We start from the raw sequence: 119,100 nt of genomic DNA, 5'->3' as shown, positions 1-119,100 counted from the left end.
TGTGACATTGGTCTTTCATCATACAATAGGTTTACTTTGAAATGTTTCACTCAATAGTTATTTACAATTCCTGGTTTAAGCTGTGCATGTGCATTGCAAATCTGAAAGAAAATCACAGCAAATGATCTAGTAAAAAATGTGCAGAAAGACCCATTTTAATGAAGTTTTGAAGGAATCATTAATCAAAAGAAAGATTTGTATTTATGGGGTGTTTTGCATGATCACCAGACATCTCAAAGTGCTTTACAGCAGTACTTTTGAAGTGTTGTAGGAAATTGATTGAATGACCAATCACATTAGCTGCGAAAATAAATCAGAAAATGTTGGAGAAAAGTGATAGTCAGAAAAAGAATTGCCAGTATTGTGGATGGTAGCCCCTCAGTACCACCGGAAAAAGAAGAAAAATATATGCATTTATATAGAATCATAGAATCCTACAGTGCCGAAAGAGGCCATTCGGCCCATTGAGTCTGCACCAACCACAATCCCACCCAGGCCCTATCCACATAACCCTATGCATTTACCCTAGCTAGTCCCCCTGACACTAAGGGGCAATTTTGCATGGCCAATCCACCTAACCCACACATCTTTGGACTGTGGGAGCACCCAGAGGAAACCCACGCAGGTACGGGGAGAACATGCAAACTCCACACAGACAGTGACCCAAACTGGGAATTGAACCCGGGTCCCTGGTGTTGCGAGGCAGCAGTGCTAACCACTGTGCCACCCATATATAGTATCTTTCACAACCTCAGGACATCCCAAAATGTGTTACAGCCACACTTCATTGAAGTGAAGAGCCTTTGGCAGGGAATGTAAATCTTCAACTGAAGCATTAAGATGATTATGTATATCAGGCAATAACTTGAACCAGCAGACACTTGTCATCTTGACTTGAGGATAATATTTATGGATCTAAAAGTGTGAAAGGAACTTACAGCTCAATGTAAAATTCTCAGTTCTTGCTGCTGGACTTAAACCCAGCTAAAAATAAGTGGATATGTATTAATCTGGTGTGGACAGCCTTGAACATGTCTCTTGTTATGGGTCTTAAATAATTGCAGTAAATGCGCCGAGGTGAGAGGCTCTTTGGTCAGGTTCAACAGTGATACTACTGCACATTCAAACTCAGCAAAGGGCGACTAAAATTTGTTCCGACCAGGTGAGAGAGAGTGAACTGACTCCTCTCTATTCAATCTTTGTTAGTACAACAAAGGTTATTGTTTCTTTTTTCACTAACCCTTTTCCAAGTTCGCTTAAATTGTTAAATCCATTCTATCTAGCAACAAGGAGCTAATCAAACAAAGTTATCTCGAACCAAGGAAAGAGCAAATTTATGAGCCACTAAATGCAAGAAAAATAATAAAAATGTGATGGCAACCTTTCACTTCAACAAACCTCCCACACACACATACATGTGCAAATACACACACACACCACACATCAGAAATGAGGGGAGTTAGAGTGTTATAAACAAAGGTTAAAAAATTTCCAGGTTAATGTCCTTTGATGGCCGATTTGGGTTAGCTGGTTTCTTGGATGCGATCAGATGTAGAAGATGTTGCAATTGTTATGAGGCCTTGGTTTGTTGGTAGGTTTCTGGTAGAGTTGGCTTCTGGAACTGAGTAACAGTAAAGAGAGAGAGCAGCCTTCAGCCTGCTTCCTTGCTGAAGACTTTCTCGACACTTACTGTGTCACTTGCAATCTCAAGTGGCTAGACAGCCTTGCCTTGAAATACTTCACACATTGTGTATTTCCAAGGGATATAATGTGCGTCTGACTGTGGAAGCCACTGTTTAAAAATGCAAAGTATTTGACATTAAATGTCTCCTCCTGAGACAGTTCAGAGTTTTGATGGGTGTCTAGATTATAGGAAATGCCTCTCTTCACATTCCCCTTAGGGCAATTTGTTTGTTTCTCCCCCTTCACTTTGGAATGTGGCCTTGTTTTTTTAATCAGTTTGCTCTGTCTCAGTTCAAGTTGCAAAATTTTCAGTCAGTTGAAAAATTACCTTTTCAAAAATGTACGAGCGTAGCCATGTAACAAATGGCATCCGGTCTGGATCATGGCAAAGACAAGGTGTATCAGGTAATCAGACATAATGGAGGGGAGGGGGTGGAAAGATGTCCTCTCCCACCCAGCTTGTCTGTCTACCTCAGCATCCAGCTCTCCACATCCCCTAACTCCAGCTCCTCATGGTTGATGTTTGGGGACTGGATGTAGTCCCAGCAGTGTCCACTGTTCCTGGAGAGGGGGAAAGACCCCCTTTAAACCAATTAACAGCCTAATGATTGTTAGAAAAATGCAGACAACCCACCAGGGTTTTTTGCCAGGGTGGGACGAGTGGAGGAAGGGCAGGAACTCCGCACACCAAGAAATCCAGCCCATTGCTGAAAACAAAACGTAATATTACACTGCCGAGAAACCTCACCACTTACCTGTGCACCTTCGGCATGGTCATCTCAACATTTTCATTTTAGAAAACCTGTAGTGATTTGTGCCACTGATTGGGAAGTTACAACAAGGGTGGACACAGCAGTGTCATGCCTGCTAATGTAATGTTAATATATGCAAATCAGGCTGTCAACTTTCCTGGGTGCGAACTGATTATTTTAAAGTTTATTTATTAGTCACAAGTCGGCTTACATTAACACTGCAATGAAGTTACTGTGTAAATCCCCTAGACGCCACACTCTGGCGCCTGTTCAGGTACACTGAGAGGGAATTTAGCATGGCCAATGCATCTAACCAGCACGTCTTTCAGACTGTGGGACGAAAGCAGAGCATCCGGAGGAAACCCACGCAGACATGGGGAGAACGTGCAAACTCCACACCAACAATGAGCCAAGCTGGGAATTGAACCCAGGTCCCTGGCGCTGTGAGGCAGCAGTGCTAACTATTGTGCCACCATGCCACCCCATTCTGTCACTGGCGGTGGGCAGAGAAGATCTCACTCAGATCGTGTCAGTACACATCCCATTTTTGGTCTCTCGTGAGATTTAGCAACCATTACACAATTTGTATCTGCGGCTAACATAGCTGATAAAATCGCGCCCATTAACTCTGTTTCTCTCTCCAAAGATGCTGCCAGATCTGTTGAAACAAATTTTTGCACTACTTTCCAAATGAACTATTGCCACAAAAAAATTAAACACCTTCTTTCCAAGTTACTGCTTTAATTTTTTGAAACATTTGCTAATTGCAAATTTTATACAAATACAAGCCATAGAAATGTGGTTTACAGTATACCCCGAGAAAAATAAAACAAACACAAGCAAACTGCCCCAATCATTTACACACAAAGAAATTACAAATAGGCAAATATACAAGGCAACTAATTATCAAATTTGAGAAATATCTAGTTTATCTCCCAGTAAAATATTTAATCAGGTTTAAAAATGAAAAAAAAGAATTGAACATTTTTTTAAACACATCTTATTTCATTATAAAACCTTTGGCTAATTTTAAGGAAATCAGTCTTTCAGTTGCTCAAAAGGCAGAGTTTTTTCTTCATTTGATCAGTATTGCAGATCCAAAATGTATGTTTTACACCACACTGTCTCTCAGCAGGTTCTTCTAAAATTTCCCCCTTTCCGGCAAGGTGCATTCTGGGAAATGGTACCACTGGCACCAAGAACCTTCTGCACCCACCATTCTTTACGGCAGCCTAAATGCAGAGGTTATGACAGCTGGCACAGATTCTGCCCTCACATCACATCCTCAAGTTGCAGTTTCCATTAGATGTGACTTTAATTGCAATCAGGTTGAATTCTGGTTGGTTTGCTTCCTCACACAAAGAGGCAAATTTTATTGCTCACAAGTCATTCGTGGGGCCTTCCAATCTCAGTGGGCTTATTACAGCAGGTCATTCCATTCCTCAGTCAGCCTTCAGTACCACTACTTTCATTTTTAAAAAAAATCACACTGTAAAATTACACCACACATAGCTATAAGAAGAAAAAAAAAAATCAATGTAGAACTTTGAAAAGGAACAACTTAAGTAGAGACCAGGCACCATAGCAAACACAGGGAGGGAGTTAGAACCCAATTAAAAATTGCTCAAGTCGTCACTGTATGGAAAATGCAAGAGGGAGTGAGCATCCAGTTAAAACATATTCCCCAATTTTATAAATACATTCTCCTCTCATATAAACGTCTCTGCAAATAAGATTTCACTGTACAGAAAATGCAAAATGCATGAAAATATTTCCTACTTCCATTTCATATATACATAACCCAAGTTTATCCAGGAAATAAATTTTTATCTTTTTAATCCCCTGTAATTTTTCATTTGGAGAGTTTCACCTAATTAAGCTTTCTGTAAAATACTAATCTGTGGCACACTCAGGTAAGTTTATTTACAAACTGTATAAATATAGCTTAGAAGAGGCTATGCTGACAAGTGCGTCATCGCAATTATATACAAATGTAAAGAATTGACAGAGTTTAGCTCTTTCAGTCATTTCTTCTGAGAATAAGTACTGTGTACCATCAGTGCAAAAACATCCATTTTTTTTTGTTTTGTATAAAGTGTAAAACATTTGGCTAATATAAAAATACAGATCTTTTGGATGTTAGAAATTTTTCTTCAGGTGACTGTATATCCAGTTCTGGCCATCAAAACCAATCGCAGTGGGGAACCTGCAGGTCAAGTGGATGTGAGCAGCACAGCATGCCTCAGGGTAATCCATCATCCTCCATACTGAGTGCAACACGCTGTCAAAGAAAGAAAATTGTCATTTCTTTTTAAATGCAATTAAGGAGGAATTTAAAACCATGCATAAAAAGGAAGGGTCCCAAACCTGCCCTGAGAATAGAGCAGCAACATAGTGGAGATACAAACATTTGAACAAGGAGCTCCTCCGGTCCACTCCGCCATTCAATAAGATCATGGCTGATCTGATAGTAACCTCAAACCTGCATCCTGCCTACCCCTGATAACGTATCACCCCCTAAATCTATCCACCTCTGCTTCAAAATATTCAAAGATTCTGCTTCCACCACCTTTTCAGGAAGAGAGTTCCAAAGACCCAAAGGGATAAAGGGGGAGGTGGCTAGATGGGTGGAGAACTGGCTTGGTCATAGAAGACAGAGGGTGGTAGTGGAAGGGTCTTTTTCCGGCTGGAGGCCTGTGACTAGTGGTGTTCCGCAGGGCTCTGTATTGGGACCTCTGCTGTTTGTGATTTATATAAATGATCTGGAAGAAGGAGTAACTGGGGTGATCAGTAAGTTTGCGGACGACACAAAACTGGCAGGACTTGCAGATAGTGAGGAACATTGTCAGAGGCTACAGAAGGATATAGATAGGCTGGAAATTTGGGCAAAGAAATGGCAGATGGAGTTCAATCCTGATAAATGCGAAGTGATGCATTTTGGTGGGAATAATGTAGGGAGGAGCTACACGATAAATGGAAGAACCATAAAGGGTGTAGAGACGCAGAGGGACCTGGGTGTGCAAGTCCACAGATCTTTGAAGGTGACGTCACAGTGGAGAAGGTGGTGAAGAAGGCATATGGCATGCTTGCCTTTATAGGACGGGGCATAGAGTATAAAAGTTGGGGTCTGATGTTGCAGATGTATAGAACGTTGGGTCGGCCGCATTTGGAATACTGCGTCCAGTTCTGGTCGCCACACTACCAGAAGGACGTGGAGGCTTTGGAGAGAGTACAGAGGAGGTTTACCAGGATGTTGCCTGGTATGGAGGGGCTTGGTTATGAGGAGAGATTGGGGAAACTGGGGTTGTTCTCCTTGGAAAGACGGAGGATGAGGGGAGACTTAATAGAGGTGTATAAAATTATGAAAGGCATAGATAGGGTGAACGGTGGGAAGCTTTTCCCCGGGTCGGTGGTGACGTTCACGAGGGGTCATAGGTTCAAGGTGAAGGGGGGGAGGTTTAACACAGATATCAGAAGGACATATTTTACACAGAGGGTCGTGGGGGCCTGGAATGTGTTGCCGGGCAAGGTGGTGGAGGCGGACACACTGGGAACGTTTAAGACTTATCTAGACAGCTATATGAACGGAGTGGGAATGGAGGGATACAAAAGAGAGGTCTAGTTTGGACCAGGGAGCGGCGCGGGCTAATTGTTCTTTGTTTCTCGTTTCAAGGCTTCATTCTATGATCATCTTGCTGGTGCCAGTACAGAGCGAGACTGCGGATAGTTGGGAACCTGTCTCGGGGGCAGGGAATTCAGATGGTGTTCGTAAAGCAGAAGTGGAAATGAATAGGGTTGGGAAGCATTTTCTGATCAGGGCCAGTGTGATCTCCTGGACTCGTTTCGATCGCCTCAGGGGGTCAGAGAGGAATTTCCCAGATTTTTTTTCCCCATATTGGCCCTGGGGTTTTCACTCTGGGTTTTTGCCTCTCCCTGGAGATCACATGGTCTGGAATGGGGTGTGGGGGTGAGTTAATAGGTTGTGATGAACAAAGCATCGTAGCTGTGAGGGACAGCTCGGTGGATAGGATATTAGGATGTAGATAGGCTGGAAAGTTGGGCGGGGATCCTGGATTCAGGATTCAATCCTGGACCGGGGAGCGGCGCGGGCTTGGAGGGCCGAAGGGCCTGTTCCTGTGCTGTATTGTTCTTTGTTTGTTCTTTGACCCACAACCTCCGAAAACAATTCACTTTATTTCCATTTTAAATGGGCGACTCCTTATCTTTAAACAGGATCATTTAGCCTCAACGCAAACAATCTCAAGAGCAAAGTTTTATTTTTATATATTATGTAAATATTGCAAAAAAGCACATGAAGATAATGTGAGAGCTTCTTCACGTGTGGACCTTTTGTGATCCACTCCAAATGGCGTACAGACTTAAAAGAGCAAACTTAGCCAACACAGAATTGCATTTGGTGATTACTTAATACCTTTACATCAGATCTGGGACCTTGAGGCTCGCACAAAGTCAGTACAAGTACTTTTCTTCACTTCCTCCACAAGTGATGAACTGTGGCAGCCATGTATACCATCTACAAGATTCACTGCAGGAATTCACCAATGTTCCTTATGCAACACCTTCCAAACCCATGACCACCATCATTTAGAAGGACAAGAGCAGCAGATATCTGGGAACACCACTACCTGGAGGGTCCACTTCAAGTCACTCACCGTCCTGACTCGGAAATATATCACTGTTCCTTCACTGTCCCAGAACTCCCTCCCTAACAGCATTGTGGGTGTACCTACTCATCAGGGATTGCAATAGTTCAAGGTGGCAGCTCACACCGCCTTCTGAAGTGCAAGTAGGGATGGCAATAAATGCTGGCCTTGCCAGCAACATCCACATCCCATAAATGAATTCTTAAAAAATACAAACAATGCTAAAAGATATTGGAGCAGAGCAGGTGTTCCCTCCCTTCCAGCTGTGCACTGGTCCCTATTGAATTGGTCTTCTGGTTATGAACAATATGGAACACACCTTACCTTGCAGCTAAAAATTATGAGGAGACTAATTTGGCAAGTTGCTTCATAGGATAAGTTTTACACGCACTTGCAAGTGTCAGCAATTATAAATGGAGGGTGTGCGCAGCATCGTAATTATAGATCTTGACAGATTGTTTTGCAAGTATACCCAATCATGCAAGCCAGTTGGTAAAGCCAGAAGAACTAAGAAATAGGAGCAGAGTGACCATTGAGCCCCTCAAACCTGGTCCACCAATCAATAAGAGCCTGGCTTCAACCTCACTTTCCTTCCTGTCCCTCATAACCCTTGACTTATTTATTTCAATAAGATTAACTCTCCTTCCTTTGAACTACAGTGAAGATAGACCCAACCTGCTCAACCTTTCCTCCTAAGAAAGTCCGTCATCCTAGGCAGAGTGTAGGATTCCAATCTATAACTCTGTCTCATGCGCTCAAGTTCTTGCTTTCATTCACTTTCTCTGTTGGTTGAATGTTTGCACAGCATTGGTCACTAGTATTAGAAAACAACTCAGAGATGGCAGAGCTTCCTATTGTGTGTTTCTCCCAAAAAAGGAAGTTAACAACTAGCATAATGGACAGGTGGCAAATCTGGCCAGCATGTCAAATTTAAGAGACCAATGTCATTGACAGTAGCTTGATGAGGGAGGAAACTATCATTTTGGTCTTTATAAAGGTTCAAAGTTGATTAGAAATGCTGTTCAGCATTTATTAAAAGTGTTCAAGGTCAAGGGAAGGGAAGCACTAGTGAACCAACTGCGCTGAACAATTATTTGTATTTGTGCAAATCCTATCACAAGGAAAAGTTTAGATCATGATTACAGAATAGTGTAACACAAGAGACCATTGAGTCAGCACCAGCTCTTCTGAAGAGCAATCCACTTAGTCCTATACACAGTAATATTTTTATACTTAAAGTATTTATCCAATTCCTTTCTGAAGACTGTGATTGAATCCCTCCAATAAGGCAACACATAGAACACTACAGCGCAGTACAGGCCCTTCGGCCCTCGATGTTGCGCCGACCAGTGAAACCAATCTAAAGCCCCTCTAATCTACACTATTCCAATAACCATTTGAATGCTCTTAACGTTGACATTTCAAATACTAATCACTTATTGTGAGAAAAACTTTGCCCTCATGTCACCTTAAGTCCCTGCGGTCATCAACCCCTCGACAATTGGAAACCGTCTTTATTTATACTATTTAAATCTTTCATGACTTTGAATACCTCAATCAAATTTCATCTTGGCCTTCTCTGCTCAAAAGGAAAAAATCCACCTTTGCCAGTTGATCCATGTAACAGTAATCATTTGTCAATGGAGCTATTCTCATTACATGCTCACCCTCACCCAGACTGCACCATCAAAACCCCCGTCACCCTCACCCAGACTGCACCATCAAAACCCCCGTCAACCTCACCCAGACACTGCACCATCAAAACCCCCCTCAACCTCACCCAGACACTGCACCATCAAAACCCCCGTCAACCTCACCCAGACACTGCACCATCAAAACCCCCCTCAACCTCGCCCAGACACTGCACCCTCAAAACCCCCGTCAACCTCACCCAGACACCGCACCCTCAAAACCCCCGTCAACCTCACCCAGACACCACACCATCAAAACCCCCGTCAACCTCACCCAGACACCGCACCCTCAAAACCCTCCTCACCCTCACTCAGACCATGAACCATAAAAAACTCAACTTTGGGCTTCTTCATGCACAGATATTATGCTCAGTTTTTATACGACAATGGCCAGGTTACACTTCGAATATTCTCCTCAGCTTCACTCAAGAAGCTCCACAATATATACTTGTCTTAGAAAAGAGCAATAGTCAGAACTTTATATAAAGGGGATATGTTGGAAGGAAGAACAGACAAGGTACATCCCCAAAATCTGGAAAGAAGTCAATTAAGGGGCATCTTAGCAAAGAACATTAAATAGTAAATGTCTCCAAGCAACTCCAGCTCACTACTTCCAAATTAAGAAGAGCCACACACATGCCACTCACTGACACCTCAAGCACATTTCAACTTCAAACCAGATTCTAAAAGTTTGAAATGCCATTGAACAATCTGGTGTGTTAACACAATTTGTAACTTGCATTGGAAACCCTCTCATTAGATCCAACACACCAATAGAAAAACAGGACCACTGTCTAATGGCAGCAATCAGTGCTGTGGAAAATCTGTTTATTGCAGTTCCTGACAGATGTTCAGCAGGAGAGCAAACACTTACAGCAGGGTACACATGGCCAATCTGCCCATTTCTCCCAATGTGAGTCTCCTCCACTTCCTCTTCTTCTGTAGTTTTCCTATAGACGGGATTATCAAAGTTCATACTCTTTGTGTTCTTCTTTCTCCAATTCCTCCAGATCAGGAAGCCTCCCAGGCCGACCAAACCAATGATCACTTGAAAAAGAGTTGCAAAAAATATCACTTTAGTGAACGAAGAGAAACCAGTATGACAACAATAATCTAAAAAGCAGCAATGAGAGACTGACCCTTCCTTCTATGCACTTTGCTCTGATCATTTCAGAGATGAGTATAGTATTGAGCAGCCAATGGTAATGAGCAATGTGGAAAGAACAAAAAACAAACCTTGGGTGTAAAACGGTGATCAATATAAATGGCTGGCTCAGTCTAACAACTTTGACTAACTGAAGGCTAAATCAATGGTTTTAATGTCAGTATGAGACACTATCCTTTCACTTCGATGGCCTTGGTTTGACTAAAGGTTAGGTTCCAATCGGGGATTGGGGGAGAGAATCCAGACACAATTGGATTGGAGGTTAGGGGAAGGAACAAGGGTTGGGGACAAGGGAAGCCCACCAGGAATTTTCACAGATGTAATTGGAGAAAATTTCCTGTGGTCTCTTCCAGCTAGTCCAAATAAATGCTTCCTACACAAACAACAGAAAACGCTGGAAAATCTCTCAGCACAGTCTGACAGTGTCTCGAAAGAGAATACAGTCAACAGGTGGGATTTTCCAACCATGTTTGCCCCAAAACCGGGAAATCCCGCCCTTCGCATGGTCCGACTCCCCCCCCCACCCCCCCCCACCTGCCCACTACGATTCCTGTGACGGGCAGGACGGGAAAACTGCCCCCCCACGTTTCAAGTCAGGCTGAGCCTGCTGAGATTTTCCAACATTTTCTGTTTTAGTTTCAGATTCCAACATTGTGCCTTTATCTAAATGCTTCCCACCTAAACTGTCGAATTTCAGAGCGGTTGCAATGCCCTGATCCCATATTGAAGTCCAAGTGTATCACCTATAAGATTATCAGGCTGCAACTTTAGAATTTAACGTAGACCCCATCTGCCTGTGGCAGGCTCAAAACCTGAGATCAAAGGCAACAAAGATCAAATGGTATCGGGCAGTGAGGGTGAAATGGTATCGGACGGTAATTCAGTGACCTCAGACCAGTCAATCGATTCAGTCTAATCTGAACTTCTCCTTTGCACCACTCCCACTGAGCGAGTGGTCATACCTGTGCCATAGGTTCCACAGTTCAATGTTTGAGGTACAGTTTTAACCTCATTAGCGATGTGTGGGTGTCTGATATCACTATCTTGCAAGTTCGATATATCTAATTTTCTGAATAACTGTAGATGTTTGAACATTTATTCTGCGTTGCCATGACAACCCCAGAACACTCGTCATGCCATGAATAACTATATCCAGAAATGTAGCACTGTCTCCACAACAAAAGTGACAGCTCACTACAGGAGGGTGCCCAGCTTCGTCAAGTGCCATTTCAACTATCTTGTCACTATGAAGTTATGGGACAAGGGTCTGTGCCCACAATTCCCAAATAACCTTACTTTCTGATAACCTTGCTTGTTGTTCAACAGCAAAATATTAGAGAAAGACGACACATGGACATGCATTGAATTCACAGAGATAGAGTTTTACAGAACAAAATGAGGTCCTTCGGCCCATCATGTCTGCATCGGCTATCAAGCACCTATCAATTCGAAAGCCATTTTCCAGCACCTGGCCTATAGCCTTGTTTGCTATGGCATTTCAAGTGCTTATCATAGAAATCATAGAAACCCTACAGTGCAGAAGGAGGCCATTCGGCCCATCGAGTCTGCACCGACCACAATGCCACCCAGGCCCTACCCCCACATATTTTACCCGCTAATCCCTCTAACCTACGCATCCCAGGACTCTAAGGGGCAATTTTTTTAACCTGGCCAATCAACCTAACCCGCACATCTTTGGACTGTGGGAGGAAACCGGAGCACCCGGAGGAAACCCACGCAGACACGAGGAGAATGTGCAAACTCCACACAGACAGTGACCCGAGCCGGGAATCGAACCCGGGACCCTGGAGCTGTGAAGCAGCAGTGCTAACCACTGTGCTACCGTGCCACCCAAAAGCATTATCTAAATGCTTCTTAAATGTTGTGAGGGTTCTCGCCTCTACCACCCTTTCAGGCAGTGAATTATAGTACAGGAATAGCCTTTTAGCCCTACTCCTCCCGAGCCTCCTCTCACCTTACTTCATCTAATTCTATTGAAATAACTTTCTATTCCTTTCTCCCCCATATACGTATCTAACTTGCCCATAAATGCATCAATGCAATTTGAGTGTGTTTTGAAGCGAAGGTGGATCCCACCACCACCCCCCCCACCCTCTGAGAACTAACACCCAACCACTCAAAGCGGAGCACCTCGCCTCATAATCTGTAAAAGTGAGTGTGAAGTGGTACGATCTGCTCTTCAGCATTTTTTGGTGGTTAAATCAAAATAACTCCCTGACACTCTAACAATTTGTCTAACTATGATGTGGAGATGCTGGTGTTGGACTGAGGTGGGCACAGTAAAAAGCCTCACAACACCAGGTTAAAGTCCATCAGGTTTATTTGGTATCACGAGCTTTCGGAGCGCCGCTCCTTCACTCACCTGATGAAGAAGCAGCGCTCCAAAAGCTCATGATACCAAATAAACCTGTTGGACTTTAACCTGGTGTTGTGTAATTTATCTAACAGTGAACAAGTTAACGAAACTATTAACAAGCCGAATAAAACACGATACTAATGGAAAGCTGTATAGATAAATACAATTCCCACTTATTAACAAAAAAAATAGAATTTTAGTCACTCTCTAAATCACAACCAGGTTTGGTATCTTCCGGGATATTCTGGGCTTTCTCTGTTGATTCTTCTGTCTGGAACTTGTCTTTTTCGGTACTTTTGCTACCGGGATGAGGCTTTGTTTTATGACATGGATGAGGCGGTTACTCTGGCAAATGGCAGTTGCTTTCTCTGCTTATTTTTCCACTGCACTCTTCTTTTATACCTGTGATGACATCTCAACATCCCCTACAATATGATTTGTCCCAGATTGCCAAAAGCATCAACTTTAAATCTAATAGGTTGCTGGTATCTAAGTGCCTGATTTAAACTGATTGGTTGAATTAAAAAAAAATCAGAGGTCTGTTTGCTGTCTTGGCAGCACTGCTGCCTGGCCCTTCAATACAAATGTTTCACTTTGGGACACCTTATGCTCCTGCATTTCTTTTCAGAAAAAACCCGCCACCTTTTAACAGACAATTTTACAAACACCAACTTTGCAACAAGTGAACCACTCCATATGGCAGCAAGTTTGTTGATCAATAAGGGGATCAAGGGTTAGGGGGAGAAGGCAAGAGAATAGGGATGAGAATCATATCGGCCATGATTGAATGGTAGAGGAGACTCGATGAGCCGAATGGCCTAATTCTGCTCCAATATCTTATGGTCCACAATATAAGCTGTCTCTAGGCAGAATCTTCTCCATAATTTCTTATAGGACTAATTTGTGATTACCTAATATTTATGGCTCCCAGTTTTGGGTTCACCTGCACTGTTGGGTCATTTCATAATGGTGAATGGCCTTGATAGGTCAAACCTCAATCTCTCTACTCAGTTTTCAAAACCAATACCCTACACCCAATCATGAGGCAGAAAATCTGCCATGGACCACAAGCAAGGGAAGACAGGCTGCTGGTGATCCTTGGGCAGTTATAGGAGTATTATTAAACTGGCAGAAGCCATAGGTAGAATAATCCCTTTATGAAATCTACCTGAAATGCAATGTACAGGACTTCACTCTCGTGTCCAATGCTATATCTAGTAGTTGATGTGAGCATTCAGAAGTTCAAAATTGAAGGTGTTTCATTTGCCTGCACTAACACAAGGTGCACAGGTAGATTTAACATGGGAGGCGAATGTCACCTACCTATTGGAATGCCAATTCCCACAATGGCATGAGTCGAACTCAACTTCTTGCTGTCACCCTGGCTGTTCACTGTAAAAAATAAGAAACCACAATTATGTTACTCGCTGTTGCTTGAATGCCAGAGCATTCTGCTGTGGAAACGCAGTGCAGTTTGATGAGCAACAGAGACCAGATCCAATATGGGAGCTGGAGAGTAACTAACATTTCATTTCACCAACATTGATGGGCTCCTCATCTCATTTGAAAAACCTAGGTGAAGGCTCATTCTGTGCAGATCTTTGAGCTTTTTAGAAGGAATTCTAATGAAAAGTCACAGACCTGAAATGTTAACTCTTTCTCTCTCCTCAGATGCTGTCAAAGCTGCTGGGTACTTCCAGCATTTTCTGGGTTTGTTTCAGAATTCCAGCATCCATAGCATTTTGCTTTTGGATTTTAATAGTTCAGACTGTACATTGTAGGAAGATTGAAGGAGGTAAACTGCTCAGGTTTTGTAGGGGAAATACTGAGGAATACTTAAGTACGGGGGGTGGGGGGGGGGGGGGGGGGGGGCGGGGGTGGAGTGCGCAAAGATGGGAAAGGATGTAAATATGAAGACTAGTGGAATGTGACAGTTGGAGAAAGAGGGGGTATAGGGAGAACACTACCATCCCATGACACTGCAGCATCCATGAAAGGTAGTGATGTTCCTACTCCAAGTCATGTTGAAATATGGTGAGTTTAGGCCAAGAGGAAAGGAATGGAATGGCATTCATAGCCAGCTCCTACTTGACCACACCCTATTTGCTCATTCTGGGTTGCATGATGAAGCCTGGGAACAGGTCATCTAACTTTTTAGGTCATGAAGCAAATAATGCATGAAAACATTAGGAGGAGACTTACATAATGGTAAGGAAATGTTACTTTGGATTGAATTGTCTGTATCGGTGTTGCCAGGGAAGAGATGTTGTGGATCTTCTGTGGTGATGCCAGTGAGTACCGTTGTACCAACTTTGTTGGGTATATTGGCAGAAATCCGTGTACTGGAGAAGGCTGGGTTAGGCATTGGAGTTGGGTTGTCACTGGTTACTGAGGGAACTTTCGGAAGCTTTCCGGCTGTTATATAAAAGACACAGAGAATAGAGACTGTAACTGCAGCCTGAACATTAAAGAGTTTGCACTGACCAAGCTCTGGAAGGCAGCAATTCCCCTGGGTCCAGATAGAAGTGGCGGATTTGCAAAAGATGAGAATCATATAGGAAATTTAGCACAGAAAAAAGCTATGTAGACCAACTGGTCCATTTCTATATTGACGCTCCATATGACTTTCCTTTTACCTCTCTTAGTCTAACCTTATCAACATATTCTTCCATTCCTTTATTCCTCTTGCTTTCCTTTAAATGTATCTTTGCTATTCTCCAAAAAACATTCTTCCTAACTTCTTTACAGGATTTATTAATGACTTATGGTCACTAGTTTTGGTCACCCCCAGAAGTGGAAATATCTTCTCTACATCTATCCTATTAAAGATCTTTCAAGATCTTAGCAGGTCAACCCTCAGTCTTTTCTTTCCGAGCAAAAAGTAGCCCAAGTCCGTGAAGAAATTATACCCTTGAAAATCTGGATACAAATCCCGGAATCCATTAAAAAAAAATCATAATTGAAAAGCCACACTTACTTCTGTAACATTTTCTCATGTTTTGACCTAGTTTCATGTCGTCAGGACAGGCACACGTGTACTTTGGAGAATGGAGGTTGACTTGGGGAGCTGGCAAGCATAGATACTGGCATCCTCCGTTTGGTGTAGTCCGGTGTGCACAAAAATTTACAGCTATTTAAAGAAAGAAAGTTTCATTTTCTGGACAAACATAAATAAAATGCTCAATAATAGAGTATAAATTGTAGGTTTAGATTTCAAGGAGATCTTGACAGGAATTACCTTTGGGCTGTTTTAGTTCATGGAGAATGACAATATCATGTAGATTGTACAGATTATTTGCAAGAGACGTCACTTCTCCTCCATTCAGTCTGTTTGCACAGTAAATAGCGCCATGCTCAATGTCAGTCCAGTAAATCTTGTCCTGTAACAGCAAAGTAAAATAATATACATTGTAACAGTTAAATCAAATGGCTGTCTGGGATGACCAAGGATGTATGAATAGTGATTTTTATATTATATATATATATAACTATACATGCAATCTGTGATTGTGTTGGCTCGCCCTCACTGCTCATTTACTAAACTGAAAACACCAGTGTTATGGTGGTAAATTGCTTCACTTGTTACTTTCTCTTTAAGATTGGAAGGTCTGTACTTCATGGACTTGACAGTCACAACCAAAGCTCTGCTTTGAATCCTTGCAGCATCTTTGTGATGCTGTGGCTGGCGATCATGCCGTGTTAGTTTTCACTCACTCAGTTTCAAGTGCACTTCAAGTACTGTAATTGGGCACAATATCAGAAGTTTAAATTATAATCTGGTCTGTGCCTGTCATACGTGAAACGTTGCCATTTCATATTCAAGAAAAAACAGGGAAAGAAGCATTGTTGTTATGTCAAAAACCAGTGGTGTGACACCAAACTTGATTTAAATTTCATCAGTAAACGGTGGGTAGGATTTGATCACTTGCCTAAGTTTGTGATTTAGAATTAATGCATCTAAATCTACTCTCTAACAGAGGCCTGCAAGGCTATAGAATACAAAGGAAAAACGATGCATCGGGGCACTCGCGACTCCTCAGATACTGAAGCAGTCCATGTCCAAATGCAGCAAGACTTGGACAATGTCCAGGTTTGGGCAGACAAGTGGCAAATAACATTTGTGCCATACAAATGCCAGGCAATGACCATCTCCAACAGGAGAGTATCTAACCATCATCCCTTGGTAAATCTAACCATCACCCCATTATATTTAATGGCATTACCATCGCTGAATCCCCCACTATCAACATCTTGGGGATTACCATTGACCAAAAACTGAACTAGACTAGCCATATAAATACTGTGGCGACAAGAGCTGGTCAGAGGCTAGGAATGCTGAGGCAAGTAACTTGACTCCTGACTCCCCAAAGCCTGTCCACCATCTACAAGGCACAAGTCAGGATTGTGATGGAATACTCCCACTTGTCAGCTACACCAACAATCAAGAAACTTGACACCATACAGGACAAAGCAGCCTGCTTGTTTGGCACCCCATCCATACACATCGACTCCCTCCACCACCAACATAGTGGCAGCAGTGTGTACCATTTACAAGATGCACTCCTGGAACTCACCCACACCCTATAGACAGCACCTTCCAAACCTACAATCATTACCATCTAGCCGGACAAGGGCAATAGATAACTGGGAACACCACCACCCGAGTTCCCCTTCACACCACACACCACCATTATTTGGAAATATATCATTGTTTCTTCACTTACGCTGGGTCAAAATCCTGTAACTCCCTCCCTAACAGCATTGAGGGTATACATAAACCTCACGGACTGCAGCAGTTCAAGAAGGCAGCTCACCATCACCTTCTGAAGGGCCATTAGGGATGGACAATAAATGCTGACCAGCCAGCAAGGCCCAGATCCCATGTATAAATAATAAAAACTCAAAAATGCCCTTAGGTTAAGGATGAGATGGAGTGCAAGGAAGGAAAGTGTGAAAACCAAGATTCCTCTTTCACATTGATGTTCAAGTGGATCCATGTTGACGTTGAGGGGCTAGACCATGATCTCTACAGTCAAATATCTTGCAGGAGAATCGGCAAAAATGATTGCAGGCCTTCAGGGAAGGAGCAATGGGAAGGAAAGATAAAGTACTCCACACCTTATTCCAAGTGGGATAAAATCTTGTGTAACAATTTAGATAAGAACTGTTTAAACTGTTTGTACTTTAACTCATTGTGGCTTCGCAGACATGATAACATAGAAAGAGATGTTCATCCAAACACACAAACTTTGGTATTGAATGAAACTAAAAATTATGACTTTTGCAAATACTCTGGCACCAATGACAACACCCCCAGATTCTAGCCTTACCTCAAAAACTGAGAGTGCAGAAGGGTGTACCAGGTATTCTTCTGAGAATAGTAATGTTTTCCTGTTCCCACCATTCAGGTCGATGCTGGACAGCTCATTCAGTTTGGAATCAACCCAGTACAAGCGCTGGTTCAGTAAATCTGTAATCAGTACAACCCTGGGTCATTGCTGGCTCCACAACTCCTTCCACCAGGAAAACATGCAACTTAGTCCTATCAAAACTGATCTAAATCCAGAACTCACACTGGGAGAGATCTTAGCTGCTAGTATTAGAGTAAAATGGGTAAAATCCAATCAATTGCCCATTATACACCCTTCCTGACTTTCCTTTCCACTGATTATATTAACGTGTCTCAAGGATAGTCAGACCAATGCCAGTTTATCTTAACTTAAGTATAAGAGCCATTGCAAAATATTCAAATATCAGGGAACCAAATAACAAATTAGGAAATTATGAATAAGAGATCGGATGGATTTTTTCCAAAACATTCATTTGATGAGGAATCTTCTTCTGCATTTCTGGACTGCACTCTGTGGCTCATTAAAGTGAATGGGAGCTGCACCCACTCCTGTAGATAGAAGAGATTAAGGGATATGGTTAGAGGTTAGATCCGTGAAATAAATGACTGGCATGTTCAGCGTAATGACCTTTTTCAGCTCTTCAAAATACTTTTAATCTTATGAAAGCCTGTTATCCTATATTCTACATTTCAAAGTCTCCTTAACTAATGGAGGTCATCACTGTGCATTAATTCTTTGTGGAGGATTTGTTTTCCTTATTCTTTCATGGGGTGTGGCCATTGCTAGCAATGCCAGTATTTGTTGCCCATCTCCAATTGCCCTTGACTGAATGGCTTACTAGGCCCATTTCAGAGGGCAGTTAAGAGTCAAACATATGACTGTGGAGGTAGAGTCACGTGTAGGCCAGACCCGGTAAGGACGCAGATTTGAGATTAAGATGGGCTTTTACAATAATCACTGATAATTTCATGGGCCAGCTTTATATTCCAGATTTTATTAACTGAATTTAAATTTCACCAGCTGCTCTGGTAGGATTTGAACTAGGCATTAGCCTGGGCCTCTTGATTACTAGCCCAGTGACATTAGCATTCTGTCACTGTCTCCCCCAAATGCATTACTTGGATATATTACTTTTATCCTGTTCTGCTATACATCTTCCTTATAGTTTGTACATTCATATTAAGAAAAGAAATCTGACAGGAAAATCTTCTCTGTTCTGTTTTGCTTTTCCAGCCTAATCTGCATCAATTTCACTGAAGTTTAATACATTGCTGTGACATCATCTACCTAAAGTGATTCCATTTGGCCATTCAATGTTGTCTGTGACTAGTGCCTGACGATCGATTCCATTCAGTCCAGCTTTCTCGATCTTTGCAGGGTTACCCCAGTCAGACCAATACATGAACCTAATTAAACAGGACCAAAGGTTTGTGAATGACCAGTTAACAAGACACTATCTAAATCAATAATACTGTAAGATGCTTGATCAGTACTTACCCACGAATTGGATCAACTGAGATGGCTCTAGGCTTGTCGAGCTCAGTATTGATGAGGGTCTTTCTTTTGGATCCATCTGTGGTTGCCATGGAGATAGATCTGGTGCCAGAGTCTGTCCAGTATATGTTTTTGTGAACCCAATCTACTGCTAGGCCCTCAGGAGTGTGGAGACCGGACTTGATCAGGCGCACATGGTGGCTTGGATCACTGGCTTTGTCCAAAGGGGCACTGCAATGAAGATTATGAATTTAATTCTATGTAACCCAAGAATAGCAGTTGCGCCACATTTGCAAACCATTTCCAAATATATAACCAACCAAGCTGAGCAATTCGAATATTCTGGATGTTTGGATTTTAAGTTATGAGAAAAGGTTAAGAAAGACTTCCTCAGTTCCCTGGGAAAGGAGAAACTGAAGTTGCTGCTCTTGACTGTTATCTAGTAACTGATAGGAAACCCCAGTGTGGGCATTGGGTGAGGAAAGAATTACAACAGTCCCAAAGAATGCACAGGTCTGCCACTGGGTTAAAGCAGTTAGATTTAGCAATATATAGACCAGTAGTTGATTCATACCTACTAAAGTCACCGTTCAATTTGGTTACACAATACTTACAGAATGAATGGTCATGGTGAGGTTCTTAGCATTGTTAAGAATAACTTGGGAATCATTTGCTTTGGGATCAGTGCAATTTGGTGATCTCCTTCATTTTTAATATTTAGGTGGTCCGGAGGCAAAATGGATGGTCTCATAGACTGGTCACATGTGGCAGCATTTGAAAATCCCAACCATGTGGGTGTGGTTGAAATGGAATCATCATGTGTGGTACCTGTCATCTTCATAAGGAGCTGCAACTTGCTAATACAATAAAGTGTTGAACCAGACACACCATCAGCCCATTACTGTTCTCTGTGGGAAACCAGTTAGTTTTAAGATGCTTGTAAATTCCTCAGCTCAACTTGAAACTATTGAGTTACACCTAAATTTTAGGCACCAAGATGTGATTTTGGGCTTTCTTTTTAAAACACAAAAACATATACTTGGTTCCAAATGCAAAGTGTAACTGCCAGAGACATGTGCAAATGCACACATACGTGTATAACATGGGGTAAATTTCAAGAGGTCATGTTATCCTGTTGCAAGGTGGACCAGCACAAATTTACCCAATTTTAATGCCTATTACCTAGGTTTGAATGTAGGTTTTACACCTTCACTTACCAGAAATCTGCCCAACATCTCTGGAAACATACCATCATACTAGTAAGAAATCCAAATAGGTTCTAGTTGCTCAAGATGGAATACATTCCTAGGGATAAAATGTACTTATCCAAACTGTTCTCCTTTTCCAAATGCCAGCTGTCTACATGCAGCATAGGCTGCAGTGCCTTTTCCAGGTATACAACATATCAGCAGGGACAAAGGTTCGAAGCAATAATCACAACTGAAGTATCAACAGAACAAGAAGCTGAAAGCTTGAGGCTGGCTGAGCAGGATTGTCCATCCAATGGCAAGTCTCCCTTGTGTCACACCCAGAAGTGAATGTTAGATTTACCTGCTAAATTTAGGAATGGTATTCAAAAAGTTAACAAGTAGGCCTCAGAGTCTATGTTAACATTTGGCTTTTGACTGCATTATTGTCCTCAACTATTGCTGAAAAGATAGAAATGTTGCTGAAGATTTTCATCTTGCACTCATCAGGACAAACACAAGAATTCCAAAATTCGAATGGTCACTATTTATAGTACAGGAGAGACTGATCAGCAAGGTAGGCAGAGACACTCCCACAGAGAAAGTAATGCGCTCTCCAGGTTCAAAGACAATTCAAAAAAGGCACAAGACATCAAACACTCCCCATCTGTAAAGAACAGTCTCTACACTCGTGGTGTGGCTCATTTACACTAGCCAGTGTCAATGTGCACGCAAGGGGAACCTTTCATTGCAGAAAATGGATGCATTCATGCCTTGTGCCTTTTTTCAATTGCCCTGGAGCTCCCTGTTGCTTTCTTCATAGCAATGTCTTAGCCAAGCAGAGTCAGCTTGCCAGCCAATCAAATCACTTTCATTCTGTGGCATCAATTGTTGCAATCATTTGAAATTTGACATTCCTGTATTTGTCCTGCTGAGGGAAAGATGGAAAGCTACAGCAATATGTCTCTCTTTTCAGCAATATTCAAGTTCTGTATTACCAAGTGACTATCCTAAAATATTTCAGAATATTGTTATTCTATATATTTCAATGCTCTAATGAACATTGTGTAGAGGGCCACTTACCTATAGATCTCTTTGTAGTACAGGTCAACCCAATATATCTTATTAGCTTCATCATCTACATCTAGGGCCACCACATTCTTTAATGTCGACATAAGACGTGTATACTCTTTCTTCATCAAATTAATCATCCTGATATCATGGCCATTGGTGAAGAGCACCGAGGGACCTTTACCTGTCAAGAAAATAAGAAAGTTGTTCTAGTGAATTAACCATAGAACTGGTCAAAATAATAAATGGAACCCACCCAAGGTCAATGAAGAGACCCTGCTATGTAGGAGCATTGGTGTGGTGAGTAGGAGTTTGGAGCTTGTATTTATTTTATATCCTTTCTTGTGTTGCACTGCTTTCTGCCATGTGCCAGTATAGGAATTGCAAATATATTACTAAACAGGAAAATATGTTGGGCCCAAAGTTAGTAGACTTAGGAGAGAGCTGTAAGAGCTCAATCAACCTGGAGAGTCTGATTGAGGGATGGGACAGGATTCAGAATAGTTTCCATCATTTGTTTTGGGCAAATCAGAAGAAGAGACTGAACGAGCGAAAATGTCTGAGAAGCCACCGGGTGGGGACTCAGGAAACGTTGGAAAGGGCATGGATGTCTGTTATTTTATACAAATGAGCCCACAATCAGGATTTTGAGTGGTTAGGAGGACAGATTGACATGTAGAAAGCAGATTATTAATGGCATGAATGTTTATTTTGCTTACTGAAAATAGCTGAGTAAAAGAAAGTTCAATCCAGTTCCTAGCCTGTGTTGACATGTGACACTAAAATGCCCTTTGTCTGCACAAATTAGCAACTGAGGAGGCCATAAGGATGTCTGTTATCGTTGGTCCCTACTGCTTTGTTTCATGTAAACTCCATGCTTAACCTAAATTCCACTACCCATATTTCAACCTGCACTATATCCATCTTGCTTGGCCTTGCTATCCTCTACCAGCGCCCATTCCCAGTGCATGAACTCAAAACCCATGTTCCCAGATACAAATCCCTCTACAAAACTGTCCCTATTGGCAGACTTCTCCATTTCTAAATTCCAGGATTCACCCTATAACTTTCCCTGTCTGGTCTCCTTTGCAACAATCCTCTCCATGCTAGAACTATTAGTTAACTTTGTTAAACACATCAAATTCCCTTTCTACTCTTCACCCTCCTTTAAAAACCTCAGCACAGCTACCTCTTTGACCGCACCTTGAGTCAATTTCCTTGAAGCAGCTTGGTGCCTTTTTTCATTTCACAAGTGAATATTTTACCAAGTTAAAGGGGCCATTAAAAATGCAAATTACTGTGAAAAACTGGGGTGATTGGGGAGACTCAAGGCTGCAGATTGGTTTAAAAAACATTTTTAGAAGATTAAGAGGGCATTGCTCCCAGAGCAAAACGATAACTTGCCTTTGACCATCGAATTGTCAGCTTTCATTTCCAGCAGACATGCAACATATAAAATCAGTGACGAGGAAAAGGAAGACTGTGATTTCACAGTGTACAATTCTGGAACTGAGAGTGGACTCAATATGATACAAGACAATGTATGATCATCAAAGTGCTTCCAATTTTTGCCTATTCTCACTGCAGTTCTGATTCTTGGGAAGTAAATGCCACCATCTGGTGCAGGACTGAGCTGCATTTCCTGGTTCCATTTCCTGGTCTCTGCTGATTTAGTTGATTTCATCCAGGACAATGGGTGGGAAGCTATTTTTGGCCTTAATGACTTCAGGGCCAGGGAGGTTAAAAAAAAGATCGAATAGCAGAAGATTTATGCTCTTACTATTCAGGAATCGCTTTTGGAAAGTCCATTTCTGTTAACCTCAAGATCAGGAACTGCACTAGTATTCAAACTGCTGACCAATAATTGGCCATGAAAGAGCATACATTGTCATTAATAGTGCAATTGTACCCAGTAGCAGTCACCCTTTAAGCAGCAGACATACTGGGCAGGCTTCTCTGGTTCCGTCCATGGTGGGACTTGTTGCGAGTGAGGACAGAAAATTCGGTGTTCCAGCCAAAACTCCATTCGCTTTCAACAGCATCGGAAAATCCCACCCACAAATGAGGACGGAACATTTCAGCCACTGACTTACCCACTGCTTTGCAAGTTTCAGTCATTGGATCCATCTCATAACCTTGAAAGCAATTGCACTTGTAGCCTCCTTTAATGTTGGTGCAGATCTGGCTGCATCGGTCTAGATCCTCACATTCATTTATATCTGAAAGAAGCATTTGGACAAGTCAATAAATTCACTGAAATCTCTGTCACTTGTGCAACAGTATTGATTACTGAAACCAATGTTACCAGACAGTCAGCCTCTTGTTGAAAAGAATGACTGATGCAAAGAGCTGCCTCGCATTTTAATTACCTCCGCATGTCTTTGTGTCCAGCAGTTTGTACCCAGCTGGGCATTGACATTCGTATCCAACCTTCAAGTCTCTACATGTATGGGAGCAACCACCATTGTTGTATAAGCACTCATTTAAACCTGGAACAGACACCGCAACAAGAAACAAAAGAAATACATTTCTATCAGATCAATGACACCATTGCTCCCTTCAAATAACAAAACATTCGTTAGAGAAGCTCTAATGTTCTCAAAAACTACTATGTTGCAGTCTGAGTAAGTCCACGTACACTCCAGTCACATTAGAATGTGGCCAACAGGAGATAAACATTGAATTTTAAAAGGATGAACAGCACAAGTTTTCAAACCACAACTTCCAAACCCAAAGGGATTTATAGATAGTTACAGTTAAGCTCCCTTAAATACTTTTAGGTATCAAAAACATGCTAAATATTTTCCAGTAGTAGTTTAATTGAATGCTATATTCTCAGGCGTATGTATTGAACAAAGACCCTAGTTCCTGTCCTGGAGGTTCCTGATGGAATACAGTTCCACCAACAGCAGAAATCCAGGGCATTGTGCAGTAACCATTCACAATACGAAGAGTGTGTAGGCAGAGACTAGCAACTGGCAGCTTGGCTGATGGGAGGAGAGCATCTGGTACTGCAAGGGCTCGAAGTAAAATGTAATCAGGCAGTTTTGGTACAGTTCAGAGTGGCAATGGGCCCACGAAACAATTATATCTAATTGGTTTGCTGACTAAGAAGGTACTAAAAGCTGACATGGACTACTGCAGGGGATGTTCTTGGAGATAGAGGCTTGGCACATGCAGCAACTTTATTCTATGTAGCTTGCCTTCCACTGGACCTGGTATTGCACAATGCCGTGCCAGCCTTGGCCCTCTCACCTCCGAATCAGAAAGTTGTAGTTTCAAGTTCCTTTCCAAGACTAGAGTACAAAATCTAGACTGTCACCTCAGTGCGGTACTGAGAGCATGCGGTACTATTAGAGGTGTCATCTACTGGATGAAATGTTAAAGCGAGGTCCCATCTTGGCAAACGGCATTTTGGCCTTTATTGCAAAGGAGTTGGAGTTTGCAGATAGGGATGTTTTGTTGCAGTGTTGGTGAAGCCTCACCTGGAATACTGCATATCAAAAAAAGGATATAGTAACATTGGAAGCAGGCCAAAGGAGATTCACCAGGCTAATTCCTGGGATTAGAGCGTTGTTCCATCAAGAGAGACTAAAAAGAGTGTGTGTCTGTACTCCTTGGTGTTCAGAAGAGTGAGGGGTGACCTTATTCAAACATACAAGATCCTGAGGGGGCTTGACAGGATAGATGGTGAGATGTTTTCACCAGTGGGAGATTCGAACAAGGGAACATAGCTACAAGATAAAGGGCTGGTTATTTAAAATGGAGGTGCATAGAAATTTCTTCTCACAGAAAATGGTGAATTTCTGGAATTCTCTGCCCCAAATGGTGGTGGAGATTGGATCATGAGAAGTATTTGAAGTGGAGGTGGATAAATATTTGATAGATCGAGGAATAGGGGACTATGGGGAAGTGGCACAGAAAAGTAGTTGAGGCCGGCACGGATCAGCCATGGCCATGTTGAATGGTGGGGCAGGCTTGAGGGGCCTGGTGGCCCACTCCTGCTTCCATTTCTTGTGTATAGGTTGTTAGGATAGACTGCCCATTCGCCCAACCAAACAGCTGATGACATCATCATGACATGGCATTAACGGTCCCTTAAAAATGTCCTTGTTCCAACTAGGAACAGCGAGAATACACAACAATAAATGCAAGTCATCTTTTTAAAATACTGACACTGGGTGCTCAATAGTGTTCTGTTTCCCAGCACTGACATCCCTTAATCAAAATTCACAATAAAGGACAAAGAGGGGAACAAAAACAGCATCACCTATCGAGGAAGGCTCATTTCTAGGGCATTAACACAGCCCAATCTATCCATCTGAAATCTTCCACAATCTCATTGTTGTTTCTTTTTACACAAATTATATCAAGCAGGATATTTAGTATCCACAATAACCATAAAAAGCACTTGCCACACTGGATCCACCTTACCACATTCTTTGAGTGGTTCATCAGACCAGTCCTTGCAGTCCCTGTGAGAGTCGCACACTTTATTCGCCTCGATACATTCTCCACTCCTGCACAGGAACTTGTGCAGTCCTTTGCAAGGAGTCACTATTAAGCATCAAAAACAGTAATGTTAGATCAACCCTTCTTCTCAATGGGCACTGACAACTTAATGTCTGACTCGCGTCTCAAAATGATCGGCACAAACCATTCACGCAGTCTCGCTCGTCATTGTGGTCTGGACAGTCGAAGACTTGGTTACACTGTTTGGATCCGTGGATGCAACTCCCATCACCACACTGGAACTGATCAGGCTGGCAAGTTGTCATTGCTTTGAGAAGAAATTAGAAATGCACATTTGTTTTTAAATGTTGCAACTTATTATTATACAGAAGAAAAAAATCAAGAGATTTTTGATATTTAAGATTGATTACGAGCAGAAAAAAAACCAATGTATAATACCAAGGTACAGGACCAGGGGTCAGAAATAAGTATGTGACTTCCTGAGAGAACGCTAGGTTGGACATTTGTCTACAAGGCTATCAAAGAAGTTGGGGCCAGTGACTCATGAAAATCACAGAACTTTACAGCACGGAAGGAGGCTATTCAGCCCATTGTGTCTGTGCCAGCCAGCAAGCAGCTATCCAATTAATATCACATAGAATAAGAGCTCAGATTTGTGTGTCTCTTTATGCTGCAGGCCTGTAAGATCAGCCAGCCATCACAGATGACTAGAAGAAAAGTGTATGTCACATATTGTGCATATCTCTCACCACAGCTTGCAAGTACTACCTATCACAATTTCAGGCCAGCCATGATCTCACTGAATGACAAAACAGGTTTAAGGGGATGAGCGGTCTACTCCTAGAAATACAATTTCCCCTTCCCCAAGGGACACAGTTGTTGAGTTTGTGGAGGTAGAACTGTGTGGTCACAGTGTAGAGGCGATGAGGACAAAATAGGAGAGCCATTGGAATAGCAAGAAAGTGATGCCTGGATGACCATGCAATTGCTACGAATATCACTCTGTATTTTCACAAGATTAGCAGTGAGATGTCTATGGGCAGCCATGTCATGCTCCTTTTGCATGGATAAGGGGAGTAAATGCTGGCTTTGAACAAGAAAGCAATTTGGCTGACCACATAGATGAATCTTATGCTGGGTTGGAAAGAGAGCAAGCCAAAAAATTGGAGAAGAAGTGATTTTGACAGCCTTTTTACAGCAAATACATACTGAGTCAGGCTTAGCTGATCGACCTCCAACCACAACCATCTTCCTTGTGCTGGATATGACTCCAGCCAGTGGAGAGCTTTCCCCGATCCCCATTGACTTGCTTTGCTAGGGCTACTTGATACCACACTTGGTCAAATGCTGCCTTAATGTCACTCTCTTCTCACCTCTGGAGTTCAGCTCATTTGTCCATGTTTGGAATAAGACAGTAAAGAGATCAGGAACGGAGTGATCCAGGTGGAACACAAACTCAGCGTCAGTGAGCGGGTTATTACGAGGTAAGTGCTGCTTGATAGCACTGTCGCTGACATCTTCCATCACTTACCTGATGGTCCAGCATAGATCGATGGGACAGTAATTGGCAGGGTTGTATTTGTCCTGTATTTTTTTGGACAAGACATACCTGGACAATTTTCCACATTGCCAGGTAGATGCCAATGTTGCTGCTGTACTGGAATAGCTTGGATGGGGCATGGTTAGTTCTGGAGCACAAATCTTCAGTACTATTGCAGGAATGTTGTCAGGGCCCATAGCCTTTGCAGTATCCAGTATCTTCAGCCACTTCTTGATATCACGTGGAGTGAATCAAATTGGCTGAAGACTGACATCTGTGACATGGGGATCTCCAGAGGAGCCTGAGATGGACCATCCACTTCCCACTTCTGGCTGAAAATTGTTGCAAAAACTTCAGCCTTGTCTTTTGCACTGGTATTCTAGGCTCCGCCCCCAATCAGTGATGATGGGGATACTTGTGCAGCTTCCTCCTCCAGCATGTTGTTTAATTGCCCATCACCTTTCAAGATTGGATGTGGCAGGCCTGTAGAACTTGGATCTAATCCATTGGCTGTTGAAGCACTTAATTCTGCCTATCATATACTGCTTCCACTGCTTGGCACCCGAGTTGTAGCTTCACTCAGTTGACACCTCATTTTTAGGTATGCCTGGTGTCCTGGCATAACCTCCTGCATTCTTCATTCAGCAGGGTTAATCCCCTGGTTTTGTGGTCATGGAAGAGTGGGGGTTGTGGGGTTGGCGGCGGTGGTGGCGGGGGGGCGGCGGGGGGGGGGGGGTATATCAGACCTTGAGGTTACAGATTGTGGTTGAGTACACACTCATTTAGCACAGTGGTAGTGCCCACAGTACAATATGAAGGCAGGACTTCTTCTCCACAAGGACTAGTAACAGTGGTTACTCCAGAGAATACCTGTTGTAGACATGTGCATCTGCAACAGTAGATTGGCGAGGATGAGGTCGAATAGGTTTGCCCCCCTTGTTGAATCACAGATGAAGTCTAGCAGCTATGTATTTAGGATTCAACCAGTTTGGTCAGTAGTGGTGGTACAGAACCACTTTGAGTGATAGACAATGAAGTTCCTCTCCCAGAGTACACTCTGTGTCTTTGCCACACTCAGCGCACCTTCTAAGTGGTTTCAACATGGAAGAGTACGGATTCATCAGCTGAGGTAGGGGCAGTAGGTTTCCTTGCCCATTTTGTCCTGATGCCATGAGACTTCATTAGATCTAGCATCAATGTTGCTGATTCCCAGGTCAACTTCCTCCTGACTGTATACCACTGTGCCGCCACTTCTGCTGGGTCTGCCCTTTCAATGGAATGGTGAATGTGGGGGTCAGGAACATTGCATGCAAGCTATGATGCAATGAGTATAACTATGTCACGCTGTTGCTTGATTAGTCTGTGGAACAGTTCTCCCAATTTAGCACAAGCCCCAGATGTTAGTAAGCACTTTGCAGGGTCAACAGGGCTGGGTTTGCCGCTGTTGTTTCCGATGTCTATGCTGGGTGGTCCATCTGGTTTCACTTCTTGTTGACTTTTCTGTCTCAGTTTGAGTGGCTTGCTAGTCCATTTCAGGGGGTATTTAAGAGTCTGCCACATTGCTGTGGGCGTGGAGTTACAACTAAGCCAGACCATTTAAGGACAGCAGATCTTCTTCCCTAAAGGGCATGAGTAAACCAGATGGGCTTTTAAAACAATTCACAATGGTTTCATAGTCATCATTAGACTTTTAATTCCAGATTTTTAATTGAATTCAAATTCCACCATCTGTCATGGGGGATTTGAACCAGTGTTATCCTAGGCCTCTGGATTACTAGGCCAGTGACAGGACTACTATGCTACCACTTCCCCCTCAACTTGCTACATAAATGCAAATCATTGTTTTCTGTTTCATTTCTCTTATCAAATGTTTCCTTCCGGAAAGTCTCGATTCCTTTCTGGGATTGCTTCTTCAGGTTACTACCATTGGGAAACTCCCTCAACAGAAAAACAAAATAACACCCATCCACTTCCCTTACATAAAAAGCTATCGGATGCTTTGAGCTCATGCAGGCATATTTTGCTGAACTTAAAGAGAAAACTTACGGCAGCCAATTTCATCCGATTTGTCTTTGCAGTCGATGCCTCCATCACATTTCCAGTTCAGGTGGATGCATTCGCCGTTGTTGCACTGAAACTCCATTGCTAAGCAGGCACTTGCTGGCAGTGCCTTGTGGCCACAATTCTTCACACTCTCATCCGATCCGTCAGTGCAGTCTGGGTCATTGTCACAGGCCCACAGCTTGGGGATGCAGGCGGAGTTGTTACACTGGAACTCATGGGGTCCACAGGTGGGCGGAACGCAGTTCTGCTCCTCGGATCCATCCCCACAGTCATCATCACCATCGCACACAAACATCATGGCAATGCATTTATCATTGCCACACTGGAATTCATTGGTTGGGCATGTCTTTTGATCTGGTGGTTGGGGGGCAGGGGGGGCGGGGGGGAAGAGAGCAGGAGAGATGGAAAAGAGAGTAAATACATTGGCTATGTCTAGCATGCAAACTTCTGTCCAGAATTATGTCCCTTCCCAACCCTCCACCTGCCTAACTTTCAAATTTCTCCTATATGCATTAACAGGTGGCACAGTGGCACAATAGTTAGCACTGCTGCCTCACAGTGCCAGGGACGTGGATTCAATTCCAGCCTTCGGTGACTGTCTGTGTGGAGTTTGCATGTTCTCCCTGTGTCTTTGTGGGTTTCCTCCGGGTGCTCCGGTTTCCTCCCACATTCCAAAGCTGTGCAGGTTCAGTGGAATGGCCATTCTGAATTGCCACTTCGTGTCCCATGATGTTAAGTTTAGGGGGATTAGCAAGGTAAATGCTTGGTTTTTATGAGGATAGGGTGGGGGAATGGGCATGGGTAAGATGCTCTGTCAGAGAGTCAGTACAGGCTTAATGGCTCCCTCCTGCACTGTAGGGATTCTATAACTGATGCTGGCGAAAGGGCCCAGCATTCCCATGCTCTGTCAGGTATTCCCTCAGGTCTGTGTTCATGTTGAAGCCTGGACTGGGACTGGCAAGCTATTGAAATGTTGGATCACTGAAGCTGAACCTAATCATCTCTTCACTTGGGGTCTGCATGTGCAGCTTCCGTCAGGAATCCCTGGATAGCGACCAGTAGGGATCACCTTCTAAAATGATCTAATCCAGTTGCTAAGAAACTGCTGTTGTACTGACACCAGTTGCAAATGAGCAATTTCACTTCAATTCTTACAGTTTGAGGATTTCTCACCAATTCTGGACATGCCTGAGAGAGAGGGCAATAATGTCAGAGGGAGAGATTATGTAGGAGTTGTAAAATAGCATTTCACATTCATGAGAAAGACAATTAGTCAAAACTGATCAATTCTACAAATCACTACCTTACAATGAATGGCTGAAAAACATTGCTGAGAAACTGTGCTTACAACAAACTAATCAACCATCTGTCAGACTGAGCAAAGTCAAGTCATTAAAATTTAGCTGTAAAAATGCAGAGACTCAAGATACCGTCTATAAAACTTTTCATTAAAAGCAGCGTATTTTTCTCTTGGTGTTCTCCAGAAAAGCACTGAATCTTGCTCGGTCAATATTTACACATGTGCCAGCTGCCCTCCTGTACCTTGTTCACCAAAGGGCTTCCCTGCCAAAACTCATCCTGTCTGCACCAGACAGACATCAACCCATGCTCACTCTCCAGCTGGCATCACTGGGAGCAGGAACATCCTCCTCAACACACCAGCCAGCTGAACTGCAATGCTCCTCTCCTTGGATGCATTACTCAAGATGGAACGTGGAATCTTCTGGTCTGTATGGCCCAGCGCTCCTCATATAGTCTTTAATTTCTTGACTGAACATTGGAGGAAACCAGAGGTAAGGGTTTCAGGCTAGAGCCTCAACCAAAATTCACAAGACGGTATTTCACACACTCACCAGCTGTACAATTCAATTCGTCGGTTCCATTTGCACAGTCCTGCTCACCATCGCACTGCCACGATATTGGGATACATCTGTTCCTGCCACAGCAAAAAGTGTCAGGTGGGCACGTATATCTATCTATACCACATGGGAAAGAAAAGATCCTGAGTGCATTTGCTCTACAAGTGAGCAATTCTGCTGTTTAGCTTTTTCAGTCTGGCTTCTTTTGGGCCTGCGGGACTTAGGAAACACTAAGGAAAGGTTTTATAATCGACTTAAATCACTGTATCCAGTTGCTATACCACATGTACATTCCTTTAATGTATATTTCATTAAATGTGAGATCTTGAATGAAGGTACAAGAATAGCACAGACAACTGGTATAGGAAAGCAGTGATTAGCACAGCAGGGAAGGAGATGGCGCTGCCAAGCTATAGATTTAAGAACTTTAAGATTGCAAGGGCAAAGGAAAGAATGAGGGGTATGAAGAACTCCTCAGTTTTCAGAACTCAAGTATGAGTAAGAGTGCTAATCCTTGATTTCAGCACTTCGAAGAGAAGACGATCTTTGGGGGAGTAAGTTTTCTACTGTTCTCACTGCAGATAGTTAAAGAAGCACAAATTCTAGTGGCCGTTGTATCGTCTTCCATAAATTCTGTACAGAAAGCTTCCTGAACGAGTAAAGAGAGGCACAAGAAAGTCCCTTGATGGGGGGCGGGGGGGGGGGGGGAGAGAGAGAGAGAGAGAGAAAGAGAGAGGGAGAGTGAATGGGGGGGGGGGGGGGGGGGGGTGGTTTGGAGAGAGTAAAGATGCCTCCCAGAGGCAAAAATGAAAGTCACACTTGGGAACAAGTTACACCGCATTCCTTTATAGCATAATTCGATATCATTTAATTTATATTGTTGAACAATTTCTTTAGATGTGTTCTTCTCCTGCATTTCTCTAAGGGTTTTCCTAATCAGTGATTTTATTTTTCAGACAGAAGACAAGAAAGCAAAAATAAAGCAGGAAGCTGAGCAATGGAATCGCTTTGCTCTTATTACTGAACCCTATCAGGTTATTTTATTCATGAACCTATTCAATGGAAAAGAAGCAAACAAACTGCCTGATTTATCAGTATGCCAGCTTGCCAGAAGTGTGTCCAACACATTTATCATTGCATTGCATTATCAAAGAAAATTAATTTGCTATCAAGTATACAAATCCACTTAATAATTCTTTGCCAAGCTCTTAAAACACACAGATTGAAGGAAGATGAGCAGCTAGGCACTGCCGGGCCTGGGGGCAGGATCACAAGATTGAGTGAAGATCTTGATTGATATTTGAGTTGACTGCACTCCACTGGGTGGATTTTCTAGCGCACGACAGGAGCTGTAGATAAACAAGTTAGGTGTAGAGAAACCTAGAAAAAGGCAACTTCCCCGTGGCGCTCAAAAATCAACCTGAGAGCCATCTGTTTCCAGAGCTATTTCCAAGCTGCTGGTTGGCAGACATGAAACAGTAACTTCCTTCAGAGCCAGCGTTGTGCGAATGGAGTGCATTGCCATTCAGCAGGTCAGTTTGGATTGGAAAGCCACCAATATAAAAGGAACAGCAATCGAATCTGTTTGCAAGCAGAAGAGAAAAAAATAAACAAATCTGGCTTAAGCTCATAGGTAGCCTCACCTTAAATGGTCACTCTTGCTGTGTGTGCTCAAGCAGTAAGAAAGTTGTTCAACGACACAACTGAGTCCAATCTGGCAGATTAGATTGAGTTCATAAGAACATAAGAAATAGGAGCAGGAGTAGGATATGCAGCCCCTCAAGCATGCTCTATTATTCAATATCATGGATAATCTACTTTCCAGCCTGATCACAAGAGTCAAGGGATTTGGATAAGTCCAAAACTCTTGTCATTCGCAGCCTTGAATATACTTAATGACTCAGCATCTACAGCTTACCAAGGTAGATAATTCCAGATGTTCATAGCTCTCTTGAATGAAGATATTACTCTTCACCTACTTCAATAATAGCCAACCTCTTACCCTGAGACTAGAACCTGTTGTTTTAGACTCTCCAGCCTGGGGAAAAAGCATCTCAAAATCCACTCTGTCAACCCTCTCAAAGTCTTATAGGTTTCTATAAGATCATCTTTCACTCTTTTAAACTCCAATATCGGCCCATTTTACTCAACCTCTTCTCATAAAACAACCCTCTCATCTCAGGAATCAATCTACTGAACATTCATCGCACCCCCTCCAAGCAAGGTATATCTTGCCTCAGCTAAGGAAACCAACACTGAACACAATACCCTACAACCAGGATTTTCTGGCCCCACCACAGGACACTGGTAAATCCTGCCGCTTTGCAGGAATGGAAGATCCGGCCACAGGTGTGGGTCTCAACAAAGTCCTGTACATCTGCAGCAAAATTTCCTTCTTCTGGTGCTCGAGAACCTACTCAATGAAGGGCTACATACCATTTGCCTTCCTGATTTCTTGCTTACCTACATGTTAACTTTGCGTTTTGTCAACAAGCAGACTCATTTCCCTCCAAATGGTGAGAGACTATCAAAATGCTAGAGTGTTCAAAATTTTAAAAAAGATCTTGGTTTTCTACTCTTCCCAAAGTGAATAATCTCACATTTCTAGGAATCATCTTTAAGGTGATGAGAGAAAATTGAAAATGGCATTTATCTTTCCAACACACATTGAACAGTTGGCTGGTGGACCCTACTTGTGTTATGATGATTTAGGGTTGTTTTTTCTGTTCATATGACCTCAAGACTAGACCTTCATTGTTGCGATTAAGTACATTTAGCACCCAGCATAGATTGAACACTTTATTTAGTTGCATTTGGGTTTGTTTCAGTATCAGAGAGATAGGGAATCTCCTTGTGCCTGTCACTAGCCTATGTTGGGTATTTGTGGTTTAGTAGTTTAATCAGACACTCCAGTTTTTACATCAGCATTGATGATTCCCATTTATTACTCTATGTGGTGAAGGTGCTCCCACAGTGCCATTAGGGAGGAAGTTCCTGGATTTTGAAACAACAATGGTGAAGTAACAGATGATGCAACTCCATATCAGGACAGTACATGTGACTTGGAGCTTGGGAAACTGGAGGCAATGGTGCTTGACTCTGTAGGGGGTCTGGAGCTTGTCAGTTTGGGAGGGAGGTTATGCTCAAGAACACAGGACTGGACATATCTTCCTTGCCCTGTCAACACTCCTCATGTAAGCCCTAATCCCAACAATATGTTCATTCTTTAAATCAGGAAAGCTTCTTTGTAATAAATCCATCTGTTTACCCCAGCTCTTTAACCATTTTCCCCAATATTTCCTTCTCTGAATTTCCTCAATGGGATTTTCCTAATTGAGTAAGCTTTCTGGAGTTAACCATTGGATTTGACCTTTCACATCCCAACCACTTTCCAAGTCATAGGCCAAAAGTTGGCTGGTCAATCAGATGCCTGGCTGCCCTGTCCCTGAGTGACGAGCCTGCCCTTTGGCACCTCCCTCAGTATGTGGCTGTGTGACAAGAAGCGGTCAATCCAGCGGCAACTGAGTATTTGCAGCTGTAACATTGTGTAGCTAGGTATGTCCAGCATGGTCATCGCTAAGAAACTCAAACAGATTTGTCAAACATCATTCCTTTTTCAAAAAACAAAGTTAACTCTTTCTAATCACATCATAATTTTCTAAATGAACACTTCCTTAGTAATGGATTCCAGTACTTGTACTTTTCTCTTTCCCTCCTTGCTGAAATAGCAGTATTGCATTTGCTAATCTTCCAACCCACTGGGACTGTTCCAGAAAGTAGGGAAATCTGGAAGATCACAATTAGTGCATGCACTGCTTCTTCTGTAGCCATTTCTTCCAGGATTCTAGGATGTAGACCGTCAGGTCTTGCGGAGTTGCTGGTTTTCAGTCCCATTAATCTCTCTAGTACTTTTGCATAACTAATATTATTTATTTTAAGTTCCTTAACTCCAGAAAGCTGAAGGTGAATTGAATGCAAAAGTAGGGAGGTTATGTTTCAGTTGTACAGGGCATTAGTGAGACCACATCTGGAATACTGTGTACAGTACTGGTCTCCTTACTTAAGGAAGAATGTAAATGCATTGGAAGCAATTCAGAGGAGGTTTACTAACCCAACACCTGGAATGGATGGGTTGTCTTATAAGAAAAGGGTGAACAGGATAGGTTTGTATCTGCTGGAATTTAGAAGAGTAAGAGGCGACTTGATTGAAACATACAAGATCCTGAGGGATCTTGACAGGGTGGAGAGCATGTTTCCTCTTGTGGGAGAATCTAGAACTTGGGGTCGATGTATAAAAATAAGGGATCACCCACTTAAGACAGAGATGAGAATTTCTTTCTCTTAGAAAGTTGAGTGTCTTTAGAACTTTCTCCCTCAAAAGGCGGCAGAAGCAGAGTCTACAAATATTTTTAAGGCAGAGGTAGATAGACTTTTGATAAGTAAGTAGGTGAAAGGTTATCAGGGCAGGCAGGAATGTGGAGTTGAGGTTACAATCAGATCAGCCATGATCTTAGGCTCAAAGGGCCGAGTGGCCTACTCCCGATGTTCCTTATCATATACAAAGAAAAGTGCTTACAATTTGATTTGATATTTCATAATAGTTTACTATTACCATATTTTATTTTCTCCCTATACATGTTTTTGTCATCCTTTGCTGGTATTTAAAGTTTCCCCAAACCTGAAGCTTACAACTTCTTGGCAATATTATAAGCCTCTTCTTATAACCTGCACTTAACCTCTTTAGTTAGTTATGATGGACCACTTTTCCTATGGAGTTTGTGTTTCTCACTGGAATATAGACTTGTTGAGAATTGCCAAATATTTCTTTACATGCTCAATACTACTCATCTGCTGTCGTACATTTTAATTGAATCGCTCAATCTACATCAATCAATCCACACCTCAGACCTTTGCAATTGGTTTTGTTTAAGTTCAATGCTCCAGTTTCAGACTTCCAAATGTCACTCTCAAACTCTATGTGAAATTCTATCATATTATGATCACTCTTTCCTAGAGGATCGCATAGAGCTTTACAGCACAAAAAGTGGCCTTTTGGTTATGTCTGTGCTGGCCATCAACTGTAAGATTACTGTCTTATTGCACAAAACAAGATCTAACATATTATTCTAGGAAACGTATCTCAAATGCGTTCCACGAACACGTCTTCCAAACTACCTTTGCCAATTTGATTTGTCCAGGTCTATAAGAAGATTTTGTACCCTATGGTTATTGCATCGTCTTTGTTACAAGGTCTTCTTATTTTTTGATTCATACTCTGTCCGGCAATATAACTGCAGTTAGGGGGTATTTGAATTACTCTTGCAAGTGTTTTTTGACCTTTGTAATTTCTCATCTCCACCCATACTGGTTCTACTTCCTACTCTTCTGAGGCAAAATCGTTTCATATTACTCTTCTTATGCCATCCTTTTTTAATAGGACTATGCCCCTCCTTTTCCATTTTGCCTATCTTCTCGAAATGTTAAGTACTCTGGAATATTTAGTCCTTGTGTACATAAATACAGCATTAAATATACCAGTAATAAAGTTGGATATCCTTGAACAACATTATGTGAGAAGTCAAACTACGTTGTTGGCTGTGGCATAAGTTAGAGGAGTGGTGGGCATCAGCCGAGCAGGGTTTAACCTGCCACCTCAAATTCTAAGAGAGTTTGTGTGGTGCAGAACTGATTTGTTGAAATGCTCGGAGTGCATTGTTCAGATCTTCTCTAATGGGAAGGGGAAAGTGAGGCAGCCCAATGGAATTGGTATGACAAGTAATTTACATCCAAGACTGCGGAGATTTTGATTAAAAATAGAAAATCGCTTTTTGAAACAGTTTATGGGGCAAAGAGTCAATTATTTGCAACATAACCAAAATGGGCTAGTGTTCGGAATGAGTAATCGGATAACGCACAGGGTTTTCCACCTCTGAATTTGACAGATTTGAACAGAACAGTTTATTTCTGGGTAATGCATATTCAAGTGTTAAAAATGCATTCACATTGAACAGCTTCAGCAATTTATATCTCAGGCCTATTTAATTAAAACTCTTAACACTACATTTCCCCAATAGCATTGATACATGCATTATTCAATACAGTACATTGCAATAGTGATCAGGAATGTGTCAGTTTTGATCCCAAGTTTGTGCCAAGGCGGCTGAACTCAAACAGGACAACAGTGGGCAATACAATTAATTCCAGCATCCTTGTCCTTGGCAGAGATGGTAGGGTGAGGTTACCCATCTGCACTCTTATCAACATCTAATTGCCCCTCCTGGAAAGTGCAGGCATGGGTCAGACCTGGATTAAATTTGGCTTCGACACTGAGTAGCCGACTCACACACGGGAAGAATGGGCACTTTGGGGGAGGGTATGAGAGACAGCTGGTGTTCAGGGAAATTTGAATCAATGCCTTCAGGAGACGAGAAAACTGGAAGTTCCAATAACCCAACTGAAGCTACAGAACTTAAAGAATACTGCAGATGCAGGAAAACTAAAACAAAACAAATGCTGGAAATATTCAGCAGACCAGGCAATTGTTTCTCTACCCACTGCTGCTGCCTGATCTGCTGAGCATTTTCTGTTGAAATCTCAGTTAAATGTTCTCTTGCTTTCAATGTATCCAGGCAATATTAGGAAATAAATGTGGTGTGGAGATGATGGCGTTGGACTGGGGTAGGTACAGCAAGAAGTCTCACAACACCAAGCTAAACTCCAACAGGTTTATTTGGAATCACGAGCTTTCGGAGTGCTGCTCCTTACTCACCTGATGAAGGAGCAGCTCTCTGAAAGCTCTTGATTCCAAGGAAATAAATAGTTAATGAATTTCTTTGCAAGTCTTTTGCAAGGAGATAATGGGTGCACAAATCCAAACTACATTTGGTTTATTATTTAAATCACAGAGGTTCCTCATGACATATCACAGCAAAGGCTGGCTTAACATCCACCTGAAGATTCAATAGAAAAAATTAGTCATGTTTTCCTTCCTATAAACTATAAAGAGACAGCGTGCGCTTGCTGGGACCAATAGCTTTTCCTCACTCAACTGTTTTGGATCTGGCTGGTACCATGCTGTGGAAATAGGTAATTACACTGCAGTGTTAGAAATGTGCTTACACATAATTCTTTCCATTTCAACGAGAATAGGAGAGGAAGTTACCCTTACACCAAATCTGTAGAGATCCTTGGCTCAAATTGCGTTTTCTATTATTTCTATTATGGGTCACTGGTTCTCTAAGTTTTTTTTAAGATTGGAAAATTGCAAATCTCACTCCACTATTCAAGAAAAGTGAAAGAGGAAAGCTTGGAAATTAAATAACATTAGCCTAACAACTGTTGGTGGGAAATTACTAGAGTATACAATAAAAGGATAGAGTGACTGAACACATTGAAAATTTCAGCTGATTAGAAAGAACCAGCACGAATTTGTAAAGGACAGGTCATGCCTGAAAGTGATTGAATTTTGAGGTAACTAACATGTGGACAGGGGTCTCTGGACGTTATTTATATAGATATCCAGAAGGTCTTGGATAAAGTCCCTCATAAAAGACTATTAGAATTTGAAGCTGAGAGAATTGACAGCAAATTATTGACTTGATTAGAAAATTGCTGAGTGTCAGGAGACAAAGTCGGGACAATGGGCAGGTTGTCAGTCGGGATGTCCCAAAAGGATCTGTGTTGGGGCCTCAACTATTCATCATATTTATTAATAACTTGTATGAAGGTATAGAAAGCCACAGCTCCAATTTTGCCAACAATACAAAGAAAGCTTTATAAGCAGTGCAGCTGAAATTACAAAGTGGTTTCATAAATTAAGGAAGTGGGAATAATTGTGGCAAATTGATTTCAATGCAAACAATGTGAGGACCTAAAAGGGATGGATTATTCTCCAAATGGTGAAAAGCTTGAAATAATGGAATTCCAAAGAGACCTGACTGTTCATGTACGTGGATCATTAAAATATTGTGAACAGCTACTGAAATTAATCAAAAAAGGCTAATGGAATGTCAGCTTTCTTTCTAGAGGACCTGAATACTAGACAGTGGACGTTATGCTACAGCCATACAAAACACTGATTGGACAACACCTGAAGTACTGTGAGCAGTTCTGTCACAATGAGTGACAGAAGTTTAGAACTCTCTCTAAATGGCAATTGATGCCAAATAAATTGTTAATTAAAAAATCTGAGATTAACAGATTTTGTTAACCAAAGGTGCTTAGGGGGTGTTAAGCTGCAGCTCAGCCATGATCTCAGTGAATGACAGAACAGGCTCAAGAGGCTAAATTGAACCATAGAATCTCTAAAAAACAAACGAAGGCTATTCAGTCCATCGAGTGCAGACGTAGGCCATTCAGCTCATGGGGTGACATGGTAGCACAATGGTTAGCATTGCTGCCTCACAGCTCTTGGGACCTGGGTTCGATTCCTGCCTTGGGGCACTATCTTTGTAGAGTTTGCACATTCTCCCTGTTTCTGCGTGGGTTTCCTCCGGGTGCTCCGGTTTCCTCTCACTGTCCAAAGATGTGCGGGTTCGGTGCATTGACCATGCCAAATTGCCCCTTGGTGTCCTGGGATGCATGGGTTAGCGGGATTAATGGAGTCAATATGTGGGATTATGGGGATAGGGCATGGGTGGGATTGTTGTCGGTGGAGACTCAATGGGCCAAATGGCACTGTAGGGTTTCTATGATTTCTATGAGTCTGCACAGGCTCTCCAACAGAGCATCTTAACCAGGCCCACCTCTCACCCTATCCCTGTAGCCCTACATATTTACCCTGCTAATCCCCCAACCTATACATCTTTAACATTAAGGGGACATTTAGCATGGCCAATCCTCCTAACCCACACATTTTTGGAGTGTGGGAGAAAACCCACACAGGGAAAACGTGCAAACTCTACACAGGCAGTCACCCATGGCTGGAATTGAATCCGGGTCCCTGGCGCTGTGAGGCAGCAGTGCTAACCACAGTGCCACCCTTGTAAATGGCCTACTCCTGCTCTTAGAATCAACAAGTTTGGGCTCCCTTGGTAGCTAGTCAAAATCATGCAGCCTGTTGTAGGGTGGAGTCATAAAGAGTAGGAAGCCCCCAGCTTCTGTCCCTGATCTGTATGGAGTTAGCTGATCCCAGGACAGCATTGGGACTTCACGCTTGGTATATGGAGAAAAAATAAACACAGCCAGGATTTCTACTCCAGTCCAGTAACCACTGTAGGACACTGTATGCATTTCTAAGAGCAGGAATGGCTCCAATTGTAATACACTCACAGTTGATATTCATAGTCCCATAAATTAAGTGAAGAATGCCCACTTGGGTAGGGTACATTGAACAGTGATGGTGACATCCTAGCACAACACTACCCACTTACATTTAGATGGTACATTTCATTTAGTAAAACATCACAGGGCACTTCATTGGGAAATTATCAGACAAAATCTGAGTCACACAGTGACTGAGATACTGAATTGTGCTTCAGCAGATCAAAGATGATAAGCAGGAAATTGGGAATGGTGGAGAGGAAGAATTTTCAGATTGGCCAATCAATGTTTTGATTATTTGCTTAATCTGTATAAACTCCTGACCTAATTGTCAATGTAAATGGCTATCCTGCTACAGACACTATTGCTGTAAATTATTGTTATTCACTTGAATTTTATTAATTTAAATGCATGACAGATTAGAATTCTGAAATAAACAACAAATCATTAAAAGCATTCAGAACTCCCTTCTTGCAGTATCACCAGGTTACCCACAAGCTTGTGCTCCCATTCATAACATCAGTATGTGGAATATCAGGATGTCACAAGATGGAATCCTACACAAAATAACTTCCCACAAACTGCCTTCAATCAATGGTTCTAAAGTGTTGGAGGGGGGAGGGATACAGATAACTCAATAACATTTAAGATTATGGGGCAAATCAGCAAATTAAGTGCCTTTTTAAAACAGATTTTCTGCCTCCGCAAAGCAGTAGTTTGAAGCTACTCATTACTCAGCGCTTTGATACAGGTTACCGCAGTGATCTTTCAGGATACCCTCTTTCTAACGATGGTTACTCACTGCACACCGCGGCTGCTTCATCTGATCCATCCATACACTCCTCTTCTCCATCACAATGCCAGCTTTCCATGATGCAGTCACCATTGTCACAGGTAAATTCCGTTATTGCACAAGTTTTCTTGGCTATTTGAAAAACAGAGTTTACAACACTTAATGCGATGTAAAAAATAATTTGATTGCTGCTTATTTCAAAAATACAAATATTCCACAGTTTTGTACCCACCTCAAGCAGGCCTCCAACATGAAATAGATAATCTGAGATTCAACTGTGGCACGAACTGATTAAAGGGCACAAGCAAGTAAGTACACTGCTTGTGGAATATTTTTCTATCTTTCTCATATTAACACCAAGGGTCTTGCCTTTATACTAATTGTCCTGTGTTTTTTTGCCCTGCGTATTACACAGAAATTACAGTACAGAAACAGGCCATTTGGCCCACCTATTATCCATCATTTAAGCTCCACATGAACCTCTTCCCACTTTACTGTGTCACGCGCTATCAGCAGAATCTTCCATCGCTTTCTCCCTTATGTTCTTGTGCGTACACTCACTCTACCGATGGTAAGCCATCACCTCCCACCACAAACACTGAATGTATCTCTCACTTCAGGTGGAGTGAGCCTCCTTTAAACAAATTGCGAGTTCTTGTTTGTAGCAGTGGCTTAGGATGTAAAACCTGCTGCATGGAGGTAAATGAAAAATGTTGAACACTATCAGAAACTGGCTAACAGGAAATAACGTATGCCTCAAAGAACCAGCCCCGCCACCCCTCCCGCCACCCCTCCCGCCACAGTAACCAACCGCTAGCCAACCCCAGCCACCAGATCATCATAACAAAGTCGACTGCCATCCACCAGTTCCTCATAACCAGGTCAACCTGCAGCCACCAGCTCCTCATAACCAGGTCAATGACCAGCAATGAGCTCCTCAAAACGAGGTCAACCTCCAGGAATCAGCTCCTCATAACCAGGTCAACGACCAGCAATGAGCTCCTCATAACCAGGTCAACCTCCAGCCACCAGCTCCTCATAACCAAGCCAACCATCAGCAATGAGTTCCTCATAACCAGGTCAACGACCAGCAATGAGTTCCTCATAACCAGGTCAACGACCAGCAATGAGCTCTTCATAACCAGGCCAATTGCCAGCAATCAGCTCCTCATAACCAGGTCAACGACCAGCAATGAGTTCCTCATAACCAGGTCAACGACCAGCAATGAGCTCTTCATAACCAGGTCAACGACCAGCAATGAGCTCTTCAAAACCAGGTCAACGACCAGCAATGAGTTCCTCATAACCAGGTCAACGACCAGCAATGAGCTCTTCATAACCAGGTCAACGACCAGCAATGAGCTCTTCATAACCAGGTCAACGACCAGCAATGAGCTTCTCATAACCAGGTCAACGACCAGCAATGAGCTCTTCAACACCAGGCCAATTGCCAGCAATCAGCTCCTCCTCAATGGCCGGGCCTTCCTGCAAATACCAGACCGACAGGATCTGGAGTTAATATCTCATCCAAAAGCCAATGGTGGGAAAGTCCAGAACTTGGAATCATAGTTTGAGGATAAGGGGTAAACCTTTTAGAACTGAAGTGAGGAGAAATTTCTTCATCCAGAGAGTGGTGAATGTGCGGAATTCACTACCATGGAATGTAGTTGAGGCCAAATCGTTGTCCGATTTCAAGAAGAAATTAGATATAGCTCTTAATCCTAAAGGGACCTAGGGATATGAAAGGAAGGGGGGAATCAGGATATTGAATTCAATGATCAACTATGATCAAGATGAATGCCGGAGTAGATTCAAAGGGCCGAATGGCCTACTCCTGCTTCTAGTTTCTATGTGTCAAGTTCTTGAATGTTGTGGGAGCTGCACTCACCCAGGCAAGTGGGGAGTATTCCATCACACTCCTGACTTGCGCCTTGTTGATGGGGGACAGGCTTTGAGGAGACAGGAGGTGGGTTACTCGCCACCAGATGTCAAGCATCTGACCTCTTGTACCCACTGTATTTATAAGGCTGGACCAGTACATAGAAACATAAAACATAGAAATTAGGAGCATTTGGTCCTTTCAGCCTGCTCCATCATTCATTAAGATCATGGCTGATCATCCAACTCAATAGCTTGATCCTGCCTTTTCCTATATCCTTTGATCTCCTTCGCCTCAAGAGCTATACCTAACTCCTTCTTGAAAACATTATTTGGGCCTCAACTACTTTCTATGGTGGTGAATTCCACCTGCTTACCACTCCCTGGGTGAAGAAATTTCTCTTCATCTCAGTCCTAAAAGATTTATCCCACATCCTTAGATTTACCAGTTCAGCTTCTATCAATGGTAAAACCCAGGATGTTGGTAGTGGGGGATTCAGCGATGGTAATGCCATTCCTCCCAGCACTTATCAGTTGACACCACAGACTCCTCCCTCTGAACCCCTTTCTCCTGTTCATCCCCCCCCAAGCTTGTTCACCTCTGCACAACAAACCCCCAGTCACCGTCTGCACTCCAAAACAGCCCTTCTCACACTCCTGCCCCATACTAGCTCACCCATTCCAAGACCTCCATGGCATCTCTCCCTTTTCCCTGTCTCCCCAACCTCTCCTGCTCCCTTCCACACCTGCCCAATCTCTCTTTGTTGCTCTTTTCCCGACTCCCATTCCTCTCCTCCCATCTAATGCCTCCGCCATCCGCACCTCGCAGCACAGCCCAACAATATCTCATGCAGCCATCCATCTTTAGCCAGAAGATGACTGCCTGGAACCTCCTGCAGCTTGAAGATCCACTGGTTAATGCTCCACCCACACTCTGCTCCACAAGCTGCCCTTGGCCTTCTCCTGAGTAAGTCCCAACTTTTGCACGCCAGACATGTTCCAGACCAGTGTGATATCCTGCCAGAGGCGTGAATGATTGGACGTGCAGTGGGGGGAGGGAATGATGATTCCAGACGTGCATTCACCAACATCCCTTGCAGGGTCTTAGCAAGTAATTCATATCCTGGTTGGGGATATCAATAATTTTCCTTTCCTACAATTCTAGCAACAAAGGTGTGCAGGTAGTAGATACAAGTTTGTTTTTCATATGCCTATGAAATTATACAACTCACCCATATATCCCTGACTGTTATTTAATACATCTATTTATAGCAGCATTAAATAGGTTTTCCTCTCAATTGCGAAATGTGACATTTTGTTGTTTAACTATGAATTTCACAGCCACCTACAATCCATCAATCCTTAAAACCATTCTAGGGAGGGGAGTTGGAACAGCAATTTCACTTTATTAATTTGATGAACACACAGTAAATGATAGGCAGGTTTTGTTTCTGCAAAGCAGGACATTAAACCTGAACAGCTCACCAGATTCTCAGCTTTATAAACGCATGCCGAGACTCTCCGGCCCCGTCACAGGAGGTTTTCACTTGGCGGATGCAGATTCAAATCCCCAGTGACTTCAGCGGGAATGGAAGATCTCGCCAGTGGTAGGAACTGGAAAATCTCGCTCACTGTCAGTGCACTCAAACCAAAATAACGATTGAAAACATCTCATTTGTAAATGATGGTTTGCTACACTAGGCTGTTGTGCCACACCCTGTCAGAAGCCACTAATCATCATCAATTGCATTGTAAAAGAAATCTCCAAGCGATTCTGTACCTGAGCCAAAGCAGAACCCACTGATCAGCAGGCTGCTGAGCACCAGTGTTCAAAGCTTGCTTCTTGATACACAATCATTCTCCTACCTCTGGCTGCCAGTCACTACCAGTTACAATGGAAAGCAATATTAGCATAAAAATGAGTCAGTGAAGAGATATCAGCTTCCAACTGGCATGGAAAAACACGTTTATAGTTCCAGTTTTACAACACAAATGGAGAGATGGCAAAATAAAAATCATGGAACCTCCGTAGGCATTTTAGTGCCATAAAATAATACCTACTTTAATGTTATGGCGTTATTACAGCTTTATGATGTTTACTTTGTGAGGAAGCATGTTTCATTAGATATTTTCTCTATAAAGAATTCATGGTATATAAGTTATGCATTGTTAATGTTCTCCCAAGCCTTGGCTGGTTTATTTTGTGTTTCTATTCAGTAATTTATATTAATATGTCTCTGGTGATTTGGTTGATCCTGGCCAGCAAAGCCAATTCACCTCAGCATCAGGGAAAGTGGTGGCATGGTGGTAATGTCACTGACCAGTAATCCAGAAGCCCAGGTTAATGCTCTGTGGGTTCAAATCCCATCTCACTTAACAAATCTGGAATATAAAGCTGCTTTTAGTGATGGTGATCATGTAACGACCATCGATTGTTGTAAAGAGCCATCTGGTTCACTAATGTCCTTGAGGGAAGGGAATCTGCTGTTGTTACTTGTCTAGCTGACATGTGACTCCAGATCCACAACAAAGTTATTGCCTTGTAGCTGCCCTCTGAAATGGCCCAGTAAACCATTCAGTTCAAGGCCATTAAAGATTGGGAACAAATGTCAGTGACATTACCACTATTCCACTACTTTCCCTGTGCTGAGGTGAATTGTCCTTACTGCTGGCGCTGCCAATGCTGCCCACATCCCATGAAAGAATAAAACAGTGCTGGGCTAGGGAAACAAAAACATTGGTCGGAATCTTTCCACTATTCACGCCGCTGGGATTTTCCCATCTTGTCGCAGTGAACGGAGATTTGGCTGGAGGCCAAATTCTCCAATCTCACTGCAGTGGGAGCATGGCGTAAATGGGCGGTAAGATCCAGCCCATTGTTTCTATTCCTCACTGGCATCCATCATTGGAAAATGCACGTGCGTACTTCAGGCAAGGCTAGGATTCTTCCATAATCTCCACACAGTCAAGTTTGTTACAGACGCACAATGCATTCAGAGTGGCAACTTGGATTAGTTACCAGAGTTTAGCCAATATCTACAGGACAGTTGTCAAGTATGAGTCAGCACCTGCAATGTAATAGCTTAAAAAGCCAACAGCAGTGGGAATATTATACAAAAAAATCAGTATTCTATTAGAAAAGGTACTTACCCAGACAACTCAACATCAGCATCATCTCAAGTGCATTATATGGTAATGGTGAATACCTAACCTATGAATAACCTAGTGAAGAGCTGAATTGACGCTTGTATGGTTAGGTACAGAAAGATCATTAAATAGTATAATGACTCTCAAGCTGCCCGCCCATATAATTCCCATGCAAAGGATGATTACAGGCCTAGAATATATAATGCAGCAGCAACAATATGCATCCTTGTAATACTTTTAATAGATTAAAACAGCCAAAATGTCACAGAGATGACAACTGGACAATAAATAATTACAATCCATGTCAACTAATTATCTTCAATGGAGGGAAGAAAAGTCAAGAGCCATTTTAGAGGCACAAGGACAAAGGTCAAAGACGGAGATATTAGACATTGATGAACAAACACTTGGTCAAAAAACTGGGATTGAATGAGAATCTTAAATCTAAAGAGGGAGGAGGAGAGGTTTAGGCATGGAAGAAGCGATGGAAGTAGGGACTGGGGAGGTCTAACAACAAAAAAAATGCTGGAAATATGAAATGAAAACAAAAATATGCCGGAACTACTCAGCAGGTCAGACAGCAACTTTGGAGAGAACCAAAGTTAATATTTCAGGTCGAGATGACTTTTCATCTGATTAAATTAACTCTGACATTAACTCGGTTTCTCTTCACAAATGATTTGCTAGGTATCATAGAATCTACAGTGCAGAAGGAGGCCATTTGGCCAATCGAGCCTATACTGGTAACAATCCCACCCAAGTCCAAGGGCGGCACGGTAGCACAGTGGTTAGCACTGGTGCTTCACAGCTCCAGGGTCCTGGGTTCGATTCCCGGCTCGGGTCACTGTCTGTGTGGAGTTTGCACATTCTCCTCGTGTCTGCGTGGGTTTCCTCCGGGTGCTCCGGTTTCCTCCCACAGTCCAAAGATGTGCAGGTTAGGTTAATTGGCCAGGTTAAAAAAATTGCTCCTTAGAGTCCTGGGATGCGTAGGTTAGAGGGATTAGTGGGTAAAATATGTGGAGGTAGGGCCTGGGTGGGATTGTGGTCGGTGCAGACTCGATGGGCCGAATGGCCTCCTTCTGCACTGTAGGGTTTCTATGATTTCTAAGTCCTATCCCCGTCACCCCACATATTTACCATCCTAATCCCCCTGACACTAAGGGGCAATTTTAGCATGGCCAATCAACCTAACCCACACATCTTTGGACTGTGGGAGGAAACCGGAGCACCCGGAGGAAACCCACACAGACATGGGGAGAAAGTACAAACTCCACATAGACAGTCACCCGAGGCCAGGATTGAACCCAGGTCCCTGGCGCTGTGAGGCAGCAGTGCTAACCACTGTGCCACCGTGCCGCCACGGCATTTCCAGGATATTTTTGTTTTCATTACCAGGGAGATAATCAACAGCATGGTCAAGGAAGTAGGTTTTGGAGGAGGTTTCTGAAGGCAGGGAGAGGATAACAAGAGAGGATTTTCTAGGAAAAGTTGCAGAAGGTGGAGCTGAAACTGCACATGGTTACGTATCCAAAGTTGCACTGGACCAAGTGGAGCATCAAACAGAGGCTGAAGTCCAAGGGTGGAGCGTGGATCAAATATAATGGAAAGAGGAGCAAGGCCCAGGAAAGATTTGTACACAAAGACACACATTTGTGACTTGCTACATTGGGGGATTTGGATCATTGGTAAAGGACAACAGGAAAGTAAAACTTAATATGGATAATGATGCAAGTATAGAATTAGATAAGGGTGCTAATGTTATTTTCAATCTAAGAAATTAAATTCTGCAGTCCCTTGTCCAGGAGACTAAATGTGATGATAGTCGTATCCTGGTAGAGCATCCAGCTCTATCCTGGTTCTTTCTACCTACTTCAATAACGCAATAAACAAGCTTCTATTCCAACTAGTAAACCTATTTGTGTAAGACAGATAGAAGTGGAATCTCCCACTGCTAATATCAGAGCAAGATGCTTCTTTCACCAATTAGGACAGTAATTTATTTTTACCATGTTTTCCTGGGAATTATTCTGTTTTATTGGATGAATACATTGGGGTTAAGTAATTTCATACATTGTGACATTACTTTGAATCCGCTTCCCCACAGTAAATGCTGCTGTCAAGAAGAACTATGATGTGTTGCCAACAACGACAAGAGTCAGGCTCCTTTGTAAATAGCATTTTGTCCAAAGGCAGGAGCTTTGCTAATTTCTCCACATCTTGCGGTCTTGTGCTTTCCTCTTCAGTTGTTCATAGGAGCCTCCCATTTTCACCTTCAAGTTGCCTAATATCATCATTCTCTTTCTCTCTCTTGATTTACACCTCTCTAATCTTCCTTCAATCACCTCCTTCAACAAGTTCTCGGGCCTCAGAATTTGAACAATTCAACCTTGTTGTCTTTTCACTAATGATCTTTCCTCAATCCTGCACCATCTTGGGAACTTCCTCAATCCTCAACAGTTCTCCCCAACTGACCCACTCCATTTCACCACTTTCTAGTCTTTGAAGCAGATTGCTCCCCTGTGAGATCCAGGTTTAAATCCAACCCAGACTGAGCTCCCCATTAATAGCTCAGCTGGTAGATTGGAGGACTGTAATAACGGTAAAACCGACATCTTTAAGTCGCTGATTCAATTCTGGCTCGAAGGAAACTCCAACCCAGACTACATAGATTGGCAGCGAATCTCCTCCATCGCTAAGTAATCTGTATCAAATGAGTTTGGATCAGTCTTGATTCAATCTCTCATGTGCACAAGATTAAGCACCAAGGTATGGATGGTTTAATTGGCAATCATGCTTGCTGCCAGAACAAAATCATTTAAGTTCTTCCGGCACTTCTCCACTGTATCCTGCAGTTGGCCCAGCTCTCCCTTCATGAACCTTCGAGTAGTTCTTCTCAGTGTCATCCTCTTGGCGTGACTGCCCATGTGTCCATCGTCCACAATTATATGCAGCTCTCTGTTGTTACTTTGGGCGAGTCACGCGCCCGGAGGCTCTATTCTGGCAAGAATCGCCAGGACAGTTAGTGAGATTTTGCAAGCCCAGGCAAGTTGTGGAGGTTACAGATAATGTGACATGAACCTAAGATCCCGGCCGAGGCCGTCGTCATGTGTATGGAACTTGGCTATCAGTTTCTGCTCAGCGATTCTGCGTTGTCGTGTGTCTTGAAGGCTGCCTTGGAGAATGCTTACCCGAAGATCAGAGGCTGATTGCAAAAATCTCACTAACTGTCCTGGCTTGAGACTATTCACATCTCTTTAACCTGGTACTTAACCCTCTCTCCACTCGCATTGTCTGCACCTGTAAACACTTGATTATCTGTTAAGATTTGCATTCCAACCATCATCTTGTAAATTGAGTCTGTGTCTATATATGCCCTGTTTGTGAACCCAATCCTCCACTCACCTGATGAAGGGGCAGGGCTCCGAAAGCTCGTGCTACCAAATAAACCTGTTGGACTTTAACCTGGTGTTGTGAGACTTGTAAGTGTCTTTGTTATCATGGTGTTCCAGGGTGCATGGCAATAGTGTGGAGCACCAATTCATTTTAAATGTTTAAAGCTATGCCTGTTTCCAACACGACAACAATTAGAAGAAATAAAAGAATTTGAAGTTAAACCACCAAAAGTGTGTTGAGTACCAGTGCAAAAGAAACTTTTCCTTAAGATGAGCTGTCTTTTCAAGTTATTATGATACAAAAAGTTATAATCTAATTCATGAAGGCCATGGATTAGATCCCTGAGTTTGCTGATAATAAGCTGCTGTATTTGGCCTTGGGCTGGAGACAGGGAAGGAGTGGGGGAATGAGAGAAAGAATCCACTCAAATTCCTGCTATCTGACGGAATTAATATATGAAAAAGGATTATTTAGGCGAGGTATCTGAAGACCACATCTTTTAGGAATTAGTGCCTTCATTTAAAAAAAAAACATTTTTTAAAGCTCATCATGAAATCACTACATAACAAAACAGCAAAAATACAGATCAGTCTTTGACATATTTTTCCTTATTTCAAACTTTCAATAATTGTGGATTGATTGTGTCAAAGGGCAGTTAATTCGAAGACTATAGAAAGCTTGGATTACAGCAACACAAATTCCACTCTGAAAGCCATGCAATGTAGTGTCAGACCAGACTGAAACAACTTGTTGTAAGGTCAGATTCAAACAATGTTTCTTAGATACGTGTTATTGTATAACTCTGTACGGACAGCTGCTACAGAACTCAGCTACACAGAGGCTTTCCTGTCACCCCGGTGTTACCACAGCAACCGGAATATTATCAGAATCCATTCAAATGATTTCAAACCTAATACAGCCAGTATGGAGCAGATTAAAAATCATCTAGATCCCAGGCTGGGAAGCACTTAAAAGTTAACACTTTATTTTTGGAAAAGCACAAAAACCAATTGATCCGACAAATCTGTTCCTATTTGAGTAATCACAATTCCACTTCTCCCCATATCCCTCAATCTATTCTCAGAGTTATATCCAATTGTCTACTGAGCCCATTTATATTGTCAGCTGCAACAGCCTCCCCTGGTAACTGATTCCATTATCTTTTGTATAAAAATGTTCTGCTTGACATTTCTTCTTACAGCTAACAATTTTATTTTCAAAACTAGGATCCACTTCTATTTGCTCCTCCATAATATGTTTGGATTAGTTTTATTAATTCTCTACATTATCCAGAAAACTTCAGTAAAAGTCTCCTCTTTCCAAAAACAAAACTTTGTTTACTCGATAATACAAAATTACTAATACTTGGTATCACTTTATTTGCAATATATCCTCTCAGGAATAAAAGTATCCTTCAAATCAGTTACTTCTTTTGGAATTTAGCAATAGACATTTGCAAAGTATAAGAAAAATATATCATTTCTCACCCCCCAAGCCACCTATTACAGTCTAATGTTTTTAAGACTCTCCCCAATAAGATTACATGCAGTCAAGTCAGCCATACTAAAGGGTTCTCATCTCTTATGCTATTGCCATGTTCTTAGATGAATTAGTTGATATACTAAGCAATTAACTCTCGGACTAATATTCTATTTAAAGATTAAATCTTTTGATACTCATAACTCACACAGCATAGTTTGCATTTACAGGGAAGGAGGATATGGCTGGAGGAGTTCGCGGAGGTAGGAGATGTTTTAGAATAGTAGATTTAATGCACTGGGTCATAGCTGTGAGAGCATCAACAAGGATGGGAGTAGGGCACAGGATATATGCACCTACATTTCAGGCAAGCTTAAATTTATGAAGGATGGGTAAAAGAAAGCCAGTACAGAAGGCTGTAGAATAATCAAGTCTGAGGATGACAAAATGATGACAAAGAGTTTCAGTAGCAGAGTTGCTGAGGAAGCAATGCAGGCAGGAAATGTCAGAACTGGAAATAGGCAGTCTAGGTAATGGAGCGAGAATGCAGTTTATAATCAACAGCAGAAAAGTTGCCGTCACTTTTGTTGAATCTGAATGAAAGTCTATGGAAAGTGGGGAAGTGGGATGGGGACAGGGAGGTAGAATCAATGTCAAATGAACAGGCATTTGTGACAAATCCTAAAATACATGATTTTGGTTCTTTCCAATGTTAAAAAAAAGTTGCAAGATTTGATGATGAACATGCAGCCTGGCACACATTGATTATGTGCAAGGTGCTATATAAATTCAAATTTTTGCTGTTGATAGCACCAAAGTAAAGTGGCGAAGAGCAGAGCTGCCCAAGTGTCTGCCAATGAGGTCATTATATGGTAGCATATAGATGAAGGGGAGAAAGGATGAATGACAGTGCAGGGGACAGAAGAAAAGCTCAGGATGAGCTGGTTGCTTCAGAATAATTAAGAATGGAAAGCTCGGGAATTCCCTCCCTGTACCTCTCTAATTCTTTACTTCACTTCCCGCTAAGACACTTAACATGCCTCTTTGACCAAGTTTTTGGTCATCTGACCTAATATCTCCTTATGCGGCTCTGTGTCTTACTTTGATAACATTTCTGTGAAACACCTTGGAATGTTTCATGAAATTAAAGGTGCTATAATTCATTATTGTCGTTGGAAAAGTTCCACAAAATGGAGCAATGAGGAGGGTTAGTGGAAGAGGGCAATTTAATCAATACTATCAAATGCTGCAGAAAGATTGAGGGCGAAGAGAGAGTGGGGGGTGAGGAGAGAGAAAGAGGGTGGAGGGTGAGGGGAGAGAGAGAGAGAGTGGAGGGCGAGGAGAGACAGAGAGTGGAGGGCGAGGAGAGAGAGCATGAAGGGTGAGGGGAGAGAGAGAGAGTGGAGGGCGAGGCGAGAGAGAGAGAGAGTGGAGGGTGAGGGGAGAAAGAGAGAGAGAGAGTGGAGGGCAAGCACAGAGAGAGAAAGAGAGTGGAGGGCGCGGAGAGAGAGAGAGTGGAGGGCGAGGAGAGAGAGAGTGGATGGCGAAGAGAAAGAGAGACAATGCAGGGCGAGGAGAGAGTGGAGGGCGAGGAGAGAGAGAGAGTGGAGGGCGTGGCCTGAACTGCAAGGAGGATGGATGGCTCATGGGAGAGATTTGAACATAGAATTTGTAGAGATGGGCATCCCAAAGAAAGAGAGGGTAGAGATGAGCGGGACAATTAAAGAGGATGGATAATTTATGGGTCGAGTGACAACAGCAATTTTGAATGGGACACAGCCAGTTCCTCTCAAAAGACACCACTAATAAAGACACAATCATGGGAACCAGATGTGGCAGTTGAGCGATCAGGAGCAGGGTGGGGAAGGGATCTAGGAAACATGTGATGGAACTCATGGAAAAACTGAGTTTGGAGACAGCAAAGGGAGAGTAGACAAAATGTTTGGGAGGCTGTGGTGGTCCAGGATGAAGGAGAAGAGAAACAGGTAGCAGTGGAGGTAGCTGCTCTACTTTCAACCCGAGACATTTAAGATAAAGCTGAAGAGGGATTGGTGGAGTTAATTGTGAAGAAAACAAGCCTATGGTTGGCACTTTCTTCCAAAAGTCTTCTGAAATATAGAAGTTCTGGCAAGGAAGAATGCAACATGCCAAAACTTCATATGTCAAGATAGTTTTGGCGGTTGTTGATTAACTTGGTAGCGCACCAGTTACATTTAAATTTACACCCTCCTGATTTAATAAAACACAGCTGGGGTGTGTTTTTGGGAAAACAATTGGAGTGAGAGACAGTATCGTTTTCCGGAGAACAAGGTCAAAGATGGAGATGAAGAACTGTTGAGTAGATTCACATCAGCAGATTACATAGAATCTTCAGCAGGCCCAGCCCAATGTCGATGTCACTGTTTATATTCCTCACAAAGCCTCCTCCCATTCTAATTACCTCTTCAGCTCTACCCTCATATCCCTCTATTCCCTTCTCTCCATCAAGTCTCCCTTAAATGCGTCAAAGCTATCTGCTGTAGTCACGCCATTTGGCATCACACTCCACATGAATGTTCTGCCAAATAATGAGCCCAAGGAGAAGGGAGTTGGAAAAGTTGTGAGGGAGGCAGTGGGAGGTTTCTTCGATGGGTGACTGGTGGGATAGTGGGAGTGAGAGGGGAGGAAAATGTGAGCAGTAAAGAAGATGAGGAAGTGGTAAAAAATGACCCGATTGCTTATCAGAATGTCACAGAGCTCATCAGAGGATAAGATTAAGATGGTGGCTATGGTTAGAAGAATTTACATGTACAGTGAGATTAAATGAGATGAGAATACAGAAATTAGACAAAGAACATAGAGTAGAAACATAGAAAAGCTACAGCACAAACAGGCCCTTCGGCCCACAAGTTGCGCCGAACATGTCCCTACCTACTAGGCTTACCTATAACCCTCTATCTTACTAACTATAGAACATAGAAAGAGGCTGAGGGAGTTTATATAGTGGTAGAAGATACCGACGATAAGAGGTTGTTCAATGCAAAAACCAAGAAAGATATTTCAATGAGTAAATTGATTAATCAAAACATGCTAAACAAAACAGTGGGAGGGATAGAATGGGAGATACCATTGGTGAAAGGGATAGAAGGTTAAGTTGATTACGGTTGCATGCGGTATTGGTGATTTGGGTGGATGATAATCACTGGCAGCCATGTCACAGTTATTGCCAGGGTATCCACAAATTCATATATCTTGGAAATATATCGCCTTCACAGTCGCTGGGTCAAAATCCTGAAATTCCCTCCCTAACGGCATTGTGGATCAACCCACAGCATGTGGACTGCAGCAACTCAAGAAGGCAGCTCACCATCATCTTCTCAAGGGCAACTAGGGATGGACGATAAACGCTGGCCAGCCAGTGACGCCCATGTCCCATGAATGAATGAAAAAAACCTGATCACTGCTCCTTTCCTGATTCATTGCAATTTCAATTCCCATTTCTTACTTTTCCTCTACTGCATTTTGTGTCCTCGGTGACCTCAGCACCATGGCTGTCACTATGTCAAAGATGGCACTTGTTCTGTTCAGCCAATGGTTCCAACTGAGAAGTGAGTAAATCCCCGTAACAAAATAAATATAACATTTGCTATCAGGCCGAGTTACACCTTTCAATGTTAAAAATGTTTAAAATTTTCATTTTTCATTTTGGGATCTATTTTACAAATGGAGCTACATGCAGTCATCTCCACAAAGCCAGAATACCGAAAAAACTTCCTACAATTTCATCTGAAAAGTTTATTCAGAACCATATTTCAATTTAACTTTTACTATCAAATACATTGTGGGTTACTTTATTAAGATTAATTAGCAGATCATCTAACAGCTCATGTTAAATATATAGGGGCGAATTTTCCCGTTCCGCCCCGCCACGGGAATCGCAGCGGGCGATGGACAGACCATGGAAAAGTCCGTTGATCTCGGGTGGGATTTTCCGGTTTTGGGGCGAGCGCGGCCGGAAAATACCGCCCAATATTTCAGCAGAAAAACTACCAGAAGAAATTGACTCTGAAGATAATGTCCTATCGGGAAGAAGTGAAGCTCCTGCTGTAAAAAGAACAGTTGCCTTAGGCATGAATTTAGCAATCAATTTGTGACCTGAACAAAATAGAGTAAATAATTTATCTATAAGAGATAAATTCAATATTGTATGACGTGGACAGAGCAGATGCAGCAAAGATGTATTATAACTCCAGTGCATCCTGTCCAGTTGTTAACATGGTCTTTGATTGATTTTAGGGTCAGCAGGACCAGCAATTCTCAAGCTCCACCCCAGTCATACTCTTGAACCTATTTAGACATGTCTAAAAGATCTAGTTTAAAAGTCACATTGATGAGAGCTTGCCAATCAAAGCTCCAAACAATCAACATTTTCTTGGAAGCGGGTGGTGGAGCTACTCCCACCCAATACAGAGGTGGAAGAAAAATACAAACCCTCTTTAATTAATAAAAAGTTTAATTTTGTGATCACCCACTAGAAGCACTGTAAAAGAAACCTGTAAATTTCAAACATGTTTTGCCACAAGACTATACTCTGTGAATTGGGATTTCTGGTTACTATAGATACACAGTCTGATGTGCATCTGACTGTCTTGCAATCTTCTGAAAACCTCTTTTTACGGGTCTGTCCATGTTGCCAACATTTCAATGACAACAGTTAAATAAACTCACCGGAAAAACAATCCCTCACGACCCGATCGAAATTCAGGATAGTACAAATGCTGGAAATCTGAAGTTAAAAATGAGAATTACTTCTTTCATTGGATGTGCTGCTCACTTGAATGAATATTTAAAAAATCCTGAATTTCTGTTCTGAAATGTGGCCATCTCAGTTAATGGTCATCTCACTAACTTTAAGACAAAGAAGCGTAGCTGAGACACCTCTGGCGATGAACAACAGGCCACCACTTTATGGGCCAGGAGGAATCCGACTTCTGGTCATAGGCATGATTCTGGAATTATTAAGATATGGCAATGACAAACGGATCTTCAAGCTGATGTACATCGTCCATTACCAGTCTTTTTTCTCTTAAGCAGAGATGTCTGTGCAGCCCTGAATGTCCTCAAAATGGCAGAAGATGTCAAAACAACCATTGTCATAACTTATATAGAATTGCAAGTTCCCGAGAGTTCTCACAAGAAAGCTTCTCTCAACTTTGGGGGTGGCATGGTGGCGCAACGATTAGCACTACTGCCTCACAGCGCCAGGGACCCGGGTTCAATTCCAGTCTTGGGTGACTGTCTGTATGGAGTCTGCACATTATCCCTGTGTTTGTGTGGGTTTCCTCCAGGTTTCTCCCACAAAGGTGTGTAGGGTAGGTGGATTGGTCATGATAAACTGCCCTTTAGTGTCCAGGGTTGTGCAGGTGAGGAGGATTAGCTATAGTAAATGTGTGGAATTGCGGGGATAGGGTGGAGGGAATGCTCTTTCTGAGAGTCGGTGCAGACTCGATGGGCCAAATGGCCTCTTTTTGTGCTGTAGGGATTCTATGGCAGGGACTTCAATTCCAAATTGTTTACTCTTTTTGTTGAGCAGATTTGTCTACTTCCATTAAAGGTGCCAGAAGCCCTTCATTGGTGAGACCAGCCAATCATTCGGATGGTTGCTACTACATCTTGAATAGAAGATAGTCAAGACAGGAACCAGCAATGAGAACAGTCTCAAACTCCGCTCTGTCGCAAGTTGGAAAGGTAAACCTGAAATCACAGAGCAGACACTGCAATCCCCAGTCAGCCTAACAGTGCCACAAACAATGCTGGAACCAAGAAGCAGCCATCCATTGACAACAACATACCACACAGCCAAACATAAAGCTGAGCTTACTACAAAGTCACACCTTTACAACAGGGCGAGCCATCCGCCATCCAAGTGTACATCACAGTGAGCTACAAAAGGACAAAGAGAAAAAACATGAGCTCAGAGTTCATCTTCCCCGTAAAGAGTGGGATAAATCAACCGCTGTCTGACTATAATTGGGGAATCGACACAGAGCGATTCAATGCCAAAGAATGTAAAAAGAGGATGAAAAGACACTCAGATGCTAGCACAATCTCCAGTTCAACAAAGTTTATCTGCAGTGACAGAGCATACCATTCCTCCAACTGTAGTGAGAACATGATTTCGAAGGGTTATAAGTCCTCCAGACCACCTGAACTCAGAGATTTGGGGGGAGGGTGCCGGGAAGAGGGTAGCAGTAATAATCTAATACATGGGGTAAACTGAGATAACTTGTAAATTCATTGGATAAAGATTTTGGGGATAGTATAAGGTTTAACATGAAACTGAGTATTATACCACCCAAACAATGATGCAGCACAATACATCTGGAAGCCAGCGTAATGTTGGATGGAAATGTGGGTAGAAGCAAGCACGAAGACAGTTCCTAGGTTAGACCTTTACTCTACCTATATATAGTTGCTAGTAGTTAATAAATACTTATTGACGGTTGAACTATGACTACCTTAATAAGACCTGCCCAACACCTTACAACAGAATTCATGTCTGACAAACCTGTTTTTTTTTGACAAACCTATCGGAGTTTTTTTGAGAGTTGAATCAGTGTCGGTCTCACATTTGGATTTTCAGACGGCATTCCATAAAGTGTTGCACAAGAATGATTTTCAAGAATGATTTTCAACAAGGTGTGGTGTGTGGTGTAATGACATCAAAGCTGCATTCGATCGAGTGTGGCATCAAGGAGCCCTAGCGAAATTGAAATCAATGGGTATCAGGGGGCAAACTCTCCGCTGGTTGGAGTCATACCTGGTACATAGGAAGATGGTTGTGGTTGTGGAGGGTCAGTCATCTCAGCTCCCGGACATCTCTGCAGGAGTCCCTCAGGGTAGTGTCCTAGGCCCAACAATCTTCAGCTGCTTCATCAATGACCTTCCCTCCATCATAAGGTCAGAAGTGGGGATGTTTGCCGATGATTGCACAATGTTCAGCACCGTTCGCGACTCCTCAGATATTGAAGTAGTTCATGTTCAAATGCAACAGGCTCTGGACAATATCCAGGCTTGGACTGGCCAGTAGCAAATAACATTCGCGCCACACAAATGCCAGGCAATGACCATCCCCAATAAGAGACACTCTAACTACCACCCTTTGACATTCAATGGTGTAACCATCACTGAATCCCCCACTGTCAACATTCTTGGGGTTACCACTGGCCAGAAACTCAACTGGACTTAATACATAGACAAAATGGCTAAAAAAGCAGGTCAGAGGCTAGGAATACTGCGGTGAGTAACTCACCTCCTGACTCCCCAAAGCCTATCCACCATCTACAAGGCACAAGTCAGGAGTGTGATGGAATACTCCCCACTTGCCTGGATGGGTGCAGCTCCAACAACACTCAAGAAGCCTGACACCATCCAGGACAAAGCAGCCCACTTGATTGGCACCACATCTACAAACATTCAATCCCTCCACTACTGACGCTCAGTAGCAGCAGTGTGTACTATCTACAAGATACACTGCAGCAATTCGTCAAAGATCCTCAGACAGCACCTTCCAAACCTACGACCACTTCCATCTAGAAGGACAAGGGCAGCAGATAAATGGGAACACCACCACCTGCAAGTTTCCTTCCAAGCCACTCACCATCCTGACTCGGAAACATAACACCGTTCCTTCGCAGTCGCTGGGTCAAAATCCTGGAATTCCCTCCCTAACGGCATTGTGGGTCAACCCACAGAACATGGACTGCAGCGATTCAAAAAGGCAGCTCAAGGGCAACTAGGGATGGGCAATAAATGCTGACCAGCCAGTGACGCCCATGTCCCACGAATGAATAAAGAAAAACGAGTGCAGTTTCTGAAGGATCAGTGCTGGACTTCAGTAATTTAAAATCAGAAACTTAGATGAAACGACTTATAATATATATAAATTTCATTATGAATCAAAGCTAGGTGTGAAAGGAATGTAAATAAGCTGCAAAAGGGTATAGGGCAACTAAGTACTTGGGCTAGAAGGTGGAGGATGAAATATATCATAGGGAAGTGCAAAATAAACAGTAAAACAGAATATTTTTTACGAAGTGAGAGGCAGTAAATGTTCTTTTCAGTGAGGTTTGGTGTCCTTGTACAAATCACAAAGTTAACAATCAGGTACAGCAAGCATTTTGGAAATGATATGTAAGCTTTTAACGCAGGATGTTGGAGTATAAAATTACTGCAATTATACAGAGCTTTGGTGAGACCACACCTAGTGTTCTGTGCATTGTTTTGGTACACTTAAGAAAGGATATACTCGCTTTAGAGGAAATGCAGCAAAGGTTCACTTGATTTGATTCCTGAGATGAGAGGTCTTCCCATGAAAAGCAATTGAGTAGAATGGGTTTACATTCTTTGGAGTTGAGAAGGATGAGAGGACATCTCATTGAATGTATAGCATTCTTGGAGGGCTTGACAGGAAAGATGCTGGGGAGATGTTTACCCTCGCCAGAGAGTCTAGAACTAGATGCTATCGTCTCAAATTAAAGGGTCAACCATTTAGGACTAAGATGAGGAGATAGTGCTTCACTCAAAGGATTGTGAATGTTTGGAATTCCCTACTCTGGGGGGATATGGATGCTCAATTGATGGGTATATCCACAGCTGAGATTGATAGATTTTGGGGTACTAAGGGATATGGGGATAAGATGGGAAAGCGGAGTTGAAGCTGAAGTTCAGCCATGCTTATTGAATGGTAGAGCCCGCTTGAGGAGTCATAAGGCCAACACTTGCTCCTATTTCTTATGCTTTTATGCTTATTATAAATGAGTCAATGAATGCTGGAGAGATTAAAATAGATAACAGGCACAAGGGAGGTTAAAATAAACATAAGTAATGAGGGGCCAACTGATACTAATTTAATTAAATAATGGAATCAACTATCCCGAATAAACACATGTTTCATCTGTACTATTAAAATCCAGCAAATAGCAGATAAAAGAGGTTAAGGGGAAGATCCTCGCTGACCAACAGCCTGATTTCTTTTAAGAAGTGGCAATCCGAATGGACTGTGGGAAAGTCTATGATAGGGAAATTTCAACTCCCAAAGGACTTTCAATAAAGTTCCAGATTTAAGGAGATTATTAAATTCAAAGCTATAGGGATTCAGAGTAGAAACGTGTTGGGGGGCGCAGGGAGGAAGTGACTGAATGAGTTGCCTCAGAGCTAGAAACACTATTATCTTTAATTAATATCCAGCACCTGAATTTATGAATTTAATGGTCAAAACTACAGACAGCACCAAAGTAGAAGTGTAGTGAAATTCAGAAATGATCAAGAGAGGAAGGCAGAACAATGGCCGATGAAATTTAATTCAAGCAAGCGTAAATAAATATACATAACAAGGAAAAATAGATGACATGTACTCCCCGAAATATACATTTAAATCATTAAAGATGAAATTGCATTGCTCCCAGGATTCTTAGCAGACTCAAGACCAAACATGTTGATGAAAAAGGGAGGAAGGGGTAGCCTGAATAATTAGACCATTCTGCCTAACCTTGGTGACAAGCAAATTATTAACAATAAATCCTGAGAGAGAGAGAAAGAGAAAGAGAAAAAGAGTGAATAAATTGTTATTTATAACAATTGATTGATCAAGAGCAGTCAGCACGGATTTGTTAAGTGAATATTGGGCGGAATGTTCCCGTTCTGCCCGCCACGGGAATCCTAGCGGGCAGGACACGGACCATGCAAAAGTCTGTTGACCTCAGGTTGGATTTTCTGGCATTGGGGCAAGCATGGCCGGAAAGGCCCGCCCACTGTGTCTGACTAACTGGATTGAAACTTCTGAGAAGATAACAAGAAGTGTGGTTGAGAACAGTGTCTTGGATGTAGCCTATGTGGATTTTAGCAAGACTTTTGACAAAGTCCCACATAACTGTCATAAATTAACAGTTCACGGGATCCAAATGAAAGTGACAAGTTAGATCTAAAACTGTTTCAGTGCCAGGAAGCAAAAGAGTCAACTGTTGACCAGAAGGCTATTTTCATTGGGGTTCTGTGGGGCTCAGTCCTGCTTTTCATTGTATATATCAATTATTTAGACTGAAATGTTCACAGATCCCTGAAGGTAGCAAAATAGGTAGATGAGGTGAACAAGAAGGTATATTTGAATACTTTCCTTTATTGGTTGAGGCTTAGAGTTTAAGAGCAGGGAGGTTATACTAAAACTGCATTAAACACTAAATAGATTGCAACTGGAGTACTGCTTACAGCTCTAATCATTGCCTAACAGGAGGGCTGTGATTATGTTAAAGACGGTAAAATAAGGATCTATGAGGATGTTGACAGGAATGAAGAATCTTAGCCATGAGCGGAGATTGAATAGGCTGGCATTATTTTCTTTAAGAACATAAGAACATAAGAAATAGGAGCAGGAGTAGGCCATCGAGCCCCTCGAGCCTGCCCCGCCATTCAACAAGATCATGGCTGATCTGAAGCGAACCAGTTCCACTTACCTGCCTGCTCCCCATATCCCTTAATTCCCTTATCAATCAGAAATCTATCTACCCGTGATTTAAACATATTCAACGAGGTAGCCTCCACCACTTCAATGGGCAGAGAATTCCAGAGATTCACTACCCTCTGAGAGAAGAAGTTCCCCCTCAACTGTGTTCTGAACCGGCCCCCACTTATTTTGAGGCTGTGCCCTCTAGTTCAGGTTTCCCTTTTAAGTGGAATCTCTCTACCTCTACCCTATCCAGCCCCTTCATTATCTTATATGTCTCTATAAGATCACCCCTCAGCCTTCTGAACTCCAACGAGTACAGACCCAATCTGTTCAATCTCTCCTCATAAGCTACACCCCTCATCTCCGGTATCAACCTGGTGAACCTTCTCTGCACTCCCTCCAAGGCCAATATATCCTTTCGCAAATAAGGGAACCAAAACTGCACACAGTACTCCAGTTGCAGCCTCACCAGTGCCTTGTACAGTTGCAGCAAGACCTCCCTGCTTTTATATTCTATCCCCCTCGCGATAAAGGCCAACATTCCATTCACCTTCTTGATCACCTGCTGCGCCTGCAGACTGAGTTTTTGCGATTGGTCCCTCTGCACAGTAGCATGATGTAATTTTTCTCCATTTAAATAATATTCCAATTTACTATTATTTCTTCCAAAGTGAATAACCTCACATTTGCCAACGTTATATTCCATCTGCCAGATCCTCGCCCACTCGCTCAGCCTATCCAAATCTCTCTGCAGATTTTCCGCATCCTCCACGCAATTCGCTTTCCCACTCATCTTCGTGTCATCAGCAAACTTTGATACCCTACACTCAGTCCCCTCCTCCAGATCATCTATGTAAATGGTAAACAGTTGAGGCCCCAGCACCGATCCCTGCGGCACGCCACTGGTCACCAACTGCCAACCAGAAAAGCACCCATTTATTCCAACTCTCTGCTTCCTGTTAGATAGCCAATCCCCAATCCACGCCAACACCTTACCCCCAACTCGTGTACCCCAATCTTCTGCAGCAATCTTTTGTGAGGCACCTTATCGAATGCCTTCTGGAAATCTAAAAACACCACATCCACCGGTTCCCCTCTGTCAATCGCACTAGTCACATCTTCATAAAAATCCAGTAAATTCGTCAAACACGACTTTCCCTTCATGAATCCATGCTGCGTCTGCTTGATCGAACCATTCTTATCCAGGTGCTCTGCTATTTCCTCTTTAATGATGGACTCCAGCATCTTCCCAACTACGGACATTAAGCTAACCGGCCTGTAGTTACCCGCCTTTTGTCTACTTCCTTTTTTAAACAGCGGCGTAACAGTAGCTGTTTTCTAATCAGCCGGTACTACCCCAGAGTCCAGCAAATTTTGATAAATAACTACTAACGCATCTGCTATTACCTCAGCCATTTCTTTCAGTACCCTGGGATGCATTCCATCCGGGCCCGGGACTTGTCTACCTTCAGTCCCATTAGTCTACCAAGCATTACCTCTTTAGTAACAGTAATTGTATTAAGGACCTCACCTCCCACCAACTCTCGATCTCTAATATTCGGTAAACTATTTGTGTCTTCCACCGTGAAGACCGACACAAAGAACTTATTTAAAGTCTCAGCCATTTCCTCGTTTTCCACTATTAAATCCCCCCTCTCATCTTCCAAGGGTCCAACATTCACTCTAGCCACTCTATTCCTTTTTATATATTTGTAAAAACTTTTACTATCATTTTTTATATTTTGAGCTAGTTTAGTTTCATAATCTATCTTTCCTTTCTTAATCGCTTTCTTAGTCGTTCTTTGTTGTTTTTTAAAGCTTTCCCAATCTACTAATTCTCCACTATTTTTGGCCACTCTGTACGCATCTGTTTTTATTTTAATACTCTCCTTTATTTCCTTCGTTATCCACATCTGGTTATCCCTTTTCTTACAGTCCTTCTTTATCACCGGAATATATTTTTGCTGAGTACTTAAAAAAATCTCCTTAAAAATCCTCCACTGTTCCTCAGCTGTCCTACCTACCAGTCTGCTCGCCCAGTCTACATTAGCCAATTCCGCCCTCATCCTATCGTTCTCCCCTCTGTTCAAGCAGAGGACACTGGTTTGGGACCCTACCTTCTCACCCTCCATCTGTATCAGAAATTCCACCATATTATGATCACTCAACCCAAGAGGATCCCTCACAAGAAGATCCTTAATTCTACCTGTCTCATTACACAGTACCAGATCTAAGATAACTCGCTGTCTCGTAGGTTTTGTAACATACTGTTCAATGAAACTATCCCGACAGCATTCTAAGAACTCTTCCTCAAGCCCTCCATGTCCAATTTGAGTCGATCAATCAATATGTAGGTTAAAATCCCCCATGATTATTGCCGTTTCGCTTTTGCACGCATCCATTATTTGCTTGTTTGTAGCCCTCCCCACCTCTAAGTTATTATTTGAGGGCCTATGGACCATGCCTACCAGTGTCTTTTTCCCCCTACTATTCCTTACCTCCACCCACAACGATCCCACGTTTTGCTTCTTAGAGCCTATGTCGTCTCTCACTACAACCCTGATATTATCCTTTATAACGGAGCTACCCCACCTCCTTTTTCTACCTGTCTATCCTTCCTAAATGTCCGATAACCCTGGATATTCAGTTCCCAGTCCCGGTCACCCTGCAACCACGTTTCTGTGATGGCCACTAGATCATACTCATTTGTATGGATTTGTGCCATCAACTCATTTACTTTGTTTCGAATGCTTCGTGCATTCAGGCAAAGTGTCTTTATGCCAGCCTTTATCTGGACCCGGTTTGTTGAAACGCTACTAACACCTCCTGAGCCCTCTACTCCTTTAACTAGTTAGAACAGAGAAGGCTGAGAAAAAGATTTAATGGAAGTGTATAAAATTAAGAGGGCCAAGATAGAATGCATTGGAAGGACCTACTTCCCTTTGCATAGTAAATAACCAGGGAGCATAGAATTAAAATAACTGGCTAAAGGATTCGTGGGGAGTTGAGGAGTAATGTTTTTACACAGAAGGCCATGCAAATCTGAAACTCACTGCCTGAAAGGCTGCTGGAGGCAGAAACCCTCACTATTAAAAAAACACTTTGATATCCACTTGAGGTGTCATAACCTACAGGGCTATGGACCAAGAGATGGAAAATGGGATTAGGCTAGATAGCTCTCTTTCAGCCGGCAAAACAGGATGGGCCAAATGACCTCCTTCTGTCTGTTCACAAAGACAGGCTGAACAACAGACCAGAGAATTGTGTGGGTAGATGTGGGTTGAACTAATAACTCTGCTCTAACCGGAGTGAATAGCAATCCAACATCTGACTTGTAACACCTATTCATTTTTATTTTAACATTGAGTACTCTGGAACAGATTGGAAGGTAGCTAATGTAAGCCCAAAAAGGGAGGTAGAGAGAAATCAAGGAACTACAAACCAGTGAGTCTAGGGAAGTTACGAGAGTCCATTATCAAGCATTTTGCAGTTCAGCATTTGGAAAGTCGTGGTATAATCAAAGTCAGCATGGATTTATGAAAGGGAAATCATGCTTGACAAATTTACTGGAATTCTTTGAGGATGTAACTAGTAGAATTGACCAAGGAGAACCGGTGGATGTGGTTTACTTAGGCTTTCAGCAAGGTTTCACAGTGCAGTGCAGATTGTTATGTAAAGTAAAAGCGCATGGGATTGTGGGTAGTGTTGTGCAATGGATAGAAAGCTGGTTAGCAGGTAGGAAGCAAAGAGTTGGGATAAATGGGTTTTTTTCTGATTGGCAGGCAATGATTAGTGGGGTACCAGAGGGATCTGTGCCAGGACCCCAACTGTTCACATTATATATTAATGATTTGGACGAGAGAACTAAATGTATTATCTCCAAATAATACAAAGTTGGTGAACTGTGAGGAGGATGCAGAGATGCTTCAGCATGATTTGGACAGGCTGAGTGAGCATATGCAGTATAATATGGATAAATGTAAGGTTATCCACTTCGGTAGCAATAATAGGAAGGCGTGTCTTCATTATTTGGATGGATGTAAGTTGAGAGAGATGGATACTCAGCGAGACCTTGGTAACCTCATGCATTAGTCGTATGTGCACATGTACAGCATGCAGTAAAGAAGGCAAATGTGTATGTTGGCCTTCATAATGAGAGGATTTGAGCATAAGAAGAGGGATATTTTACTGCAATTGTATAGGGTGTTGGTGAGGCCACATCTGGAGTATTGTGTGCAGTTTTGGTGTCCTTATCTGAGGAAAGATGTCCTTGCTATAGAGAGAGTACAGCGAAGGTTTACCAGGCTGATTCCTGGGATGGCAGATATGTCATATGAGGAGAGACTAAGTCAGTTAGGATTGTGTTCATTGGTGTTTAGAAGAATGAGAGGGGATCTCACAAAAACTTATAAAATTCTAACAGGATTAGACAGGATAGATTCAGAAAAAATGATCCTGAAAGTGGGGCAGTCTTGAACTAGTGATCAACCTTTTAGGACCGAGATGAGGAGAAATTTCTTCAGCCAGAAAGTGGTCTCCATTATCCTGTAAATCCACTTCCCTTTCACAATTAGTGCAAACTTTTGACTTGAAATTAAGCTTTGGTTACTATATGACGAGACTCATAGATGTGCATGAATTTTCCTTGTCCTTAATTTCATGCCTCCATTAAAATAACAGCAAAAAATTCACATAAGCAAATCAGCTAATATTGAAAGAGCCAAATTAAATGGCGGTAATGTTCATGTTTCCCAATCAAAACGAATTCACTCTTGAAAGGGTGGGATGGGGTGTGTGGATTTGGCCAGGAAACAAAGCTGTGCAGCTGCACTTGGGGCAGGAGGGAAGAGGAGATTTGAGTCAGGCAGACAGGGAACATGCTTGGGCCTGACCAGGTGGCAGAAGATGATCAAAGGAATGCTAAAACCAATTTAAAACAAAGGAATGCTTAAGAAAATACATTATTTGTTTGGGGAAGTGGGGCTCGTGGTCTTACGGTGTCTGCATGGTCGCATGGCATGGATTCAGTGAGCAACGTTGCAGGCAATGAGAAATGATGATCCAGACAGAGAACTTTTTATAAGAGATCTTATAGATCATTCATGTCAAATGCACTCATGACTGGTTAGGAACCCAGGTGTATTTATTGCATTAATAAAAGAAAATGAGTAATTGACACACCCTCCTTGAACATGTTGGACTGGATTTTCGTGGAAGAGCTGATGATCGAAATTGGAAAACTTCCTGACGCAACTGACCTTTCTCCTTTAAAAGGAGACATGGGCCATATTGTCATTCTGGGAAAATCAAGGATGAGATAGGGTAGGGGGTAGCAAAGTTAAACTACTTCTCCCAAAATGTTGTGGCTTTAGTTGTGTGTGTGTGACTAATTTAATTAAACTAGGGACTAGGTGTCTACAGGGCCGAGGATATCAAAGGGATCTAGGTGTGAAACAGCATGCACTTGAAATAAATACGGCCATGTTGAATTTCCTGTAGGTAAATAAACCATGGATGGAAATTTGCATTAGAAGATAACTAAGATTTGGTGTGCCAGGTTGTTAAATTTCAAAGGGAAGTAAAAAGGGGTTTGCAACTTGGAAATGGTCATTAATAAAAAAAGCAAAGCTATTTTAATTGACCCAAATATGGTGGCAATAGGGAAATCATAAAATATTTTTACATTCCAGAAAAGGTAAATTTCAAAGGATAAGGACAATGGAATCAAGGTGAAATAGTGGGTAAAGTGCTTAAGGGGAGATGGTGAGAGCTTAGGGGAGTGACGATGTAAGGTCTCCTGACGTGTTGTTCTATGCTGGAGACTGAACTATGAAGAAGCAAAGTGAGGCAGTTTCCAGCAACCCCGAAAGTGCCTGTTTTCCAGTGAAGCCAGAAAGGACTTGAGACTGCAAACAGCAATCAGATGTCTGAAGTTTGAAGTTCCACAGCAGAGTGGAAGTGAGGAGTCAGATATCATGCGTTATGCCTCACTAACTGGTAGTAGCTTTGCCTTGGGAGTATTGTTACTGGGTTTTATAGATTTAAATATCTAAAAGGGATATTTATTTGTGAGTCTAATTAAATAGGAAATCTTTTGGGGGGAATATTTTGTAAGACTAATTTTAACTCTCTAAATGTGATCTCGTGTGTTTAAGTTTTATTTTATTTTATTAATGAATGTTTTCACTTAATAATTAAAATCTCAAAAAAATTTGCTGGATTTGTGGCTTTTCACTTCCGTGCATGTATCTTCTCATGATAAAAATACAAAAAGAAAAGGAGTTGTTGTAGATTGCCAAGTTTCCCTTTGGGATTTGGTTTGCACGGCACTTAAACCACCTGCCAGATCAGAACACCAGGGACTAAAAGATGGACACTTTGCAACCCCAGTCCACCAGTTATGATTGGCCAGAACTAAACAAAATCCAAGTGGTCAGTGATTACCCCAACAGAACTCCATTTACTATGTGTGACCAGCTGTCTTCTGACATATGCTGCAATGTAGATAAAAGTGAATGAAGGACAGAGGAATCAGTTGGGATTTCAGTTCATATTGCCCAGCTAGTTGATGCAAAGACATGGCCTCACACCAACTGATTTAGAGAATCATAGAAACTTACAGCACAGGAGGCCATTCAGTTTATCATGCCTGTGCTTGTTCCAACATGCTCATAATGTTGAAATCAAATTCACTTATTACCTCCTCCACAAACTCATTCTTTCCCAGGAACTGTGAAACTTTTTACCGGATGCAGTTTTCTCAGTAAAATAAAATAACAAAGGCAAGGATGGAAAGTTAAATCTGGACTGAAGGACATTATTAAATGTTTTTTGACCATCCCCCAAACCCACACCAATTTTCTTTGTTTGTTTCAAATATAGCTGAACTCATATCATTTAATTGTCTTGCAGCTTTAGTGGTGTTTAGAAAAATGGTCATGTACCATCTGCAGAAACAAATGTGAAGTTCACACTTGCCTTGAAGACAATTTACAACTGTGTCAAATTTCTACCGTTTGCTTGTCACTGCAAGCCATATGGCCCACTCCGACAGCAATTGACAAAATATGCACTTCCAGAGAATGAAGTCAGTGTAGATTTTTTTTTAGATGTGAGTACAAGTAGGCCACAGCTCAGTGAAATGTCCTATTTTCAAAATTACTTTTGAATAGCAAATGCAGGTAAATCTGGCCTTGCTAAATTGAGTAAGTGGATAGCTCAGCAGTTCCCAACTTCCTGTTCTCAGGTATAATAAAGAAGCATCATTCCTGGGGAACTGTTTCTATGAAGCAACGTATAAAGGCTTTTAAAGAAACAAACCTTTGCTGCACACCATCATCCAGTTTGTTTCATGGCTCATAATTAGAACAGGATTGCATCATTTACCCTTGCAGATTTGTTATGGAACCAACAAATCCACAATGCTATAGTGTGAACACACCACAATCCTTTAGGAATCTGGCCAGCACCTCAGAGCTTTGTGCAATCATGTTTCTTTCCCAAGGGAATACACACAACGTTCTCTTTGCTATTCTGTGAATGTTTACATAATAGTCTTTGCTGCACACCTGAAATCTGGAAAAACATTAAGATTCATTTTAGAAAGCTCATCATCCATTCTCAGATCTATATTTTCATCAGTCAAATCCTTTTCTTACATTCATTTTAGTAAAAACTCAGCCCTTTTATTTTTATTTGATCTTAATCACACCTACCTGCGTTCTCAGCGTATCCTTTGACCCATTCTGTCTCTAGGAATGTATTCTCCCCGTGTGGTGGGTTTGGAGGTAGGGGGACCCCACACCTTCCCACCCCCAGGCTGATTAAGACCGTGGCTGGAACACCCATGGACTACCTTCCTACCTCAAAGCCAACTGAGGACCTAAAGGGATAATTAATGAAGGGCTTCTTTCCACTACCTTAGGTATTAACCCAGCAGCGGGCAGGCTGGTCATCATGCAGGCAGCATGGCAAGCTGATCAATGAAGCAAGCATCGGAAAGGGGGTGGGGAGGTGTTGCCCACTGAAAATAACATACTTGTCCTTACTGCCATTCCTGAACACTCCCTTCTCTCATTACCCCGACCCCACAAAATCCCTTCACCATCCCTCTGGCTTGGCCCATACTGTGATCCTGAGCTTATGCCAGGTTTCATTTTGGCAGCAGCCACTGCCTCCCTTTGCTGAGACATGCTGGCCTCTGATTGGCCAACAGTTCCCGGTGGCCAGTTAATTGCCTCAATGGGGAAGGCCCACCCAATTACAAGCCAAAAGGAGGCAAGTTGGGTCTCTTGCTAGCTCTCCAGCCAGTGACCAAGATCCCCGTTAGCTCCATAAAATTCCTCCTATATTATCCATTGAAATTATGTTTCTTTATTCCACAATTCTATTCCACATTTTCTGATTGATAGTCCTTCTTACTGCCTGCTAAAAGGTAAAGTTGCCATAGTCCCAGATGACTCCCTTTTGAGGAGCTGACTGGTGGTGATTTAATCTGAGGATCATCTCGCCTCAGGCAAGGGGCAAGATTGAGAAGGCGGGTCTTCATGAATAACCTCAGTCGGTACAGGAGTTGAAGCCACGCTGTTGACATTGCTCTGCATCATGAACCAGCTGTCCAGCCAACTGAGCTAAACCATCCCCTGCTTTTAGCCTAGTCAGTCAATAACTTACCTGGATCAATTCTTTCAATTCTCTTCATAATCCTGAAAACATGAGTAATCTCACCTTGAAGTCCCCTCTTTTCCAAAGTCGCTTACTTCTTTCCATAATATAGTATTCTCAATGCTTGAAAATACTCTTCCAAGGGTAAAATTACCTTCAAATCAGTGGTATCTTTTAGGCCTCAACAAATTGTCCATTTGCAAACTACAAGAAAAATTATTTCAGTCACTTCTCAGCCCAAGCCACACAGCATAGCTTGATATTGTTAAAGACTCCTTCCAATAAGATCACGTCCCACGAGATCATCCATTTAAAAATGTCCTTATCTCTACTTTAATGAAATGTTCTCAAACTAATTAAGAGATATACCAACCAATTAGTCCTCAGATTAATAGTCTATTGATTTAAAAGATTAAATCTTTGATAGCCAAAAGACCAATTATGCTAGAGTTTGTAGTGATGGGGAAATTGGGCCTGATTTTAACTTTATGCAAATGAGTTGGTTTTGAATGAGTTAAAATTGGGCCCAACATACGTGAAGTCACCAGAGTTTAGGTAAGTGGTGAAACATTATTGATCATATTCTGCACATTAGAAAGCTGACCATCTCTCTGGACTCTTTCTTAACATTATGGTTTGGTTGATTTCTAGATGGTGCTGAGTGGAGTATCACCCCCCCTCTTCCCCCCCTCGCCCCCGCCACCCCACACGCATACACACACACACGCAAACAATCTTTCCTTTATTGAAGAGTGATATGATGAAGCTGGTGACCCAGCTCTGCTCTACAGCAACACGAAAGCAAAGTATTGCAGATGCTGTGGATCACCAATAAAAACACAATCAACTGGTCCAGCCATGGAGTGAGAATCATAGAATTGCGGAAGGAGGCCATTCGGCCCATTGAGCCGACACTGACAACAATCCCACCCAGGCCCTTTCCCCATAACTCCATGCATTAATCCCCCGATACTAAGGGGCAATTTAGCACGGCCAATCCACCTAACCTACACATCTTTGGACTGTGGGAGGACCCGGAAGAAACTCACACAGACATGGGGAGAATGTGCAAACTCCACACAGACAGTTACCCAAGGCTGGAAATGAACCAGAGTCCCTGGTGCTGTGAGGCAAAATAAACAACTGGGATTTCTGGAATTTTAGGCTGGGGGGGGAGGGGCGGGGGGGGCAATCCCACCTCAGTCAGTTCTGGGAGCCCCACCCTTATTTTACACTCATCAGCAGTTAGCTGCCTGGCATCAGGGTTCCTGTTCCTTTAAGGAATGAGGTACAACCTCCAAACGCTACCACCCAATTGAAGTACCAGTATTTCTTCAATCCCAGCAGAGCCCAGTGACCACTGCTGGTTTCAGCCAGACTCAGGCCCTCCCAAGAATGTTGGATCAGTAGGGCCTCCCCCCACCCCTCAAGCCCACAAGAAAGCCACAAGATTATGTCTGGCAGTCTACCTCAATGGCATAGAGCAGGCCTACTGCTTGTGAAATACCAGCAGCAGCATGGACAGGACATTAAGTGGCCCTTATTTGGCAACACCCATGCTCTCCCACCTGATTTTCCACCGCTTGAATGGATGCAACTTGAGAGAGGTGAATACTCAACGAGACCTTGGTGTCGCTGAAAGTAAGCGCACAGGTACCGCAGGCAGTAAAGAAGGTAAATGTTATGTTGGCTTTCATAGCAAGAGGATTTGAGTATAGGGATAAGGATGTTTTACTTCAATTGTACTGGACATTGGTGAGGCCACACCTGGAGTATTGTGTGCAGTTTTGGTGTCCTTATCTGAGGAAGGATGTCCTTGCTATAGAGGGAGTACAGCGAAGGTCTACCAGGCTGATTCCTGGGATGGCAGATCTGTCATATGAGGAGAGACTAAATCGGTTGGGATTATATTTATTGGAGTTCAGAAGAGTGAGAGAGGATCTCATAGAAACTTATAAAATTCTAACAGGGTTAGACAGGGTAGATTCAGAAAGAATGTTCCCAGTGTTGGGGGAGCCCAGAACTAGGGGTCATAGTTTGAGGATAAGTGGTAAAACTTTTGGGACCGAGATAAAGAGAAATTTCTTCACACAGAGAGAGGTGAATCTGTGGAATTCAGTTCCACAGAAAGCAGTTGAGGCCAAAATGTTGTGTGATTTCAAGAAGGAATTAGATATAGCTCCTGGGACTAATGTGATCAAGGGATATGGAGGGAAGGCAGGATCAGGGTATTGAATTTCATGGTCAGCCATGATAATAGTAAATGGCAGAGCAGGCTCAAAGGGCCATATAGCCTACTCTTGCTTCTATTTTCTATGTATGTTTCTTGCCTCCCCGTCCACTTCAAAGCCCCAGAAAATCCTGACCAACATTTCAGATCTGTGACCATTCATCAGAACTGTTCTGATGAAAGTTCATGAACTTGAAACATTAACTCTTTTTCTCTCTCCACATGCAGATGCTGTCAGACCTGCTGAGTGTTTTTATTACACCTCTAGTCTAGTTGCTGCACCTTGCTCTGAATGTACACAGATCTCAAGTCCTTCCTCTCCTGAAGTCACTAATTGTTGTTCGGGTACTGGGATGTAGGTGGGGATTTTCTGCTCCCGGCATTGGCGGGCAATGCTGTGGGCAGAACAGGAACAATCAGAAAGCCAGCTATGGCTCTCCAAATTTTCCCACCCCGCTCGCGATGTTGGCACAAGAAAACCCCACCCATCGTAAAAGTTAAATACAGAGGATGCTGGAATTCTGATATAAAACAAAATGTTGGTAAAACTCAGCAGGTCCGGCAACATCGATGGAGAGAGAGAAATAAGAGTTTCCAATTTGTGTCCAGTATGACTCTTCTCCAGAAGAGAAACAGGAACATTTCTGGAAAAACTCAGCAGGTTTAGTCTGAAATAAAAACAGAAAGTGCTGCTGAGTTCCAAAGAAGGGTTGTATTGAGGCTGAAACAACAACTCAGTTCCTCTCCCCAGAGACGCTGCCAGATCTGAATATTTCCAGGACTTTCTGCCTTTATTGCTGCTGTAATATGGTGATGCCCTCACGCCAGTGCACTACGTGAATAAATGGGTGATTGCTGCCCTGCCATTCATTCAAGGTTGAACCATTTCCTGGGCATCTCTGGCTACAGCATTAAATAGGCGTTAGGTCCCTATAATAAGCAAATGAGACACCCAACTGCTGTTTCAGAAATCAAAACATGTCTTTAAAACACTTTTCAAAAAACTGTGCAAACTTTTAGCAATTCAGGCGGAAAGAGGCGAGGGGAAGGTAGGGTTAATGTTTCAGGTCGATGACCTTCCATTAAAACACCCTGCTCAGCAAATTGAACAAAGCTAAATATTCAACTAATTACAAACAGCCAGCCTGGTACCAGATTGATCTCCACATGAATATTCATCAGTATCACATGACACAACTTGTAGCCAACAGAACATCAACGTCACTGACCATCACTGTTATATCCTCATCTTCTGCACATGGCCAGTTATCCTCCAGTTCAGACAATAATGTAAATAAAATGCCAAGTTTAATGAGAAGGACATACTACCCAGCTACTTGCTGTAATGACAATAGGACCTTAAAGAGAAAAGCACACTAAATGCTCTTTATTCTTCCTACAAACTCATGTTTTAAAATCAAGAATCGCTCCCACTCTCAAAATCCAACTTACGAGGCCTCCAAACTGTGGAGTTCTGAACCACCCTAGCTTTCTCAATAAAATAACACAAAAAAGGTCAAAGTTGAAAAGTAGAATGAGACTACAGGACAATACCAAACAGGATGTGAATCCTCCAGTCCTACAGTTTAAGAGTTCCTGCACTGACTTGATTACGCCTAACACTCTTTCTCAGTTCTGGAAATGTTTACAATCTATCATACACAGCATATTTGCAGTGTGGAAAAAAAATACTAAAAGCAAAAAAATCTTCTATATTTTCACGATGAAACCTGTTCTTTCTGAACTCCTTTTACATGTTCCATTTTCAAAGAGGAAAACGTGAATTGGTCAAATAAGTCTGTTAATACTTAGCTGCCCTGAACTTTCTGCTATCTAATCTATTTACTGTCCAGAAATGCTTTTAATTTTGTGTTCTTATTGAACACCAGAAATGGACTATGGAACAAAGAGGCAACATTGGAACACTCATCAAACTGTTTAAAGTTTCAACAAACACACATTTGTGAAATTTATTTTCTCCTTTCCAAGACAAAAAAAAGACACTTTCTCTCTCCCTTAAAGCTATTGACTCCTTTATGCTGACACAATGAATGGGCAATTGTCCACCAAAACATTAATCAGGCTTTGGTAACCTGGACAATGAATGTTGGCAGGGAATCTGACCACTGGGCAACCAACAACGCTGAGCCTCTTCCTGTCCCCTCTTGATGGACACACACTTACATTTACAGTTGAGGTCACTGGGAAACAACTAGAAATTGGAAAGGAACATTTTAGCTGGTTTCCCCTTTGCCCCCTAAGTATCTTTCCCTTGGGTTAGGGCAATATAGGGCTCACTAGATATTGCCCACACAAGGAGAGCAACCAAACCCATAAGATGCCTTTGCCAGACTGCCCATCAAAGCAACATTGGTCAGTAACTATTGGAGGATTAACCTCAGGGTGGTCAAGAACTAGTCATGCATCTGGACAGGATACAAGAAAAATGTGAGTCGTTAGATAGATGATCCACCTCTCAATTTTTGCCTCACTCTCTTTCTCTGTTATAACTTGAGATACACAGTAGCATAGTAGTAATGTGACTAGGCTAGTAATGTTCCAGGAATACAAGTTCAAATTCCACCATGGTTGCTGGGAGAATTTAAATCCAATGAATGAAAAGGTCGGGATTAAAATGTTAATCTCATCAATAATGATTAGGGAAGTACAGGATTATCTCAAAAACCCATCTGACTCACTAGGAAAGGAAATCAGCCATCCTTACTGATCTGGCTTCCTTTGACTCAGAAATGCAGTCACCTCTTAACTGCTCTCTGAAATGGCCTCACAAACTATTTGCTTGTATCAAACTGCAACAGAACAGCTGAATTAAAATAAAACCGGACAGACCACCCAATATCAATCTTGGTATCAGAAATTACAATGGTACACTCTATCCAGTCGACAATCCTTATTAATTTCTGGGGAAATGTGTCCCAGAATGGTCCAGCAACAGCCTGGCATAATAATACTCCAAATTATATCTTCCGGCCAAAGTCCCAGACTCCTGCATCACCATCCCTGAGTATGCCCTGTCCCACTAGCAGGACAGTCCCAGCAGAGGTAGCAGCACAGTGATATACAGTCAGGAAGAAGAAGCCCTGGGAGTCCTCAACATTAACTCTGGATCCAATGAAGTTTCATGGCATCAGTTCAAACATGGACAAGGAAATTTCCTGCTACCAACTACTGCCTGCCACCACACCCTATCCCTCCAACCTCAGCTGACGAATCAGTGTTCCTCCTATGTCAAACACCATGTGGGAAAAGCACTGAGGATGCAAGGGTGCAGAATGTATTCTGGGCAGGAGACTTCAATATCCATCATCAAGTGTGACTAGTTAGCATCACCACTGACTGAGTCCTAAAGGACAGATCTGCCATCCTGGGCCTATGGCACTAGTGGGGGCTAACCAGAGGGCTGACTTTGCCCTCGCAAATCTACCTTTCATAGGTGTATCCATCCACAACAATTTTAATCAAAATGGGATACTGCATTTTTCTTTTGGACAGGAAGGCACATCTTCGTACTGAGAACAATGTCCATTGTATTGTGTGGCACTACTATTCCACTATTGTGTGGAATATTTTTCCATATCTTGGCAGCCTACTCTTCATGAAGGCAGACATAGATGTCAAAATCATCATTGCCTCAAGTGTACCAATTCAGCCTTCAGCTGACTGAGGAAAAGAATATTCGAGAAACCAAGATCTCAAACCCGAGACTAAGGTTGTGATTTACCCTGGGCTCCTATATGCTTCAGAGATTTGGGCACCCTATAGCGGGTACCTCAAAGCACTGAAGAAGCACCACCAGCCGTGCCTTTGCAAGATCCTCCAAATCTGGTGACAAGAAATGTGGTCTAACAGCAGCATCCTATCCAACGCTAACTTTTTCAGCAGAGGTGTAAATCACTCCAAACCAGTTCTACTGGGCAGGACATGTCATTTGAATGCCTGTTACCAGACTCCTGAATAAATTACTCTGCTTGGAAATCAGCCTCAGCTGGAGATTCCCAGAAGAACAATGGATGCCCTCAAATCACCTCCAAAGTGATCAAACATTTTCACTGACTTGTGGGAGTCCCTAGCTTGTGGCTAATCAAAATGGAGAAGGTTCATTTTGGAAGGCACCAAACACATCACTAGAAACACACAGAGACATGCAGCAGAGTCTGCAGATCGCATGCTGGACTTATCAGCTATTCAGAACCCAGCAAACCAGAGTGGAAGCAAGTCACCCTCAATCCCAAGGGATTGCCTAAGAAAGAAAGCAATTCATAACTGGGAATCCATAAGGCACCATGGACCATTAGCAGCAGCAGAATCATATCCGACCATAATCTATAATTTATTGATCCAACATATTCTTCACTCTAGCTTAAACCAAGGAATTGGCCATAGTTCAAAGAGGATTGTAGGTGAGCAAGTCAGGACAGCACCTAAAATGAGGTTCCAATATGATGAATCTAAAACACAAGACTGTAGGCATCCTAAACAGTGGGAAAAACAAGCTCTAGTTAGAGTTCAATCGCCTCTCAACCAATGAATGAGACCAAGGTCCTGCAGTCCTGCCACATCTGGTCAGGAATATCGGTGGATAATTAAACAATGAACTGGTGGACGTGGTTCTAAAAACATGTCTATCTTCAATGGCAGGAGGAAAGGTGGTGGGCAGCATGTCAATACAAAAGACAAGACTGAAACATTTGCAATCATCTTCAGCCAGAAATGCCGAGTGGAGGATCCATCCCAGTCTCCTCTTGAGATCGCCACCATCACAAATGCCAGTCTGCAGCCAGTTTGATTCACTCCAAAATTGCTCCCGACATCCAGCAGCAGTACTGAAGACTTATGCACCTGAACTAGATGTGCCCTTAGTCAAGTTGTTAAAGTACAGCTACAACATTAACCTAACAATATGGAAAATTAACCCAGGTTGTGCCCTTTGCACAAAAAGCTGGATAAATCCAACCTGGCCAATTTCTGCTCCATACTCTCGATCATTAGCGCTATCAAGCTGCACTTAATTAGTTCACTGGAGATCAGTTTGAGTTCCACTAGGACCACTTGGCTACTGATCTCATTACAGCCATGATACAAGCACGGACAAAAGAGCTGAATTTCAGAGGTGAATTGAGAGTGACTTCCTTGACATCAAGGCAGCATTTGACCGAGTACAGTATTAAGGAGTCCGAGCAAAACTGAAGTTGATGGGAATCAAGGGGAACACTGTCCACTGGCCGGAATTACACGTAGCACAGACGAAGGTGAAATAAAAATAAATAAAATTGCTGGTAATATGCAGCAGCTCTGGCAGTATTTGAGGAGAGGAAAACAGTTAATGTTTCAGGTCTGTGACCTTTCTTCTCTTTTCAGCTGCTGCAAACCTAAGCATCTCCACCATTTTCTGTTTTCAGTTTAAACCTTCCAGCATTTGCTGTATTTTATTTTTGTATTAGTGACAAAGAAAGATTGTTGTGGTTGTTTGAAGCCAGACATCTCAGCCCACGGACATAGCTGCACGAGTTCCTCAGGGTAGTGTCCCAGACCCAACTGTCTTCAGCAGCTTCATCATTGACCTTCCCTTCAACTTAAGGTCAGAAGAGGGATGTTTGCTGGCAATTTCAGCAATCAGTACTATTCCAATCTTGTGGATACTCCAATGACCAGGACTCCTGCCAGATATTCCTGCTAAGCTTCAAACACAATAAAGCCTGAAGCCCAAGTTTTTTTGTAACATTAATCTACTTCCTGTCTTCTTGGTGTACTGAACCATGGGCCTTAATTCTTCACCCTAGTTTCCTCAAAGCAAAAATGTTTCAATCAGTGCCTCATCTACAAAATACTGGTAAGCTCATGCGATCATTTCTCAATTAAGAAATCAAGGTGAAGGGCTAAATTTGCAATTTAAAATCCAATAGTAGGAACATAGGACTGAGGGAAGGGAGTAGTTTTATAGTTTTTAGGTCCTATAGACTTTTACAGCACAGAAAGTGGCCCTTCAGCCCATCATATCCTTTCGGCCATCAAGCATCTATCTATTCTAATCCCATTTTCTAGCACTTGATCCGTAGCCTTGTATGCTATAGTATTTCAAGTGCTCATCTAAATGCTTCTTAAATGTGAGCATTCCCGCCTCTATCACTCTTTCAGGCAGTGAGTTCCAAATTCCCCACCCTCTGGGTGGAAAAGGTTTTCCTCAAATCCTCCACATCTCCTGCCATTACCTTAAATCTATGCCCCCTGTTTAATGACCCCTCAGCTAAGCGGTAAAGTTTCTTCCTATCTATGTCCCTCATAATATTGTACACCTCAGATCAGGTACCCCCTCAGACCTCTCTGCTCTAAGGAAAACAGGCCCTTTTTAAATCTTTATTCTGTTTCCCTGGTTTCTCTGTCCCATCTGTTCCAACAAAACTACTTACAACACCAGTGCTTCCAAAATGTCCCCCTTTTTCTTCAGCCAAAGATCTGTGTCCATTGTGGTTGGCAACACCCTTGACTATGTCCATGTCCAAATTGAATAAGAGTTGAAAAAAATGCAATGAGTTTTGATTTCAACATAATGAGGAGAACAGGTAGGGACACTGGTGATTATTGCAGTTTTGGAGAAAATTAAGACAAAGAAGGCTGCAAATGAAAAAGACGGCGAGGGAGAAAAAAAGAGGGAAAATGGCAACTGAGACAGAAAATGAGAGAGCAAAAGAAATAATTGAGATATGCCATTAAGTCAGGAGCACCAGGACATATATTGATTCTTTGTGGTATTCATAATCACACCTCAAAATGATTAATGGCAGGAGAAGGGAAAATAAGCACACAGCTAATCTTAACCTTAAATCACAATGCAATTGTAGAGAGTAAATGATTTTATCTTCGTCTCCCAAGTCATAATATATACATAAGTGTTATCAAACATCGAGACAGTCACATTTTAGACACAAGCGGAAAGAATGAGTTATCCTTCAAATATAATGGAAGAGAAGGAACATAATAACTACTTCAATTCCCGATTGCTGGTTGGCTACACAAGCAAGAATTCTGCCTTTTGTCTCTAGCTTCCTGAGTTAGTGACAAGCAAATAACACTGGGGGAAAAGAGACATTCACTGTTCTTAGTGAACAGCCACAGCTGCAGTACACTAACTGATAGACCGTGACATCATTTTCAACTAATCACAAGTGATCTTTATACAAAAGTCTGTTGTCAAAATGTTTGTATAATTTATGAATCACTTCCATCACAGAGCAACTCTATCAATCTAAATGCACTGGGGACTCTATCACAGATATCTCACCGAACACTATTGTTTGATTCCTCCAATTTTGCAGCCTGTTCTCCTCAAAGAGTTTTCACTTACTGGGGTACCGCTCTACACTACTTTCCTCTTCTTTAGTTGTAAGCTAATTCAGGGAATTCTGGCAGCCTGTTCAACTGTGGAGAGGGCATCTCGAATCCTCACTTTACATCCTAAAAAAATAAGTTATTTCAATTTTTGTTTCCCAGACGGAATAAGCGTTCTTTCCAGCCAGGTTTTCCTGAACACTGATCCTTTGCAAGTGTCCTGGTGGATTTTCCCTTCTCCCAGTCCTGCAATTGACCGACGGAGATTATCCCAGGATAGACCAAGGACTGAAACTGAGATTTTCTAACTCAAATGCAGTGGGCTTGCCCGCTGTGTTCTGTCCCACCCTTCTCCCATTTTACAGAGGCTGGCGGAGGCATATGTTGGGTCATCTGCCCTTGAGCCTATTAAGGCTCTGAAGTAGCAAATTAATGGCTACTTATCCCAGCCCCACCACTATGTTTACCGATAGCAAGGGGAGGCACATGCGAGATGGGCAGTCCAGCAGCTTTTACTGGGTGAGCTGATACAAGGTGGCAGGGTGGGGGTGTATGAACCTCCTTTGTGGAGTCCCCTGTGCCCATTGAAGACACTCCACACACAGTCATATCCATCCTGTAAACCCTCCCCACAGCCCTCTCAAACCTGTCCCTCCCCAACCCCACATCCTCCTGCAGCCCCTTCACAAGGGCCTGCCTGCCAGGTCCCGCTGCTACCCCAAACTTACCTTCAGTCCAGCTTCTGCAATCTCTTCTTCGAGGCCTGGCTGTTGCCCCAGCAGTGGCCACCACACTAATCTGGCACTGCTGGAACTACAGACCCACCGGTCTCTAAGATGGGCCTTCCTCTGCAAATGGAAGCAGAAGTCACGGCCTTAGATAATGTCCTGCCGAGCATTCAACAGCTGTGGGGAGTAGTATATTGGAGAGAATCAAAGCTCTGGGAGAAGGTCTAGTATAAGGGGTAAATTCTAACTGTGTGATACACTAATGAGAGAATATGCATCATCAGAGGAAGCAATGCAATGAACCTCATGGCAAGATGAAGCCCCAGTAAATTATTTCTTCATAAAATGAGTGATTTCCTTACTGCAGAAGATTTTGATTTGATTTATTATTGTCACATGTATTGGTATACAGTGAAAAGTATTGTTTCTTGCGTGCTATGCAGGCAAAGCATACCGTTCAAAGAGTACATAGGGGAGAAGGAAAGGAGAGAGTGCAGAATGTAGTGTTACAGTCATTGCTAGGGTGTAGAGAAAGATCAACTTAATATAAGGTAGGTCCATTCAAAAGTCTGGTGGCAGCAGGGAAAAAACTGTTCTTGAATCAGTTGGCATGTGATTTCAGACTTTTGTACCTTTTTCCTGACGAAAGAAGGTGGAAGAGAGTATGTCCGGGGTGCGTGGAGTCCTTGATTATGCTGGCTGTTTTTCCAAGACAGCGGGAAGTGTAGATGGAGTCAATGGATGGGAGGCTGGTTTGTATGATGCACTGGGCTATGTTCACAACATTTTGTGGTTTTTTGCGGTCTTGGTTAGAGCAGGAGCCATACCAAGCCCAATGGCCTCTTTCTGCATTGTAGGGATTCTATGAATTTCCCTATGACAGGTGTCAGGCTAACTAGACTATAGTTTCCTGAATCCCACCTTTCTTGAATAAAGGCATTACCTTTTCCATTTTCCATCTGCTGAGAACCTTCCAGAATCAAAGGAATTTTGGAAGATGATAACCAATGCCTCTACATTTGGGCAGCATGGTGGTACAATGGTTAGCCCTGCTGCCTCACAGCACTAGGGACCCAGGTTCAATTCCAACTTGGGTCACTGTCTGTGTCTCTCGCCGGGTCTGCGTGGGTTTCCTCCGGGTGCTCCAGTCTCCTCCCACATTCCAAAGATGAGCGGGTTAGGTTGATTGGCTATGCTAAATTACCCCTTAGTGTCAGGGGGACTAGCTAGGGTAAATATGTGGGGTTACGGGTATAGGGCCTGTGTGGGATTGTTGTTGGTGCAGGCTCGATGGGCCGAATAGCCTCTTTCTGCACTGTTGGGATTCTATGATTCATACTATCTCTGCAGCCACTTCAATGCAAGACTTGTCAGCCTTTAGGTGTCAGTTTTCCACCACCTTCCCCATGGCGATGGTGATTGTTTCTCTCTCTCTTTCACCTCTTGATTTTCAAATATCTTTGTCTTTTACAGTGAAGTCAGACACACAAAATCATTCGACAGCTCTGCCAGTTCCTTGTTTTCCATGATTAATTCCCCAGGCTCTCTCTCTCTCTACACCTGTGTGCAGGATTTAAAACATGCCTGTGCTTCATAATGTATCAATTTACACAATGCAACACACACCAGAAATTGGACTGATTGCCCCAAATTTGCTTTTTGTAGAATCCACATAGAGGGTGACTATCATTCCATCAGTGCAGATTCAAACTAACTAAAAAGGCCTCTGTGCTAACTCTATTTGCCACCGAGTCCCTCCTTCACTCCCCCTTCCTGTGACCTTGTCAGTCATTTCAGCATCATTCTGGATTTATTTATTAAACAGACTTTAGGCACTTGGCGACAAATTGTACTAAAATAATAAATTCACCTGAGTGTTGCAGTCAGATCACAGTCAGAGAGTATTTAGTTAAACTCCAACACAGGACCATTATTCTCTTTGACAATGTATTAAACAGAACCAGAGAATTAAAAGAACACGATGAGAAAGACCACAGATTTTGATAAGTTGAAGTGGAGTACTCCTGTGCATGTTCAACCAAAACAACACTGTGTACAATGCTGAATTTTGAAGTTTTGCAACCAACTTCTCTTGTATCAAATGTGCAAATGTTCCTTTTCAAGTGGCGGCACAGTGGCACAGTGGTTAGCACTGCTGCCTCACAGCGCCAGGGACCCGAGTTCAATTCCATCCTTGGGTGACTGTGTGGAGTTTGCATATTCTCCCCATATTTGTGTGGGTTTCCTCTGGGTAATTCGGTTTCCTCCCATAGTCCAATGATGTGCAGGTTAGGTGGTTTGGCCATGCTAAATTGCCCCTTAGTGTCCCAGGATGTTTAGATTAGATGGATTAGCTGTAGTAAATATATGGGGTCACAGGGATAGGGCAGGCGAGAAGGCCTTGGTAAGATACTCTGTCAGAGAGTCAGTACAGACTTGATGGGCCAAATGGCCTCTTCTGCACTGTAGGAATTCTATGATTCTATATTATTAAAACTTTGAACTACTAAATTAAAGGAAAATTTACTGAATTAAAGAGGAAGTGTCTGCTACTGAAAGAAGTTTCAAAGTAATCTATGAATTGGTAGACAAGTGTACCCCCTGAAGTTATAGTGAACCATACAAACCAGCATCAGTCATAACCCAACACCAATATGCTGCACATGCACCCATTTTTATAGTGGTGGATGTTAGCATTTTCAAGGAAAGGCAAGATGCTTTTTACACAATTCAATCAGGCTCCTACAGTACAGTTGGAAGCGGAATTTAAATTAACTCCTGATGCAAGAGTTTTAGAGGGACACGAAATGGAGGCAGGAGCTTTCAACTCCCCAAGGTCAGTGCTTCTTTCTCTTTGTGGACTAGGAGAAGCAGAAGTGTTCCCTCCAGGCCCCTCAAAGAGGCCCTTGGCCACCCTCAGCTCCTACATCCAGTCACCCCCTCCTAAATATCAACCAGTGTCCCCTCCACTCTCTCCTGACTATCTCCAAGTGGCTCGGCTGCAGTCTGCTATGGCAGACTGGTCAAGAAAATAATGGCCCATTGGATCCAAGTCAAAGTGGTACATTGGGTCCAAAATTGGCTGAGAGGCAGGAAGCAGAGGGATGTTTCTGTGACTGGAAGTCTCTTTCCAGCGGAGTTCTGCAGGGCTCGGTGCGGGGCCCTTGCTATTTGTGGTTTACATTAATGATCTATATGAATGTGGGGGGTATGATTAATAAGTTCGCAGGTGACATGAAAATTGGTAGGGTGGTAAATAGTAAGGAGGAAAGCCTTAGATTACAGGACAATATAGATGGGTTGTTCAGATGGGCAGAAGAGTGGCAAATGGAACTTAACCCTGAAAAGTGTGAGGTGATGTATTTTGGGAGGACTAACAAGGCAAGGAAATAGACAATGAATGGTAAGATGCTGGGATGTACAAAGGACCAGAGAGACAGATCCCTGAAGGCAATAGGACAGGTAGACAGGTTAAGAGAGCACATGGGATACTTGTCTTTATTAGCCATGGTATAGGCTAATAAAGGGAACAGCTGGAACTGCATGAAATGTTGGTTAGGTAAAAGTAATGCATGCAGTTCTGGGACACCACATAATAGAAAGAATATGATTACAATGGAGAGGGTGCAGAGGAGATGTACCACGATACTGCCTGGGCTGGAAATATCTGAGCTACGAGGAAAGATTGAATAGGCTGTGGCTGTTTTCCTTGGAGCAGCAAAAGGTTGAGAGGGGACCTGATAAAAGTATATAAGATTGAGGGGCATTGATAAGGCAGAGGAGGACCATCCTTATCCTTTTCCATAACTATCCTAAATATATCTGAATTACAGTCACTATCTCCAAAATGCTCACCTACTGGTACGCCCAGACTCATTTCCGAATATTAGGTCTAGAATTGCCCCCTCCCTTGTTGGGCTTTCTATGTACAGGCTAAAAAGGCTCTCCTGAATGTAATTTAAGAACTTTGCTTCCTCCCTACCTTGCACAGTAGAACTATCCCAATAAATATTTGGGTAGTTAAAATTCCTTACTACTACTGCCTTATTATTCTAACACATTTCTGAAATGTAATTGCATATCTGAACCCCTCTCTCTCCCAGTCTGGGAACCTAACATTGTGTTTGCCCCATTTGTGTTTTTCATTTCTACCCAGAAGGTCTCATTTGATGATCCTTCCAGGTTATCATCCTTCCTCTGCTGTAATTGATTCCTCGATCAACATTGCTGCCCCTCCTCCTCTTCTATCCCTCTCTCTATCTCGTCTGAATACCCTAAAACCAGAAAAGTTTAGCTACAAATCCTGCCCATCTTTCAGCCAAGTCATGGCTATGGTATCATGCTCCCATTTGCCTATCTGTGCCCTCAGCTCATCTGCCTATTACTCAGGCTCTTTGCATTAAAATATATGCCATTTATCTTGCTAGACTCACTTCTTTCTTATTTAGCCTATGTTTTCTCTGTCTTTCAGACTCACTTACTGGTGCTTTAACTTCTGTTTCCATCTCAGCTTCTTTCCCCTCTGAACTACTTGTCAAGATCCCATCCTCCTGCCAATTTAGTTTAAATCCGTCCCAACAGCCCTAGCAAACCTCCCCACGAGGGTGTTGGTCCCGTGCCTGTTCCTATAACCCACCCAACATGTACAAGTCCCACCTCCCCTAGAAACTGTCCCAATGCCCCAGGAACATACACCAGCCCTCCCTCCTACACCATTGTGCCAGCCATGCATTCATATGCTCTATCCTTCTGTTCCTACACTCAATATTGCTCCATCACACCAGGTACAGCCCCAATCTGAAAATAAATAAATACTGCCTCCTCAACATTACATTGGCATTTGGCACCACCTCAAAATCATTTCAATTTCACCGACAACAGAGAGGAGGCTTTCAAACATCAGTCTGAGCAACTTCAAACCCAAAATCAAAAGATAAGGACAGCATTTAATAAATAAATAAAGCATATTACTTATATTTAAATACTGGGCAGGATTTTCCAGCCCTTCCCACCAGCGGGATCTTCCAGTCTCATCAAAGATGACCACTTGTGGCGGGTCCCCTAGTGGTGGGATGGACAAGCCATGCAAAATGCCATAGACGTTGATGGGACTGGAAGATCCCACCAGCAGTCACTGGCAAGCCACCTCCACCACCAGAAGCCAACAGGGGGGCTGGGAAATCCTGCCGACTGTCTTTAAAAGCGCTCCATGAAATTATACGAAGGAATATTACAAAACAAAGAAAGGGCGTCTATCCATGGTTGAAGAGTTAGAAGAACTAACTAAAATCTTGAGTATTTGGTAGGTTTATAGAGATTAAGAGTGAAATTGGTCTATGCCTGCAGAGCAAAGTAAAATAGACTTGTACAAATTGGCAGCTGCTTTTTCACTGCACCTGATCTTCTTTCCAATGAGTTTCACAGAATGATAGTTCAATCTCCTTTTAGAGACTTGTTTCCTCAGCTCAGTTGCTCTATTGGTTTGAAATTAAAAGCCTTCGCAGTGTTTTCCAAGTCAGTGAAATATAAGCACTGACACAGAAAAGACTGGCTGCCTATTTGCTGACATAACAGCAAATTTCACCCTGTGAAAGAAGCAAAGAAGCCAGATATATTTAAGGAAGAAACTGAAAGGACTGGGACTGAAGTGATTGGACTGTCTACCACTTACAGTGTAATGCACAGAGAGGGAATGCACAGAAGCCAGCAGTCAGGGGACCAAGGAGTGGAAGGCTGGAAGAGATAGTGGAGGTGAATGGGGATGAAGGGGGGGAACTTGAAGATTAAAATGACAAAGTCCTTGTAGAACAGGAGATGGAGCAATGTATTTTGGACAACTTGGATTTTATGGAGAGTTTGAGAATGGAAGAATGGCAAGTAGCTCATTGATGAAATCAAATCTGAAGGTGACACTTTTCAGGGCTTCAGCAGCATTGGGGGCGAAGTAGAGGCAAAAGCAGGTGATGCTGCAGAGATGGAAATATGAAAGGTTTTATTGATGAATAGGATTTGGATTTGACATATAATTTAGTGTTGAACATCATACCAATATTTTGCATGGTCTGATTCACCCTGAAAATATGCCCCGTGAAAAGGTCAAGAGGACAGGGAAGCTTACTGACAGAGGAGTGTGGAGGGGATGGGCAAAAAACAACAACTCTAGACTTCAGTTGGAAACAAAATCTGTCTCATTCTTGACATAATATCAGATATGCAGTCCCAGCAGACTTTTTTAAATTAAAATGTTTGAAAGACTTGATACTAACGACAATTACATCCACAAATGGGAAACTGAACCAGTTAAAACGTACAGTTCTATTCTGGGCTTTGAAAATCTAAAAGCGGTCGGTTGCTATAATTGACTTGTTTCAGGGTCACTGATTTCTTGTTAAATCTACAAATGCAAGAATTAAATTACCCTGCTCTAGATGAAGGGTAACATTTTTCCCTCATATTTTGGTATGATTAATTTTCCTTGCCCATATTATTTAGGATTATCCCATTAGATTTCAGCCAATATATGGGGCAATATATCGAATAATTAATGCAGCTCATCACAGTAGACTAGATGTTCTAAACATGAGAAAACAAGGAACTGGACTTAAAGCAGCTGACACGGTAATCGATGCTGGCCATTTAAGTTCTTGGATTTTTTGATCTCTGGTAGAAAAGAAGAATATCAAGCGATCAAGGCCAAATGATCTACCACGATAATTAGGACTGCTGTATGTGACACAATTGAGCATTTAGAGGAATAAATTTGAGATTCCAAAATAACTGGGAATAGGAAATTCAGAGCCTCAGCATGGGTTCCCCTGGCTGGAATTTCTGCTCCTTGAGCAAAGACTTTCAAGTAGCAATTGGTTCTATGCACTCTGTCCTATTAAAAGCAGAAAACATCAACTAAAGTTTTTACATTCAGAATCTGTCATATAGTATGACACTAAGCTATGCACACCAGAATTGTCTTTGGCAAATTAACGATTCAGTCAAGTTCCCATAAGAGGCGGTAAAACTGTAGCACCTGCATGATAGGGAAGTCAAATTTCAGATTTTCTGCTGTTGTGCCACCGTAACTTCAGTGCAATGACAGAAAGTCAGATTCCTGGCTAATATCGAACACCATTGTGGCTCCTGATCAATGAACAACAACACTTTTCAAAACATATTACCCAAAATGGCTTCCCTCTCTATTCCTGCGTTGTTACCTCTGGTGTCTCGCAAGGACCTATCCTTCATCTCCCCTCCTCCCACCCCAACTATTTCTCAACTACGTGCTGCCCTTTAGCAACATCATTAAAAAACTCAGCATCAGTTTTAGATGTATACTGACAACACCGAGCTCTACCATACAACCTCTACTGCCTCACAGCGCCAGGGACCCGGGTTCGATTCCCGGTTTGGGTCACTGTCTGTGCGGAATCTGTACGTTCTCCCTGTGTCTGCGTGGGTTTCCTCCGGGTGCTCCAGTTTCCTCCCACATTCTGAAAGACGTGCTGGTTAGGTGCATCGACCCGAACAGACGCCGAAGTATGGCGACTACGGGAATTTCACAGTAACTACATTGCCGTGTTAATATAAGCCTTACTTGTGACTAATAAATAAACTTAAACTTAAACCCCTCACTGTCTTGAAACTACCAGTCTGTTTTTCCAACATCCAGTACTGGATGAACAGAAATTTCCTCCAATTAAATATTGGGAAGAGAGAAGCTATTGGCTTTGGTCCATTCCCTAGTTGCCAACCCCATCATTATCATCCTTCTTTTCATATCTTTTCATGATCCCTTGGTCCTTGCTAATTTTCCCTTCCCACTTTGCTATAATTTCCTCCAGCCCTATAACTCTCCAAATATCTGCACTGCTACAATTGTAATATCGAGCAACTCTGATTTTTATCATTTGTCCACCAGTGGCTGTGCCTTCATTTGCCAAAATCCTAAGCTGTGGAATTCCCTCCCCAAACCTTCCTGTCTCGCTTTTTTCCTATGAGACACTCCTTAAGGCATACCTCTTCGATCAAGCTTATGGTCATCTGCCTTATTATCTCCTTATGTAGCTCAGTGTCAATTTCATATTTTCTAACACTTCCATGAGCACCTTTGAAAGTTTTACTTTGTTAAAAGTGCCATGCAAATGCCAGTTATTGTAGCTGTTGCTGTTGTACGATAGTGAATGTAATCAGACCTTGTTCCAATGTTTGTTATCGTTTAGGTTTTTTTCAAACGTTTCTCGCTTGTTGTGTGAAAGATCAGTACTGTGAATGAGCCCTTGCTCCTATGGTAACGTAGCATTGCCGAGGGATCAAACAGAAACCCCATTATTATAATTTATAGCTCGCTGAATTAACACAAGCCCCATCATGTTCTTACTCTTCAGACAGCGATAGGATAAATAACGGTACTATCAACGTCACCTTGGCTATAACTTGCAAATCAGATTTAAAAAATAAAATGAGACTTAGCAAAAAATGACATTTTGTTTTGTAACAAATCATTTAACTATTACCACCGTAGTCATACATGAAAAACATTTCATTAAAACTCAATATCAGTAAATCTGGATCAGCATCTACGGCAAAACTTATACACAAGGAGGCTTGGGTTCAAAAGAACTAAAGAACTGACAGCTTGCTGTCTGTGATGTTGCTCTCATATACCTTGTAGTTCAGAACCAGGATACAGGAAATCAAAAGATGTATTCCACTGATGAACAAAGCTCTTCAAATTGAAGGGATTGTCTCCACTTAATACTAAATTGAAGCCATGAACTGGAAGCAGTCCATGGTAAGTGGCTTCTACTTGCTTTGCAATCAACTTGTATTTGTACAGGAAGAATGCCTTTTAAATTACATTTTTCACACCATACAGCGATGTCTAGAGTCTCCTACAAGTAATAAACAAGTTAACAGATAGGTAAGGTACATGTAATGGAGATTCTCCCCATCATGTGTTATCAAATCTTAAATGGTCAGCATTTCATAAATAGAAAATAAAAATATTTAAATCTTCTAACTTTGTGGATTGTGACTGAACCTCCATTCGTCGCATTGTTGCCTAACTCTGTGTCTTGGATCAAGCATGATTCATGGCTATTTGGACAAGATACTAAAGGACCCCTAACAACTGTCATTATCTTCAGAAGAGAAGTAACAATTGAAGTGGGTGGGAAGAAAGATATTAACAAGAAAAAATAAAACCAGCACTTAAAATCTATTTAATTCAAGATCATGTGATTAAGATGTTAAAATGTTGAGTGCCTTCTAACAAGCGCTGATGTTTGAATGTTATCAGTGAGCATAAAAGCAAGAAGCAACACCATCACTGAACTTCCAGTCTCCAAATCATCAGAGACCAGGGCCACGATTCTCCCATCCCGCTGCATTAATTTGTTTAGTGCAGCGGGCCGGGAGATTGTCGCGTCGGCGGATTTGCGGACTTCGCGCGTGCGTTCGCGCCCCGCTTGTGTCTCCCGGCGCTGGATTTCTGGCGGGCCCACTAGCATCTCGCACCCCGCCAGAGTATTTCACTCCAGCAAGGTTTAGAGTAGCTCCTCACCAATGGGGAACTAGCCTGACCCTGCTAGAGTGAAGGGGGAACAATCAAGGCCCCCCCAGAGGATTGGGCAGCGGAGGGGTGCCCCCTGAGCATGGGCATCCTGGCAGTGCTAACCTGTGCCCCTTGGCACTGCCCAAGGAGAAAAGTGCCAATGCCCAGGGGTCACCTTGGCACTGCCCACCAGGCATGGGACAGTGCCAAGGGGCGAGCGATGGGGCTGGTGGGTGCTGCTGCCACTCTGCCTAGGGATTGGTGGCGGAAACAGGGAGGCCAGCGATCGGGGTGAGGAGAGGGGGATTGATCGGGGGGGGGGATGCTGGAGATTGTGGTGGGCCGGGAGGTGGGGGGCATCGAGCTGGCCAGCAATCGGGCGGCCATCAATGGGGGGGGGGGGGGGGGGGGGTCACTGTGCATGTGCCGATCTCAGCGCTGACATTTTAGATTGAACATATAATTTATAGGGAGCTGAGGGGGGATATGGGGAGTGTGTGCTGCTGGGCTGAGGACGAGCAGAGTTTTTTAATCTCTCTATCTGTCTCTCCCCTTCCCCAACCACCCCCTTCAGATTGATAAGATGACTTTTGCAATGCAACCAATAGATCTTGCTGTTCTTTTGGTTGCTGCTGGAGCTGAGGAGGAGGAGCAGGAGGATGAATTGTGTGCAGAGGAGGCCCAGGCCTCACCACTCACAGGAGTGGAAGGAGACGGCCACCAGAGACAGGACATGGCCGCCATACACCCCGAGGGGGGAGGCAGGAGAAGGAGGGAGCAGAGACCCCGGCAGTTCCGCATGCCAGTGTCCTTTGAGCAACTGCCAGATGTCGCAAGCCGCCCATGGCTCTGAAAGGAGACAGTGCGACACCTGTACCATTTGTTGCAGAACCTGGCACCTCGAGGTACGGGAGGTGCACCCACTCCCGGTGGCTGTGAAAGTGACAGCTGCCTTAAACCTTTACGCCACCAGGTCCTTCCAGACCGCCAGTGGAGACCTTTGTGACATTTCCCAATTATCCGTCCACAAGTGTGTGAAGGAGGTCATGGATGCCGTGCACAGCAGGAAGCCCAGGCTGCAGGATTCGCGGCCATTGCGGAGATGCCAAACGTGCAGGGGGTTATAGACTGCACCCACGTTGCCCTCAAGGCTCCGGTGAAGAATCCAGGAAGATTCATGAACAGGAAGGGCTTCCATTCAATAAATGTGCAGTTGGTGTGTGACCATCAGCTGAATATCATGCACAACTTTGCCAGACACCCCAGCAGCCTGCATGGTAGTTTTGTATTGAGGAGTTCCGATGTCCCGGAGATCTTTGAGGAGGAGCCCAGGGTGCAGGGATGGCTCGTGGGGGACCTAGTGTACGGACTTGGCTGATGATGCCTGTGTGGAGACCCGAGACTGAGGCAGAGACCCGATATAATGAGGCCCACATTGTCATCCGTTCAATAGTGGGGAGGTGCTTAGGGCTCCTCAAAATGCGGTTCAGGTACCTGGATCGCTCTGGGACTCCACAATGGCCTGCTGTGACTCGGCCATCGCTTGGTTCCTGCCACTCATGGTGAGGATTTCCTGCCCCAGGCTTTCCACCGCGAACACAACCCTTGCAGTGTTGGCCTGGGAACCACACAAGACGGGCAATAGCTGGTCCATCTGAAAGCTTTGGTGCTCCTCCCAACAGCCTCGCAGTCGATCCAGTGCAGCTGTCAGCCCCTCCTGCATTCCGTGGCTCTGTTGCTGCATATCCAGCAGCTGAGGGGGAAGTGATCAAGAAGGCCCAGCATGTTGCCTGGGGCCAGCTGAGTCCTTGCCTCCAGCAGGCTCCCACTTGCCAGAGGCCTCAGACGTTCCCTCCTCCACCTGATGTACATCAGCAGATGTGTCGTGCTCACCAGAAAGTGACCCAGACGCCTCGCCACTAACTTGACCCACCGATGTGAGAGTCTCTGGGATGGTGAGTTGTGAGGTGGAAGCTGACGCAAACCTGGCGCTGGCCTCGGAGATCTCTTCATTGGCTTCCTCCGAGGACCCCCTGAGCTGCTGGGGCAGAATGGGTGAGAGCAGCAGGGGCTGCGATGCCAGATGGCCCAAGCACGTCAGGGTCCCTTCCTACAACACAAGGCACAAGGTTAAATGCAAGGGAGGGAGAGGAATCTGGGCTGCATGCAACTTATTTAACATTTCTCCATGAAGTGGAGGATTGGCAGGTGCTCACTTCCATGCTCCAGCCCAACCATGCTGTCGCTGATGGTCCACATGCCCTCCTCTCCCGCAAGCTCCAGTGCCCACTCCTCAAAGAGGGTGAGGACACAAATCTCAGGCACACCATCCCCTGTCTTCGCCCTCTCCCAGCGATTATGGACATTCTTCTCCTGTGGGGACAGAAGGAGCCATGTAAAATCTGATGGCACAAATCTTGGAGGGTATGGGGGGGGGCTCTCAGAGGACAAGGGTTGTGACATTCTTTGGGGGGGGGCGCAGGAGGGAGGTGCTTGGGGGTCAGGGGCTAGAAACATGCATAGTTCCATGTGGGAGGGATCTGGGGATCTTTTAGGGGGAAGATGCTGGATGAGGTTAACCACTCACCTTTGCTGCCCGGATGAGGTCATTCCATTTTTTGCGGCACTGCTTCCCGGTTCTCCTGACCAGTGCCCTGGCACTAACGCATGCTGCCACCACCTCCCAGGCTGCATTTCCATCCCTTCCCCTGGGCCGGCGTCCTGTGGGGGGGAAGAGGGTGTCCTGCCTTGCTTCCACCACCTCCAGCAATCTGGCCAGATCTGCGTCCGAAAATCATGGAGCTGCCTTCCTGGAGGCCATTTCTTCCTGCCTGGCCTGCCTGTCCATCCTTGGGATTTTTATTGAGCTTTCCCTTGTTAGGGCAGATCAGCTGCAGGCCCTCTGGGTGAGTCACGCGCCCGTTAGAGCATTCCAGTGAGGGATATGCAGTTTGCCTTGTTACCATGGAGGGGAAGCCAAGTCAGCACTTGCAGGTGTGCTGATGGGGAGGGGAGATGGATTTGTGCCTCTGTGATGATCAGGGGCAGGGGAGAGAGGGTCATTGTCAGTCAGCCATCATGAGCTAGGGGTTGATGAGAGGGCCATGTGCAAGGGGGTCCGGGAGGTGGTAATGGGGTCAGTAATGTTGCGGGGGGGTCATCTCTGATGTCCGTCGGGGGGAGGGGGAGACTGTATCTGGCCTGGGAGTGTTCTGTCAGGAGAGCTGCTTTTTGTTTAGCTTTTTCTGCGCATGTGCAGTTTGTGACTCTGATCTGAGCTGCAGCCTGTCTGGTGAATTAAGCCCCCACCCACTGCCTCTAGTGGCTAGAGATGGTTTAGCCCATGTTTTCAAAGACAGTGTGCATAAGATTGGGCATGAACGCTCGCCCAGAAAACAGATCAGGAACTCTCCCGTTTTCACGCTAGCTGGACACTTAGAAATAATCTTGCAAAATTCCGCCCTACGGTTCTGCTCACACTTAGGAAATGCTTACCTTTAACTGATTTTAACATGATTCCAGATCAAGCAATATTTTTCATTAGTTGTGGATCAATATGGACCAAATCCATCCAAGGTTGAATACAGATTAACAACATTTCCGGGATAAGACATTAAATTTTGGAGTTCTTGGATTCTGAATCCCTTTTTCATTCAGAACTATGCTTCTTTCTCCAACCTCCAAATCCAGTGAAACTGCCAGAGGTTTCATAGCTTAAATCAGTGAATGTTGAGAAGTTTTACACTTTGCTTCCAACCAAGAAATATCAGCCCCATTAAATGTCTCACATGCTACAGTTTATTTTTTTCTTTCCATGATGATTTAGTAAAATAACAACCTGCAGAATACACCACAGCCACGTGTTTAAGGTGAAGTCTGCTCCCCAGTATTTAAATCTGTATTTCCATTTTGTGAAAATGTGTAGTGAAACTTAAATAAATACTGATGAGTTTCAGTAAAAAATCTTCATATTCAATATATGGCTAGTCTTGGAGCTAAACGTAATACTTACGAACACAATAATACAATATTTAATAAGAGGGAACTGCTATTATGCTAAACAAGTTCACCACCTTATAAGATAAATCCATCCTACTTATCTTCTCATCATACTTGTCAACCAGTGTTCAACTTCAATCCCAATAAAATACCAACATGCAGGATGATAGCTACTTTCTGTAATAGTTCACTTAACAAAGTGCTAATGCTTGCACATAAATACACCCAAACCAACTGAGACAGCAGTAATTTTTAATTATATATTATAAATATAAATAAATTATAAAATAATTTATATTGTTTTCCCTTTCTAAATTTATTTCTTCATTTCTAGATGGAAGCAATGCGCAATTGGTTCCCGGCTACCCGGGAACCAGAAGCCCTCCAGCGCCTCGGCAATGGTGGTCATTCTTTACAGATGAGCCCATTGAGCGTGGGAGGCAATGTTACCTTGTGATATATCACAGGCAAGTGAAATCCTCTCTTCAACCAAATCCTAGGAGGCTCGTGGTGCAGTGGGAGCGCCATTTCCACTGGACCAAAAGCTCCGGGTTCAGGTCCAACACCAGGACTTGCTGACCATGGTAGAAACATTCATAACACAGCTCAATGGGCTGACAATCAGCTTGGGAATCCTTTCACCACTTCCCCCAAAGGGAAAAAACACTGTGGACATGTAGATATGCTAACCCACCATTGTTCATGGTGTCACAGAGTAGGCTAATATATTTGTAGTATAAGTATATTTTAGATAGATCAAAATTCCTTAATTATGTCGGAAGAGTGTCAACATTGGTTTAGAGGTAGGGAGATGTTGGCATAATAGTATTGTCACTGGACAGTTGTAACTGGACTAGTAACCCGGAGGCCTAACTAATGCTCCGAGGACATAGGTTCAAATCCCACCATGACAGCTAGTGGAATTTAAATTTAATTAATACATCTGGTTCACTAATGTCCCTTAGGGAAAAAATCCTGCCATCCTTACCTGGCCCGGACTTCATGTGACTCCAGATCCATTGTAATGTGGTTGTCTCTTAACGACTTCTGAATGGCCCAGCAAGCCACTCAGTTCAAGGGCATTAGAGGATGGGCAAAAAATGCTGGCTTTGCCAGCGATGTCCACATCCAATTAAAGAATAAAAAACCTCTAATATTTAAGTGAAGAGGTCATGGATGTAAATCCATTCAAGATAATGAGCATATAATTCAGGTTAAATTACACTAACCTGATTCCATTCTCACCTATCCAATCATAGCCAGAGAATCACCTTCAATGTCTTCTTTACCCACTCCCACACTCACCTCTGGAGTCCCCCAAGGGTCTATCCTTGGCCCCTTTTGAATGCTGTCCCTCAAGCAACATCAGCCAAAAAAAACAGCGACAGTTTCTACATATGACACCCAGTTCCATCTCTCTCGAGTCCTCCTCATGGTCCAACATCTGATAATGGAATACCAGAAATTTCTCCAACTGTTTTCAGTCCATGCTACAAACTTCATTCCCTTTCGCTATTAATTCCAAACCTTGGTGTCTGTCATATTTGCCTCCAAGAGGAACTTCCAATCATTTTACACATCAACAAAACCGCCCATTTGAACCTCTGTACATTGTCCAATTCCATCCTGCCTCAGCTCATCTGCTGGTGAAAACCTCATCTAGCTCTTTCCAACCTCAAGATTTGGCTTTTGCCTGAGTTGGAAGATTGTAGGTTCAAGTCCCAATCTGGGATTTCAGCAAAAAATTAAGCTGGGCACAGCACAGAGTGCAGTACTGCAGGAATGCTGCTCTGTTGGATGCTTCATGTTTCAGATAAAAGTTTAAGCAAGACCCTATCTGGCAGTTATCACCAGTGGCCTGGCCAATATCCATCCGTCAAACAACATCACAAAAACAGATGACCATGGTCATTATCTTTGGCAGAGCTTACTGTGCGCAAATTTGCTGCTGTGTTTCCAAATTATAACAGTACTTAGACTCCTTTGTACTTCATTTACCGTAAAGCGTTTTGGGATGGTCAGTGGTCGTGACAGGTGCAACACAAAGGTAAGTCTTTTGTTCCGTTCCAACCTACTCTTTGCTGGCCTCTCATTCAACCTTCCAGAAATCATTAAGTAATTCTAAACTCTACGACCTGTGTCACTTACACCAAATCCAATCACCTATCACCCCGGTACTCGCTGACCTATACTGGCTTCTGGTTAAGCCACACCTCTATTTTAAAATTCTCACTGTTGTTTTTCAAATACTCCCATGGTCTCGCCTTTCCCGATCTCTGTAATCTCTTCAAGTGCCACAAACTCAGAGATACCTTTACTCCGCCAAGTCTGGCCTCTTGAGAATGCTCAATTTTCATCACTCCATCCCAAATCCCACATTCTCACCGGGCATAGAACCCCTATAGTGCAGAAGGAGGCCATTTGGCCCATTGAGTCCGCACTGACAATAATCCCACCCATCCCCATAACCCCACATTCTCACCAGGCATGCTAAATTAAAATCATGCTCATCTCTCAGTATTGAGGTGGAGGAACTAACAGGCATGAACAGTTCCGGATTAATGTCATATTAAACCTTCCTCTAATGATTAAAATCAACAATATAAACACTTAATAGCATTCATTCAATAAACCAAGACAGACCTAATAATTTATTAAAAAGGAAAACAGTACCTTTACTTAGAGTACATTAGGCATTTGTATATTTTAAGTATAAATGTAGCAGTAGCTCAGTGTTGTTACTAGCTTATTAATATGCTGCAGAACAAACTCTCACTTGTTAATGTGGAGCAAATCTTCAATGGAGTGGCAATCATTGGGGTTAATTTGGGTGTGGATTGGGGAGGGGGGAAAGAGGGAAGTTCCTTGTGTCCCAAACTTTGCCAATACAGAGCAATTTCCTTATTCATATTTACATCTACTTGGATATTGCAGGGAGAAAGGGGAAGGAATAATTATTTGGGTCACCGTATAACAACATCATAAACAGAAGTGAAGAAAAACATGCTCAGAATTTCACTACTGCTACACATAGGTGACCAGAACAAATATTCCTGCATCCCTTCATTTACAAAACCACTGTGGTCAGTAGAGCCTATATCAATCAGTATACACCAATATCATGACAGCAATCCATCACTGTATCAAATATACCCAACCTCAATTTTCTGTCCTTGATGAATTGACATCTGAATACATCCAGTCAAACGGCATTCTGCAATATGGGAAAGCAAATTCAAGGCCTTATATTTTAGGGTATTGGAAAACAAAACCTCTCAGTCCTGGTTAGGTTTGACAGGCCATTCATTAATCTGACAATTCCATAATTACTGTCGATTGTATTCCATGGATGATTCTACTTGACCAGAATAAGAAGTCTGTCTCAAGCAATCCAGCGTTTTTTGATAACATTTACCACAAAGAATGCCAGCATGCGCTGGGGTAACCAAGACGATCCTTCAGAATTGGTTCTCCTGTGTTGAGATAATTACACAACCTACAACCAATCAAAATATATGGGATTAAATAGTTCCACAATAATTTACAGATACATCATGGAGAACTCCTTTTCTCACAAGCCGCCAAATAACACTCTGTCCAAGTTTGATATAGATCTCACCCATCTAGTCTTCAGTCTCTATACACATACAAATAACATTAAAAATGAATAAATTTGGCAAAAGTAAGAGGAATTATTTTCATGGAGCACGTTACCCCTTTGTGGTTTGGGTCCAGCATAAGAGGATATTGTTGTTCGCCAAGCAAAAATTATTCCAGGGATCAAAATGCTAAGTAGTCAGAAAAGTTAAAGATTTTGGCCTTGTACTGTTTAGAAGTATTTTTGTTTTGATACAAGTGATGGAGAATTATTGGGAAGGCCAATGCAACATGAAGATTGCTTTCATTGATCTAGAGAAGGCTATGACCAAGTGCGTAGGGAAGAGGTCATGAAGTCCTTGCAAAGAATGTACAAATATTACAGGACACTTACAAGGACATGTACAAGGAATGCCAGACATAAGTAAGAAGCAGTGAGGAGGAGAGTGAAAGTTTTAAAGACAAAATTAGATTGTACCAAGAATCTGTACTGAACCTCTTCCTGATTGTCATGTATACTCTAATGGAGCAAGTGAGACAGGAAATTCTATGGTCAATGATGTTTGCACATGACATTGAGCTATGTGGTGGGAATGATAAGAACATGACTGAGTATCTGAAGAACAGGGGGGGAAGTACAGGGAGACAAGTTTAGTACACCAAAGACCCAATAGCTAGTTTGAGCCTAGGGAAGAGGATCAGAGTGAAGGTGTAAAGATTATGGGTGCAGACATGGAGAAGGTAGTGGTTTCTGGTACCTGGGATCAGTGATGGTAAGAAGATGGAAGGATGGAAATTGAAATTAAGCAATGGATTAACTCAGGCTCGAGCAACTGGACAAGTGCGGTGGAGTGTTTTGTGATAGAAAAATATCACTGATACTGAAAGAAGAAATTCACAAGACAGTTGTGAAACAAGGCTAGTTATACAGCGCAGAATCTAGAACAGAGGACTGGATACTAAAGAGGTGTGGAAGCTGAGATGGATGTGTGGACTGTTAAAAAAGGACAATATCAAGAAACAATAGCTCGGGGGTGAGTTCAGTGAGGGTTGTGACAGCATCAAAAGGGGCACGGTGACACCGTGATTAGTACTGCTGCCTCATAGCGCCAGGGATCTGGTTCAATTCCCAACTTGAATCACTATCTGTGCAGAGTTTGCATGTTCTCGCCATGTCTGCGTGGGTTTCTTCTGGGTGGTCCAATTTCCTTTCACAGCCCAAAAGACATGCTGGTTAGGTGCATTGGCCATTCTAAAAAATTCTCCCTCAGTGTACCCAAACAGGCGCCGGAGTGTGGCGATTAGGGGATTTTCACAGTAACTTCATTGCAGTGTTAATGTAAGCCTACTTGTGACACTAATAAATAAACTTCAAATAAAGTACTCAAGAAGAGACTGAAATGAAATGATCGTTTATTGCGGGGAGACACAGGAAATGTGGCGAGACAAATGATGGAGATGGGACTGTTAAAAAGAAGTGGAAGTCTTAAGACCAGATGGTAAGATGTGGTGGCATCAAACAACATCCTGGCGAGTGCCAGATAAAATAGGAGGAGGAGGAATAAGGAGGTAGAGGAAATTAAGGATAGTAGTAGGAGGAGGTGGAGAACTGCTTAGAAAAGAAGACTTTGAGGTCACCCAATTTAAATTCTCAAGATTAGAGTGGAATTGATCATGCCTAGCCAGATAAATTTTGAACAATGGTGAGGAGTTCATATACCAGGTGTACAGAAATAATAACCTGGGAGGTAAGAATAAATAAAAACTCAGGGAGACATGTTTTCATCCGCAAGGGTATGTTATCAGGGAAGGCAGACAAGAAGGACATGTTTCTGAATACAAAGGATGAGGGATATGGCAAGAAGGTAGGTTAATGGGGTTGATCAATCAGAAGAAAATTGACTTTTTAAGTCAAAGGCCTATTTCTTGATCCTAAAAATGTCTATATTCTTAATCATAGAAATCATAGAAACCCTACAGTGCAGAAGGAGGCCATTCGGCCCATCGAGTCTGCACTGACCACAATCCCACCCAGGCCCTACCCCCACATATTTTACCCACTAATCCCTCTAACCTACACATCCCAGGACTCTAAGGGGCAATTTTTTTAACCTGGCCAATCAACCTAACCCGCACATCTTTGGACTGTGGGAGGAAACCGGAGCACCCGGAGGAAACCCACGCAGACACGAGGAGAATGTGCAAACTCCACACAGACAGTGACCCGAGCCGGGAATCGAACCCAGGATCCTGGAGCTGTGAAGCAGCAATGCTAACCACTGTGCTACCGTGCCGCCGACTGTGCTACCGTGCAGCCTTAAGGGCTGGTTATGTGTGTTTTGAATGATTAGAACACAAACTGTTTCTTCAAAATGAGAAAAATGTTCCCAGTAATTAGAATATAATTAGGGATCATTTTGATGTAATATGAAAAGGATTTAATGAAAATGTAATCACAGTAAGCTATAAATAGTAGGTGTAGGCTGGGAAGCCATGGGTACAGTTTGTACCCTCATAACTCACTTGTCATTTAAACTAGTTGAACAAATGGGTTGCTGATTACATCAAATGCTGTTGACACCATGCAGAAAGTAATTATGCCAGAAGAAAGCATTTGTCTCAAAATCAGAGATTTAAAAATTTTAAATTTAGGTCATCTTCAATGCAGCCACAACAAGCTCACACCATCCAGGAAGAATCAGCACCCAGCCAGGAGATTTAATATCTTATCCACCTCACCACGAGCATACTGTGATGGTCCTATGTACAATATGTTAAACAGGATGCACCGCACCATCTCGCCAAACTTACTTCAACAATATTTCCCAACCCTATGACATCTAAGAGCTGCAATATCATGGGAGCACCATAATCTCCAATTTTTCCTCTGAGTTATTTACCACCCTGATTTGAACATATGTCATCATTCTTTCATTGTAGCTGGTTCAAAATCCTCTACTTCCCTCTTTAGCAACACTATGGAAAGCATGTTCACCACAAGGAAGGCAGCCCACCACCACCACCTTCTCAGGGCAACAGGGGATGGGCAAAAATGCAACTTTGCCAACACCCATGTCCAGGACTAGAAATATACAAAGACCCATTCAGTGCAGCGATTAACCAATCTTTTCAGAGTAAACACGGAATAAGGCAATAACATTTTACTATAATAGTATCTTTTCATGTTATTCTATATTAATTTGCACATATTAAAAACAGAAAAATAAATATCTCCATTATTTCTGTTTTTTTCTCTTCTCCTGCACTCGAGACATTGACTGTGCTCACATCCATTTTCAGAGAAGCCTTTGCCAGCAGTAATCAGTCGTGATGTATAGCCTAGACTGTTAATGCTGGTAGGCTATTCAATAATGGAAGACACAGTAGCCAAACCCAATGTTAAATTCATAATGTGAAACCATGCTTTTTATAAAAGATGATTTTTGAATTTACTGGCTGGAAATTTCAAAATGAATTTTTTAAATAGATCATAGCCACATTCCAGGGACTTGGGGTCACTGTCAAAGATGGCTGCACGTTTGCATCACTGTACCTTCTGCATTCCAAAACTAGTGAAGTAAGGCGACCTGTCAGCAAAGCTGCGCCAGGAACAATGGCCTTGAAAGAGATGAACGAGAGTGCCTTTCCCATTAGCAAAACATTCAATCACCTGGGTACTCAATTAAGAGGAAAAAAACCCATCAGACATAATCACATGGGCAATGGGATCCTGGCTGAGCGGAATCCCCAGTCATGATCTAATCAAGGGAACTAGAGTACACTAGCCATGATCAAATTTGGATCAATGAAAAGTTGAAGCAAGAAGCTCATGTGACCAACCAGCCTTGTGTGTATTTAAGCACCTGCTTTCTCTGCAGAAGAGGACAAGCACTGAGACGCTCAGGATCAAGGTCCTGTGTTTTGAACCATGTCTGTTGAATTGAACTACCCAGGTGCTGCAGATAGATTTTTTAAAAACTCAACCAAATGCTGCTGTCTCCAGAAGAACAGATACACCATCCGTTTACATCTTTGAACCGCCTCGATGCTGAAATCACCAAGGCCACTCAGTGATGACAGAAAAGAACAAAGAACAAAGAACAGTACAGCACAGGAAACAGGCCCTTCGGCCCTCCAAGCCTGTGCCGCTCCTTGGTCCAACTAGACCAATCGTTTGTATCCCTCCATTCCCAGGCTGCTCATGTGACTATCCAGGTAAGTCTTAAACGATGTCAGCGTGCCTGCCTCCACCACCCTACTTGGCAGCGCATTCCAGGCCCCCACCACCCTCTGTGTAAAAAACATCCCTCTAATATCTGAGCAGGACCACCAACTTCAGCCTGAAGCCAACAAAGTTGGAGCCTTCAAGAGCAATAGATCCCTTTCATTTTAGTGGATTCTAGGTCTCTTAATCTAGCCTCCCCATCATGTAATCTGTATCAATGTGTGAACTTCAAGTGTGTGTGCATGTGAAAGTTGGCGCATTTATTTTATTATTTTTACTTAGACCAGCTGAAGTAATAAAAGTAAAGCAACAATAAAAACTATCCTTTCTTCTTTGTAAAAACTCAAGAAAATCTGTCTGATCATCTCTCCTATGGTCACAGCACAAAGAGTTGAACATTTACTGAATTGGCAAATATAGCGTTTTTAAAAAAAAACCTGTTGTGGTCAAACAAGGAACGGATAACAGGAGAACCATTTGACCACTCCTCACCTGACTGTAACATTAACCTTTCACAGATGTACATTTTCTATTAGGGTGCCTGGATAATGATCAGGATTGGGACGCATCCCAATCACTGCAGCACTTGTAACACCTCAACGACCTGAACATTGATTGTGGATTAATGCTGCATCATTTACTGGAGTGACCCACCAGATCACAGTGAAAACTCCACTGTGCAGTTGAATCAGTTCAGTGAGACCAGTACTTATCAAAATCAACCTAGTAAACAAACTTTTCCATTTCTGCTTTTATCTCTTTATTGTGTATATGAATCAAATAACATAGTGGGTGGTGAAGCAAGAATTTAATTTAATCGCATCAAGAATGTTGGAAATACGGTTCTTTTCACTCAGCTCCTGCAGTTATTGATGAGAATGTAGATCACAGTTGGCAGAATACATAAAAGCGATTGGTACTAATCAGAATCATACTATCTTATGATTTCAAAAGCAAATTTAAAATAGTTTTCATTGAAGGAGTAGGAATTTGTGTTTGTCAAATAGTAATAGCTAGAGATTAGAAAGGAATTCTACATAGCCTTCAGTGGAATGATTTAACTTCCAGCAGCTTAATAGGTAAAACACACTTGTTACCCTTCAAGGGTGGAGTTCTTGTGGTGCAGTGGGTAGTGTCCCTGTCAGTGAACCAACAACCCCGGATTCAAGTCCCACCCCAGGACTGGATGGCCAAATTGATAGCGCAGGTACACAGGAAAATCCTCCTAATACGCCAATGACAGGTAGTCCAGTGGGAAAGACTCCTGGTCAGCCATGCTTGGTGTGGAGTGGCACCCCTCAAGCCAAAAGCCTCTGGCAACAGACTAGTAACATGCTCCAGGTAAAACTCACTAGAACGAGAAGCATGGTGGCACAGTATTCAGCACTGCTGCCTCACAGCGCCAGAGACCTGGGTTTGATTCCAGCCTGGGGTCAGTCTGTGTGGAGTTTGCATATTCTCCCCATGTCTGTGTAGGTTTCCTTCAGGTGCTCTGGTTTCCTCCCATAGTCCAAAGATGTGCAGGTTAGGTGAATTGGCAATGCTAAATTGCCCTTAGTTTGTGAGTGTGAGCACAAGTGTGACTATGCTTGATGTAGTGTATTGCCCCTCAAGCTATAAGCCCCTGGCAAAAGACAAGTGACTTGTTCCAGGAATAATTAGCTACAGAAACAGACAAAAGGCTAATCTATGCACAATCCAGGTGCAGAAAGATTGGGGAGAGAGAGGTATTCCTATAAGTAATTAATTGTATGTCAACTCATTTTGGGATGTTTCTGAAGGTCAAAGGTGTGACTGGAGTCTCAAAGCCAAAGGATTTCATTAAGAAACCCACATCTATTGCAAATTGCCCCCTCTGCCCAAGAAGATTAGTTTAATTTTAATTTGTTACTTTTTAAAATAGTCTTATAGTTCTTATAATAATTCTAACTCAATTTTCATTAACAAAATGTAATTTAGTTTGAATTCAAACAGAATTTTTTAAGCATGAAGTCCAATAATGTAGAATGATGTTAATGCCATAGACAATGTAATTTATGAAAGGGAAGTTGGGTTTGACCAACTTGAGGATGTAACTAGGAGGGTAGGTAAAGGGGAACTAGTGAATGTAATATACCTGCATTTTCAAAAAGCATATTATGATGTGCCACATCAAAGCTTATTACACAAGGTAAGGGCTCATGGGTTTTAGATTGGTATCTTAGCATAAATAGAGGATTGGTTAATGACAGAAGGCAGAGTGTAGTGATAAACAGCGCCATTTCAATTTGACAGCAATGACTAGCGTGGGGGCACAAGGATCAGTACTGGGGCTCGCTAATTAAATTCTATATTAGTGACTTTGATAAAAAGACAGAGTAATGAATCCAGTGTTGCTGGTGATACATCGGAATTCTCTACACTAGAGGGCTGTTGATACTCCATTGTTAAGTGTATTCAAGGTATAATTTTTTGGACAGTAGAGGAATCAAGCAACATAAGGATTAAGTAGATAAGTGGTGTTCAGGTCAAATATCATCCAAGATCTTTTGAATGGGAAAGCAAAGTCATTGGACCATATGGCCGACTCCTGCTCATTTATCTTATGTTTTAAAATGTATCTATTATGCTACAGGACTAGTAATCCAGAGAATCATAGAATCCTACAGTGCAGAAGGAGGCCATTTGGCCCATCGAGTCTGCACCGACTACAATCCCACCCAGGTTCTATCCCCATAACCTCATACATTTACCCTGCTAATCTCCCTGGCACTAAGGGGCAATTTACCATGGCCAATCCACCTAACCCACACATTTTTGGACTGTGGGAGGAAATCAGAGCACCCGGAGGAAACCCACGCAGACACGGGGAGAATGTGCAAACTCCATACAGACAGTGACCCAAGCCGGGAATCAAAGCTGGGTCCTTGGTGCTGTGAGGCAGCGGTGCTAACCACTGTGCTACCGTGCCACCCAAATGAGGGGCGAATTTTCCCATTCCACCCGTCACGGGAATCGTAACGGGTGAGGGCCAGACCATGGAAAGGTCCATTGACCTCGGGTGGGATTTTCCGGTTTTGGGACAAGCGCAGCCAGAAAATCCCTGTTCAAATCGTACCTTGGCAGTTTGAGAATTTTCATTCTGTTTGGAAACATCAAGAAATAAAATAATTGTATTCATAAAATTGGACAGTTTGTTTTGAAATTGTAAAAACCGGAATGATTAATTCCTTCTGTCCTTTCCTAGTGCAACCTACTTACGATTCCAGTCCTACACCAATGTGGTTGACTCTTAAAATACCTTTTTAAGTGGCTCTGCAAGCAACTCTGCAAACTGCTACAAAGAATTGGCTGCAGTGGTTCAAGAAGACCAAACAAAATGGGAAAGGTGTTCAATGTTTATTGCAGACATATCAATCCTGATACAGATAACTGCAAATAGTCTGTCTCTAATCATGCTTACGCTCCTAACAAACTCTGAGCAGTCTGCCAGGAACAACATGCTGCCTGGAAAGAACACATGTAAGTGGTTTTCATATCTTATCACGGAATGTTGTTATATTTAATTTAGATTGTTTCCCGCTTAATTTTACTTTCCCTCTCCGCCCCCGCCCCCCCCCCCCCCGTCTCCATTCACATCAAACCAAAACTGTTCCTAAAGACTTGTGGATGCATTGTGAAAACACTCCTTGCCTTATGTATATCTCAGTTTACATGAATCTGCAGCTCCTCTGACTCAGCAAATGCTGACCTCCCAATTTCCTGCCAACACTCACGGAAAATGGGGGGCTGGGGGTATCCCGGCGTCTTTAGGGCAGAAGTGGGAGGGAGAAAATGCTTGGAGGAAAATCGACAACATTATATTTTTAAAAAGCCATTTCTCCGGAACTCTCTTGTAATTTAAATTGTGTTACACATTGTATTTAAAATATTGCACGGATGCTGTCAGATAGTTCACAGTACACTTCCCTGATTACTTTTGGTTGACCCTGCCCTCAATGAATGAAATGCACCTTCTGGGTGTGGATGAAAGGTGGAGGGGGTGTGCCTAAATTGAAATCATCCATTGGTAACTCGCGGGCACGTGGACAAATCTGCTGTTCCGCAGCGAACCAACGATCGCATTCTTTCATTTCTAATCGGAAGAGCCAAACGCTTCCCATTCATTGAAAGAGCGGAGCAAAGCCGGCACAAAGCTGTCAATTATGTGCTTGGGGATCAGAGGGAAACGCTGGACCTACTCCTCACACACACACAGAGATGTGTCCCAGAAACTGTACTCATCTACAAAACGCCCCGAAGCTGCAGATCACAAGTTTATTGTGCAGCGCTTGCTTTGGCATTGAATCATTTGTTGGTACTCACGGCAGTTTTCCTCGTCGCTGTTGTCGGCACAATCGTCCTCTCCATCGCAATGCCAGAGTAAGGAGATACACCGATTATTTCTGCATTGGAACTGACCCGCTTCACAGTGTAGCTGGGTACCTTCATGGCAGGAAAAACCTCATTAGCTTTCTCTTTATAAAGTCACACACCATCACAGAGAGGGGGGGGGGGGGGTGGGGGGAGAGAGGAGCAGGAACCGCAGTAATGGAGAATACACCATGCTGTTCCCCACCGTCAGAAGTGTCACCCTGGCCACACATTCTCATATTAGTCATTTTGTATATTTAAATTTGAAATAATTATGTGGCAGGAAATAGCAAGTTCTGTTACCAGAACCCGCAACGGATGTTCCGAAAGCATTCTGATAATACAAAAACCCCTTGCAATATTGAATTAGGCACACGTTCATTGCTAGTGCGTTAGGAAGGAGAGGCTACTGATATTCTCCCCCAAAAAAATCAATAACCTTCCGTCTGCCGGCTCATTTCAACCCCCGCCGCCCCCCAAACACAACCCCCATCAACTGCAATGAAAACATTGAACCGCCGTCATTCATTACAAAAGAAATGTAAAGATGTGTTTCTGAAATGGATACTGACCTTCAACAATGTGCAAATTCAATAATAAAAACGTGACTAAATGGACCCACATTGTCTCCCTCGCTCATCCCCTGATGCTGCAAGCTCTCTAAATATCACTGTTCTCTGTCGGAGCCGAACTGGTTTGAATATTTCAAACAGCAGTCACTGACGTAAGTGCACTGGAAGGAGGAACCTGCACCGCGCCAGCCCCTGGACTTATAGGAACAGCGTGTGTGAGGAAAGAACCTCAATACCGAGCCTTTAAAACTGAGCGAGGATCTTCACCACTCCGTGCTGACCCTGTGTTGTGCTGACCCCAGGAGTGGCAAGGAGCCATCCCCTGGGATCTGACCTCCCTCCCTGAGGGAGAGCCAGCACCACTAGAATTGTCCTCAAAACTTCCAGATCAAGAATTAAAATGAGGCAGGGTCGTCACTCCCTGAACAGCCCCTGCTGGGATGTGTTTGTGCCCATGATGAGTGACTTGTGAACCAAGTCCTAATGTGATACGTGCCGTCCTCCTTAATACTGTTACTTCTGCTCATAAATCTTCCTTCAACCTGTTGGACTCCCTGTCCACCGTTCCTTCTGCTTGAAAATGTGTTTGTGTTTATCCTGTTTCTAAGTGAAGGAGGAAAAATATACAGATGGATACACATAAGATGGTGGTCTGGCTCACAAACAGTCACCTGGGAAAGAGACATTAAACAGACACTGACTCTTAGTCCAGACAATTGTTTAGGATTAAAGACACTCAGACAGCTACTTGTAAATTAAAATATGCAGGAATTAGATACTGCAGGGAGCCAATGGAAATAGGGACAAAAGGGTCTGGTAAAGAGATTAGCTACAGGTGGGACCGGGAATACAAAATGCAGGAAAACCAATTACTGTAAACTACTGTATGAATAGACCGAAACTAAAGTCATTGATAGTCACTGACGTAGGAAATGTATCCATTCATAGAACAATGCAATGTTAACATGCTTATGTCTGTACCTGTCTGTATTTGCCTATAACGATGTGTTTAACGATCGATCACCTACTTGATTACAACGATGTGATAATGGCTAGATGTCCGGTCCATCTATTGTGTAAAGGGTATAAAGATGGACCGCTCCTATTGTCTCATTGAGAGAAGGTTTTGCTGCTTGTTAGTGCCTTTTCTCCACGAAGCTTCGTTTAATAAAACTGTATTGTTGAAACCTTCAAGTCTGACTCACAAGTGGCATTTTTCCCACAACACTAAGAAAGTATCTTTCCATGATCCTTATTGACCTTCTGTTGGTGCATTTTAAAGTTTTGGATGCTGAGTGTTAATTGTAAATGTTCTCTTATCTTGAAAGATCTGCCCTAATCCATGATGCCAAACAAAAGCAAAATACAACGGATGCTGGGAATCTGAAATAAAAAACAAAGTGCTGGAAAGAGTCAGCAAGCCTGGCAGCATCTGGGAAGAGAGAAACAGAGTTAATGTTTCAAGTCCATATGAAGGAGAGTTATATAGACTCAAATTGTTAACTGTGTCTCCCTCAACTGCTGGCAGACCTGCTGAGTTTACCCAGCATTTCCTATTTTTATCCCAAGCATGGTTTTAGATTTGACCATTCTGCTGGTGATATTGTTGTCTCTGTTGTGCAACTTTGGAACTTAGCTATTGACTGTATAAACAAAGAACAAAGAACAGTACAGCACAGGAACAGGCCCTTAGGTTCTCCAAACCTGCACCGATCACATTTACCTACCTAAACCAACTGCTTATATCCCTCTATTCCTCATTTGTTCATATGCCTATCAAGATAAGTCTTAAATGTGGCTGATGTAACTGCCTCAACCACCTCTTTGGGCAGTGCATTCCAGGCCCCCACCGCCTTCTGTCTCAAAAACTTCTCCCGCACATCTCCACTGAACCTTTTCCCCCCTTATCTTGAACTTGTGTCCCCTCATTTCTGCCCTGGGAAAAAGCTTCCAATTGTTCACCCATCTATACCTCTGGCAAGGCCTCTCCAAAGGCTGTAAAGTTTCTAATCGAAAGATGAGATGTTGTTCCTGGAGCTCACATTGGGCTTCATTGGAACAGAGTAGGAGGCCGAGGACAGAGAGTTCAGAGTGAGAGTGGAGTCTGCTGTGCATTGGGGTTACCAAATGCAGATTGGATAGTCATTTTTTAGAACATCTCCATTCAGTCTACAAGCGTGACCCTGAGCTTCCAGTCATCTTGTCATTTCTGGACTCAACATTGAGTTAAACAATTTCATATCATAACCTCTGCCCCTTTGTTTCAGATGGCAGTGGTTGGTGATGATTTTGCTTTTCTCATTTACACCTCCTCTAGGTGCCTTTTATATCTTGACTTGTCCCATTACCATCATCCTTTTTATCCTTTAATCTCTCCTGCCATCTTGTCCTTTTGTTATTTCCTCCTTCTGTACTTGTTTAAATTCTGTCACATCGCCAACCTTTTCCAATTCTGACAGTAGATCATCAATCTGAAATGTTAACTCTGTTTTCCACTCCAGAGATGCTGCCTGACCTGCTGAGTATTCCCAACATTCTCTGTTTTTACCAAGGAGATACACAGTAGCTTACTCTGTTCACTTGGGTCTAAATGCCCAGTTTCTCTTGCTGCAAAGTTTCAACTTCGGGTTCACACACTCAGCAATTTGCGGTGCGAAACCATGTTAAGGTTAAATAAATAAGACCGAGTTCAACTAATAGCAGGCATTAATAGTTTCACATTTGTAGCAAATTGTGACCCAGTGTTGTTCCCTTTCCAATTTATATTTGAGTTTAGAATGGGAAACTTTCATTTTAAGGCGCATAATTACAATTATAAAATTATGCCAATCATATCTCATGAATTGAACCAACAAACAGTACTGAATTTTTGAGCACTCTGAAAAATTAAGGAGACATTGAGTTGGATTTTTGAGTTGGGCAGAAATCGAATGCAAGCAGGTCCAAAACTGGGCCCTCCCAGGCGATATGTCAGTTCTCCAGCTCCATCCCACGCTCGGGCCATTCTAGCAGAGGGGGGATCAGAGTTTGGCAGGGCCTGGTGGGTAGCCAATCAGGCTCATTAAGAACCATTGAGGACAATTAAAGGAGGCTGACTGGTATTTTCCAGGTAGGCAGCTTGGTATCTCTTAGGTCAGGCAGACAGCACACCCAAGCAGGCCTAGAAGTTCCCCCTGTCTGCCTGGGCATTGGACCAGCACAGTAAGAAGTCTCACAACACCAGGTTGTGAGACTTCTTACTGTGCTTACCCCAGTCCAACGCCGGCATCTCCACATTGGACCAGCCACAGGATGCCATGTAGTGGGACACTGCACCATCCCCCACAGTGATGGTCAGACTGCTGAATCTATTTTTGAAATAAATATTTGAAAGGGTCAGAGAGAGTGTGCCCTCTGTTTTACTTCCATTAAAGCCTGTTGCTACTTTCAAGTTGAAAACTTCTGATTGGCTCTCCAACTTCAAGTCTATGACTGTTCCCTTGCCAGAGATGGGTTCAGGACCTGGAAACATTCCCAACCTCAGTTTCTTTCTCCCAGGGGGAAAATCCAACTCACTGCCCTCATTAAAAATTATTTCAGATCTTTTGTTTTACTTGATGAAGGTGAAGATTCAAGAAAGTCATGCATCATTTTTGGGATGAGATCATGCAGAATATTCTTCCAATGCAACTCTTTCATCAATCGTCCATCAGAGTGGGGCTACTGTCAGTAGCTCAATTCATCCAATCCATTTTCAAATTATCCCTTGCAAAAGCCTATTAATTTTAGAATTCCCCAAGGATCCATAATTGGCTTCCTCTTATTTTTCATCTGTATGTTGCTCCTCAAAAACATTATCCAAAAACACACCAGGTTCCTCGTGCATTCTGAAGACACCTAACTTTACCCTGCACTGTCTCATTCGACTCTTCCAGTACCTCCATACTGCATGCTGCTTGTCTGATATCCAGTACTGGATGAGTAGATGTTTCTTCCAATTAACCATTGGGACGGTCCAAGCCATTGTCTTTGGTCCTTGCCACAAACTCCATCCTTTAATTCCTGATTCACCCCCATCTCTGGCAGCTGTCTCAGGCTGAACCAGACTGTTCATAACCTCAACTTCCGCCTTGGCCCTGAGTTAAACCTCCAGTCCCATATCCTCTCCATTCCCAGAATCCCCTATTTCCACCTCTAATATTGTTCATGTCCGCTCCTGCCTCGGTCTTCTGCTGCTGAAACACTTATTCATGCTTCTGTTGCCTTCAGATTCAATATTCTAATGTTCTCCTACTCAGCTTCTTGACTTCAACTCTGCATAAACCTGAACTAATCCAACATTCTGCTCATCATATCCTAACCTGTGCCAAATCCTGTTCACCAACACCCCTGTGCTTGCTGACCTATATTAGACCCCAGTCCTTCAACGTCTCATATTGACAATTCTCATCCTTTCTTTCAAATCCCTCATAATGCCATGCCTCCCTACTTTGGTAATCTTTTCTAGCCCTTTAAATCACCAGCAACTTTGTGTTCCTAATCCGACCTCATGTGCATCCCTGAAACCCTTTGTTCCATAAATGGCCATTCCTTTAGTTGCCTTAAGTTCCAGCATTCCCATCCCAAGCCCTTGAGCTTCTCCAACTCTCTCTCTCCTCATTTAAGACACTCCTTAAAACTTACCTGACCAAGTTTTTGTGCATTGTCCTAATGACACCTTTTTTTGGCCCTGGGTCAGTTTTTATGATTACTCTCCTGTGAAGAGCCTTGGGACATTTTACTACATCAAAGGCACAACATAAATATGCATTATTGTTTATTTAGTGACTGAAAATCCCAAAGCCACACGAGAGCCTCCTCATTTGCTGAGTTTTAGGTGATTAGTCCACCACTTAGTCTGTAGAAGGGACACTTTTCGAGAATGTGCAATAGTGTTTGTACCTTTCCTCAAATGCATAAGGAGCTATCAATTTGTATTGAGGGCCCAGCGATGGAGGTTGGCTGTACCGGGGCCATGGCCTGTCCTGGGCCTGTTTAGCAAGGACTACCCTCACTGCAATACATCAGAGCCTGCCATTCACCAAATGGGGTATAAAACAAGGAACTTGTTAGTGACTTCCTATGTTTCCCATTTCTTGATCCAAAGAATATTTGCAGTAGATCTTACTCAGGAAAGTTTGTCCTTATGCGGTGCCAAGACAGAAGGCGGGCAGTCGATTGGTTAAACAGGTCATCATAGACTGATAAGTGAGGTGCTGCATGGGTGGTTTCAACCAGTTTTTGGGTGGGATTTTCCGGCCACGCTTGCCCCAAGACTGGAAAATCCCGCCCGAGGGCAACGGACCTTTGCATGGTCCTGTCCCACCCGTGGTGGGCGGGATGGGAAAATTCTGCCCTATGAGATTTTGTCAGATGTGTAGTGGAGTGATGTTTGTGAGGGCAGGATGCTAAGGGATGGATGCCAAGTGGAGGGTCCCAGTTATGATGCATTTTTACATTTAACTGAGTGTCCACAAGATATGTGTGTAATGTCCTTTGCCAGGCAGGTGCGAAGTATGATAGGGCAAGTGCTGAGGTCCGGAGTGTTGTGGCAACAGCATCTCATATGGATCCAGCAACTATCAGCAACTCCACCAGTCTTTGTGTCATTCGCAAACTTACTAATCAGACCCCCCACATTTTCCTCCAAATCATTTATACATACTACAAACAACAGAGGTCCCAGCACTGATTCCTGCGGAACACCGCTAGCTACAGATCTCCATTCTGAAGAACACCCTTCCACCGCTACTCTCTGTTCTCTATAACAGCGGTCTCCAAACTCCGATCCGGAAGCGGCCTGCTGCGGGCCGGATGTGGCCCGCGGGCCGTAGTTTGGAGATCCCTGTTCTATAACTTCTGTGTCCATCTAGCTAGCCCACCCCAAATCCCATGTGATTTTAGTTTTTGTATCAGTCTGCCATGTGGGACTTTGTCAAACGCCTTACTAAAGTCCATATAAACTACATCCACAGCCCTTCCTTCATCAATTATCTTTGTCACCTCTTCAAAAAACTCAATCAAAAGGTGAGACATGTTGCCTGTCACTAACTAGTCTATTTTCTTCCATAATTATGAAGATTTTGCAACAGAAATAAAGATGTGCATTAGTGCATTTCTGGACCTCAAGATTTCAACACACCAATCATTTGCAGGTGATGTAGAAAATTGTGACAGTGCATTTTCAAAACATGTTCGTGGGCAAATACACCGTATGGTGTAGTACTAAACCATAGGGACCAGGCACTCTTACATTCATATCATAATCATGATCTATGTTGAATAAACTGATTTCAGAGAGAACAGCATCCAGCATACTAAAATTGGCTTCAGTTCTCCAGAATTAGGGAATGAAAAAATCAGACAGACGTCCTGTTGCTAAATTACTGTCTAGCAACCACTCTTCCAAAGTGCTATGTGTCATCCAATAGTCTGTTAATATCCATTGTTTAAACATAAAGGCCTGAATTTTACACATGATATATGTTTCTCAGACCTGCTGGAGATCACTTATTCAATGGGAGCCAGTGTGAAAGACGTCTAGATAGGGTCAGCAGGGCTGACGGGGGACAGGCATGCGATGGGCTCCGGCTTCAATGGTGGCCCAGAAGGAAGTTTAAAGGCAGCCGTCAGAGGCTGCTGAAGACAATGCAAGAGGCAGGGGAAGGTCCTGCATCATGGTGGCTGCAGGACCAGGAAGTCATGGCAGCTGGGAGGGCACTTCCAGCGGGCAGCAAGCCCCCCTGTTTTTCAGGCAAGTGTCTGCGTACCTTTTTGGAGGTGGCTGGTGGCAGCCAGGAGGGACACCCTTTTGCCGAGGGATGGAAGGAGGAGGCCACCTCACCTCACCAAGCAGGCTTGTGCAGAGGTGGCAGTTGCGGTCAGCGGGCATGACCTGGTCTGACGCACTTGGATCCAGCGCTGGAAAAGGTTCAATTATCTGTGCTCAGCAAGGGTGTGTACTACATGGGCACTGTCCAGTGGGGGGGACTGGGAAGGGTGCCCACCCATAGTTGTACTCAAACGTGTGGAAATCAGGGAGTCTCAGAATAAACCTCTGCCTTTGTGTGTAAAGGCTGTAGAGAAGATCTGAAGCCCTGGGTCCATCAAAGGATCAGGTGTGCAAAGGGGTTGGGAATTTCCACATGCCTCTTGGGGGTAAAAAGGGGTGGAGGGGGCCACATGGTATGGTGCTGGAAGTGGAGGATTGAGTACTCAATGGAGCTCTGCACTTACAGGAGAAACTTCGCCATAACAACTCTGAGAGGTCTGTCATTGGCGGTGGGGTGCCTAACCTGGCAATCCTCATCAGCTATGAGCTGGGAGCCCTGGAACCCAAGTGCAAGCAGGGAGAGAGGTCATCAACTCGCAGAGCGACTGGCGTCTCTGGGGAAGGTAAGGACCCAGTGTGCAACTCATCCCTTATCAGATGCACCAATCACTGAACCACTGAGATGCAATTGATAGCAATCATGCTGGGCTGCAGTGCATGGACACGGACTCTGTGTGATATGACTAATAGTTCTGACCGATTGTTTTTATCCCTCAGATGAGCCATCCACCAGAGCCAGCCAGGAGGCCGATGATTCTCCATAGACATTAGAGCAGGAACCATGAAGATGCACCCGCAGCACACCCTCTCTCAGCACCAATGCAGATAATAATGCATCAGCTCAGTTGGTAGTGACAGTGGTGTGTGCACAACACACTCACTTGAGGAGATGCTGGAGGCAGGGAGTACTCAGGGCGCTGGCAATCGGAATGCTGGAAACCAGGACCATGCTGACTCTGAGGAAAATGATGAGCCTTTGGAGCTATCAATCTGGTTGCAAATGCTGGATGTTCAGCAGGATGCATGGGCAGATCAGGTGGAGATCCCGGAGGGTCTGCGTGCCATGGTCTCTGTCATGGAGGGGTCCTTGTGGAGCTTGAGTGTTGTGTTGACCCTTAGTTCTGAGTGCACAGCCTCATCTGCTGAGAGAGTGGCAACTTTCATGGAGAGGCAACTGCAGCTCTGGACAGCATGAGGGGTTCCTGCGATTGCATTTGGACCTGCAAGCCCTCACACAGGCACTTGCCTCAGGAGGTCACTGCCTGTGTGGGAGAAAGATGCAGCACAGTGTCTCACAGATAGGTGCCCATTCTTCAGTGGTGAGCAGGGAGGTCCAGACATGCCCTACAATGGCAGGCGAGCTGAGTGTCACATCTTTGGGCTCCTCTCAAGACGCCCCTGATGAGGGCAGAAGCTCCTCTACCTCTCTGACAGTCATTGCACCATCCTCAGAGTCCACGATGATTGAGCAGTGCCCAGCTATGTTGCTGAACACATCCTCTCTGGCAGAGCCTGCTCAAGTCTTGCCAGCCATAGGACGATCACCAAGGTCATCTACGCCTACAGGACAACACAGCCAGCAATCTGCCTGTAATGCTGCTGTCAGCGAGGGGTGGGTTGGGACCTAAATGTAGCACCCGCCAACATAAACATTAGACACAGTGAGCACAGCAATGGGTTTGCACTGGAGGCTTATGTTTCTTCTTATATCAGAAGTATTTAAACCAGTTATGACTGGATGTTTTTTGTTTGTTTCACATTAATGTTATAAAGAAAAATTAGTTCTTTGCTCAAAAGCCCCAAGTGGCTTGTGTATTCGATGTGTGTTTGTCTCATCAATGCCTGGTGAAAGATGTTTGGGGCATAAGGCAGTGATGTGACATTGGGCTCATGGTATGGTTACGCGTGAGACATTTGGGAGGGAGTTTGTGCCCATGGACTGAGACTGAAGGCAGGCCTGGCAGCCTAGCTCAAAGAAAGCTGAATCAAAGTCTCCCTGGTGTCCCAACCTCCCTCAGACTCTTTGTCTTCGCAATCTGCTTGTCCGGGTTCTGCATCTGAGTCTTCACTGGATTTCTCTTCTAAGGCAGATACACCTGCTTCAGTGTCCTCCTGGTCCAGTGGATCCCTGTAGAGGGAGCAAAACTATGAAGAGCACAGCAGACAATGATATCAGGTGAATATTGCAGAGAACTCTTTCGAGCGGTCCAGGCATTGGAACATCATTTTCAGCAGACCTATTGTCCTCTCCACCACCTCCCTTGCGGAGACATGGCAGCGATTGTATCTTTCCTCTGCCTCTCTTCTTGGGTGCCTGAAAGGCATCATCAGCCACCTTTTCACCTTGTCACCCAGCAACAATCCGTTGAGGCGAGCTGGAGCTGTGAACAGCCTCAGCACTTGTGAGCGGTACAGTTTTTAGGCATCGTGGGGGCTGCCAGGGGATCTTACAAAGTCTGTATAATCTGGGACCTGTGGTCACAAACTATCTGAACATTCATAGAGTAAAATACGTTCCTGTTGACAAAGGTTGATGGTCACATGGGTGCACTTAGTGGCACCCTGGATGTTGGAGAATCCTGCAATTGCAGTAAAGCCTCTGGCCCGCTCAGCCTGGCTGACTTGATCCATTCCTGAAATGGGTGAATGTTCTTATCCATCTGAACACAGCATCAGTCACCAGCTTGACACAGCTGTGTGCAGCTGGCTGGGAGACTCTGCAAAGATCACCCACTGAGCCCTGGAAAGTGTGACAGTGACCTTGAGAGCAACGTGCATTGGGTGTCCAGCCACACAATTAGAGGCTTCCTCTGATCCAATCATCTGGCAGATGGTCATGACTGCTTCTCTTGAAAGCCTGCGGCACTGTCATGTCCTGGTAGTGGGATCGCTGCCTGTACACCCTGGTTGCTGGGTCGTGGCGTCTTCTGCGGGAATGTCCTCTTTGCCCTCCCCGCTGGCCCTGAGCACTCTGTGCCTGCGCCTCTGTTCTGAGGTGATGCCTACAAACACCTGGCCTCCTCTCTCTTTGTTCCCTATCCTCTTCATGGGGATGCCCCGTACTGAGTAGACTATATCTGCAGCGATGCAAGTGAGACTGACCGGTGCATGAAGGGTGCCAGAGAGACGCAAATCTCAGACGTCACAAGACTGCAATGTCCTGAAAACTCCAGACTAGATGCACAAACTTCCAAAAACAGATTGAATATCTGCCAATGTTGCTCATGCATTGAGCTAAAACTCACATGGGCAATGTAATATTCCGGTCAGTTGCGATTTCAATTCTCAATGAGTTCCCTAATTGTCAGTGAGTGTACAACCAATCCAAGCATCGACCAAAATATCGCACAAGTGTTTGATGACTTCAAGATGCGCGCCTGATATCTTCACATGCAATTTCATGTGCTTCTGATTGGCACGTATTTGCCCGGGCAGTAGATGTCACAATCTGTGAATCAATGTTTCTGTATGAAAGATACCTGCTTAGCACTTTCACAAAATGGAAGCAAACTAATTAATATAAAGACTGATTTATTAAACTACAAATGTATTAGTTACTCACTTGAATAGTAAGGGCTCTAAGGGCCTCAGGTAAACATATCTCTTTTGTGTCTCAAAATTAACCCTGGCTGTGTCTCTAACAGCTATGTTCCAACTTTTCGGAACTTGCTGTCAAAGTGAAGTATGGAAGCAGGAATAAGAAGAAAGGGAAGTAAGTGGAAGAGTTTGAAATTAATTTAAATATTTGAAAAGGACAGGCTGGATGAAGTTGGATTAGATGGAAAATATTCAACTAAACTTAAAAATAAAATCAAGAGATCCCAGGTCAAAGAGAGGATACAAAGGAAAAGGATTAAGGTGTTTTTAAAATTTAAAATGATACTTTATTTTGATGTTATGGTTTGCCATTTAAAAAAAATCTTGCATGAAAACTGGTTGCCTCACTGGGGAGATGCTGTTAATCAGAATTTCAGAATGGCAATCTTCTATCTGTAGAGGTGCTATCGGTTCCATCTGGATCTTCCAGTCCTGCATAAATTTACCTTTCCTATTCGTAACTGTGTCCAGACTGTATGGCTTAAATCTCACCTTCCTAGATCACAGGATAGGTTGCACTGCGTAGGAGGAGGTTTAAGTGTTTTGCGTTCAACACAAGAGATATGAAGGACAATGAATTGGAGAACAGAGCTGGAGAAATTGCAGGAAAAGAAAGCGTGCTTCAGTACAGATAGATGTAAATGTAGTGAATGTTGATATGCAAAGAGATTCAAGCGTCCTTGTACATCAATCACAGAACGGTGACATGTAGTTACCGCAATTAGGTCAATAAGCAATTAGGAAGGCAAATAATACGTTGGCCTTTGTTGCAATGAGTTTGGAATTTAAGAATCAGAAGTCTTGCTACAATTACACAGGGCTTTGGTGAGACCACACTTGGAATGACACTTGATGTTTTGGTCTCCTTATCTAATGAAGGATATTTTGCCTTAGTGAGATGAAACAAATGTTCACTAGATTAATTTCTGGGATGAAAGAGTTGCCCTATGAGGAGAGATTGGGTAAAATGTGCCAATATTATCTAGAGTTGAGAATGACAGGTGAGCTTATCAAAGTGTTTGCAGAGGACTTGACAGGGTAAATTCTGAGATCTGTTTCCCCTAGCTGGAGAGTCTGGGACTAGAAATCATAGTCTCAGGAAAAGGGGTCAGCCATTGTGATGAAGAGAAATGTCTTCACTCGCAAGGTTAGGAATCTGAATACACCTCCCAAGAGGGCTGTGGATACCTGGTCAATGAGGAAATTAGAAACTGAAAGTGATTGATTTTTGGCACTAAGGGAATCAAGGGGTATGGGAATAGGGAAGAAAGTGGAGTTGAGGTAGACACCATGGCCTTATTGAATGGCAGAGCAAGCTCACAGCAATGTTGTCCTATTCTGCAGATGATGATGTCCGACCAGATGCAGAAGAAAGCCCTCATGTCTCCAAGACATCTTCCTTAAGGGCCGAGAATACTGTGGAAGATTGAATCTCCCCTCCCACCCCCACCTCAGGACTGGGAGTTGGGGAGAGGGAAGTGTAGGAATTGGAGTTGGGTGGAATCTATAGTTGTGAAAAAGGAAAATGTAACTTAAATAGTTAGAGA

At 43.1% G+C, this 119,100-nt stretch overlaps 1 protein-coding gene across 1 annotated transcript; it reads right to left on the bottom strand.

Annotated features, from left to right (window-relative positions):
* Window positions 1-3,162: 3,162 nt before the first annotated feature.
* Window positions 3,163-107,158, bottom strand: lrp8 (low density lipoprotein receptor-related protein 8, apolipoprotein e receptor). The gene is made up of 19 exons (XM_078219353.1): window positions 107,107-107,158; window positions 106,487-106,606; window positions 41,435-41,557; window positions 31,366-31,488; window positions 29,495-29,866; window positions 26,093-26,215; window positions 25,870-25,992; window positions 23,805-23,924; window positions 23,529-23,654; window positions 21,448-21,619; window positions 19,181-19,408; window positions 18,971-19,089; window positions 17,663-17,802; window positions 15,571-15,712; window positions 15,310-15,462; window positions 14,535-14,747; window positions 13,656-13,724; window positions 9,665-9,837; window positions 3,163-4,716 (listed from the first exon to the last, which is right to left on the bottom strand). Exons 1-19 carry the CDS (start codon window positions 107,156-107,158, stop codon window positions 4,678-4,680), a joined length of 2,730 nt encoding a protein of 909 aa, XP_078075479.1. The 3' UTR covers window positions 3,163-4,677.
* Window positions 107,159-119,100: the final 11,942 nt, after the last annotated feature.

Source organism: Mustelus asterias, chromosome 8, assembly GCF_964213995.1.
Source record: "Mustelus asterias chromosome 8, sMusAst1.hap1.1, whole genome shotgun sequence".
Taxonomy (NCBI): domain Eukaryota; kingdom Metazoa; phylum Chordata; class Chondrichthyes; order Carcharhiniformes; family Triakidae; genus Mustelus; species Mustelus asterias.
The sequence above is the reverse complement of the archived record's forward strand: the minus strand, read 5'-3'. Positions and strand labels throughout refer to the sequence as shown.

What these genes read in the sequence shown, in the direction of transcription:
- lrp8 (XM_078219353.1), bottom strand. Translation starts at nt 107,158, where the DNA reads ATGTGGGTCCATTTAGTCACGTTTTTATTATTGAATTTGCACATTGTT. An exon ending in GGACACAAAGACATGCGGAG is followed by an intron (nt 23,655 to 23,804) that starts GTAATTAAAATG and finishes TGCTTCTTTCAG; the next exon opens with ATATAAATGAATGTGAGGAT. An exon ending in TTGGCCATGTGTACCCTGCT is followed by an intron (nt 4,717 to 9,664) that starts GTAAGTGTTTGC and finishes TTTCTTTGACAG; the next exon opens with CGTGTTGCACTCAGTATGGA.